Source organism: Henckelia pumila, chromosome 4 (genome assembly GCF_033568475.1).
Source record: "Henckelia pumila isolate YLH828 chromosome 4, ASM3356847v2, whole genome shotgun sequence".
Taxonomy (NCBI): Eukaryota; Viridiplantae; Streptophyta; class Magnoliopsida; order Lamiales; family Gesneriaceae; genus Henckelia; species Henckelia pumila.
This window is the reverse complement of record NC_133123.1, coordinates 10,000,107-10,143,539: the sequence shown is the minus strand read 5'-3', so window position 1 is coordinate 10,143,539 and position 143,433 is coordinate 10,000,107. Positions and strand designations below refer to the sequence as shown.

At 35.5% G+C, this 143,433-nt stretch overlaps 12 protein-coding genes, 2 long non-coding RNA genes and 1 other non-coding gene across 24 annotated transcripts; 9 read left to right on the top strand and 6 right to left on the bottom strand.

Annotated features, from left to right (window-relative positions):
- Positions 1-1,672: 1,672 nt before the first annotated feature.
- On the top strand, positions 1,673-6,897 carry LOC140863614 (protein IQ-DOMAIN 13-like). Its single transcript, XM_073267152.1, has 6 exons — positions 1,673-2,289; positions 3,379-3,476; positions 4,364-4,864; positions 5,180-5,419; positions 5,554-5,685; positions 5,936-6,897. Exons 2-6 carry the CDS (start codon positions 3,402-3,404, stop codon positions 6,629-6,631), a joined length of 1,644 nt encoding a protein of 547 aa, XP_073123253.1. The 5' UTR covers positions 1,673-2,289; positions 3,379-3,401; the 3' UTR covers positions 6,632-6,897.
- A 29,237-nt stretch (positions 6,898-36,134) lies between these two features.
- Positions 36,135-39,331, top strand: LOC140859930 (stearoyl-[acyl-carrier-protein] 9-desaturase, chloroplastic). The gene is made up of 3 exons (XM_073262556.1): positions 36,135-36,358; positions 37,842-38,343; positions 38,498-39,331. The coding sequence occupies exons 1-3, from the start codon at positions 36,234-36,236 to the stop codon at positions 39,056-39,058; spliced, it is 1,188 nt and encodes a 395-aa protein (XP_073118657.1). The 5' UTR covers positions 36,135-36,233; the 3' UTR covers positions 39,059-39,331.
- Positions 39,332-40,380: 1,049 nt separating this feature from the next.
- Positions 40,381-42,924, top strand: LOC140867401 (uncharacterized). The gene is made up of 3 exons (XR_012145137.1): positions 40,381-41,052; positions 41,249-41,398; positions 42,556-42,924. It is a non-coding gene; the product is annotated as an uncharacterized lncRNA (long non-coding RNA).
- Positions 40,555-40,678, bottom strand: LOC140870232 (small nucleolar RNA snoR86). The gene has a single exon (XR_012147203.1). It is a non-coding gene; the product is annotated as a small nucleolar RNA snoR86 (small nucleolar RNA).
- A 1,843-nt stretch (positions 42,925-44,767) lies between the features above and the next one.
- LOC140860469 (uncharacterized) lies at positions 44,768-45,772 on the top strand. The gene has a single exon (XM_073263478.1). The coding sequence runs from the start codon at positions 44,768-44,770 to the stop codon at positions 45,770-45,772; it is 1,005 nt and encodes a 334-aa protein (XP_073119579.1).
- A 111-nt stretch (positions 45,773-45,883) lies between these two features.
- Positions 45,884-46,564, top strand: LOC140860468 (uncharacterized). The gene has a single exon (XM_073263477.1). The coding sequence runs from the start codon at positions 45,884-45,886 to the stop codon at positions 46,562-46,564; it is 681 nt and encodes a 226-aa protein (XP_073119578.1).
- Positions 46,565-62,099: 15,535 nt separating this feature from the next.
- LOC140867067 (uncharacterized) lies at positions 62,100-64,496 on the top strand. Of its 4 annotated transcripts, none has more exons than XR_012145035.1 (6): positions 62,100-62,227; positions 62,368-62,507; positions 63,389-63,445; positions 63,527-63,597; positions 63,842-63,936; positions 64,431-64,490. It is a non-coding gene; the product is annotated as an uncharacterized lncRNA (long non-coding RNA). The 4 variants fall into 4 exon arrangements; XR_012145036.1 differs by having other exon boundaries at positions 63,837-63,936; XR_012145033.1 differs by having other exon boundaries at positions 63,842-64,496.
- A 7,113-nt stretch (positions 64,497-71,609) lies between these two features.
- LOC140865943 (uncharacterized) lies at positions 71,610-73,967 on the top strand. Its single transcript, XM_073270784.1, has 3 exons — positions 71,610-71,857; positions 72,094-72,231; positions 73,483-73,967. Exons 1-3 carry the CDS (start codon positions 71,729-71,731, stop codon positions 73,663-73,665), a joined length of 450 nt encoding a protein of 149 aa, XP_073126885.1. The 5' UTR covers positions 71,610-71,728; the 3' UTR covers positions 73,666-73,967.
- A 729-nt stretch (positions 73,968-74,696) lies between these two features.
- Positions 74,697-76,293, bottom strand: LOC140866520 (uncharacterized). Of its 2 annotated transcripts, none has more exons than XM_073271519.1 (2): positions 76,168-76,293; positions 74,697-75,061 (listed from the first exon to the last, which is right to left on the bottom strand). In XM_073271519.1, the coding sequence occupies exon 2, from the start codon at positions 75,014-75,016 to the stop codon at positions 74,810-74,812; it is 207 nt and encodes a 68-aa protein (XP_073127620.1). In that variant the 5' UTR covers positions 75,017-75,061; positions 76,168-76,293; the 3' UTR covers positions 74,697-74,809. The 2 variants fall into 2 exon arrangements, with proteins under 2 accessions (XP_073127620.1, XP_073127621.1); XM_073271520.1 differs by having other exon boundaries at positions 74,697-75,039; positions 76,168-76,238.
- Positions 76,294-78,455: 2,162 nt separating this feature from the next.
- On the bottom strand, positions 78,456-80,682 carry LOC140866703 (tubulin-folding cofactor A). The gene is made up of 3 exons (XM_073271735.1): positions 80,477-80,682; positions 79,186-79,272; positions 78,456-78,754 (listed from the first exon to the last, which is right to left on the bottom strand). Exons 1-3 carry the CDS (start codon positions 80,627-80,629, stop codon positions 78,653-78,655), a joined length of 342 nt encoding a protein of 113 aa, XP_073127836.1. The 5' UTR covers positions 80,630-80,682; the 3' UTR covers positions 78,456-78,652.
- A 1,173-nt stretch (positions 80,683-81,855) lies between these two features.
- Positions 81,856-86,016, bottom strand: LOC140867055 (cysteine synthase, chloroplastic/chromoplastic). 3 transcript variants are annotated; one of them, XM_073272123.1, is made up of 10 exons: positions 85,670-86,016; positions 85,305-85,414; positions 85,102-85,159; positions 84,639-84,902; positions 84,349-84,486; positions 84,208-84,259; positions 84,043-84,122; positions 83,632-83,691; positions 82,786-82,870; positions 81,856-82,255 (listed from the first exon to the last, which is right to left on the bottom strand). In XM_073272123.1, the coding sequence occupies exons 1-10, from the start codon at positions 85,913-85,915 to the stop codon at positions 82,149-82,151; spliced, it is 1,200 nt and encodes a 399-aa protein (XP_073128224.1). In that variant the 5' UTR covers positions 85,916-86,016; the 3' UTR covers positions 81,856-82,148. The 3 variants fall into 3 exon arrangements, with proteins under 3 accessions (XP_073128224.1, XP_073128223.1, XP_073128222.1); XM_073272122.1 differs by having other exon boundaries at positions 81,856-82,269; positions 82,790-82,870; positions 84,043-84,092; positions 85,670-86,014; XM_073272121.1 differs by having other exon boundaries at positions 81,856-82,269; positions 82,790-82,870; positions 85,670-86,013.
- Positions 86,017-87,987: 1,971 nt separating this feature from the next.
- On the bottom strand, positions 87,988-90,762 carry LOC140863975 (uncharacterized). The gene is made up of 2 exons (XM_073267798.1): positions 90,665-90,762; positions 87,988-89,253 (listed from the first exon to the last, which is right to left on the bottom strand). The coding sequence occupies exon 2, from the start codon at positions 89,234-89,236 to the stop codon at positions 88,211-88,213; it is 1,026 nt and encodes a 341-aa protein (XP_073123899.1). The 5' UTR covers positions 89,237-89,253; positions 90,665-90,762; the 3' UTR covers positions 87,988-88,210.
- A 1,755-nt stretch (positions 90,763-92,517) lies between these two features.
- LOC140859829 (BAG-associated GRAM protein 1) lies at positions 92,518-108,002 on the bottom strand. Of its 3 annotated transcripts, none has more exons than XM_073262399.1 (18): positions 107,579-108,002; positions 105,666-105,716; positions 105,459-105,556; positions 103,981-104,056; positions 102,603-102,731; positions 102,466-102,512; positions 101,654-101,771; positions 101,386-101,502; positions 100,253-100,282; positions 100,048-100,147; positions 98,013-98,119; positions 97,222-97,365; positions 97,030-97,134; positions 95,556-95,702; positions 95,183-95,236; positions 93,843-93,906; positions 93,199-93,260; positions 92,518-93,060 (listed from the first exon to the last, which is right to left on the bottom strand). In XM_073262399.1, the coding sequence occupies exons 1-18, from the start codon at positions 107,780-107,782 to the stop codon at positions 92,941-92,943; spliced, it is 1,773 nt and encodes a 590-aa protein (XP_073118500.1). In that variant the 5' UTR covers positions 107,783-108,002; the 3' UTR covers positions 92,518-92,940. The 3 variants fall into 3 exon arrangements, with proteins under 3 accessions (XP_073118500.1, XP_073118501.1, XP_073118502.1); XM_073262400.1 differs by having other exon boundaries at positions 92,519-93,060; positions 105,666-105,735; positions 107,579-107,646; XM_073262401.1 differs by lacking the exon at positions 107,579-108,002 and adding an exon at positions 107,341-107,404 and having other exon boundaries at positions 92,519-93,060.
- A 13,012-nt stretch (positions 108,003-121,014) lies between these two features.
- Positions 121,015-125,724, top strand: LOC140865799 (integrin-linked protein kinase 1). 2 transcript variants are annotated; one of them, XM_073270572.1, is made up of 12 exons: positions 121,015-121,703; positions 121,827-121,901; positions 121,985-122,089; positions 122,273-122,358; positions 122,816-122,936; positions 123,073-123,152; positions 123,470-123,532; positions 123,634-123,752; positions 123,965-124,050; positions 124,490-124,611; positions 125,097-125,228; positions 125,454-125,724. In XM_073270572.1, the coding sequence occupies exons 1-12, from the start codon at positions 121,269-121,271 to the stop codon at positions 125,458-125,460; spliced, it is 1,431 nt and encodes a 476-aa protein (XP_073126673.1). In that variant the 5' UTR covers positions 121,015-121,268; the 3' UTR covers positions 125,461-125,724. The 2 variants fall into 2 exon arrangements, with proteins under 2 accessions (XP_073126673.1, XP_073126674.1); XM_073270573.1 differs by lacking the exon at positions 125,454-125,724 and having other exon boundaries at positions 125,093-125,217.
- A 1,747-nt stretch (positions 125,725-127,471) lies between these two features.
- On the top strand, positions 127,472-132,891 carry LOC140865046 (uncharacterized). Its single transcript, XM_073269544.1, has 6 exons — positions 127,472-127,737; positions 129,943-130,044; positions 131,150-131,291; positions 131,376-131,419; positions 132,008-132,269; positions 132,632-132,891. The coding sequence occupies exons 1-5, from the start codon at positions 127,651-127,653 to the stop codon at positions 132,221-132,223; spliced, it is 591 nt and encodes a 196-aa protein (XP_073125645.1). The 5' UTR covers positions 127,472-127,650; the 3' UTR covers positions 132,224-132,269; positions 132,632-132,891.
- Positions 132,892-143,433: the final 10,542 nt, after the last annotated feature.

Sequence of the window (143,433 nt, the reverse complement as noted above, 5' to 3'; positions counted from 1 at the left end):
ATGATATAACACAGATACGTACAAAAGATTTATGTCACCAGAAAATGTTTGGTTGATAAAATACATGCTTTTTTTTATTTGACGGTGTGAAGTGGGTTGGGAATGGGGATGCAGACACAAGAAAACAACCTCTGAAAGAGGCAAGTCGTGTATGAATCTGGCCAGCACAGTGCCAATAATTAAGACACCATCATTTACAAGGCAAACTCTTTACCCATACAGAACCCCACCGTTACATTTATTATTAAACCCTATTCAATATACTTCCATTTTTTTTAAAAAAAAAATTATATATATTTGCTCATTTTCTCTAAACTTTTTTTCCCTTTTTGAATATTTTCTTATATAATCTAACAACTATCCTCGTCATTTTCTCTTGATCTTGATGTTAAGTGGTCGATGAAGCACAAATTATGGTGAAGTTTTTTTTTTTCGAAATATACTGTGAGCACGATTGACTTTAGTATAAATTATAACAAAAATTATTATTCTCACGTGAATATGTAATTTGATGATAAATGCAAATTTTGAAACCCACAAATTTCATTTAAGTGTGTAATTGTTTGAAATCAATCAATGCATCTGACAGAATTATATTTCCTCACCGTACTCCATTCCACTGCCTTGGATTTAAATTCACCTAGTAAAATTATTTATGAAGGCTTAAATGACAGCCAAAACAAGCCACAGGATGCGTTAATATACTTATTACTAAATTAATTAATTTAATTTATGATAAATTAGGAAACATAAATCTGCCGAGAAAAAAGAATAATATTAAAAGAATTTAGTATCCAAACGGCTATTCATCAATCATCACCAACAATGGCGTTTTGCCCACCTCACCTGTATTTACACTCGTTTTAAATGTCAAGTATTGCCCCGGACAATCAATAACTGAGAACAAAGGCAACCTATGCATGCCAACACTTTAGGGAATTAGTTAGCTTTTAACGAAGAATCGATGTTTCAAGTTTGAAACGAGATCTAAAGTTTGAAGTCTAATCTTTTGCACATCTTCAATATATGTTGCACTAGTCGTGATAATTATCGTTGGATCTCATGTTCATTTATTTTGGGATCCAGCACTCTATGTTACATCTCGATATTGATCATTTTAGCTTGTAGTCAAATCCCGATTGGATCATTGCTTCATCAAATATTTGAACATGGTGTCATTTTCGTCGGGCAGATTCTATACCTTCATCGTCGAAACTGTCCCACGGTTGTTACCCGCAGGCAGCCGGTGGGGAACGCCTTTGCCGTTGGGTTGGATGCATCGCTTGTCTTGCATTAATGTTAGATATTGACATGGATAGCTATGGACCTTACTTGATACAGTTTCTTGAAATACAGATCATAATTCTTCAAAGTACAAACATTATTTGTCACACCAAACGGTCATAATGATGCTCAAGATAATAATAATAATAATAATAGAGAAATATGAACCAAACATTTGTTTAATTATAATAATAAGTGGGTGGGGATAGGGGGGAGGGGTGTTGAATGTTGTTGATGTTTTAATAGTCTTCCCATTCAAGCAAAGTTGGTTGAATTAAAAGGCCAAAAAAGCCATTGAGTACAAGACTGGCCAACTTTCCTGCCTACTGCCTTCCATCAGCATGATATTAATATTTTAACTCTCAAATCATCATTAGTCATCATGATTGAGTAGAATTATTCAAAATCCAATCAATAAATCAAAATTAATTAATCTTTTAAAAACTGGATGATATCTGAGCAAATACAGTCTTTTAGCAGGCATTGTAATATGTAGGCGCACCTAACTCTCTGCTGTTGTGTGAATGATCAAGAATCATCTTTATCATTATTATTATTATTTTTCGATTTTTCTTTTTCTTTTTCTTTTTGGTAATCTGATTTCCATTATTTACATTTAATATTGATGAAGAAAGAAAATGAGATTATAAAAACACAAAAGATTAAAGGTGGGCAGGGAGAAAAGTAAATAAAGTTGCAATCTTTTGCAAGCAAGAATCTGATTCAAAGTTGAACAATAAAAACACGCACTGGGGCACACAGAGAGATTGTTGAGGGTTGGCCAAGCTCCCAACCAAACAGAGTCTTAGAAAAAGCTAATATGACGGGAAGATTTGTGAAATTGTACACTTTGAAAGAGTCTGGCTAGTGGGCTAGAGAGATAAAGTCTTGTTTGTGTATGTGAGTATAGTCGGAGAGAGAAAGGGAGAGGGAGAGTGTCTGCATAGTTTTTCTTGCTGCAGCTTTCTTGAAGACTCTCTCCTGAAAGTTGCAGAGATAGTTAAGGTGATTAATCATTTTTTAGGGAATTTTAGGCACATGATTTCTTGGGATTAGCATGTTTTTTTAAGCTTTTTTTTTTTTTTTTCTTTTCTCTGAGCAAAAATTTGTGTTTTTCCTACTTATTATGGGATTTTAAATTCTGGGTTAAATTTTTTTCCCTTTCTTTTACTGAGTTTGTGCGAGTTTCAAAGTTTTTACTTGCAGATCAGTGTAAATTTTTGTGAATTTCGTCTTTAAGGTTGGTGTCGGCTGTGGGGTTGAAATTTTTGTACATATCTGATAGTTATTTTGTTTCATTTCTAGTTTGATAATCTAGCTTTAAGTAACATGGAGATTATTCCTTGATCTTTAACGGTTCAGTTTTTTTAGTTTTGTTTTCTTCATGCTTGTGTCCTAAGCTCAATCCAGAAGATTAACTGTTCTTTGTAATTTATAATCAATTTTTCAATTGAATTTGTCGGCACAGTTCTGTCGATTTTATTTGTTTCTCTCTGTGGGATCCTAAAATTTCATGTTATTTGGCTTGAATTTGGCAAGAAACATGATTCCCCAGCATTACTATTTAGAATTGTTGAAGATGTCGTCCTTCCAAGTATACCTGTCATCTGTTGCATATGAAAATTTGTTATGTAATTTTTCAGTTTTTGCAGCAATTTCTTTTTTCTTTTATTTTATTTGGAGATCACGAATTGGGACACTTGGCATGGATTTAGCAAGAAATATAATCCCCTTTACTACCCTTTGCCTTTTGAGATCTTGAAAATTTTCATTTCAAATCTAATGAAATTTTGGTTCCAAGTTACCCAACATAATAGAAGAAGAAGTTGGTAAGTTTTGAAAATCAGGTATTTAAAATATACATCGTTGGTGGAGGATGTTCTTGTTGACTTGCAACTAATTCATCTTATGTCTGATATGGTGATTAGTGCCAAATATTATGTTTTCAAGAATATTAATAGTGATGCATAGCTTTACTACAAAGTAGACTTCCTTGAATACCAACACCACAAAGATGGCGTATGCATAAAATATTTGTATTTGAATACATGGAATTTGGCTAAACATTTTGGCTGGCCGTTCGATTTTCTTCAGGAGGAGAGAGTAATGCTGAGAGCATGGGAAAGAAGGGAAGCTGGTTTTCAGCCATCAAAAGGGTTTTCTCACATAATTCTAAGGAGAAGTTAACTGATGTAAGATATTCTTGCAACTTCAGTGATTGTTAAGGTTGTATCCTATCAGGGGTGTGGAGTGTGTCGATCTATGTCCCCCCAAAACAAGCAAGTCGCTCACATGAGTCCATGTGATTCTCGCCGTCAAGCGTGTGAATTTTTAGTTGTAAATGCGAAAGGCAGAATATAATTTTACTCTAAACTCCATTGTACCCTTCTATTTATGTCGAGGTTGCTGCTCAAGTGCTCATAGTCGTAGATTTATGGGTTGAGAAGCAAAATCTTCCAATTTTGACTTGACATTGTATTTTTGCACCCCCTCCAATTATGGCAAGATCCATTTGAAACACTATCCTTAGGGTCCTGCCTCCGGCCTGCTGTTAGTAATTCTTTACTGAGATTCAGAAGAATGAAGTGTTTATGTTTAGCTTTCATATTATTAGGTTTAATTAGGACCTCCTTTGATAATATTGTATTTATGGGCACAGCTTCTGTTAATTTCCTTCATCCCTACTCAATGGATAGCAGCACCGGTACTCTGCCTTCTGGATATGTTTAGCCCTCGACTATTATTTTTTCCCCTCAGAAGCCTAATAGTTGTTTCTTTCTTTCTCATAATCAAATTTATGCCTATCTCCACATCCCAATAGAAATTTCGTGTAATTTATATATCATTCAATCTCATGCAAGAATTTATTTTTTTAATGGGAGTCAAGTTTCAATCTCTCATCACACTCCACCTTCAGTATTAGTCTAGTTGCACTATACTCCATAGGGGCTTTTTGTATGGGATTTCAGCGGCATTTGGCCTACGATTTCCTGCCTTTGTGTTTGGTTCACGAATATCATAATAGATCTAATTAGCTACTTGTACCACCCTCAATTATGGAGCTTGTACATTTGTCCAGGGATCAGATAAGAAAAGCACCAAGGAAAAGAAGAAAGGTAAAGGCATTCTAAGGCATGGTGAGACAAAATCATTCATTCCTTTGTTCAGGGAACCGAGTAGTATTGAGAAAATATTAGGGGAAGCAGATCAGTTGTTTATCAGGCATCCTACATCTTCTGAACTGCCAAAGCCTCCTCCACCCGTTGCACTTGGAAGGCCGAAGTCCCCTAGGATCCTTTCACCTCGAACTACTTCTCATCAAGCATTGTCCCCTAAGACTAGTCCCCCACGAGTTTTTTCTCCAAAGGTCTCATCTCCAAAGGTTCAATCTCCAAGGGCTGTCTCTTCCAAGGTCGCACCAGCAAGAGCTGTTACTTCAAGGGCTACTTCTTCAAAGGTTCCTCCTCCTAAGGTAAATCAAATCCGGAAAGATACTAGCCATGCGCGGAGGCCGGAACCAACCGAAAGAGACAAGCATCTTTCAGCCGCTAAGATCCAGGCAGCATATAGAGGATACCTGGTAATCTTATTACTCAATACCAGTGTATAGTGTTTTATAAAAACATTTGCATAATCCATGATTCATCCGTGTGCATGGATTTCCATACCTTGTCGTATGAGCATTATATTTAAAGTACCGTGACTTTGATAAAACCTGTGTTTGTTTTGGACGTTGATCCAGGCATAGATAATCTGATCCTGTTCTCACGATTGACTGTTTCTAGAATTGAGGCTGCATAATTGTTTTGCTGTTCTCACAATACTCACACCTTTCATATCTTGATTCTTAAGCATACTTTGTGGCTAATGTATTGTGATATTTTAAAATTCAAAGGCAAGGAGGAGTTTTAGAGCTTTGAGAGGTTTAGTGAGGCTTCAGGGGGTGGTGAGAGGCCAGAATGTGAAGAGACAGACAATGAATGCGATGAAACAAATGCAACTTTTGGTTAGGGTTCAAACACAAATTCATTCACGAAGGATCCAGATGTTGGAAAACCAGGCACTCCAACACCAAGCTTACAAGGACGATAAGGAAGCGGCAAGTACCCTAAGCAAATGGACCTTGAAACAACAAGTAAGTTAATGTTGTCTAATGTATTTGTGAAATCAGTATCTTCTCAAATGCTTAAACACTTGCCATCATCTGCTTTAATTGACAGTGGGATCAATGTTTCTCTGATCTGAAAGATGATATTTGTGTTGTTTTAGTTTGAGGGCGGCCGTAATGAAGATTGGGATGATAGTGTGCTAACTAAAGAGGAAGTCGAAGTGAGGTCGCAGAGAAAGGTGGAGGCAGTCATGAAAAGAGAGAGGGCCATGGCCTATGCATATTCTAACCAGGTATCGCCAAACTTCCCTATTTACGGTTATGTGTGTCCTGATTATACTTGGACCTTGGTGTCTTTCATGAGGATGAGCGTGCATGTTGACGAGTAACATTTCAACTTTCCTTCCCCTCTAGATCACATTTCAGCAAGACCACGTTTTATCGATGGGAATTCCATGTTTTATGAATATATTGAAATCAAGTCGGAACTATTATTTTACTCATTTTTACCATCTCTCATTAAATCTCCTTGTATATTTACAGTTGTGGAAAGCTAATCCGAAATCGACTCAAAGTCCTCTGAACATCCGATCAAACGGATATCCCTGGTGGTGGAACTGGTTAGAACGGCAGCTCCCTGCGTCGGGCAATTCTCAGAACCAAGCAACTCCGAAAACCCTTTCTTTTACCCCGCCAAGGCCTATTTCTGATTACAGAGCGAGCCCTCAACTTCTTGGTAGAAACTATCAAGAAACTCTCACGCCAAGATCATCAAGATCGGCAATCCCTGTTAGAGCGAAACAGTTTCAGACACCAGGTCGAACACCTCCACAGGCAACGGGTATCAAGTACTCTAAACCGCGATCAAGCGCAGCTAATTCTGCTTATGACATCCCGTTAAAAGATGACGATAGCTTGATCAGTTGCCCTCCGTTTTCTGTTCCGAATTACATGACACCCACAGTATCAGCAAAGGCAAAAGTGAGAGCAAATAGCAATCCCAAGGATAGATCGGTTCCCGTGACTCCTGGTAACGACTCCAAGAGACGGTTTTCTTTTCCTTTGACACCGAACATCGGCTCTTTCAAGTGGAATAAAGGGTTTAACGACGATGCTGCTTCTCAAAGGGTGGCGGAAAAACACCAGCCTTCGCATTTGTTAGGAGACGCCATTAGCGTGGATTCGACTGTCTCTATGCCAGCTACAGTTGGGCGAAAGCCCTTTAACAGATTTGTGTGATCTTGATTTCTTCTGCATGCTGATTGTTTTTTAACCTTTGTATTGAGCTTTCTGAGAATGTTTTTGATTTCTACACTTTGTTGGATGTAAGAATGAATTATATGTCGGTTGCAGCGTACTGATGTAATAATGGGGAAAAAAAAAGGAAAAAAAAAAACTGGAGGAGTTGGGTTGGTTTGATTAATGTTAGATGATTCATATGATTGGAATTCTTACCAGATTTTCAAGCTTGTTCTGCATTTTGAGTAAGTTAAGGCTTTAAGCAAGTCCATCTTACATGTATGCTTTGCATGTCTCTGAAAATATCATATTCTAAGAATTATTTTAATATTTCCTAATTCAAGTATTTTCAAAAGTATAAATAATAATCTTTTCAAAAAATAAATAAATAATACGTTTAAATTTAACATTTTATAGTTATTGTGTCTGAAAATATCATATTTTAAGAATTATTTCAATATTCCCAAATTTAAATATTTTCAAAATAAATAATCTTTTCAAAATAAATAAATAAATAAAACGTTTACATTTATCATTATATAGTTATGTAATTGTGATTTAGTGTGCGTACTAATAATAAATTAAACATAAAAATTTTTGTAAGATAGTCTTATGGATTATGTCATGTTATAAGATATGTATTCTGAATTCTGAACCAAACAACAACAATAGCGCAACAATAATGAACTAGTTGAGGCGAGAAAATCTCTCTATCCGCAAGACAAAAATTGTCTGTTATCAGTGTTCAACGTTGGCGGCAATCATCTTTAAGATACAACGACTCACGATCGTGATAGCAGCACTACAAATACCACGAACTTCATCGAACGAAAATAAGCGAAACTTTATTTGAGAGAGGGGAGAATTAGCAGAAAACAAAAATCTGATGTATATACGTTATCAGATGTTCCAGATCCGTTTTTCTGCGTTATATCAATCATATATAGCATAAGACTCCAACTAACACGTCTTATGACCTAAGGATGCAACCCATGACAGAAAAAGCCCAAAAAGAGTCGTGATTTTTCGGAATACAGGCGGCGCGCTCGAGCGGTAAAATTTTACCGCTCTGGCGGCCAACTTTAGCCAACCTTTCTGTCTCGCAGATGGAGTGCTGCACTTGAACGGTAATATTTGTCAGCTCAGGCGCAAACAATAAAATAATAATAAATATTATTTTAACTAAATTTTATCCAAAAAGAATAATTGGATCATAAAACCCCACATCACCGCGCTAGCCGTGCGCGTGTTTGTTGCATCGATTAGCATCTTGCCCCTTTATAAAACATCCGGTGTCCTAAGGGCCCAATCTCATAATCCAAAGTTGGATTATATAAGGTGAAAAATACATTGGAGTTGTTTCAATGTGGGACAAGTCTTTTTCTCTTTCCCTCCAATTCATTCACCAAAATTCAAATAAGTCTTTCAAACACATTTCAACTACAATTCATTCAATATTTTTTCAACATCTCATTCGATTCTACTCATGAAAAATATTTTTTATATATTAATTGTGTTATTTTTCACTCCCTATGTGAACCGAATCGATCCTTCTCACAAAGACATACCATTGATTAAATTTGCAACTTTAGATTTATTTTGTTGTATAATATGTCAGATTTTTAGGAAATGATAAATATAATTTATTGAGCTACCATTTTTTTTATTTTTTATTTGTCTCGGAGATGTCGGGGGTGATTCTTTAATATTTGTCGATTCGTGATACATGATATGTGGTATAGTATTAAACTTAAATATAAATATAATATTATGTATGGTAATTTTCAAATAAAATATAATTAGATTCGAATAATTTATTCCCGGTTACCTGTATTTGAATTTTTTTATTCGTTATTTTCAAAGATATATGCAGTAAATAAACAATAAAAAACAAATGGTGTTATAAATTTAATAATGATGAAAGAGAGATGAGAAGAGAATAGAGAGAAACGTGAATTTCGAAAATGACTAGGAACTGTTTTTCATAACTGAGAACTCCTATTTATAGGGTACAATTACGAGATACAAATATGTAGATAGATAAGATTGAGATATCTATCTTAACCAAAAATCTATCTTGATAATCATCTATATTCAAAATCATATAATAACACTCCCTTAGATGATTATTTCCGTTTGTCAACATGGTTGTTTGGGAACTTTATGCAAACTCAAGTGTTGCTTCGTTAAAACCTTGTCAGTAAAACCCAGTGGGATAAAAACCTGAGCGAAGGAAAAAAAGTACAACAATTGATATTTCTTTTTGGATGTTTTTTGAAGACGGATGTGCCTCGTTAAAACCTTACTAGAAAAATCCAATGAGATAAAAATCCAATGAAGAAAAAATAGTACGGCATCTTTTTGCTTCTTGTTGACTGCCTCATCAAAAACTTGATTATGAAATACCACTTGGGAAAAATCATAAAAAAGTTATAAGAATTACTCCCCCTGTTGCAAGCATCAGTTGAAATCTTTAAGTCGTTGCCCGATATTGAATCATTTTTTCTCAAAGTTTGATATCGGCAATGCCCATATGAAAAGATTCGCCACATTATTTTCGATTGATGCTTATATAAAGTACTTCAGGACTAAAGATCTTTTGATCATTTAAATGACCAAACATTCATTAATGGATATAATATATCCATATAAATATATTTTAGTACTTTGTTGTGTATTATGACTAATTAACATATATTCCTTTTGGAAAATGTCGGATCTATGACTCAAAAGAAAACTTCATATATTGCAAGTTTTCATCTCATGTTTATATTTCAAATACATGACAGCTTTAGTAAACTCTTCTGAAGTACGAAGCCGATTGTATAACATGTGTTTGGATTATTATTATTTTTATTCAATTTATTGACTTATGTAGCTTTATCGAAAATATAGTCATTGAGGTTGAATCTAATTTGATTTGACACTTAAAATCTTTCAGAGATTTTTCGAATCATATAAATACGTGGTCAACACAACCATGACAATATAACATTGGCTTCTCATAGTAAACTTCAAGTCTTTATAAAAAACTTCATGCTACAAGAGGTATTTACAGTTTATGATATTCACATCCCTTTGTCGTACGAAAATGAAAACTCATTGATATCATACTGAGATTTCATAAGTATTCTTAGAGAATAATGTTATCTTTATTTTATTTGATCGATCCTTTTTCAAATCACTTCTTCTGGAGTTTTTGATCCTTTTGTTTCTTATATATTTTTCTCTCAAGATACATTATATTTGAACTAATTGGTCGACCAAGCTTCTGGCGTATTTTAGAGTTACTTGCAAGTGAGATGGCCCTACAGGGACATCGATATCATAATTTTCATATACATGAACCTCTTCTGGGGTTTTACTATTATTTATGTCATGATCTCTTCAAGACGACCAACCTCCTTAATTTGACATTTTAGTTATTTTTCCATTCTTTTGAGTAGGAGTTATTGATTTAGATTTAAAACCAATTAGAAAGCGAGAAAACAAAAATTTTTCAACTGAAACAATTACAATAGCTAATATATCGCATTACATCAGACAAATGTATTTTAAAACTAAACTCTGAACATCAGGTTCAATATTATAGTTTAAAGACAATACATTCTCATTGATATACATTTAGCTTCTATGTTCCTCCCCCTCAATGTTGGAAAACATTGTTTAATTTAAGCAGCAATTGAGAAATCGCGTCATAAAAATCTCATTGTTATTGATTCGAAATAATGAATCATAAGAATCAAAGTATTTCCAACATGTCTTCAGTCTCTTCGGGAGATTTCTTGTACTGCATTTAACGCACAATCAATAACTTTTAACCCATAAAACTTGGCTCAAAGTCAAAAATTAATAATATTGAGTTGGCAAAATATTTACAATATTTGCTGCAGGCAACATATCACACCCCAAAATATGACGCATTATTTTCAAAATCTATGGTCTATTAGTTGATTGAATGCATTTGATAATTAATCAACTAAACCATTTTTACTGATTGTATATTCTGGAAATTATTCTCAGTAAATATCTTCGCAAACATCAGGTTGCGAGTCGTGAACACACGTTTATAATTACTTTTCATTCCAGAAAATATAGGGATTCGGTCCCAATTGAACTATTAATAGTTATACTATTAACACATAAGAATTCTTGAATTAATAGTTTTGCTAGCTCAATGGTACCAGGAATCATAAAACTTTGTATTTAAGTCTGTGGTACAAAGTTCGATTCTTGGGGAGGGCAAAAACTCCCCACCAGGGAGAGAAGACCATGAATGCAAGAATGGCTGGGCCAGCCCAATCCATTACAAAAAAGGGCACCCTTTTTTTTAATGGACTGGGCTGGCCCAAACATTCTTGCACTCAAGGTCTTCTTCCCCCTGGTGGAGCTAGCTCAATGGTATCAGGAATCATAAAACTTTGTATTTAAGCCTGGGGTACAAGGTTCGATTTCTGGAGAGGGCAAAAACTCCCCACCAGGGGGAGAAGACCATGTGTGCAAGAATGGCTGGACCAGCCCAGTCCATTACAAAAATGATTCCTGGTACCATTGAGCTAGCTTTATGTAATGGACCGGGCCTCTCTGCTGCCTAGCCATTTTGCTACACATGGCCTTCTTCCCCCTGATGGGAAGTTTCATGCCCTCCCCAGGACTCGAACCTTGTACCTTCAGGATAAGTACAAAGTTCTCTCAATCCTGGTATCATTGAGCTAGTCTAGCTCAATGGTACCAGGATTGAGAGAACTTTGTACTTATCCTGAAGGTATAAGGTTCGAGTCCTGGGGAGGGCATGAAACTTTTCACTAGGGGGAAGAAGGCCATGAGTAGCAAAATGGCTGGGCAGCAGAGAGGCCCAGTCCATTACAAACTAAGACACCAACACTCGGTTGGCTAAATAACGTGAGAGCCCTTTATATAGATAAGGTCAAACCTCTCCTCTAGTATTAGATTTTTAGGTGAGTTAGGTCTAAGTCAATTTCTTAACATGTTATTAGAGCCCAAGTTCTTCCGTTATATATTGGAAGACCCATAGTTGGCCTCACCAGTTCCATAATTGGGTCACTCATTAATTTCTTCATGTTCCAGTCATTTCATTTTTGGACGTGCGAGGGGTGTGTTGATATGTTTAATTTGTCTCACATCGGTTGACTAAATAACCTGGAAACCTTTTATATAGACAAGAGCAAACCTCTCCTCTAGAGCTAGCTTTTGAGGTGAGTTAGGTTCAAGTCAATTTCTAACCAAAATGTAATTTCATGATGCGTGAAATAATTGTATATGAGTTTTATTAGACATAATTTCTAACACATTGACGGCATGATGACTTGATAAGTTGATATGATTGGAATTCTTATGAGTATAGCTATTTTTCCCACAACTGTTTGTAGTCACAGAGTGATATCCTGGTAAGATGATCCGGGTGATAAGATAGCCCGAGGGGTTCCAAGGACCCAAGCGGTCTTGAAGACCCGAGCGGTCTTGAGGACCCGGGAGGTTTGGAGATGCTCGGGTGATCTGGGGAGCCCGGGTAAATTGCGGGAGCCCGGCATTCAGAAATAGGTTCCCGGGAGACGGGAGAAGAAGAAAGCTGGTGGAGCCTGGACTTTCTATTTTAAGGGACAGGAAGCGGCCACGCCTACCTTGAGTGTTTCAGGCTCTTATCACGGACCAAATCATTACTAATCACGTTTCAACGATATGAGTTTCTCCTGAGATTACATGGTGTCTAATCACATGTGGTAGCTATCCCATCACGTTAAATGTTATCAGTTAGCCCATACCGTGTAATCATTAATAGTCCAGGTCGACGGGTATAAATACCAGGCTCTCGGGCCTGGCCAAGTTATCATCAATTATCACTTATCACTATTATTTCGCACACACTCACTCTCTCAAATTTCTAAGCCCACTTCATACATCTTAACTTGATTTAAGCATCATAGTGACGACGCCGAAAATCCTTCCGGCTCCCCACTTACGAGTTTTCTTGTTTTCTGATGCGTATATATTATTCCCAAAAAGACGAGGGAGCTTGTGAGTTATTGGCCCGAGCTCTTATCCACTACCCAGAGATCCATTTTATGATAATCGCATCACAAAGATAAAAACATATATTATCAAAATAGAAAATTCAAACCACAACCAAAACCGATAGTATCGCTTTGATTCTGGTTTTTATAACAAAGCAAACCAATCCATTTTTGCTCACCCTATATAATATATTGATATTACAATATTTACAGTCACGGGGCTAAAAAAATATATTATCAGAAGGAAATCAGAAAATTTCGGAATAAAGTTGAACACCAATAAGGGTATTGAATTCACATAAATACCCAAGGGCAATTCATGCAAGTGCCAAGTAGAAAATTAAATGACTTTGCAAGTGCCAAGCATTGATTATTCAAAACTTTGGTGTGATTTCATTTATTATATCATACGTACCAAACAATTTTCTCTAAATTAGTACCATACAATGCCTAAATTTAGGGGGATAGATCCTCTATTGTAGCACTTGACACAGTAGGGGATACTGTTTGGTTTTACGCCATAGCCCAATTTTTTTTTAAATTTTTTTAATTTTTTTGGTTTTTAATATTTTAAATTATTTTCCTTTAATTTTTTTTTTTACCTTTTTTTAAAGCACTCTAATTTTTTTTATATTGTCAATTTTCTTGTTATAATTTATCCTTTTATAATAAAAAATAATGCACCAACTGATTGAACATGTCAATATAAAAATAAAAATAAATAATTATATGTTTACTCCAAAAATAAATAAATTTGACAGTCAAACAATTAGAAAAAAATTATATGTAAATGATCAATAAAATTGAAATTTTTATATTCAAATCTTGTCATCTCCTGTTGTAATTTTTTTTAAAAATGAATTAAAGAATTTTTTAAAAAAACTAATAATCAAACATGTGAAAAATGAGTAAAAATGAAACACAAAATATGTTTTACTCCCAAAATGAAAAGGGAAACAAAATTCCAAAAAAAGGGAAAAGAGTCCAAAAAATGGAAGAATAAAAAAGTAAAAAACATAAAAATAGGATAAAATATTTTAAAAAACGAAAATTTTGTGAGGGAATAAAAGAAAGATTGAAATTAAAAACCAAAAAAACTGAAAAAAATAATAAAAATTAATATATATATATATATAATACCAAAAAAATTTAAAGAAGAAAATTGTGCAGTGGTGCTAAAAATTTTTAGTATAAAAGTATAAATTATAATAAGAAAATTTAACAAGATAAAAACGAACTAATATATATTTTTAAAAATTTAAAAAATTATAATGTATTTAAAAAAGTAAAAACAAAAAGTCATATAATGTAAAAAAGAAGAGTTAAAATATATAAAAAACCAAAAAATATTATTATTTTTTTAAAAAAATAAAATTGTGTTGTGACGGTTTTACACTACAACATCCCCTACTGTGACAAGGACCACAGTAGATAATCTATTCCCAAAATTTAGATGTTGTATGTCATTAATCTTTCTTGCAGACTATCTTGTGTAAGCATATAACCTATACATTCAATCTACGCGTAAACTACGTTAAAAATATAAAAAAAACTCTCGCAATACGGTTTTACTGATCAATTTTATTATATGCATATCCGATCAGACACCAAACTAGGGTATCCTAATGTTTTCACGATCAAACATATACCAGGAGAATAGAAACCAGACCAAGCTAGAAAACATAATAAAGCCGTTGGGTTGGATTAACTTTAATTGATCACGATTTGGATTGATTTAAAATTAATTAAACCGAAAAAATGGTTTGGTTCAAAGTTTGAATAAAAAAAATTATGAACCAAATCGATTTTAGAAATATATATATATATATATATATATATATATATATATTATTTCATTTTTAGTTTATATGATATTATCAATTAATGAAAATTTGTTAATATATGTTATACTTTTGCAAATTACTTTTAGATTTATAATTATTTAAACGGAAGTTCATGAACACAGAAATATCAAATATTTATCTTTTTTTTTTAGAGCTTATGTATTTCATACAAAATTTGTAATGTCATTATTGGACATTATTATGTTAAATCATTTAATATTTATACGTATAAGATATTTATCTATTTATAATTATAAAAAGAGTGAATTGTCCTAAAATCCCTAATACCTTTCCTAACTTTATTATAACTCCCTAGGCAAAAGATTCTTTACTATAACTCCCTAGGACCACCAAACTTGAATATTTTAATATTTAATTCTTGTGTTGGATTTATGCTAATCTATGCTTGAAATCTATAGGTTCTATGCTTAACTTGTAAAGGTTTTATGCTTGAATCTGGAGATTTTGTGCTCATTTGCAGTATAAAGAATTATGCGGAAAAATGGTATCAAAGCTTTAGGTTAATTATTCAGACATAATATTATTCGTTAATTCATACTTTTCTTTGTTGAGGACTTCAAACGAAGGTTTGAATCAAGAGGATTTTATTCATACAAAATCCTACAAACAAGTTAATCTATTCACAATAGATTACTTACAACAGGTTGCGACTAATGCTTTCAAATTTGAAAAGATAAAGAAAAATGATTTCTAACTCTAAATTTTTAGAGATTACCCCAGATTCCTCTAAACTCTCCGGAGATCTTAGAGAAATTCAAAAGACGATACAATATTACAGCAATCAGTTGTATGAAATACCTCGGCAAATTGAAGAAATCCTTAAGAAACAAGAAGAAATTCTTGGAACTCTAAAGGATCTTCAAAATAAAATCCTAAACCTAGAACATACTTCTGGTTTTAGAAAAGGAAATACAGGAGGAAGGTTACCACTCTCGTTTGGTACCGAACCTTTGTTACATCAGAAAGGTAAAACCAAAATGGTTCAAAAACCTTTAACTAATGATGAAATGATGATTAATCTTATAAAAGCAGTATCAGAAAAAAACACTATCTGATGACTACTTTAGAAAGATTAAATCTCGAGGATCTACAAGATCTTGCGGATTCTTTTGCGAATCTCAAAGTTGTAGATCTAAAAATGAATTCCCCTGAGGGTGAACAACCCATGAAAAATCCCCCAAGATATGTGGTAAAAACAGAAGAACCACATAGTGTGTAACACCCGGTATTTTTTTTAATTACATAAATCCGCCTGCATAATTAGGATATTTTAATTATTTAAATTTATGATTTATGGGTTAAATAATTTTGTGAATTTATTTATGCATGATTTAATTTATTTTTAAGCATTTAACCCATAATTAGTTTTTTAGGATTTTTTTTAGTATTTTTATTATTTAATCGCGTAGACGGGACCGTGGACGGACGAGATGACAACTTTCTAGCCAAATTATTTTATGAGCCTTTTTGGAGCCTTAAAATATTATTTTTGAGTTTTATTATCCCAAAATTTTAGGTATTTAATTTTATTTAATTTTAGGGGTCATTTTTATCCAAAATTAGTCAAAATATTGACTTTTTAGTATTTTTAAAATTCCCCTAAATTATTATTTCGAGATTTTATTTAGGTGATCAGATTTTTTTAAATGTTTATTTAAGAATTTAAGTTGTATATTAGTTATTTAAAACCTTTTTATTTAATTATTTAACCTATATTCTAAATTAACCTAAAATTTAAACCTATTCAACCTAAAACAACTAGCCGATCTTTTTCTTCCTCCCCTATCAGCCGTCACCTTCATTCCATCTCCTTCTTCACCGAACCAACCTCCAAGAACACCATAGCCAATATTTCGAAGGTTCCAAGCAAGCCAAGGTCGCCCCGTCGTCCCGAAGTCCTTCCTACGCGTGTTAAATCCATATCTACGGTGAAAGGCATGATTTTCTTCTCATTTTAACATTATATCAGTGTATAATATGTAGGATAAGTGGGCATCGAATTTCTTTAACTATTTTTCAGAAAATTTTTGTTGAAGGATGTTGTTTGCGTGCATGATTCATGATTCACGAAATTTTGTTGGCATGGCTTGGTTCGGGGCTGAGGGTTCGGTCAGGTGAGGTCCTAGGGTGCCTAAGGATCGAGCCATGGCAGGGCTTGGGGCTGAGAAGGGCTCGGCCGATCAGGTTTTGGCTAGAAGGCTGCAGCTGCGCACGGTTAGGGTTTGGGAGAAAGGGCTGCGGCTTGGGGGTTTGGGCGTGCATGGGGGCAGGGGCCTGGTGTGGCTCGAACCGGCAGGACCCTGGGAAGGTCCTGCCGGCGGCGCTCCGGCCGGTCGTGGCCGGAGCAGGGCGGCAGCAGGCGTTGAAGGCCTGCTGCCCAAGCCCTCGGCGGCCGAGAGGCTAGGTTAGGAAAAAGGGGTTCGGGTTTAGGGTTTCAGAGTACCGGGTCGGGTCGTGGGGGCTCGGGTCGGGTCAGTAGGTTAATGGGTCGGGTTAAGTGGGTCCGGGTCCGGGTTTGGTGGGCCGGGCTCGAGTCTTTTTATTTTTAAAACATTTTATGAATTAATGGGTTATTTAGTCAGTTAAATTAAAATAAAATCATTTGGACTCCCAAATAATTTTATTTGGTCTTTTAAAATTTTAATTAAGTTATTCCATAATTTTTATGGACTTTTGGGCCCATAAAGGTTATTGGGCCAGTCTTTGGGTTTTTGGGCCCAATGGGCCAGATTTAAGTTAATGGGTTTGAGTGTAGGGCCAGCAGTCCAGAACCATCCATGAGAAAATTGCATGTGTCCCGATTATATATTTAATTATTTTTTTATGCATTTAAGTTATTTTAATATTTATATGTTAGTAAGAAAATTAAATTAAATATATATGAAGGACACACAATTTATTTAAGTACATGCATTCATGAAATCAATTTTTATGATATGATTTAATTTCTATGGTTGAGCAAATAAAATATTTTAGGTGGAAATTGAAGTAGTGTGGCCATTTATGTATGGGCAGTTTCTGCCATTTATGTATGGGCAGTTTTCTGCCATTTATGTATGGGTGGTTCGCCACCAGCCTCGTACGATGGTTTCTTAGACTGATCAGTCGCACTATGGGTCACACTTACGGATAGGACCATTCGATGTTAAGAAAATAAACGCTCAACAACTTATGTATGTATGATATTATGTATGTTTATTTATGTAATTTATTTTATGTAATTTTTAAGCATGCTCATTCATGTATATGTATGTATTAGTATTAAATTGATTTAAATTATTTTAAACCCTTGTTAGTATGCATGTTGGGCCTCTAGGCTCACTACACTGATATGGTGCAGGTGAGTACGTAGAGGAGCAGGTTACTCCTACCGGTGGTGAGGATGTATGAGCAGTGCGGCAGTAGCCCCGTGACCGTGACAGCTTCTGAGTCACCATGTTTGGGTGTCATGATACATTTTATTATTTTTAAGGGTTGAGGTGTTTGAAATAATTTATTAAATATTTTAGTGCATGCACATTTTTATTTATTTTATTTATGTAGTATATTTTTAATTCTAGGGTTGACTCAGTTGTTTAATTATTTTTAAGAATGCATTTTATTTAAGTATTCAAATTGTTTATTTATTTAGTCCTGAATTTATTTTTAGTATTTTTATTTGGTGCATATATGTATGGGCATATATGTACTTACGTATATTTATTTAAGTAGAAAAAAAAAAAAAAAAAATTTCCGCATATTTATTTATTATAGAGTTAGGGTCGTTTCAGTTGGTATCAGAGCACGGTCCTTGGAGGGGTCACTACTGCTATAATAGCTCAGAAATCCACGCTACCGGTCTGTAAGTTTTAAATGTTTATAGTATGATTTAAATTTCTAGATTTAAGTTAGCCTTAATTTTTAAACACTTAGTTATGCAAGGCGATTTACGTAAATAAATATGTGGTGGTGCAGAATGCCTCCCAGACAGGTGAATCGACGTGGGAGACCTCCACATCCGCCTCCACCTCCACCGCCACCTCAGCAGCACCCCATGACAGCACTGGAGCAGGCCAGTGCCACGATTATGGCGGGTATCACCGCCTTGCTGGAGCAGCAGGCTGCCCGTCCCAGACTGTCCCACGAGGAGGACGTCGCAGAAAGGTTCCAGAAGAAGGGGCCTAAGGAGTTTGTGGGGACCACCGATCCGTTGGTGGCTGAGGGATGGATTCGCTCTCTTGAGTCCATCTTCGATTATATGGGGATCACAGACACCGACAGGGTGAGCTGTGCGACGTACATGATGCGAGGCGATGCAGCCCTTTGGTGGGAGGGTGCAGTTAGAGGGGTCCATCTACCTACACTGACGTGGGCCGAGTTCAGGCGTATCTTCTACGCCAAGTACTTCACTGAGGATGTGCGCAGTCGCATGATCCGTGAGTTCATGAGTCTCCGTCAGGGGGACAGGTCGGTTGTGGAGTATGTGAGCCAGTTTGAGAGGGGCTGTCACTTTGTGCCCATGATTGCTGATAGTCCGCAGGAGAAGCTGCGGCAGTTTGTGGAGGGCCTGAAGGCTGAGATCAGGCATGACGTACGTATGGCAGACGTCTTTACATATGAGTCTGCAGTCAGCAGGGCCTTGCGTTCCGAGGAGGGACGGAGGGAGATACAGAGAGAGCAGCAGGGTAAGAGGCAGTTTGTGCAGACAGGGTATCAGCGACCATCTTCGCAGCCACCTGCGAAGAAACAGTCTACAGGGCCATCTAAGGGCCCGAATCAGCAGAGGCCTCAGGGGAAGCCACAGCAGCAGACTAGGGGCGGGGCCCCTACTCCAGGGAGATATCCAGTGTGTCCGAAGTGCCAGAAGATGCATTCCGGGCAGTGTCTATTGGGAGCAGGAGTCTGCTATCGTTGCAAGGAGCCAGGGCATCAGATTGCCAACTGCCCGCAGAGGCAGAATGTCAGTGGGAGAGTTTATGTGATGCAGGCTGAGGAGGCAGACCCAGATACCTCCTTGATCACCGGTATACCTAACCCCTAGAACTTTTTCAATACTTTGCTTTTGTTTATTGTGATTATATCTGAATGCCTGTTGCATGAGTTTAATTATCAGCATGCTAGAATAAGAATTTTGTTTCTTTGTGATTAGAATTGAGGATTTTAGTGTTTTAACCTTGGGAGCATAGTGGTATGAATTGTTGGGAATCTTCTGCGTGCAGGGAGAATTCTAGTTGGAGGAAACTCCACGTTTGCGTTGCTAGATTCAGGAGCCACGCATTCGTTTATCTCCCGGGATTTTATCAGACGGATAGGCATTACACCAGAGGTTGTAGACAGTGGTTACGATGTTACCATGCCATCCGGATAGATTATCACTACCACTAGTGTCATCAGGGATCTGGCATTGGAGCTGCAGGGACACTCCATTCGAGCAGATCTAGTGGTTCTTCCATTGACCGGGTTTGACATGATTTTGGGTATGGACTGGCTATCAGTTAATGGAGCTTCGATTGATTTCCGACGTAGGACAGTATCAGTGAAGCCAGCAGGAGGTGAGATGTTTACTTTCTTTGCATCTCAGTCTAGCAGTATTCCTCAGATGATATCACTTGTTCGTGCGAGGAAACTGTTACGCAATGGATGTCAGGGATTTCTTGCTAGTGTGGTCACTACCTCCGATGTTTCTAGCAGGTCTTTATCAGATATAGAGGTGGTACGTGACTATCCAGATGTTTTTCCTAACGATGTTGCAGGAGTTCCACCAGTGAGGGAGGTGGAGTTCAGTATTGAGTTGTTGCCGGATACTGTGCCTATCTCTAAGGCACCGTATCGACTTGCTCCTACAGAGATGAGAGAGTTGAAGGAGCAGATTCAGGAGTTGTTGGAGAAGGGCTTTGTTCGTCCTAGCTTTTCTCCATGGGGAGCTCCAGTGTTGTTTGTGAAGAAGAAGGACGGCAGCATGAGATTGTGCATTGACTACCGAGAACTCAACAGAGTCACAGTGAAGAATAAGTATCCGCTACCGAGGATAGAGGATTTATTCGATCAGTTGCAGGGAGCTTCGGTATTCTCCAAGATCGATCTGCGATCTGGTTACCATCAGCTGAGAGTCAGAGATTCAGACGTGTCTAAGACTGCCTTTAGGACACGGTATGGACACTATGAGTTTTTGGTGATGCCCTTTGGGTTAACCAATGCTCCAGCAGTGTTTATGGATCTTATGCATCGTGTTTTCCAGCCATATCTAGATCAGTTTGTCATTGTATTCATTGATGACATATTGATCTACTCGAGGAGCATTGAGGAGCACACACAGCATTTGCATACAGCCTTGCGGACTTTGAGGGAGCATCGACTGTTTGCAAAGTTCAGTAAGTGTGAGTTTTGGTTGGAGCAGGTGGCGTTTCTAGGCCACATTATTTCTAGAGATGGGATTGCAGTGGATCAGTCCAAGGTGCAGGCAGTGAGGGATTGGGGGATTCCAAAGAATGCTTCGGAGATTCGTAGCTTCTTGGGTTTAGCAGGATACTATAGGAAGTTCATCAAGGGTTTTTCCTCTATTGCAGTACCCTTGACTTCCTTGACCAAGAAGAACGCGAAGTATAGTTGGAGTCCAGATTGTCAGAGGAGTTTTGATCAGCTGAAGGATGCACTTACTTCAGCACCTGTGTTAGCTATGACAGTGCCACATGAGGAGTTAGTGGTGTACACCGACGCGTCCAAGCTTGGTTTGGGCGCAGTACTTATGCAGAGTGGCAGAGTTATCGCATATGCGTCGCGACAGTTGAAGATTCATGAGCAGAACTATCCGACGCATGATTTGGAGCTTGCAGCAGTGGTATTTGCGTTGAAAATCTGGAGGCACTATCTTTACGGCGAGAAGTGCAAGATTTTCACCGATCACAAGAGCCTCAAGTACTTCTTCACCCAGAAGGAGTTGAACATGAGGCAGCGCAGATGGCTTGAGCTTGTGAAGGACTATGATTGTGACATTAGCTACCATCCGGGTAAGGCTAATGTAGTAGCAGATGCTTTGAGTCGAAAGTCGTCAGTGATATCATGTTTGACTGTGCAGCTACCACTACAGACCGAGATTCAGAGATTTGGTTTGGAGTGCTATCCGAGGGGCCATGCACCGAGTTTGTCAGTGTTGACGGTGCAGCCAGTGTTGAGAGATCGGATTAGAGAGGGACAGTCCACTGATGAGGAGCTACAGCGATGGAGACAGAGAGATGAGGCCAGAGGTAATCTCTTGTATACAGTGGAGGACGGCATCGTTCAGTACCGTGGGAGGATGTGGGTACCGAACGTTGATCAGTTGAGAGCCGAGATTCTAGCAGAGGCTCATGCATCTCCGTACTCCATTCACCCCGGAAGTACGAAGATGTACCGGGATTTGCAGTTATTGTATTGGTGGCCTGGGATGAAGAGTGACATCGGGAGAGTGGTGTCAGAGTGCTTGACTTGTCAGCAAGTCAAAGCAGAGCATCAGCGTCCAGCAGGACTTCTTAGACCTCTCCCTATTCCGGAATGGAAGTGGGAGAATATTACGATGGACTTTGTGGTTGGCTTGCCGAGGAGTGCCAGAGGTTGCACAGCGATTTGGGTGATTGTGGATAGACTCACCAAGTCAGCTCATTTCTTGCCGGTGAGGACTAACTATACTTTGACACAGTATGCAGAGCTTTACATTAGAGAGATTGTTAGACTGCATGGCATACCAGTGTCTATTGTGTCAGACAGAGATCCGAGATTCACATCTGCGTTTTGGAAGAGTCTGCACACGGCTATGGGGACTAGGCTTCTGTTCAGTACAGCATTTCATCCCCAGACAGATGGTCAGTCTGAGAGAGTGATCCAGGTTCTCGAGGATCTTCTGAGAGCTTGTGTCATTGATTTTCGGGGCTCTTGGGAGACTAGACTGCCATTGGTGGAGTTTACCTATAACAATAGCTTTCAGTCGTCTATAGGTATGGCTCCATATGCAGCACTTTATGGGAGGAGATGCAGATCTCCGGTGCATTGGGATGAGGTTGGTGAGCGGATTTTGTTGGGTCCAGAGATTGTGCAGCAGACAGCTGACATTGTGACGCAGATTCGAGACAGGATGAGGACAGCGCAGAGTCGGCAGAAGAGTTATGCAGATGCCAGACGACGCGATTTGGAGTTCGCGGTAGGTGATCACGTATTCTTGAAGGTGTCACCTATGAAGGGAGTAGCGCGTTTCGGGCGGAGAGGCAAGCTTAGTCCGAGATACATAGGGCCATTCGAGATCTTGGAGCGAGTTGGCACGTTGGCCTATCGTTTAGCTCTACCTCCAGGGCTAGCGGCGGTGCACAACGTTTTCCATGTATCCATGCTTCGGAGATATGTCTCCAATCCGTCGCATGTGTTGGATTTCGAGCCCTTACAGTTGCCACCAGATCTTGTTTACGAGGAGAGACCAGTGCGGATTTTGGCTAGAGAGGAGCGGAGGCTTAGGACGCGGGTCATACCGATGGTCAGAGTCCAGTGGCTGAATCACTCGGAGGAGGAAGCTACTTGGGAGACCGAGGAGGATATGAGGACACGCTACCCAGAGATGTTCGGGTAAGGACTTTAATTTCGAGGACGAAATTCAATTTAAGGGGGGGAGAATTGTAACACCCGGTATTTTTTTTAATTACATAAATCCGCCTGCATAATTAGGATATTTTAATTATTTAAATTTATGATTTATGGGTTAAATAATTTTGTGAATTTATTTATGCATGATTTAATTTATTTTTAAGCATTTAACCCATAATTAGTTTTTTAGGATTTTTTTTAGTATTTTTATTATTTAATCGCGTAGACGGGACCGTGGACGGACGAGATGACAACTTTCTAGCCAAATTATTTTATGAGCCTTTTTGGAGCCTTAAAATATTATTTTTGAGTTTTATTATCCCAAAATTTTAGGTATTTAATTTTATTTAATTTTAGGGGTCATTTTTATCCAAAATTAGTCAAAATATTGACTTTTTAGTATTTTTAAAATTCCCCTAAATTATTATTTCGAGATTTTATTTAGGTGATCAGATTTTTTTAAATGTTTATTTAAGAATTTAAGTTGTATATTAGTTATTTAAAACCTTTTTATTTAATTATTTAACCTATATTCTAAATTAACCTAAAATTTAAACCTATTCAACCTAAAACAACTAGCCGATCTTTTTCTTCCTCCCCTATCAGCCGTCACCTTCATTCCATCTCCTTCTTCACCGAACCAACCTCCAAGAACACCATAGCCAATATTTCGAAGGTTCCAAGCAAGCCAAGGTCGCCCCGTCGTCCCGAAGTCCTTCCTACGCGTGTTAAATCCATATCTACGGTGAAAGGCATGATTTTCTTCTCATTTTAACATTATATCAGTGTATAATATGTAGGATAAGTGGGCATCGAATTTCTTTAACTATTTTTCAGAAAATTTTTGTTGAAGGATGTTGTTTGCGTGCATGATTCATGATTCACGAAATTTTGTTGGCATGGCTTGGTTCGGGGCTGAGGGTTCGGTCAGGTGAGGTCCTAGGGTGCCTAAGGATCGAGCCATGGCAGGGCTTGGGGCTGAGAAGGGCTCGGCCGATCAGGTTTTGGCTAGAAGGCTGCAGCTGCGCACGGTTAGGGTTTGGGAGAAAGGGCTGCGGCTTGGGGGTTTGGGCGTGCATGGGGGCAGGGGCCTGGTGTGGCTCGAACCGGCAGGACCCTGGGAAGGTCCTGCCGGCGGCGCTCCGGCCGGTCGTGGCCGGAGCAGGGCGGCAGCAGGCGTTGAAGGCCTGCTGCCCAAGCCCTCGGCGGCCGAGAGGCTAGGTTAGGAAAAAGGGGTTCGGGTTTAGGGTTTCAGAGTACCGGTCGGGTCGTGGGGGCTCGGGTCGGGTCAGTAGGTTAATGGGTCGGGTTAAGTGGGTCCGGGTCCGGGTTTGGTGGGCCGGGCTCGAGTCTTTTTATTTTTAAAACATTTTATGAATTAATGGGTTATTTAGTCAGTTAAATTAAAATAAAATCATTTGGACTCCCAAATAATTTTATTTGGTCTTTTAAAATTTTAATTAAGTTATTCCATAATTTTTATGGACTTTTGGGCCCATAAAGGTTATTGGGCCAGTCTTTGGGTTTTTGGGCCCAATGGGCCAGATTTAAGTTAATGGGTTTGAGTGTAGGGCCAGCAGTCCAGAACCATCCATGAGAAAATTGCATGTGTCCCGATTATATATTTAATTATTTTTTTATGCATTTAAGTTATTTTAATATTTATATGTTAGTAAGAAAATTAAATTAAATATATATGAAGGACACACAATTTATTTAAGTACATGCATTCATGAAATCAATTTTTATGATATGATTTAATTTCTATGGTTGAGCAAATAAAATATTTTAGGTGGAAATTGAAGTAGTGTGGCCATTTATGTATGGGCAGTTTCTGCCATTTATGTATGGGCAGTTTTCTGCCATTTATGTATGGGTGGTTCGCCACCAGCCTCGTACGATGGTTTCTTAGACTGATCAGTCGCACTATGGGTCACACTTACGGATAGGACCATTCGATGTTAAGAAAATAAACGCTCAACAACTTATGTATGTATGATATTATGTATGTTTATTTATGTAATTTATTTTATGTAATTTTTAAGCATGCTCATTCATGTATATGTATGTATTAGTATTAAATTGATTTAAATTATTTTAAACCCTTGTTAGTATGCATGTTGGGCCTCTAGGCTCACTACACTGATATGGTGCAGGTGAGTACGTAGAGGAGCAGGTTACTCCTACCGGTGGTGAGGATGTATGAGCAGTGCGGCAGTAGCCCCGTGACCGTGACAGCTTCTGAGTCACCATGTTTGGGTGTCATGATACATTTTATTATTTTTAAGGGTTGAGGTGTTTGAAATAATTTATTAAATATTTTAGTGCATGCACATTTTTATTTATTTTATTTATGTAGTATATTTTTAATTCTAGGGTTGACTCAGTTGTTTAATTATTTTTAAGAATGCATTTTATTTAAGTATTCAAATTGTTTATTTATTTAGTCCTGAATTTATTTTTAGTATTTTTATTTGGTGCATATATGTATGGGCATATATGTACTTACGTATATTTATTTAAGTAGAAAAAAAAAAAAAAAAATTTCCGCATATTTATTTATTATAGAGTTAGGGTCGTTTCATAGTGAGTTTCATGTGGGAGAAAATTCACATCCAGCAGGAACCAGATCAAGAAGGAGTAAAATACCACTACATCAAACTCCTTATGGAAAAACTGTTTTAGACCCGATACATCCTTATGGGGTTATGTTAAACCTTGATGTTTTGGACTTCAAAAACAGAGAAGATCTTATAGATGATTGGACGTCAGCTATGAGAATTGCAGTAGGGACATTAGATATCAATAAAGAAGGATTCATTAAACTTCTAGAAATGAGTCTAATGGGATCTGTCAAGATCGCATGGGAGATGACTATGCCAGATACGAAAGAATCAATCTTAGCAGGAGAATCCCTCAGCGAGATTGGAGAAAGAATGACCACCCTATTTAAAGCACAATTCATAGGGGTAGACTATTTCAATAATCAAGATACAGAGAAAAAGAGAAGATATACTCAAGCTCTGTATAGCCTCGAGTTACATGATATCTGTTTAGTTGATGAATACATTATGTTATTCACTAAATACAGATGGAATTCGGGAGTCGAGAAAAATGTAACTACTCAGCTATTTTTCGCAAAAATGCCAAGTCCTTGGAGAGAAATGCTGATTAAAGAATATGTTCCAGGTAATCTTGATACATTGGCAAGACGCGCGTCCTTTTTGAAAGGAAAATTGGCAGAATGGTGCCATATGACAGCATTACAAAAAAACTATAAGAAAATAAGGGGTATAGATAAGCATACACCTTTGTGTTGTAGAGAAAATGATCTTCCAACGATCATTGGAAACAGAACACAGAGATTTAAAAGGAAGAAATTCAGAAATAATCCCTATAATAAAAGAATGAAGAGTTCTTGGAAACCAAGAACATTTTGGTCCAAACAAAAAGCCAGATCCTATAGATCAGGTAGAAGAAGTGGACCTACAAGAACGTCCCCAGCAACAGGCTCATCACAAAGCAGGGGAAGAACACCATCAAGAAGAACTTTCAGAAGAACTCATACAAGAGCAAGTGAAAATTTCAAGGATTGCAACTGCTGGACATATGGAGAAAAAGGACATATATCTACAAATTGTCCAGAAAATGAGAAAAAAGGAGTCAAACTCTTTGAAGCAACACCAGATATGGATGATGCGGTTTTCTTTCAAGATCTAGTCCAAGTATATCAATTTAAGGATATCCCCTCAGATGAAAGCATATACGAAGAAGAGATATTATTTAGTCAAAAAGTTTCTGAGGATGAATCAGAATCAGAATCAGAGTAAAGAGGAGGTGTTTCGACATGAAACACATGAAAGTTTGGCTGGGTTCTTTAGTCAAACCACGATATCTCATAATATGGTTCAAAGGATTATGAGAGAAAATCCAACACTACAGAAGTACCAAGGATTTTCGGCAGGACAAGTTGAAAGAGTTTTAGGAAACCTAGGGCTAAGACAAAGAAGACATAATTTGATTTATAAGGTATCCAGAAGGGAAATGACGATTCCTATGGAATTAACCAGTAATCAAATTGAGATGCAGTTGATTCCCTTTGAAGAAATTCGAGAGGAATTACAGAAATTAAAAGCAGAAGTAGCAAAGACAATGTCTTGGATTCATATTGGAGCAATCCAGATTATGATCAAAGCCACTTTTAAAGAAGGAATATATTCACCCATAGATATCGTAGTATGCGATAAAAGAATGAGGAATATACAAGATGCGGTTCTAGGAACTATCTCAGGAAATTTGTGCGCAGGAAAAATTGTGGAAGTTATTTATCCAAGAATAGCCTACAATTTAGCTGATAGAGATTTTAGTCGAGCCTTGACGTTGCATCAAAACTTCAAGGAAAAAATACTAATGAAAGAAGGTAATAGGTCATATTCTATTACATATCAAATTTCATATGCTCTTTCTAATACTCACCATTCCGAATTATTTATTAGAAATGAGTTCATTGAAATTTCAGAGATATTCGGGAAAGTTGCTCATGCAATATACCCGAAAAGAATCGAGTTTCCTTTAATTCAGGAAACAGACATTCAAATTCAAGACAGATCTGTTCTATACAGATACCTTAAAATAGAACCCCAAAGGTTATCTTTCCAAGGAGACCGAATGACAAGTAGGAGATGGGACAAATCTCCTATTCAAGAAATTCCACCAGAAAAAAGGAGTTTTCTATAATAGGAAAACTTAGATCTCTAGAAAGATGGAAAGAAGTGAAAATAGTATTCGAAATTACAAGTCATCGGAATCAGTTTCCTTGTAACTCGATTTACTATTTGGAACAACAAGAAAAAAAACTTACCAAGGAGTGATAAATATTGGAGAATTGGAAGTTCAAATCTGTGGAATTCCAGGAAAAGAAATGGATCAGCTCATTCTTGGCCTAGAATTTTTGGAGGACCATAAACCATGAAAACGCCTTGAAAAAGGAATAGAGTTTATGGCAAAAGAGAAGACTTGGAGGATTCAATAAAAATTCTACGAGATGGAAAACCAAGAGAATTGGATAAGGGACAATCCCTTAAACAGATTCGAAAACTCTGTTTACAAACAGAGGAAGAAGCAACTATTGAAATTAGTAAGTCATGAACATGATTTACTAGGACGCATTGAAGAAGTAGAAAGAAGTAACCATACTTTACCTTCTGAAGCCTTAGGAAAACTAAAGGTGAAAAGTCTTAATCGGATTACTGAGTTGCAACACAGTCTGTTAAAAATGGCAGGGCCATTTAGTAATCCCTTTAAAAAATGACAACAAGTCCTTTCTCCATATACATTCCAATAGGAATGTTGTATGAACAATATAAGGTTGAATACTTTGCAGCTTATATTGACTCGGGAGCAGGAATTTGTACAGCAAAAAGAGGAGTCTTCCCTGAAGAATGTGAAGAAGAATTGCCAAAAATTGCTGGACGAGATTTCTCTAGAAGAATTTTAATTCTTTGCAAAGGAATAAAACAAGTAGAAATCCTCATGGGAGGAGCAGGTCAAACACCTTGGTACAAGGTAAAGACACCACCAATCTATTTCCATGATACAGGAGCTGATATCCTGTTAGGAAATAACTTCTTACAAATGTTTAAGAAGTACACACAAGACAATGAGTCAAGAAGACTTATGTTCACTACAATTTGTGATCATAAAATTATCGTTCAAAGACTCAAAGTTGCTTTTTATCGACAATTGCCGATAATATTTCGCAGCCAGCATGGTAATAAAGGACAACTTTTTCACCCAAAGATGAAAGATCCAAGAAGTTTTGGAGAAACCATGTTGAAAATAACAACAGAACAAGAACTCCAAACAGAGGATATTGAGCTTCTCAAGGTGACTCCAAATCACAGATATATAGAGTTAGAAAATAAGGTATCCCTTGAAGATGTCAAAAAGAGGCTCAAAGAAAGTTACAACGAGCATCCTTTGGCATGGTGGGATAGAAATCAACTCAAAACCAGTCTTACTCTAAAGGAAGGCAAAGAGTATGAATTCGTCAGATATAAGCCTATTCCGATGAACATAACAGATCAAAGGGATATGAGAATAATTATCAAGGAACATTTGGACCTTGTTCTAATCAAAGAAGGAGTTTCACCATATAGCAGCCCAGGATTTCTGGTCAGAAATCATGGTGAAATAAAAAGAGGGAAACCCAGGTTAGTTATTAACTACCAAGGTATTAATAAAATCCTGGAGTTTGATGGGTACTTCATACCGAGTAGAGAACACCTAATTAGCTGTGTACGAAATGCTAGAGTGTTCTCAAAATTTGATTGTAAGTCTGGATTTTACCAGATTTGAATGGAAGAAGGCAGTAAGAAATTCACAGCCTTCTCTACTCCATAAGGACACTATATTTGGGAAGTTATGCCTATGAGATTGACTAATGCACCCCCGATATTTTAAAGAAAGATGGATAACCTTTTTAAAGATTATTTCAACTTTATGTTTGTTTATATTGATGATATTCTTATAGCATCAAAAAATATAGACGAACATGTTAAACACTTAGAGATTTTCTCTAAAATTTGTAAACAAGAAGGACTGGTCTTATCTGAAAAGAAAGCAGTCATAGTAATAAGGAAAATTGAATTCCTTGGTATTGAGATTGATGAAACTGGAATAATTCTACAACCCCATATTGTGGAAAAGGTAAAGAATTTTCCAGATAAACTCAAATATATAAAACAACTCCAGAGTTTTCTTGGAGTAGTTATTTTCGCAGGGATGTTCATTAACAACCTAGCAATGTACAGAAAGATGTTCAGTCCTTTGTTAAAAAAGGATGCTAGGTTTATATGGACCGAAGACCATACTCAAGGGGTAAACCAATTAAAGGAGATATGTAAGAATCTCCCAAAAATGGCTATACCCGAAGATGAAGATGATCCGGATTTATTTACGGATGCTAGTGACGATTGGTGGGCAGCAGTCCTTACCAAGATCACTACGGATGGAGAAATACCATGCAGATACTGTAGCGGTCTTTTTTTCAGAATCAGAGGTCATCAGATGGCATATCAACGAAAAGGAATTTTATGCAGTTAAAAGGGCTTTCAAAAAATGGCCATTGTTTTTACTTGCCAAAAAATTCACGCTAAAGGTTGATAATACCCAGGTAAAAGCTTTCTTAAAAAATAAGATTGAATCTAAACCTGAGAAAGTTAGGTTATTAAGATGGCAATCATTATGTCAAAATTATATTTTTGATATTGTTATTATTAAATCTCATAAAAATATTCTTGCAGATTTCTTAACAAATGATGAAAGACAGTGACGTGGATTCCATCATGAAAATGCAGAGGCATCTCAGGGAACACCTTGGGTTGCTTCAAACCGAGTTCAACCAGTTAGCCGTTAATGCTGAAATGGCCGGCAGGTTACAAGAAGCTAATCGGATCAAAGTATCTAATCGAATTACAGGATGTATGCAAGCTCAAACACAACTATGGGCTGCTATTCAAAGGCCAATTGTGAAGGCCATAGAGAAACCATTGGTTTCTCATAAACAAGATATGCTAAAACCATTGGTTTTACAAAAACAAGAAATAAAACCACCGGTTGGAAAAAAAGATGTTGAGGAAGCTAAAACTCAAGAAACAAGTGCTAATCTATCATCAGCTTTTGATGATCTAGATGAAGCAACAATTGATGAGGATTCCTCATCAAGTCAACCCTCCGCCTCTGGGGTAAAAGAGAAAGAGATCAATCTTAGGCCCAACACTGACAAGGAAAAATCTAAGATCGATACTAATCCAGCTATTATTTCTCCATTTCAGGTTTATCAACAGAGGTGGGAGAAATCAAGTACAAGAAGTGAAATTAACCCTAACACTTGCAGGGTTGATGTTGCAGGATATATCCCAGGGTATGGCTAAAAAACAATGTCAATCCTAAGGATGTAAAACTTTGGTATGAATTTGGAGCCTTGGCCTCAGTTTATATAACGTCACCAAGCTTCCCGAAGATATCACAGTTATCCAAATGGATTCAGGAAGCAGTCCAAGAAACATGGGCAAATAACGACCATTTGTCCAGAGGAGATGTGATTGAATTATATTTCTTTAGTACAGCTCCAGAACCAACAGGAAAATGATCACACGAACCCTTTCATTTCATCAAGCTAAGGAGACCTGACATGAATAATCAAAGATTCATTAAGGACCCTATTCCTGAGGAAATACCATTAGTGTCCACTTTTGGAGAAAATGAAATCTCAACTAGAAGGGCATAGGGTATTTGGGTTTGTCTCACCGAGATGGACAAGGTCAAGTTTTCGTTCAAATTTTATCAGAATTCTGTGAACGAATCATTCCTGTTAAACATAATGACAGGAAAAACTACGGCTTTTGCGGAAGAACTCTTCGAAAAGAAGAGAAACTTTTTATGGAACAACAAGCTGCCGGGGAGTAAAGAGACTTGCCGAAAATTTTGTAACATGGCTCATATCGGAAGATGGTCAGAGAACATCTGCTCAGAGTGTCCCAACCAGAAGGAGCCAGAATTCGGAAAAAACTTCAGACCCCGAACGGATCGAAAATTTTTTTCCGAGACAAGCAAAGGTGGACAAGGACCACCAAAGATGCGTTTTCACAGGGGCCTACTTCAAAAGCAAAAGATGCACCGACAACAATAAATCAGGCATGTTAGGAGAATAAAGCCAAAAGAAAGTGGCAGACATGTGATTCCTCCACTAGTAAAAGATGTCATCAATAATGGCATAAAAAATACAAGACAGCTGCCTCCTCTACTAGTAAAAGATGCCATCAATAATGACATAAAGAAATAGAAGATAGCTGTAAGATTCCCTGAAGTTTCTCGGTGAAACGAGTGGAACCTCAGCTATAAATACAAGCGTTCAAGGCAGCTGAAGATATCGATCATTCCCTTCAGTTTTCTTACAAATAAATTGTTGTAATATTTCTCTCTCTATTGTATTAAGTTTTCTTTATGTATTACAAGAACAAGGCTACTATGAGTAGCTAAACAAGTTGTCTTCTCCTCTTCAAAGGAGTTGATTTATGTAATAATATCATGTCTGAATAATTTTTTAAAGCCTCTTGTTCTTTCATGCTCGTATTTTATAATTAAATTTATATATCATACGTCTTAAGGTAGAAAACGAATTAAGACTGTGCTAGGTGTCATTGAAAGAGCTTGTGCAGAAACCATCTGTTGCGACTGCGTGGTTGGAGTGTGAGGAGCACTTCGTAAAACTCGACAGGTATGACCCGACGACATTTTGGTCAAAGAGGTATTTAAATTTATTTTATCTCACGGAAGCATGTTGGACCCTAATTCGGAGTATATCGGCTGGAAACCTTGCGTAACTGATAGTTTTGCATGGCCGGGACTAGTTCGATAGGTTAACAATGCCACATACAAAGGATTAGTTGCTAAATAATATTTAATTCAAAAACGGGGACCACTAGGGAGTTGAAATAAAAAAAATTGTGGTTAGGGAGTTAAGATAAAGTTTGAAGGGTTGGTAGGGATTTTTAAATCATTTACCTTTATAATAACTAGTTTAAAAATTTAAATTACATTTAAAAATAGTAAAAAAATTACTTGAACAGAAGTCAAAATAAAAAATTCAAACCACAAACAAAACCGATAATATCGCTTTGATTCTAGTTTTTATAACAAATCAAACAATCCATTTTTGCTTACTCTTATATAATATATTGATACTATAATATTTACAAGGGGCTAAAAACATATATTATCAGGAGTAAAACATTTGAATTTACGTAAATACCTGTGGAGAATTCATGCAAATGCCAAGTGGATTTAATTTATTATATCATGTGTACCAAAAAAATACCTAAATTAGCATTAAATATAATGCCTAAATTTAGGGGAATGGATCCCCTATGGTAGCACTTGCCACAAAAGGGGGAATGTCTATGCTATCCTCCGGGGTAGTGCCCGAAGGACAATTCAATGGCCCCGGGCCTTGACACATCACTATGATGTGATGTGCAAAATGGCCCGGGGTCATTGGATCCGGCACTGCCCGATCTGCCGGCTAAGAATTTCCCCCACAGGGGATGCTGTTTCGTTTTACACTAAAGTTCAATTCTTTTTTAATTTTTTTTTTGGTTTTTATTATATTTAAATTCTTTCTTTTTACCTTTTGGACTTTTGCGTTTCTTTTTTACCTTTTTTTTTTTATAGTATACTATTTTTTTATTTTGTCATTTTTCTTTTTATAATTTATCTTTCTATAATATAAAATAATGCGACAACAAATTAAATATGTCAATATGGAAACAAAATAAATAATTATAAGTTTTACTCAAAAAATAAATAAGTTTGGTAGCCAAGAAATTAGAAAAAAAATGATATGTAAATGATCAAGAAAACCTAAATTTTATATTCAAATCTTCTCATCCCATGTTGTAAATTTTAAAAAAATGAATAGAAGAAAAAAAAAATGGAATAATTAAACATGTGAAAGATGAAACACAAAATATGTTTTACTCCCAAAACGAACTAGGGAAACAAAATTCCAAATAAAGGGAAAAAATTCCAAAAAATGGAAGAATAAAAAAATAAAATATATAAAAATAGGCTAAAAAATATTGAAAAACGAAAATTTTGAGAGGGAATAAAAGAAAGATGGAAACTATAAACCAAAGAATCGAAAAAAATTAAAAATATATAAAAACAATACCAAAAAAAAATTAAAAGAAGAAAATTGTGCACTGGTGCTAAAAATTGTTAGCATAAAAGTATAAATTTTAACAAGAAAATTACACAAGAAAAGTGACAAGATAAAAAAGAACTAATAATAATTTAAAAACATAAAAAAATTATAATGTATTAAAAAAGTAAAAAAAATAAAACAAAAAGTCATATAATGTAAAAAAGAAGAATTAAAATATATAAAAAAACCAAAACATAACTTTTTTTTAAAAAAAAAAATTGTGTTGTGACCGTTTTACACCACAACATCGAGGATCCATTCCCTAAATTTAGATATTGTGTCACTCATTCCTCTTCTTTTGAAGACTCACTTGTGTTAGCTTGTAACTTTTATATTCAATTAGAGTTGTTTAAATGGGCTAGGTTTGTTGGGTTGACCTGCCCCGCCATACAAAATAGGTGGGTTGGGTTGACGATTTTTCAACCTGCCTAAAATTGGGCCGGCCCGCCTAATGGTGTGTTGTGGTGGGTTGTGCGTTGGCCCGTCAAAACCCGCCAAATTACACGTATGCTCGCTAGGTTTGTCCGTTCCGACACCTAAAATACGTGGGTTGGGTTGGTGTTTTCCCAACCCGCTTAAAAGATGGGCTGGCCCGCCCCGGCCCGTTTCGCTAGCCAATTTTGATACCTCAATATTCAATCTACGCATAAACTACGTTAAACAATACAAAAAACTCTCGCAGCACGAATTTATTGGTCAATTTTATGAGTTTCATCTCTAATCAGATTAGAATCGTGAAAAAATATTATTTTTATGTCAAAACTCAAAATTATTTACGTTTCACGATAAATATAGATCGAGTCGTACGTCACACTAAAATTTATTAACAAATAAATAAAAATACATTTGCAAATTCACAATATTGCCCATCCCCCACGTGGATTCCCCATTAAATTTAAAATGATTTTTTAAAAAGAATATATCGGCATGCAAAATACTTGTACTAAAGAAAAACCCAAAGGAACTCCTTGGAAGAGTGAAATTTATGATATAAAATATGAGATTCGTTTGTTATCGATGATGATTAATTAAAGAAAGTCTAGAACAGTGGTGTGCTAGACGATTTTATTATTTGTTTGAGGGGTGACATTTTTTCTCAAACTATTTATTTATTAAAATAGTAAAAACACAAGTGTAGTTGTAATATTTAGTAATAAAATGATATTAATAACAATAATGACATGTTGTTCCAATAGATAGAATCTAAATAAATGTAATTAATCTATAAATAAAATCACTGAGATCATAAATTCCACACAAAATTCCAAAAAAAACAAAAATAAAAATCAATTAAAATATTATAAATCTAGCTTTAAAGTTCTTGAAGTAAAGTAAAGAATGAAAAAAATATATAACTTGAAAATTTTCGAAATCAAAAGGCTTCAATCCACGAAAGTGCAAGATCTAAGAAAAGAAAGTGTAATTTCGCTATCATATCACAGAATTTTACATTGAATAATGTGGATGTCAATTCGGGTGGGTTTGGGTCGGGTTTACAAAAATAGTTTTTTAAAAATTTCGCAACCCGAACCCGAAAATGGTCAACTCAAATCCGAACCCGGCTAACTTGACTAACCCGACCAACCCGAACCAACACAATTTTTTTATTTATTTTTATTTTTTAACAAAATAATTAAATAAAAATTCAAAACACACAATAATAATAGTAATATTTAATTTAATCACATAATAACAAAATCTAAGCTTATATATAATATAAATTTGAAATTTTAGTTATAGAAAATTTAAAGTATACTTATTAAAAAAAAAAAAAATTATTTTAAAAAATAAAAATTATACAAAATAAACATTAAATGACGAAAGTCTATTATATCAATATACAATATTTTTTTTCAAAATTACAACGTAAAAAATGTAACAAATTTTATTAATTTTATATAAAAATAATAATAATTAAAAGTTTTGCATCATCTCGGGTCAACTCTCAACCCGATTAATTTTTTCGGGTTAGTTTTCGGGTCAATTCGATTCGACCCGAACCCAAAAACATCCAACCCTAACTTGGTATTTTTTTGGTTGATTCGTGTCGGGTTTATGAGTTAGGTTGTTTTGACATCTCTAAAATGTAGCATGAGATTATGAAAAATAATGTTTTTTTTTTTTTTTTCTCAAAATCAAAGTATGAGAGAAGGCAAAGATTAGGTGAGTTGGATTTTGTCACGTTTCGAAGATCACGTGAGAATTCCGGAATAAATAGGTGAAGGGATCCCCGTCTGTCTCCCTTTCCTAAGCTGAGCTTTCGTGTCCTGTCCCACCTCTTCCTTCTCTCTCTCACATTTTCCGATTCTCACTTTCTGTGGAGGAAAAAGAAAGCTACCCAAAAATCCTCGAAAATGGCTTCCATCCTCAATGCCATCAAGTGCCACCCCCAAAACTACCCTTATTCCGCCCTTCCGCCGATTGCCAGCTTCAGATCTCCCAAGTTTTTCATGGCTTCCACTCTTAGCTCTGGTTCCAAGTATTGAGCTTGTCCCTTTTCTTTCCATGTTTTCTGTGATTTTGTTTCTTGTGTTTTCGTGAATGCGTTTTGGTCGTGACACGTTTTTTTTTTTGGGGTTTCTTTTTGTTGTAAAGATTGGATTTTTAGCTAAAATTTGATGGTTTTCTTGCGTTTTTTGATCTGGGTATTTTTGGGTTTGGGTTTATTGTCTGATTTTACGGGGGCTTTATTTTTTTTGGCTAATGGGTTTTGATGAAATGCATGTGATTGAATCAAATATCGTGTTGCTCAGGTGGGTGGGCCATTCTTGAATTCTCTGAAAAAGCGCTTATGATTCTTGTTTCTGCTGTACAACAAGCATTAATGGCTCATAAATTTGTAATGGTTTGTGCATGGATTGCCGGAACGTGATAAAATTTCTCCTAGCCTTTCGTATTTTTGTTGATTTTGGCTTGCCTTTAGTATTCACAGTTTAGGCAATATTCTCAAGTTTCCTTCCTTTGATTGCATGTGATAAGTAAAAAAATTTCACAAATTTTCTCGTTTGTAAATAGTTTTTAGTATGTGGATTGTATTTGTGCTTATTTTACCTTTAAATTTTACCATCTTGAATTTGTTTTATGCATGCATACATGTCTGGATCACGAAGGAAAATGTTGGTTTAATATTGCCTAATTCGAGAATTTTGCTTGATAATCCACATCACATATCCGATTCTTCAATCTGGTATTCCAACTTCCCTACCAGTTGATTGGATTAAAAAATTGTTTGAATAGCAGGCCAGTGATAACAGGGCTACTTCTCTGGATGTTGTGGAGTCGTATTTATTTCTGATCATTCTATTGGAATTTTAACCTTTCATGTCCATGATTATGAAAGAGATTGAATCCACCAAAATTGGAATAATATGAATTTAAAATTATAAACATGTTTCTCAGCAAAAAGAAATTATAGATATGTTGCTCGAATATGAATTCTTTAATCTAAACACAACCTGGAAGTTCTTTGAATTTATTTGGTGCGTCTGGCCTGCGTGAGAGTTGTACTCCTGTAGGTTATGTTTATTGCTTACATGATCAATGAACATTTCTTTGTGTTTTATTTCTTTCATTTGTGGTTTTAATTCATATACAGTCTGATACTCAAACTTTGATTATATGTTTGATGCGAACCATAGTTATTAAAAACGCACAAGAATTGTGTTAAGACACAAGGCGAAGTGAGGCATAGTCTCTTCCTAGATATAGTTCAATGTTTGCACATTTTGCATAAAATATGCTTTTTGGTGAACTTTAAAGGCTCAAGGTGTATTTTAAATGCTCGTCAAGGGCTGTGTATTTTAAGCGAAATGTAATGTAAGTGTGTACTGGAGCCTCGGTGTCCTTTCTATCTTTAATAACTATGGCTTGGACAGTTTATCAGCAGCTCTATCTGAGCCTCGGTGTCCTCTCTATCTTTAATAACTATAGTGTTCCTTTATGCATGTTTAATTTTTTCGCAGGGAGATTACCGTGAAAAAGCCTTTCAGTCCTCCACGTGAGGTTCATGTTCAAGTTACACACTCGATGCCACCTCAAAAGATTGAGATTTTCAAATCCTTGGAAGGTTGGGCTGAGAATAATATACTGGTTCACCTTAAGCCTGTGGAGAAGTGTTGGCAACCTCAGGATTTCTTGCCTGATCCCGCTTCTGATGGATTCGATGATCAGGTCAAGGAATTAAGGGAAAGAGCAAAGGAACTCCCAGACGATTATTTTGTGGTTCTGATTGGAGATATGATCACAGAAGAAGCGCTTCCTACGTACCAGACAATGCTCAACACCTTAGATGGTGTACGGGATGAAACAGGTGCGAGCCCAACTCCCTGGGCAATTTGGACGAGGGCGTGGACTGCGGAGGAAAATAGGCATGGAGATCTTCTAAATAAATATCTCTATCTGTGTGGACGTGTAGACATGAGACAGATTGAGAAGACCATACAGTATCTGATCGGATCAGGAATGGTGAGTCTTCGCCACTAGTCCCCCAATTATTTGATATTCATACTGGCCATGGATGCGGTAGTTATTTTTCAAACTGCGAATTTTGTTTATCACTGCGGTTTTCTTATAGCTATTAACATAACGCGTGCTTTCATGTGCTTCCCAACTTGCTCAGGACCCAAGGACTGAGAACAATCCATACCTTGGATTTATCTATACATCCTTTCAAGAAAGGGCTACTTTTATCTCCCATGGAAACACTGCCCGGCTTGCGAGGGAGCAGGGGGACTTGAAATTGGCTCAAATATGCGGTACTATTGCTGCAGATGAGAAGCGCCATGAGACTGCATACACCAAGATTACCGAAAAGCTATTTGAGATCGACCCCGATGGAACAGTGCTGGCCTTTGCCGACATGATGAGGAAGAAGATATCTATGCCAGCCCATTTGATGTACGATGGTTGTGATGATAACCTTTTCGAACACTTTTCTGCTGTCGCTCAGAGGCTCGGTGTCTACACGGCTAAAGACTATGCAGACATCCTAGAACACTTGGTCAACAGATGGAAAGTGGCGAATATAACCGGACTTTCTGCTGAAGGGCAGAAAGCACAGGATTACGTCTGTGGGTTGCCTCCAAGAATCCGAAGGCTAGAGGAACGAGCTCAAGGAAAGGCGAAGCAAGCATCGAAAATCCCATTTAGCTGGATATATGATCGAGAGGTACTGCTGTGAGCTCTACTTTCACATATGGATTGTAACTATTATTAGGAAATAATGAATTTTCGTTTCCGTTTCGTTTCGAGTCCGGATGTGGTGTTCCTTTGTTGAAGGGTCATGTTTGGGAGTGATTGTAGATACCAGTTTATTTGATAATTTTTCCTCTATTGAAGCATTTGTGGTGATGTTATGTTTTAGTTCGAATCTTGTTTTCCCATGTAGCTTTTGTGACTGTAAACGACCAAACTAGGAACCTTTTAATTTGTCTTTTGCATCATAAGCAGGATTTGCATGTATTGTTTTCGGACCAGTATCAAATTAGCATAAAATTATTCATAATCGTAGTTCCTAACTTTCATTTTCATTTACAAATATTTTTTTTAGAATATGGTCCTAGTTAGGCGATATTCGATAATCCCTCGAGCGTATATATTTACATGTTTCATTACTTTCCTAAATCGTAGAATGCGGGAAAAAAAAATGGCGACAATTTGTATATACGTCTCATATTCATGAGACAAAGATGTGTGACATGATGCGTGAGATGGTCTTATAAGATATTTATTTATTTATTTAATATTAAAATCATTAATTTAATTTTTTTAATGATAAATATTATTTTAAATTAAATAAATTAAACTATACACAGTATTTCATATAAAATAAATTTAACAAGAATTTAATATATATATATATATAATTATTTAAAAAATTTACCCTTAAATTAACAAAAATTTACCATTAGATTTTCAATCGAACTCCACTTACGTAAATTATTATTATTTTTTTATATTAAAAATATTAATTTTTATCATATTCATGATTCGAGTCGACCTATTTCGCAAAACGCAAACTATCATTCTTATTCTCTAATAAAATTAGTGATTCATTGCTATATATAGGAGAGAGTGCTTATTTTTCTAATAAAATTAGTGATTCCGGATGGTTCGTCATTAAAAAATCACTAAAGATAACTCAAATATAAGCACTGATTCAAAATTTACAACGATATACATTTATCCTCGAAACAAAATTTATATTAATGTTCTTATAAAATAATTAAAGGATTATCATCAGCCGACCTTTTTTTTTTTATTTTTTTTATTTATTTTGGGTTTTTAAAATTATTTTTCTAAAGCGAAACACTTCCAAGTTCGATTCATATTTCACGTTTCATCGAACTTCCATAAATTTCTTTATATTTATTTATTTATGTTTTCATTCAAAAGCGATCTCTTAATTAATTGATGATTTAAAACATATCGAAATTGTTAATTTTTTTTAATTATTATCAACAAATACTCAATACACAAAATTTGAAAACCATTTTGCTCTTGTCAAATCTCAATCCATTTTGCAGCAGCTATTGTGTTCCAAATTACTTTGCTTAAATTCCTAAGTAGCTGAAAATCCAAAGATCCAAAACATAAGATTTGTAAAATTTAGGGAAGTTAAAGAAAAAAAATGAATCCGATTGCGTGAAAGTAGGAAGAAAAAAAAATAATGGAAAAGATGTAGCGATTTGTTCGAGGCCATATTCAAAACCGAAAACAGATTTGAGAGGCACGGAGAATCGCGGAATCTCGCCAACCTTCAATGCAAGTGGATTCATCATTGATTCAGACGCCCTTGCTCTGCAAATTGGCTAAAATCCAAACACTGAAATCTTTCGCAAAAGAAAGGAGAAAATTCAAAGAATTTGGAGAAATGAACAGAGAGAGTAAGGAGGATCGAACATTGTGATGGTATTTATAGCGAAGTGAGGATGGGAGAAGGAAAAAACCCTAGCCCGAATGTGCACAATGGGCCAGGCCCAAGCCCATTTTAAAGGAACCGGGATAAGCAAACCCGGCCCCTCGTAAAAGTTCTGGAATCTACAAAAAGTTCACCTGAGTTGCAGGGAATGGTTTGCAACGCAATGCCGCAGTCAGCTGAAGAGTTAGTAGAAGAAATGTTGAGTCTGAGGCTCGAGGAAGTCCGAATCTACAAAAAGTTCACCTGAGTTGCAGGTCTTTTTTTCTTCTGGGCGTGCTTTGAATTTTTTTTTTTTTTTACTATATATATCATATATGCATGTATTTGTGCTGGTGGGTTTAGTTTCAAGGATTTAGTTTGAAAATAGGGGGTTGAAAATGCTTGAATCTCGATGTAGTGTGTATGTACTGAGGTTCTGAAATGATTGTTTATTTGATTTGGGTTTTAAAGAAAGCGTACATAAAGTGTTCACACGAGTGTCTGAGTCTGAACTTGGGGAAGAAGAAGGAGCCAAAAAAATCAACCAACTGTATCAAGCATTGCGCAGCTCCTGCTCTCAACGCCTCAGAGATTTTCGACAATGAGATGGAAAATTTTCATGTAATTCTTTCTTTCATTCTTTGTGGGTTTGTTCTACTATGGTGTGAATTTGAAATTTGAGACGTTCTTTTCCCCTGATCAGGAGTGGGTTTTGTGCTTTCATATTGAAGTAGGATCTCGATTTTTCGGAGGGAGAAAATTTTCTATCCATTTATCTTTGATCCATGCATATGATACCTTTTGCTAGCTAATATGTTGTATATTTTATTGTTGACTGGCTTTCATGTATATCAGAATTTTAACTACTTGTAAACATGGGCATGGTTGCTGGTAGCTACCATTTACGAATGTATCTGATCTGAATTTTCTTGTCGTAATTACGTGATCCAATTCTGCTGCCTCATTATTGATCATGTGTTTCAAGATGAATGGGATGATCTTGAACACCTAATACTTAATCATGAAGTCCACTGTGGAGTCCTTGACGGACATTGTTTTTAAAAACCATAAGATCCTAGAATCACATATTGTCAACCACGTATCTTCTTTTTGCGAAAGAAATGAGCAGTGAGTAGAACTGGTTGGTTAAAAAGAATTGAGATTTAATGTATCAAATTGCTTGAGTGAATGTGTCTTAGCTGGAAGAATCGACGCGGTTCTGAAATCCAGTGAACGAATGAAGGCCGGAGGAATTTTGTTTTCATATGCTGCTCGCAGATCAGGCATTGGGCTAGCATGTTGTAGATATAATGTAACAACCGTTCTTATTCCTCCATCATTTGTGTGTACATTGGATTTTCAGAAAAGTGGACTCTCATTTAGCTAAAATAACCTGGAATCATTTTTCACTGCTTCATTCTGAGGGTCCAAGGATGATTTCGTTTCATGTTTGATGTGTGGTGACTGTAATATGGTTCACTGATGGAGTCAATGTCTTGTTGATAGATACTGTGAATCATATCACGAACAATGTTTGAGAGGGTGGAAATTGAAATTCGTTAGAGGGTCTGTTATGTGTTTTTTAGAGTATAAATACAATCATGATCTAGATTACAACAATACGAAGTAACTATCAGCACTGCAGACGGGATTTGAGCGTCTGTTATGTTATAACAACAAACTAAGCAAAAATTTCAATGATTATGATGCTGGTCAGAACAATTACACCTTTTTATTTTGAAAAAGTTGATTTGTTGTTTGCTCAACCTTCTTTGCAGGATAAATTAACAGGGTCTCTAAAGGTTTGCAAAGACAGATTTGAGAGAGCTAAGGTTCATGGTAGCAGCAATGATGCGACGAAAGATTTGGAATTATGTGCAGACATGGTGGTTGCAGAGGCCATCAACGCGTTGCCACAAGTTGCTGATAAATTGAAGGCCAACCTCTCACCCGAGGATTAGATAATACTATGTCGCGGTGTGATGCTATAGAGTAGTCATTTCAAAGTTGATGGAGTCAAAAGAAGTTGTTCAATCTGGCTCCTTTCAATCTCCAGACTGGTGTCACCGAAAGGAGACACTTTAAGAAATTTGAGGAATTGAGAGATCTGGAAACAATATTTTTGATTATTTCTTGATTCGAATTCGAAGCGGAGTCGTAGTCTATTTTTGTATTCGACCCCTTGAAATGCGTTTTTCTTTCAGTTTTCTCTTCGATTCCCGTGTGTGAATATCAAAGAATAATTTAGTTTTCGATGAACCAATCGGTCACTTACAAGTAAAAAACAAGTAATGAATAAATGAAAATTAAAGTTTCAAATTTTGAATTTTTTTGTAGGGCTCTAGGGTTATACGGGCTCGAACAATGTAATTAAGCCGTCAGACAAAGAAAGATTGTGATTTTCTGTACCTACTAAAAGTCTAAAACTCGAGTGTTCGAACCATTATTAAAAAAAATGATATAACACAGTGCAAATATTTTAAAATTTTAATTTTACCAACCTCGAGCTCAGCTTGATTATTCTCCCAACTGGTACTCATGTGCACGCCTCGTGTGTTTGTGCAGTTCATTTTTTTTCCGTGAAAACAATAAATAAATCAATTGTAATTTTTTTTAAAAAAAGTAATAAATGTAGCATTTTCGTAAAATAAATAGTTACTAAAACGTAATAAATATATTAATTTTAGAAAGATGAATGACATTTTAATAAACAAGAAAAATATCTGAGACCACAAAATGAGTGTAAATAAAAAAACATCTCATGATTAAAAAAAGGAAGATCGTATAAAATAAATATAATTTACTTAATTATTTTGGTTTGTTACGAATTAAGTTAGGATATAATCATAAATTCATTTAAAATTTCATTAATTAATTAAAAAATAGTTAATTAAAAGGGCCATGCTATACTAACAAAGTAAGCTTTAAAGAAACTAATATCTCAAAAATATTTCCAGATAATATCATTGATACTCGGAAGAGGAAATCACCTCAGCTCATAGATGACCCTAAGGTAAAGATCAATCCTTAGCTAGCCAAAATCGTCTGGGGGGTCAGCTCGGGTCGGGAGTTTGGGAACTCGGGAGCTCAGGAGCTCAGCCAAGCTCCTCCACCATTACCCCATCTCGGCTCGGGAGCTCAGCTCGGGAGATCAGCTCGGGAGCTCGGAAGCTCAGCCAAATTTCTTCACCATCCTCTCCAACTCGGGTTGGGAGCTCTGGATTTCATCTCAGCCCCAATGTCAGTAGGGAGTTAGCTTAGTAGAGGGGTTGAATAACCTTGATGAGCTAGCTAAGATGTTAGGATCAGTGTTCAGGTGGAGTTCAGGGGTTCAGCAATAACTTACTCACCCCCTTTCCATATAACCTCAGGGAGAGCAGCAGTATAGCATCCTCATGATGACTGTTCAGCTCAGATTAAGTGTATTGTTATTTCCTTTGTCAGATAAGATTCAGGCGAGATCTCAGCCTAAATATTCGGGATTGTGATCCCGGGATTCACAGATTCTTGATAAGGAAAGTAGGCGCTAAACTCGGAGCCCTCTCCTATAAATACCAGGTTCACTTTCATTATTTGGACCCTAATCTTTTTCACTCGTGTGCACACACCACTCTCTATATTTTCGCTATCCTAGCATCTGACTTGAGCGTCGGAGGGGATACGCCGGAACACCTTCCGGCCCCCCTTAACACTCTTGTTAGTGGTTTCAGGTCAGCAGCAGTTCATCTTTTATTTGGAGGAACTTCTTCAGCTCATCCAAGGAGATCACTTTATTGAGGTATATCAATTGGCGCCGTCTGTGGAAAATTTTTAAGTTAAGGCGTTGATATGGCAGGAAGAGGAAGAGGAATAGAAAGAGGAAGGGGAGGAGGAAATGTGGCGGATATGACTATGGATCAGCTCAGCCAATTCATCACTCAAACGGTGCAAGCGGCCATGGATTAGAATCCACCACCTCCTCCCCCTCCGCCTGTAGGTCAGCCAAACCCAATGGATGCAATGTGGGACGAGATCAGAAGATTAGGTCGACAGGTTGGAGGTCGGCCAGGGCCTATACAGAGAGAAAGCCCTTTTGCTCGGGCTATTCTGGATGAAGACCTCCCCGCAAATTTTAAGCAGCCTACTTTAGGGGAGTATGATGGGAGCACAGACCCGGAGGAGCATTTGGGAAGGTTTGAGAATGCGGCTCTGTTACATAGGTATTCGGATGCGATTAAATGTCGGGTTTTCCTCACTACTCTAGTGAGGTCAGCTCAACAATGGTTCAACCTCTTACAGCCTGGTAGCATTAGGAGCTTCAATGACTTTAGTTCAGCTTTTCTACACCAATATGCGAGTAGCAAGAGATATTTGAAGACTTCCCTCAATTTGTTCAATATGAAGCAATCTGAGGTAGAACCTCTAAGGGAGTATGTTCAGCGCTTCAATACAGCAGCTCTGGAAGTACCTGCTGCCACTGCTGATACCTTGGTCAACTCTTTCACTCAAGGGTTGAGAGGAGGAGAGTTTTTCAGATCCTTGGTCAAGAAGCCTCCTCTGACTTATGATGAGCTCCTTGGCCGAGCTGAGAAGTATGTGAATTTAGAGGATGCACAGAGGCAAAGAAGGCAGGAGGGAACGTCTGGGAGTAAGCCAAATACTAAGATGGCAGCAAAGGCAGAGGGAAAGACAGAGGGAGGAAGAAAGAGGGTTGCAGAAGAGATGAGCAGGGTTAAAGGACCTTACCCCTACGTTCCGCTCTCAGTAAGCCTAGAGAAGGCCATGCAAATATGTGAGGATAGGCGAGCACTTGTGAGACCCCGTAATGCTGAGAAAGGCCCTCGGTTACCGCCATCTGATAAGTTTTGCGATTTTCATCAGGAGTATGGGCATATCACCAATGATTGTCAGAGGCTGGGTGAAGAGGTTCAAAGGATCATGTATGATGACCCTCGAATCAGAGCCGAACTGACTCGAAGGGCAAATCCTCCTCGCCCGGGCCGAGCTCCTCAATGAAGGAATCAGGGAAATGAAGGAAGAGGAGACCAACCTGATCATCAAAGAAGAGCTCCGTGAAATGGTCAAGAAGATAGGGTTGAGCAAATTGCAAATCATCCTCATAGGGGCATGATCAATATGATTTCAGGAGGCACTATAGATGGAGATTCAGGAAGGGCTCGCAAAGCTCATGGGCGCAGATTAGAGAATTTGGAGGTAAATTCTCAGCTCAGCTGTCCTACTGATCCAAGCATTAGCTTCGAAAGAGAAGATTTAAAGGATGTGGTAATACCTCATAACGATCTCTTATTGGTTACCTTGACTATAGCCAACTATGATGTGGCTCGCATCTTTGTTGATACTGGTAGCTCAGTAAACATTATCTTCAAAGAGACCCTTGATAAAATGAAGTTGGAAGGATTTGAGTTGGATCCAATCACCACGGAGTTGTATGGGTTCACGGGTCATGCTTTGCAACCATTGGGACAGATAATGCTCCCATTATCTCTTGGAAATGGAGAGCAAAGAGTAACCAAGATGGCTTGTTTCACCGTGGTGGATGCACCCTCCTCTTTTAATGGAATATTGGGACGCCCTGCCCTGAGTGATTTCCGAGCCGTGGCATCTACCTATCATCAAAAGTTGAAGTTCCCAAGTGGGAGAAAAGTGGGGGTTGTTCGGGGTGATCAGAATACAGCTAGATTGTGTTATGTGAATGAGGTGAAGATTGATGCGAAGAAGAAGAGAAGAGAGGTAGGGATGGTTTCAGTAGGCCGGGTGCCAAAGGTGTTTGGTCAAAAAGTACTTTGATGTCTGAAGAAGGCCATGAGAAGGTGGAGTTAATCCCAGGAGCTCAAGTTGTCAAATTAGCTGCTGATTTGAGCCCATAAATGAAGCAAAGTTTGGTTGATTACTTAAAGAAAAACAAAGATGTTTTTGCTTGGTCTGTATCGGAGCTCACAGGGGTCAGTGCAGAAATTATAGTTCATAGACTAAATATTCTTGCGGGAGTAAGGCCTATAAAGCAGAAGAAGAGACACTTTGGACCGGAAAAAGATAAAGTCATAAAAAAAGAGGTAGAGGAACTTCTTAAGGCCGGACACATTAGGGAAGTCCAATTCCCTACCTGGTTATCCAATGTGGTCCTTGTCCCTAAGAGTTCAGGCAAGTGGAGAATGTGTGTTGACTTCAGAGACTTAAATAAGGCGTGCCCAAAGGATTGCTATCCACTGCCTCGAATTGATCAATTGGTTGACTCTACGGCAGGTCATCAATACTTATGCTTCATGGATGCATATCAAGGGTATCATCAAATTCCTCTGGTGGAGGAGGATCAGGACAAAGTAAGTTTCACCACCTCTCATGAAACTTTTTGTTACCGAGTGATGCCTTTTGGGTTAAAGAATGCAGGGGCCACTTATCAAAGACTCATGGACAGAGTGTTTGCCTCCCAAATTGGCAGAAATGAAGAAGTTTACGTGGATGATATTCTGGTGAAGTCTCAGGATGATGTGGGGCTGCTGGCCGACCTGGAGGAGACTTTCTCGACTTTGAGGGCTTATCGGGTGAAGCTTAATCCTGAGAAGTGTGTATTCGGAGTCAGGGAAGGTAAGTTTTTGGGGTACATGGTTACTGAGAGGGGAATAGAGGCTAACCCTGAGAAGGTGCAGGCTATCCGATCCATGTCTGCTCCCCGTAATTTGCAAGAAGTTCAGAGGTTGGCAGGGAGGATTGCAGCCTTGTCTCGATTTATATCAAGATCAGCCCATAGGAGTTTACCTTTCTTCAAAGTGCTCCGCAAAGCCAAGAAATTTGAATGGGATGATGAATGTGGAAAGGCATTTGATGACTTAAAAAGCTATTTAGCTGAACTCCCTGTGTTGGCTAAGGCAATTCCAAGTGAACCATTGTACATCTACTTATCAGCTTTGGAAGGGGCTGTTAGCTCAGTACTTATTAGGCAGGAGAGAACAGCTCAACACCCTATCTATTTCTTCTCACATGCCCTTAAGGGTGCAGAACTTCGGTATTCAGAGGTGGAAAAGTTAGCATTGGCCTTGGTTATGACAGCAAGGAAGCTCAGACCTTACTTTCTATCACATCCTATTGTGGTGCTAACCAACAGCCATATTGGGAGGATATTAACTCGAGTTGATATTTCGGGAAGGTTGGTAAAGTGGACTACGGAGCTCAGTGAGTATGATATCCAGTATAAACCAAGGACGGCCATTAAGGCCCAGGCGTTAGCTGATTTCCTTGCCGAAACGAGACATATGGAAGCAGAGGATTTGTGGAAAGTATACATTGACGGCTCTTCTAATAGTGAAGGATGTGGGGTGAGGGTGTTTTTGATCTCCCCTCGTGGAGATGAGATCAGATTGGCAGTTAGGTTGGATTTTCGAGCTTCTAATAACGAAGCAGAGTATGAGGCTGTGTTGATTGACCTCCGAGCAGCTAAGCAAGCTGGGGCAGCTCGGGTGCACCTCTACTCTGATTCACAGTTAGTAGCCCAGCAGGTGAATGGAACGTATGAAGTCAAAAATGAAAAGCTGAAGGAATATATGAGGGTGATAGAAGAAGCTAAGGGTTTCTTTGATGAGATATTGTTTGAACAAATTCCGAGGGAGGGCAATGAAAAAGCAGATTATCTCGCCAAGATGGCTAGCTCACTTCATAACTGTAAGACCAGGGAAGTTTTCGTGCAAGTGGAATTGACACCCTCTACTGAGCTCGCACCATTAGCTCAGGAAGAGAGTGACTGGAGAAAGGAGCTCTTGGATTACATGGAGAAGGGTGAGTTACCAAAGGATCTGAAGAAGGCATATCGGTTAAAACAGAGGAGTCTCCGCTTTGTGATGATGGAGGGAGTTCTTTATAAGAGGTCATTTGTCGGACCTTTTATCAAGTGTTTAGGCCCCAAGGAAGCTCATTATGTCCTAAAGGAGATACACGAGGGGTGTTGTGGTAATCATTTAGGGTCTTATTCTCTAGCCCGTAAAGTTCTCTTGGCGGGATATTTTTGGCCCACTATTCTGAAAGATGCCATAACTTTGGTGACTTTTTGTGATAGTTGTCAAAGACATAGTAGACTTCAGCACCAACCAGCAGCGTTAATGAAAGGGATAGTAGCAGCATGTCCTTTCGATCAATGGGGAATTGATATTGTGGGTCCTTTCCCTCCAGCCCCAGCTCAAAAGAAATTCTTGCTGGTTGCTATTGATTACTTCTCTAAATGGGTTGAGGCAGAGGCTTTAGCTCGAATTACTGAAGGGGAAGTCTTGAAATTTCTGTGGAAGAATATTGTGTGCAGATTTGGAGTACCACATAAGCTCATATCTGACAATGGTGAAAGAGTGGGTGCCCGGTTAGCCAACTTATGGCTAAGGGCTTTTATGACTCTATGTAAAACAATCTTTTGTTTAATATAATTTACACTTTTATAATGGCATTGACTTTATCTTTTTTCATATTGTTATATTATGATATACTATTGTTGTTTTGATAAAGACCTTGAATATACTATAGTGTATGTAAGATGTGGTAGCACATGGGGATGGCTATCATGAAACACATCTTATAGTCACTGTATATTCTAAACAGTTCCTAGTCAATTGAGCCGTCCGCAAATAAGGATAAGGATCGCTCGAGATTGAGACTAGCATTTGCGATGCCGAGTACCACGTTTCATTGGTATGGAACATAGAGATGTTCAAAGCATGCAAATGGATATTCATATGATGAATGATCGAACTACCCTATTTGGACTTTCCAAGTGGTTATCACTTATCGAGTTGATAAAGTCAGCGGTTTTGGTTGTACACCATTAGTCCTTATTACTTGAAACATCATTGAGACTCTATATGCTAGTACTGTACTTTGACTCGTTTATCGACTCTATTGGGGTCATCAGGTGTCGGGATTGGGTACAGTTACGACACATATAGGATTCGATGCTTTGTTGTAAAGGATTCACCACATACTTGCGAGTGTGGATATCCTATGCGATCTGAGGAGATATTAGTGTGACGAATCTCTGGCCAGAGTACATGATGTGTTTTAGGTTACTTGGTGTTCCTAGTAACACATGCGATGTCACTAATAGATCTCCAAGATGTTATGTATAGTTATCGAATCTCGAACGACTCTCGATGCACCAATGGTTGTTGATTCGATCGGGGTATTTGGTTGAAGGGACCGTACTGTACGCTAACCAAAATCTACTGGTTCTTGCAGGCACTATCAGTAATACCTAGGGAATCATGGGGCGATGTTGCTAGGCGCGCTTACCATGATTCGATGCGTAAGTCGGAAATTGTTGTTCTGAGTCACAAGGAGTTGTGAGCCCACGGCTAGCTGTATTCCTGAACCATTGAGGGTTACACAAGTAATGAATTACTAAAACCACGTAGAGATAGTTAACTTTAAAGAGTTAAATTTAATGAAAGAGAAGTTGGACTTCTTAATTAAAAGGGAGTGGGATTTCCTAAAATGACATATGGATGGGCATTTTTGGAAATCACTGAATTCGGATTCAGAAAAATTATCTTGACTCTAAAAGATGCAGAAATGGTTTCTGTGCACATTGGTGAAATCAGTTTATCAATCGGAGTCATGATGAATTTTATATTAATTTCTATAACAACAGGCTTGGCTTGTTGGGCTTAAGTTATGGATTATGGGCTTTAAGGAGTTAGAGTCCTGATACAATTATAACTAGAAATTATCTATAAATATATGTACTGTGTTCAAAAATTACACAAGCTTTCAGTCTAGTAATTTTTGAAAATCAGTCTATATTATTCAAGAGGTTTTTTGAAAATTCCTCTGTCCCTTTTGGAGAAAATTCGACTTGTGATTTTTGTGAAAAATTACAAATCGGATTAACAGATCATATCTGTTTATTCTCTACGTAAAACTTCTGATTGATTTCTAGTGCAGTCAATCAGAGGGTTTCTTTTTTCATTCGTGGACCTAATTCCGGAGTTAGATCGTGACTGTCATCGGTTCCCGGGATTTACAAAAAGAGCAGATTAAATTCTGTTGGAGTCCACGATCAAGCCTTTGCTTGACGAGGTAAAAATTTAATTGTGATTTTATTTTTACTTGAACAAATTTAATCGTAAAAGTTTTGATACCCATATATGGAATCGTTCCATATAATAAAATAAAAATTTTAAACTTCCGCTGCACCGGGTATCAATTCTTAATTGATCTAAACACCGTTTTCCAACAAATGGGAGGCAGTTTCAAGGGGCTCGAGTGCAAGCTTGGTGTAAAGAAATGAAAATTCAGCAACACTTCACATCTGTCCATTATCCTCAGTGTAATGGTCAGGTGGAGGTGACTAATAGATCTTTGGTGCAAAGCTTGAAGATGCGTTTGGGCCAAGCCCAGGGAAATTGGGTGGAAGAGCTCCCTAGTGTGTTATGGTCATATCGTACCACACCAAGAATTGGGACTGGAGAGACTCCATTTAGTATGGTGTACGGAAATGAGGCCGTCTTGCCAGTAGAAATTGGAGAGGAGTCGGCTCGGATCATTTTCTATGATGAAGAAAATGGAAAGAGGAGGAAGGAAGACTTAGACTTTTTGGGTGAAAAGAGAGAAACTGTTGCTATCAGGATGGAGGCATACAAGAACAGGATAGCTCGGTCCTATAATCGTTGGGTGCGCAGGAAGGGTTTCCAGGTAGGAGATTTGGTGCTGAGAAAAGTTCAGGAGGTGGCTGTAGGGAAGCTCGACCCTAAATAGGAAGGACCATACAAGGTGGTGATGAGGCTCAGTTCGGATGCTTACTACTTGGAGGATTCAAAAGGAAAGATGTTGAAGAGACCTTGGAGCGCTTACAATTTACGCAAATATTATTCTTAAATGTTGCAAGTTCAATTTTCCTTTAAGTTGTAATTCATGCAAGCTACCTTCTACGTTTATCTATAAGCAGTTATTTTTTCAGAAATATTGATGTATATGTGCCTCAGCTCATCACCTTAGTCACGTTTCTTAAGCCCCTGACTTTGGTTCAGCTCATCACCTTAGTCACGTTTCTTAAGCCCCTGACTTTGGTTCAGCTCATCACCTTAGTCACGCTTCTTAAGCCCCTGACTTTGGTTCAGCTCATCACCTTAGTCACGCTTCTTAAGCCCCTGACTTTGGTTCAGCTCATCACCTTAGTCACGCTTCTTAAGCCCCTGACTTTGGTTCAGCTCATCACCTTAGTCATGCTTTTTAAGCCCCTGACTTTGGTTCAGCTCATCACCTTAGTCACGCTTCTTAAGCCCCTGACTTTGGTTCAGCTCATCACCTTAGTCACGCATCTTAAGCCCCTGACTTTGGTTCAGCTCATCACCTTAGTCACGCTTCTTAAGCCCCTGACTTTGGTTCAACTCATCACCTTAGTCACGCTTCTTAAGCCCCTGACTTTGGTTCAGCTCATCACCTTAGTCACGCTTCTTAAGCCCCTGACTTTGGTTCAGCTCATCACCTTAGTCACGCTTCTTAAGCCCCTGACTTTGTCTCAGCTCTCTACCTTAGTCTAGTCACCTCGACCCTGATTTTTGGGCTCAGTTCAGTTGCGGCACTTTGATTTCAGCCCTTAGCTCATTTTAGATACTTAAGTACAAATGGTGTTAGCAAGTTAATTAAACACGCGCTCGGTAATTATGAGGGGTCACTTCACAGTGCTCTCATATAGATGAGCTGGTGGTCAAGGAAATTTGGCTGGGAAGCTCGGGAGCTCGGGAGCCCATTTAGGCGATCTGAGAACATAGTTCATGAAACGACCCTAACTCTATAATTATTAAATAAATAAATATGCGGAATTTTTTTTTTTTTATTACTTACTAAATAAAATATGTACATATATGCCCATACATATATGCACAGAATAAAAAGATTTAAAATAAATAAATAAATAAATAACTTAAATAAAAATTGCATTCTTTAAATAAAATAAATATCTGAGTCAAACATTTAATTAAAAATACTGCATAAGAAAAATGATTAAAGTTTGCATGCACTGACAATATTCAATAAAATATTCAAAACACACAACCACTGAAAAATAATATAAAAAGTGTAACGTGCTGACATAACTAAACATGCAATGTGACTCAGACATCTATCACGGTCACGGGGTCACTGCATGCCTGCTCATACATCCTCGCCTCCGGTGGGTACAACCTCATCCTCAACGTACTCACCTGCACCATACCAGTGTAGTGAGCCTAGAGGCCCAACATGCTAACATAACAAGGGTTTAAAATAATTTAAATCAATTTAATACTAATACATACATATACATGAATGAACATGCTTAAAAATATCATGACATAAACATAACTTAAATTAACTCAAATATCCTATAAATACATAATACATAAACATTGTTGAGCAATTAATTTTCTAACATCGCATGGTTGTATCCGTAGTGTAACCTTAAATCATACATTAAATACTAATCAGCGTGGAAACCAACGTACGTGGCGGTGACGAATCACCTCTTAAATTGACAGTAAACTGCCCTTCAATAGTTCACATATGGGGACGAATCCCCCTTAAATTGTCACACTACTTCAACTTCCATCATAAAATATTTTATTATTGCTCAACCTTAAACATTTAATTATGCATAAAATTATTTCATGAATGCATGTACTTAATTAAAATGTGTGTCCTTCATATATATTTAATTTAAATTTCTTACTAACATATAAATATTAAAATAACTTCAATGCATAAAAATAATTAAATATATAATCAGGACACATGAAATTTTCTCATGGATGGTCCTGGACTGCTGGCCCTAACACTCAAGCCCATTTACTTAAATCTGGCCCATTAACACTGAAACTGGCCCAATAACATACTTAAGCCCAATAAAAATTATTCTAAGCCCAATTAAATAATTTAAAGCCCATAAAAACATTCTAGACCCAAAAACAACTTAAACTGGCCCAATGGGCCCAAAAGCCCAAAGACTGGCCCAATAACTTTTATGGGCTCAAAAGCCCATAAAATTAATGGACTAACTTAATTAAAATTTTAAAAACCCAAATAAAATTATTTGGGAGCCCAAATAATTTTATTTCAAATTAATTGGCCCAAAAACCAATTAATTCATAAAATACTTTAAAATTAAAAAGACTCGAGCCCGGCCCACCAAACCCGGACCCGGACCAACTTAACTCGACCCACTAACCTACTGACCCGACCCAAGCCCCACAACCCGACCCGGACCCTGCTGAACCCTAAAACCCGACAACCCGAAGCTTCCTCCCCCCTGCTGCCCTCGGCTGCGTGCAGCAGCCCTTCCAGGGCTGCTGCCGCTCCAGCCCGGCCCCCACTGGCCGGTCGCCGCCGGCAGGACCTTCACAGGGTCCTGCCGGTCCTAACCTATGCACCCACCAGACCCCTACCTGCCCTGCATGACCGCACACTCACCCCTTCCGCTAAACCCTAATCTGTCAACTAAGGGGCCGATCTGCACATGGTGGTTTCCTGGGCTCGTTTGGCTCGAACCACTCGAGCCACTCGAGTCCAGGCCACGCACCACGCCTTCTGAACCCCTACCAGCAGTCGTACCATGCATGGAGGAATAAAAAAAACGTGAGCATGTCCATCAAAACAATCAAAGCCGTGCGCCTACAACAAACATCGATTTGTTTTCTGAAAAATTTTAAATAAAAATCTGATGTTCACCCACACACACGCATAAAACAGATATGGCATGAAAAAGAAGGGAAAGAATCATGCCTTTCACCGATGAATTCAAAGAACGAATTGCGTAGAACGTTTCCCGGGACGATGAACGATGAACACCCCTTCAAAACCGAGCTATGGAGTTCTCGAGGATTTCTAGATGAAGAAGATGAAGATGGAGGAGATGGAGTGACGGCTGAATAAGGTGAGTGATCGGGTAGTTTGGGTAGATTAGGTTTTGGGGTTTTAAATTTTTAATTAAAATAGGTTTTAGGATAATTAAATATTAATAATGGTTTTAATACTAAAATATATAACTTAAAAGCTCCAACTAATACTTAAAAAAAAATCTGATACTAAAATAAAAATCCCGAAATATTAAATTAAGTAAATTTTAAAAATACTAAAAAGTCAATATTTTGGCTAATTTTGAATAAAATGGACTCCTAAAATTATATAAAATTAAATACTTAAAATTTTGAGATAATAAAACTCAAAATAATATTTTAGGGCTCTAAAAAGGCTCATAAAATAATTTGGGTGGAAAGTTGTCATCTCGTCCGTCCACGGTCCCGTCAACGCGATAAAATAATTAAAATACTAAAAATCATAAAAATCACTAATTATGGGTTAAATGCTTAAAAATAAATTAAATCATGCACAAATAATTCACATAATTATTTAACCCATAAATCTAAAATTTAAATAATTAAATATCCTAATTATGCATGCGGATTTACGTATTTAAAAATACCGGGTGTTACAGTTCAGATCAGGTCGGAAGTTTGGCTTCGGAAGCTCAGCTCGGCTCTGGCAGCTCAGTTTGGCTCTGGCAGCTCAGCTCGGCTCTGGCAGCTCAGCTCTGCACAATGCCTTCGGGTGTTAGTTTATTTTTAAACGAGTACTTTGCTCCCCTTAGGAAGCACAGCTCTGTTCAACGCCTCAGGGTGTTAGTTTATTTTTAAACAAGTACTTTGCTCCCCTTAGGGAGCTCAGCTATGTTCAACTCCTCCGGGTGTTAGTTTATTTTAAAACAAGTACTTTGCTCCCCTTAGGGAGCTCAGCTATGTTCAACGCCTCCAGGTGTTAGTTTATTTTAAAACAAGTACTTTGCTCCCCTTAGGGAGCACAACTATGTTCAACGCCTCCGGGTGTTAATTTATTTTTAAATAAGTACTTTGCTCCCCTTAAGAAGCTCAGCTCAGTTCGATGCCTCCGGGTGTTAGTTCATTTTTAGGTGATAATCTCACCTCCCTTTAAGGAGCTCAGCTCAGCTCACCTTCGGGTGAGCCTATTTTGAAGAGTTAGTCTTACCTCCTCTTAGGGAGTTCAGCTCAGTTCACCGTCGATTGTTGGTTTTATTTTTAATGATTATTACGCTTTCCTTAGGGAGCATAGCTCAGCTCATCGGGGAAGGTTAAGGAGGTCAGTTTGAATTATGAAGACTAAGGAAAATGTAAAGCAAATAAACTGGCGTGAAAAGGCAAAAATTTAAATGTTTACATCCACAAAAACCCTAAACTAACTTTCATTCTCTCCCTCGCCCTCATCCTTACCATGTTCATCTACGCCCCCATCCTCTTTTGCTGCCTCTGCTGAGGTAAGGGAGAGGGCAAACCCGTCTAGGTCCAGGAAGTCCACAGGGGTCCCTTCAGGAGGATAGCCTGCTGCCCTGAACTGCTGAGTGCAGCCGTCGAACCCTTTGGCCAGGTAACCATAGGCTTGGGCAGCCACCTCATCCATATATTCATCAGACTTCAAGAATGCCTCCTTGAAGCCCTCAGCTCCCTTGGACAGCTCAGCTCGGGACTCTTCCAGTTCTTGAAGGGCCTGAGCAAGTTGATCATGGGACCCCTTGAGTTCGCTCCAAAGATTCTCCTTCTGCACCTCAGAGACCCGAAAGTCACTTTGATGCTTCAACCGTTCAGCTTGGAAGCCCATCCTCATTTCCTTTATCTGGGCTCGAAGATTGGCCACCTCCTTCTCATAACCAAGCTTCGCGTCCTCCGCTAACTGGTTAAGCTCATCAAAATGAGCTTCATAACCTCGGGCATCCTTAGAAAGTTGCTTTCGAGTCATGGAAGCTCGGAGGGACATCTCGGCGTTCAGGACAGCAGCCTAGGAAAGGAAAAGAACAATTAAAAGAGAATATAAAGGAGGAACATAAAGTAACGGATAAGGGAAGGTTACCTCAGCTGAGGCAGTGTTAGAACGTTGCATCAGCTCAGCCCATCCAAGGCTTTTCACATAATCGGCGTCAGCCTGGGAGATCATATCCCGAAGGACTGACCCAGCCGTTGGAGTAGGCCCGACCCCCACAATACGCAGGGCATCGTGATACATTTCGAAGAAATTGGTCCTGCACCGGACCACGGGAGTCTGAGGCTTCTCCGCCCTGAACTGACGAAGGGGTGCCACCTCCGGAATAGAAGATTTCCCGGAGTCCAGCTCCACCACCTCAGGGTGAGGGCTTGACGGTGCCCGCCTTTTTGAACCTTTGGACTGGGTGGCAAAAGGCTCAGGCTTGCTAGTGGCCCGTGGTGAAGAGGCTTTAGACTTGGCTGAGCTCCCTTCAGCCCAGGCCCCTGATGGGGCAGTTGCTTTCTTCTTCTCCAACATTCTCTTCATGGCTGAATCCATAACCCTTTTTTCTGCACGAGACATAGAGAAGGTCAGGACAGGAAATGAGAGAGCATAACGTTAGTAAAGCGGAGCACGGGCGGGGGAAGGGCCGTACCTAAGTTTCCTCGAACAGAAACATCTACCGAGCTAAGCCCATGGTGGCAGAGCAGGTCCTCTGCCAAAAGGGCAGAGACATCAAAGCACCTTCCCCCTATAGCCCTTTGGGCTCCAGTAAACAATTCCCCTTGACGAAAGCCCGGGGCAGGAATAGGTAGGAGTGGGAGAACATCCCTCCAAGATGAACATATGTCCCAATCGTCGGAGGGACATACGAAAAAGAAAGTATTTTTCCAATTTTTATTGGAGCTGGGAGAACCCTTAAAAAATTTACAGTTGGGGCGGCAGGAAAAATAAAAGGGGCCCTCCTCAGAACGTTTGGGCAGCAAGAAGTTACAAATGGTAAAACAGTTAACTTCGAAGCCCAGAGTCCTAAAAAGAACTACAAAACTACAGAGAGTTCGGAAGGAGTTGGGGGTGAACTGTCCTAGGTGAAGCTCATAGTATCGGCTGAGCTGTTGGAAAAGTAAGGGGAGGGGAAACCTAAGACCTGCCTCCAGCTGATCTAAATAAAAAGTATAATACCCTGGAGGAGGGTGGTTAGCTCGGTCTGTGGGGTTAGGAATGATGAATTCATAAGTCTTTGGGGCGTGGGATAGAGCTCTTATCTTTTCCTCATCCGAGGCATCTAGCTCGGAGGGATACTGCTCAAACCACGGCACCACAGAGGCTTCTGGGTCATTGCCCAGGTCATCATCCCGAGCCGAGGTTGAGGGGTGAGCAGGGTCCTGGCCTGTAGGCTCTCCTGCGGGGGTAAGTGCGAGGGAATCAAATCGATCCACCTCTCGGAATATTTCATCCGAGCTTCCAGAGTTAGCTCGGGAGGAGGAGGCCATTACTTACAAGGATACTTAGGCGGGGAGCTCGGTAACAGAAGAATCAAGAAAACACGGGAGCTCGGAAAAGGGAATCTGAAAGAAAATTAAGAGGAGCAATGTGAGGGGAAAGGTGAAAATGGATTTTCACAGTCAAGACCTATTTATAGAAGGAGCAAATGAATCCAGGCCGTTGATTTTTTGGAAGATGGACGGCTCGGATTTTCTGAAATTTGAAAAGTTACCGTTACATGATGACACGTGTTATTAGAATTACAGGTTTCCTCACTCACGTGCCTCAGCTCAGTACAGTAGAGGATAACCTCTCCCAGGCACCTTAGCTCGGCATCCATTTAGGGTCATCTCAGCATAAAAACGAATTTCGAGTCTTTGACCTCAATTCGACTTTTATCGGAGGGACTTGTGATACCCGGAAGAGAAAATCACCTCAGCTCATAGATGACCCTAAGGTAAAGATCAATCCTTAGCTAGCCAAAATCGTCTGGGGGGTCAGCTCGGGTCGGGAGTTTGGGAACTCGGGAGCTCGGCCAAGCTCTCCCATTGTAATGTCCATCTCAGCTCGGGAGCTCGGGAGCTCAGCCAAGCTCCTCCACCATTACCCCATCTTGGCTCGGGAGCTCAGCTCGGGAGATCAGCTCGGGAGCTCGGGAGCTCAGCCAAATTTCTTCACCATCCTCTCCAACTCGGGTTGGGAGCTCTGGATTTCATCTCAGCCCCGATGTCAATAGGGAGTTAGCTTAGTAGAGGGGTTGAATAACCTTGATGAGCTAGCTAAGATGTTAGGATCAGTGTTCAGGTGGAGTTCAGGGGTTCAGCAATAACTTACTCACCCCCTTTCCATATAACCTCAGGGAGAGCAGCGGTATAGCATCCTCATGATGACTGTTCAGCTCAGATTAAGTGTATTGTTATTTTCTTTGTCAGATAAGATTCGGGCGAGATCTCAGCCTAAATATTTGGGATTATGATCCCGGGATTCACGGATTCTTGATAAGGAAAGTATGCGCTAAACTCGGAGCCCTCTCCTATAAATACCAGGTTCACTTTCATTATTTGGACCCTAATCTTTTTCACTCGTGTGCACACACCACTCTCTATATTTTCGCTATCCTAGCATCTGACTTGAGCGTCGGAGGGGATACGCCGGAACACCTTTCGGCCCCCCTTAACACTCTTGTTAGTAGTTTCAGGTCAGTAGCAGTTCATCTTTTATTTGGAGGAGCTTCTTCAGCTCATCCAAGGAGATCACTTTATTGAGGTATATCAATCATCAAAGTGTTTTCCCCCATTTTTGTGTGTTTAGTTTTGTTATCAGTGTGACCGAATATATCATTCAAAAATTACTACTTCTTCCATCCCAATTATATTGTTCACGTTTCTTTTTTTGTTTGTTCCAAATATATAGTCATATATCATATTTAGTAATATTTTTACACTTCTTTTTACTAATATACCATATTAACTACACTTTGCAAATTGTGCAATCATATTTTAATACATTAAATAGGAATAAAATAGGAAGTTTATATAAAATTTACTTTTCAATAACTTTTTCTTAATCTGTTTGAAAAAGAAAAGAGGATAATATATATGGAACAAATACAAAACTATGGGTAGAAGTGGAATATCCAAATTCAAGCCATTTTCGATTTTAGGCTTTCAACATTTTGTTCATGTTTTGCTCATGAAATTCAAATTTCAGCATTTGTTTCAAGTTCCTAGTACGTAAAGTGACGGTATCAAAATTAAATAATAAATATAACAATAAAAAAATGTCCAATTACAGAAATACAAATGGGCCAGACCCAAGCCCATATTTAAAAAATCCGGCCCCTTATAATTATTCGTTATTATTTATTTAAAATAAATGCTCTGGATTAAGCCCCAAGAAAGGAATTCCATAAAAATCTGAAATTCACCTGGCCCTGTTCCCGTATATACAAACACCGGATTTACATACATATTCATATATACCAGACATGGATTACAATCCCGCAGCTGAAAAGTTGATGGTACAAGAAATGTTGAAACTGAAGGTCGAAGAAATCAACATCGCTGAGGTGCAACATTTCTGAGGGATATCGATCCACCTGCTCTAGGTTTTTGTAGAAACTGATGGAATAATATTTCTCTGATATATTTCCAAGAATGAATACAAAAATATTTATATACAACTAGAAGACCTAAGAGATAAAAGGAAAAATATAATTACAAAATATACAAAAGATAATATAGAATATATTCCAAGATATAGAATATATTCCAATAGGCCCCTCAAGATGGTGAGCTGAGTCACCAATCTTGAAACAAAGTAGACGCAGTCGTGTACTGGAAAGCGGCTTTGTTAGAGCATCAGCTAGCTGATCAGAAGAAGAGATATGAGAACATCGAATTTGATTACTCTGAACAAGCCACTACACCAAATAATGGTATCAACAACACCTGAAAGACAACGGTTTTTTTGAAAAACCATTGTCTTTTGATATTTAACAACGGTTTTTAATAAAACCGTTGTTGTTGGCCCTTTTTTAATGAACAAAAACAACGGTTTTTTAAAAACCGTTGTCTTATATGTGTCAATGACAACAGTTTTTAAAACTGTTGTCTATGAGCGTGCTTTTTATGGTCTACGACAACGGTTTTAATTAACCGTTGTCTATGAGTAGGTTTTTGAAGTTCTACGACAATGGTTTTTAAAACCGTTGTGTATGCGTGTATTTTTTAAGCTCTACGACAACGGTTATTTTTAACCGTTGTCTTTTTCTATTGTTTTATGTAGTTTAAGACAACACATCTCTTGATCCGTTGTCTTTGGTTTTATTTTTTTTATTTTTTTAAAACAAACATATTTACATATACACATATAATACAAAAGCCCTAGCCCAACCAATAATCCAGCTTCTTCTTTCTATTCTCCTTCGCCTCCTTTCTTTCCTCTTTGCTCCTCATCCTCACCAACCGGCCACTCCTCCAAGCAAATCGCACAATCTTCACCTTCTTTTTCTTGGCTTCAATGGATTCCTTCGAGGCAGGGGCTGCCTGTACGTGACGCCGCCTCTTTTTTTTTTTTTTTTTTTATCAAAGTTGGTTGTTATTATTGTTCCGTTTCCTGTTATTTTCGCGGTAGTAGCTGAATACTTTTTCAGTTTTTGTGATTTTATGACTCGAATTTGGCTTTTTGTGAAACATTACTGTGAGATCTGGAAATTGATTTGTGAGCAGATCTACTTTAACCTTATTTGTTCGAGATTCTTTATTTGAAAAGATATATATATATCTTTTGGTTGCTTGAACTGTGTTGCCTGTTTTGTGCTGCCTGATGGCCCGGGATCTTTGCTCATGGATTGTTGCAAAATCTTTTGAGATTTCTTCAAACATTTTGGAATTGTTTATGTTTTGGTTAACTGGACTACACTAGGATTTAGGGGACTCCGGTAGAAGATTCCATTTTGTTGTGGATTTCAGTACTTATGTTGAGTTTATATGTTCTCAAGGCGAAGAAATTTGAGAAAACGTGGGAAGGCTTTACCCGCGAGTTTTTTAGTCATGTCTTTACGAGCTTTAAGATTGCTCTGCCTTCAGGCATGGTTTGGTTAGTAATTCTTATAAGTTCATGTTTTTATATGATATATATGTGATCGACCGATTGAAATTTGAATGGAACTTGTAGTGATCTTGTTTAAATTTTCTGTGATTAAATTTCTTATGGTTCAAGTTCTTGGATTCTTCGGTAAAAAGCATTCTTCGAACTCGAGCTCGAGCTCGAGCTCGAGCTTGCGCATTGGCTAATCTATATATGATAGTGTTATCTCTGATCTCAAATTAATCTATAATGCTCTTTGTATTTATTTATTTATTTATTTATTAAGCATATATAGTGTGTCAGCAAACTTCAGATTGTGTGTAAATTAAATCTTTAGGAATGACATTAAGTTGTGTAAAAAAAAAAAAGAAATGATATCTGGAAACATGACTGGAGGTGAAATAAATTAAACTGATTTAATTTATTGGAAACACATTTAGGTGGTTAGCATTTTTGTTAGAACTCCTTTAGGATGTTTTATTTTTGGTTTCTTGAACTTGAAAATAAAGGGGAAAGTTAGTTTTACCTCGGAGACATTCTAAGTTTCTTCCAGAGCGAGAATTCTCGGCTATGGATAAAGACTCTGCTGCCTGTAAACAAGAAGATATCCTTTTCCAGGTTGGACCTTCACTTTTTTAAATAATACTCATAAATTATACTTCATAGCAATGATTGACTCATATTTTAGGTTGTTTATTCAATTCATTCTTTTACTCGCATTTTTTATTCAATTCATTTAATTGTTCATGATGTTCCAGGAACCTCACAAGGTACCATCCGATCAGATTCGTCTACCTTGGAGTGCCAGAGAAATGAGGTGGCCTCTTCAAAAATCTCACAGGAGGCTGGTCATTTCAGTCCTTGAAGTCCCTTGAGAGAGTTGGCGCTAAATGTCGTGGTATGAAATTAGTTGTACTATACTCTGTGAAGTAAATGGAATCCAGTGGATTTGCAAGTTATCCGAGATAACCCATTTTGTAAAACTGATTATGCTCCTTTCGTATATTTTTTAAATTTGAGTGCCCAAACTCTGTTTTCTAAATTTAATGTTTATATGCTTTTCCAATTTTTAGAGAATCCAGCACTATACTAACAATAGTTCTTAGAAGGACCATTCTTTTCTAAATCCATTGCAAGAATCCGACTTCACGTCTACTTCAATATCATATTGAAACCTCTTATTCTGTTGTTTTTGCTCAATCTTTTCACCAGTGTTTAGTAAACACAGTAACCCATCGGGGTTTAGCAATCTAAAATTGACTACCATCATAGAGGAAGCCTCTTGTATTAGTGTATACCTTTCTAATGTTTAATCTATGCTAAATTTTTAGATTGATTCTATTTTCAAATTGTGATGTTTTTTTATTTCTGACTTTTTCTTGTGATGTATATTAAAACTTCTTCCTTTTTTGAGGTTATTAAACTTCCAAAAGTATTTTGTGGTCACATTAAATTGTTTCTTAACAAAATTGGGACTGAGATACTTGCTTGTTATGCCATTCAGAATGTGGATGTTGAAGTCCATGATAATGTTTTGCATATTGTTGCTCCAGCCAAACATACTCAATGACATGTTAAACTCTTGTGCATTTGAAATCTGAATATGATTAAATCCAATTTTGCTTTGTTACACGTTCGAGAGATAATGAGAATTTAAGTGGCTTCCAAATTTGGATCATTTGGCTTTTTGAACCTAGCGATTGACTATCAAGTCTTCGGTTTCGTTGTGTTTTGTTCTTCCATGTATATAAGTTGTAATATATATATTTTGTTTTATAGGCCCAAATAGCATATAGGTTGTGGAGGTATCTCCGAGAGGAAAAATCTAGATACGGGGTAAATTTCCATTTTGTAATTGAAAGATGGAGTTATTAGTCCTCTGTTCTGAAGGTTTCTTAACACTCCCTTTGCTTGCAGCTAGTATTTATTGATCCTTTCGCTAAGCGCCAAACAACATCTTTACACGGGGTTCCTGTAGGTGGTATCGGGTATGACTTTCAACACTCCCTTCTTTATATTAACTAGAAAAGTGTAACAATACAAAAGTGAATGATATTTGAAAACTATAAAATTAGTTTTGTTATACACCAACAAAAATATGGGATGAAAGTGCATTAATTTGATATATTCAGGAGGATAATGGTATTCATCAATTAAGATTGAAATGAAAATCGAATTTAATTTTTACCCAAATCCGTCTCTGTCCATGAGCAAACACAACTTTCAGTGCAGGTAGCGTTGGGAGAAGTTACAAAGGTGCATTCATGCGGTGGAAAATGTTTCCTAGAATCTGTGAGGATAAACCAGTTTTTGCAAACCAATTTTCCGTAAGTTTTGTCCAGTATGTTGTATGGTTAGAAAATTTAAGTTGGAACAATTTCCTTATGATCTTATGTAACTTTATACAGTATCTATCATATTTATTCCTTGCTTGACTTATTTTTCCTGCAATTCCAGATGCTGGTAGGAGATTACATGATTGTATTCTTAAGATGTTATAATAGTTATGAAATACAGCTCCTTCTCTCAAGGCACTTACCATTAATGCAAAAGTTGATGTTATTCAAATACTGATGCGGGCGTAAATTAGGGAAACAAGCCGACCCTTTTTGTTTCAGTTTGATGCTCTAAATTGTTTGGAATACATTTATCTGTATGTCAAGGTTTATGTATTGTGAAACTCGTTGATACAATTTATAGTGTAGTTTGATTTTCATTTACAGTGTAGCAAGTGAAAACTAAAATTCACATTTATTTTATGTTTTTGCCATTTCTCGATAATTTACATTTGTTGTTGTAATCTTGTTTTGAATTGTTGCAGGGGATAATGGTGGATAACTCGATCTATCGAAGGAGTGTTTCAAGTTAATTTATATAAATTAGTTCATAAGTCTATCTATATATTTTTATTTAGAATTAGAATATTGATTTGTAATATTGAATTAGAATTAGAGTTTTGATTGATTTGTAATATTGAAAAATGTATATTAAATTTTAATTTGGAAATTTTAAATATTGATTTATTTATAATATTGAAATTTGTATATTAAATTTATTTTTTTTTGTTTTTTATTTGAGAAACGACAACGGATTTTATCCATTGTCTTTGTCATTTTAAAACTGTTGTATTTTTCGGTGTTGTTAAAAGTTCGCTAAAAGACAACGAATTAAATCCGTTGTCGTAGGGAGAAAAGACAACGGACTTTAGCAAAGACAACGGATAAAATCCGTTGTCGTTGAGAGAAAAGACAACGGATAAAATCCGTTGTCGTTTGGTGAAAAGACAACGGATTGTTTGGTGAAAAGATAACGGATTTTATCCGTTGTCGTAGGGAGAAAAGACAACGGATAAAATCCGTTGTCGTTGGCAGCGCTTTCAACAACACCTAAAAGTACAACAGTTTTCTGCAGCCTACGACAACGGATAAAATCCGTTGTCTTTAGCCGTTTTTCTTGTAGCTCTCGAACCAAGTGGTAATCCAAGGCAATATGTTTCATGCGGGAGTGAAAAACAGGATTAGCACAGAGATACGTAGCCCCAATGTTGTCAAAGTATATAGAAACTGGGGAGGACCCAACATCAACCCCAAGTTCTTGAAGAAGCGATCGAACCCATTGGATTTCGGCAGCTGTAGAGGCAATGACACGATATTCAGTCTCAGTAGAAGAGCGAGCAACAGTTCCTTGCTTTTTGGAGCTCCAGGAGATAGAAGTAGAGCCCAAGAACACAATATATGCACCAGTGGAAGTGCGATCATCAAGATCACCAGCCCAATCCGCATCACAATAGGCATGCAAAACCAGAGAGGAACTTTTCCGAAGAAGTAGACTATAGGAACGTGTATCATTTAAGTAGCGTACGAGACGTTTAACTGCACCCCAGTGAATGGAAGAAGACGAGTGCATGAACTGTGATAACTTGTTGACAGCAAAGGCAATGTCGGAACGAGTAAAAGATTGATATTGCAGATTGCCCACTGTTTGACGATACAATGTAGCATCAGCAGGGGGAGAACCGTCCAGCAGGTGCAGAGACGTCAACGTGGCAAGCGGAGTAGAAACTGGTTTGGAGTCAACCATGTTCGTGCGAGTGAGAACATCAAGTAGATATTTTTTCTGCGATATACAAAGACCCCCTTCATGGGGAGCAACCTCCACACCTAAAAAATAAGATAAGGAACCCAGATCCTTGACAGAGAAACGACTGCTGAGGCGATCAATGAAGGTCTGGAGAGCACCAGAATTATTTTCTGTGAGAATGAGATCATCAACATAGACAAGAAGATACATAGTAATGCTGCCAGAGCGAAAAACAAATAGAGAGGTGTCAGCAAGAGAGCAAGTGAAGCCAACACTGAGTACAAACTGACGAAGCGTAGTGTACCAAGCGCGCGGTGCCTGTTTGAGACCATAGATTGCCTTGTTCAATTTACAAACATAGGTGGGGAGCGAAGTATCAACAAAACCAGGCGGTTGCGCCATATAAACACAATCGGCAAGATCACCCTGCAGGAATGCATTGTTAACATCCATTTGACGAATAGACCACCCATTGGAGATAGCCAGAGATAAGAGAATGCAAACAGTAGTGGGTTTCGCCACAGGACTAAAAGTGTCCGAGTAATCAAGACCATGACGCTGATGAAAATCCTTCGCAACAAGGCGAGCCTTGTAGCGATCAACAGAGCCATCCGATTTTCGTTTAATCCGAAACACCCATTTGCAACCGACCACATTTTGAGAGACGTCAGAGGGAACAAGATCTCATGTGTGATTGCGAATAAGAGCATCAAACTCGTCAGACATGGCGGCACGCCAGTGCGGGTCCTTGAGCGCAGAAGTATAAGTGGTGGGTTCAGATGCAGTGGAGTCAGGAATAACCGCGAGGGCAAAACGTGGGTTTGGTTTGAAGATGTTGTTTCTGGACCGGGTGACCATAGGATGAGTGGGGGATGTATGGGTAGGTGGCTCGGCCGTGGGGTTTGGCAAGGGTGGTGGTTCGGACGGGATAGGAGGGGGGGTCGGGATTGGGTTAGCAGGGGTGCAGACGGGGGGCACAGGGCATGGTTAAGAGGGATAAGGTATTGAAGGATCAGCAACCAGGGAGTCCTCCATCGGCACATCAGACGGCACACTCAGAGATGAGCCAACACCAGAACCACCACTGGCAAAGGGAAATTCAGACTCGACAAAGACAACATGACGCGAGACGTATATTTTGCCAGAAGAGAGCTCGTAAGACAGATAAGCACTCTGAGTGAGAGAGTAACCAAGGAAGACACAAGTGGATGAGTGCGAGGTAAGTTTGTGGGGAGAATATGGACGAAGCCAGGGGTAGCAAAGACAACCAAAGATACGAAATTTAGAGAGATTGGGAGGGGAATCAAGCAAGCGCTCGAAAGAGGACTTGTAAGACAGGTTGCGTTTGGGCATTCGATTTATGAGGTAAACCGCGGTGGCCAAGGCAAAGGGCCAAAACTTAGTGGGGACAGACGCATGATGGAGAAGTGCTAGACCAGTCTCAACAACATGACGATGACGGCGTTCAGAGAAGCCATTGTGTTCGGGAGTATGGGTAGGAGTAGTGAGATGAGAAATTCCATGCTGACTAAGGAAGTCTTTGAGAGCGAGGAATTCACCACCATTATCAGTGTAAAGAGTGAGGATGGGACGACCAAAACGTTTTTCAACTAGGAACTTGAAACACCGAAACACAGAGAGAACATCCGACTTACGTTTTAAAGGGTAAAGCCAGATATATTTGCTGTAGTGATCAACAAAAATAACATAATATTTATAGCCATCACATGAGGTAATAGGAGATGTCCAGAAATCAGAAAATAAAAGTTCAAGAGGAAATTGGGATGATAAAGAAGAATCATGAAAAGGTAATTTATGACTTTTATTACACTTGCAAGAGTTACAATTAAACTGACGCAACGAAGAATTAAAGGATGACAACGATTTTGACACCACTAAGTGGCGCAGGACTCGATCAGATGGATGACCTAAACGATGATGCCAGACAGACAGAGACACGACAGAGGAAGTAAAAGCCAGTGGTGATGACGATGGACGCTCAGACCAGGAGTAGACACCGTCCTTAAGTGGAACTTGATGGAGAATTGCCCCGGTGCGATGGTCCTTCACCTAAAAAGCAGAGAAAGAGAAAACAACCAAGACGTCATTAGATTTACAAAGTTGTGAAACGGATAAAAGATTCTTCGTAATGGACGGCACACACAAGGCATGAGTAAAGTTAAGAGAAGCAGGGTTAAAGGGCGGTGAGAGACAACCTGTGTGGGTGATGGGAAGACCAATGCCATCACCAACAATGACACCATCAGAACCTACGTAAGGGTCATGAAGGGAAAAGTTTGCAAGATCAGAGGCCACATGATGAGTTGCGCCGGAGTCAAGGATCCAGTCAGACGGAGAAGGTGAGGCAAGTGAGTAAGCAGCTGGTGGAGGAGATGGACCAGATGCAGAATACGACTGCCCAGAGGATGCTGCAGGTGCTGGCAGATAAGTAAAATCCGGGCAACGTTTAGGGGAATGCCCCTGACGACCGCAAAGCTGACAGCGCCCAAGATAGGGGCGGGGAACACGCTGGCCGTTCGCCGATTGGTAGGATGGCGGCGACGGCCGTGAAGCCCAGCCTCCCGGTTGGCGGACTTGGTGGGGAGACGAGACGAAAGGTGGAGGCGGGACGGGCGACGAACGACGGTAGCTGCCACCCGATCGGGCAGACGTGTTGGCGGTGGCTGGAAGGGTGAGATGAGTGTCCCGACAAGCAGTAAGATGCGCTTCCTGATTGAGGAGTTTATCATGCAGTTCCTCAAACGAGATTACAGAATCACGAGCCTGAATAGCATGAGCAAGTTCTTTATAATAATCATCCAGACCATGAAGAACTTTGATCGTAAGATCCTCGATGTCAACTGGTGAGTTCATGAGAGTCAGTTCATCAGCTTTGGATTTTATGAACTGCATGAATTCGGTTATGGACTGAGAACCCTTCACAGGATTGCGAAGTTGCGTCTTTAACTGAGTTATGCGGCCACAGGAGGGCTTGCCATAAGTGAGTGTGATGGTGTTCCAAGCGGCTGCAGAGGTGGTGGCAGTTGCAATAAACGGAATCAATGAGGGAGTCATTGATCCAATGATAATATTCAAAATTAGTTGATCCTGGCGGATCCAGGCAGTGTACTCAGGATTCAATGTAGTAGAGGTGGCAATGGTGACGCTTTTGGGTGGACAGAGATGAGAACCATCAACAAATCCAAGCAGATCATGACCAATAAGAAGGTCATGAACTGTAGTCGCCATGAGAGAAAGTTGGAAGAGGTGAGCTTCAAGGGCGCATGAGCAGCAGCATTGAAGAAGACCGGAGTAACAGGAGCAGCAGCGGAATTGGTGGTGGTTGCTATGGAAAACGGCGGCGGTCGGCGCGGCGGAGAAAGAGGGCGACGGCGGCTGCGTGTAGTAGGGTTAGGAAAATTTTATTGGCGTATGAGAGAGAGCTTTGATACCATGAAGAAACTGATGGAATAATATTTCTCTAATATATTCCAAAAATGAATACAAAAATATTTATATACAACTAGAAGACCTAAGAGATAAAAAGGAAAAATATAATTACAAAATATACAAAAAATAATATATAATATATTCCAATAGTTTTTCCAGTGGGCGTGCTTTGATTTTGGCAATGGATGCATGTGTTTGTGTCAAGATATCGTTTAATTTCGAGGATTTGGTTTGAAAATCGGGTAGAAAAGGCATGAATTCTGAAGTGTAGTAGGGAGGTTTTGAAATGCGTTGATGTGATTGGAAAAAAATTGCTCAAATCGGATTCGATTTGAATGTGTTCCAATACTTTTACCTCCAAACGCACCATAATGCGGTTGATTGTTACTGGTTTGGGTTTACAGAAAACGTACGTGAGCTGTGCATTGGGGTGTCAAGGCAGGGGGAAGACGAAAAAAGAGGCAGCCAACTGTCTCATTCATTGCGGAGCTCCTCTTAGACTCGTGCCTTCAAATCTGGCCAAGAATGATTTGGACGACTTTGATGTAATTCTTTCGTTCTGATTTATGGGTTTGTTCTATGCTAAATGAAAATTTGAAGGGTTTTTTATTTATTTATTTTATTTTTGGTGGTTGGTTTTATGCTTTAGTATTAAAAAACAGGGTCTTATTCAATTTTTAGAGATATTTTTCTTCTCGTTCATCTTGATGCGTCTCGTTTGTTTTACTCTTCTGCTGATATATGCACAGGTTTTGCTAAGCTATTGTGCATTTAATTGTTGACTGTGGTTTTGTTGACTGGCTTTCATGAATATCAGAATCTCTACTATTTATAGACACGGGCGTGGTTGCTTCTTGCATTTACGAATATACCTGAACAAGTTAGCGGAATTTTCCTGTTGTAGTGATTCAATGCAGTTGCTTCATTATTCATCATGTGCCTCAAGATGAATGGGATATTGATGTCTCTTTGTGAACACCTAATACTTAATTAATCATGAAGTCCACTGTGGCATTGTTTTCAAAAATCATAGGATCTTTTAACCATATCTTTTGATACTAGATCGGGAGAGGAATGAACAGCGTGTAGAACTGGTTGTTCGAGCTGAATTGGATCTAATGTATCAAGTTGCACGGGTGATTGTGTTTTTTTTTATCAAACTAAATATAGTCGTGAAAGCAATGGGGTTTTGAAATCCAGTCATGAATGAAAAAATGCGGGAGCCATTTCGTTTTCCTATATCATTTTTTTTAAGTTGAAGATAGCTGGGATTTCTGGTTTTGTGAAATTGGATAACTGTCTATTTTTTTGGATCAAGAGATTGTTCCTTTTCATATGCTGCTCTCAGATCAGATATTGGGCTAACATGAATGCCATGGATATAATACTATAAACAGTCACTCTTGTAATTTCATTATTTGTATAATCAGCACAGAATTTTTAGAAAACTGGAACTTCATTATTTTTCAGTGGTGCCTTCTTTTAGTGATTGTAGTACTTCTTATTCATTTTCTAGTTTTTGAAAATGAAAATACCGCATGCTGCAGGAAAAACTTTTGCGGTCTCTCAAGGCTTGCAATCATGCGATGAAAGATTTGGAATCATGTGCTGACACTGTTGTTGAAGATACCATCAAGATGATGCCACACCTTGCTGATAAATTGAAGGCTCATCTCTCAATGGAAGATTAGATCTTATTATATATGTCGTAGTATATATACAAGCTAGTCATTTCCCATCATTTCGTTTAGTTGATGTACGAATTACATAATTTGTACATGATTTTTTTTTATTTAAAAAAGTTAATGAATATTTCAATATAATTTTTACCCCAAGTATACGCATATATATATATTAAGATAAGAAGATTCCATTAATTTTAAATCATATTCATATTTATGAGATTAGACAAAAACCAAAAAATGATATATTTAAGATTAATAATATTATGCACACGATTACATACTATTTTTTAATAAGTTACAAAAGTACATAAATGTCATAAGAAATTAAATAATTTAAAAAGGAAAAATTATATTTGTGGTCTTATATATTTACCTATTTGCTATTTTGGTATGTTATGTTGTCAAATTTTAGTTTAGTCTCCAATCGTTGTTTTTTCGGAATAACATGTCGTTGATGAGGCAACACGTAGCGCAGACGTGACACAAACATGATGTTTTTTTTAAGGTAAAACTTGTAATATTATTCAAATCTCATCGTTAACAAGAGACACAAACATAATGTTGATGTGTGCAGTGTTATATCAATTATTCTGAAAAAAAATGACCGAAATTATCAAATATTGAAACATTTAAAACTACAACTAAAATTTGACAACACAGAAGCTCTAAATAACACAGAGATAAATATAAAAAACCAAAGTCTGGTTTCCCAATTTAAAAATACTTTGTATCTAAAAAAAAAAAAGATCGAATAAAATTAAAGGTTTCCAATGTATTAATTATGTTCCAGCTTAAACCCCAAGAAAAGCAGCATAATCCCTAAAACCCTCCTTAAAAAAAAAAATTCTCTAAAACCCCAATCCTGAATTTGAATCTGATCCACCTCTCGCAATACATATTGGATATGGATTACATAGCCGCAGCTGAAGAGAGATTGGTCAACGAAAGATTGAGGCAGAAGCTCAATGAAGTCAACACCGCTGCGCAATCCCATCTCTCCGGCGTACAGGACCACATCGAATTCACGCTCCAGGTTTTTCGTCTCTGGTTTTCTTGATGCGTTTATTTTCAATGGTTTCACTAGAAATTACTTAAAAAAAGGAATGAATTTCCATGTAGAATTGACGGTTTTGAATTGCGTTCACGTGATTGGAATTATAGCTAAAATTGGATGCAAAGTTTATAGTATGAATTTGAGTATGTTCGAAAATTTAAAATTTCAAACACACCATGTGGGTTGATTGTTATTTGTTTGGTCTGGGTTTGCAGCAAGCGTACTTCAAGTGTGCACACGAGTGTTTCGACAGGAGGAAGAAGAAAGAAGAAATCGCTAACTGTGTAGAGCATTGCAGTGCTCCTGTTATTAACGCACAGAATCTTGTTGAAAATGAGATGGCCAACTTTCAAGTAATTCTTTCATTCTCTTTTGATTTGTTCCATGGTATATGAATTAGAATTACGAAGGTTTGTTTCTAATCTTGGGTTTTATACTTTGATATTGAAATAGGGTCTCAATTTTCTTAAGTGAGAGATTTTTCTATTTGTTCATATAGGCATTATTGTTGCTTATATGTTATGAATGCACCGGAACAGGTTTGCTAAAATTTTCTTTTTGTTTGACATGGGTTAAAATTATGTGATGTGATGCAATGCCACCTCGTTGTTGATCATGTGTATTAAAATGAAAGGTTTGATGTCACTTAGTGAACATATGAAACTTAAAACACGAATTCCATTTCAGACTCCTTGAAGGAAATTGTTTTAAATATCATATGATCTAGAATGAGTTTATTGTCGTCTGTCGAACTTCTGTGAACCATATCTTCTGTTACTAGATTGTCAAGGGATGAACAGTGAGTAGAACTGGTATTCTAAGAAGAACTGGATTTAGTGTGTCAAGTTGTATGGGTGTTATGTTTCAGTATTAAGCTGAATATGGTCGTGGAAGCATGTAACAAGAGGAATCAACGCAGTTTTGAAATCCAGTGAATGATGAATGCTGGACGGACTCATTTTTGCTTTATCATTTTTTTTCAGTCGCAAATAGTTGGGATTTGTAGTTTGTGACATTGGATAACTGTCTATGTTTCTAAGGCTGTTACTTTATGCTGCTTGCAAGTTAGATATTTGGCTAACATGGTGAACTTTTTTTAGAATAATCTAATAGTCATTCTTATTTCATTATCTTTGTTTGAACCATATTTTTGCAAAAGTGGAACTCGATTTAGGTGACCTGGAATAATTTTCATGGCTTATGTGGTTCCAAGAATGATTTCATGTTATGAGTTCTGATTGTATTAAGGTTCAATGGAGACAAGATGATGTTTGATAGGGAAGAAAATTGAATTTTTTAAAGAATATATTTTTCGGCATATTCTGGATAAGTCTTGGGTCGAATACTTTTCTGAATCAAGGAATAGTAAACATGCCATGAGCTTATGAATGGTAATAGACATTAACTTGTTTAACTTGTATTGAAGTGTTTTCGCTATCTTTATTTTTCGGTAGTATATAGTGATATGCAATAATTTATGTTTTTGTATCACACTCTGACAAAAATTTTATGATCATACTGAGAATAATAGCTCTTCTATTTTTCTAACAGTTGCAAGGTTGATTTCTCATCTGCTCAATCTTCTTTTTCGATTGTCTGCGCAGGAACGATTAAACAGGTCTCTTAAGGTTTGTCAAGACAAATTTGAGACAGCTAAGGTTCAGGGTGGGGGCAATAATGCAATGAAAGCTTTGGAGTCATGTGTTGACATGTCGGTTGAAGACGGCATCAACATGATGCCACACCTTGCTGGTAAATTGAAGGCCTATCTCTCAATCAACGATTAGATATATGTTGCGTTGATGCTATAGAGTGGTCATTTTGCATCATATCATTTTTCGAATTTTTAGTTGATGGAGAAAATCTTTAAATCTCAAGTTGGTGGAGGCAAAAATTATTCAGCGATTACTACAACTCTACGATGAGATGACATTTCTTTCTATTTATAATATATATCATGGCTGAGTTCGACAAGTTTTTTTATCCATTTTTTTGTACTAATTCATCTTATGCTTGCTTACCGATGCATTTTACATCGATGCTTTTGAGACATAGAATACTGTAATGGGCGTATTTTATTCAAAATCTTTCCTATGTGAATAGTAAGGTTGGTGATATTAATGAGTGTTTTGAGACGATTTATCTCACGTGCTTTTGTTTAACGTACGTCTGATTTGGGAATCTTTCACTTGGGAAAAAAAAACACAGCTCGAATATTTACATTAAAAAAATATTACTTTATGTAATTTATTATGAAATTAAGGTTAAATAATACAGAATAAAAGAAAATTAATTTTTCTAGTCTTCTAACTCAGCTCGAGCCTTCCTTGGACGGTCCCCGCTCACAATGCTCGGTTCGATCGAATCCTTGACTCGAGTCAAAACCCTAGTTATTGCTCAAAGATAGTGATCTTATTAAATTTATTTGAGTAACAGGAAGCACCTGGTTCATACACACTTTTAATCAAAATCAAAACATATGAAACGACCACTGAATTTGGAAAGTTTACCAATTAAAAGGTGGGTTTTGGGTGCTTAGCAACATTTTACACCATTAACTTAACGTGGATGCTCTGTTTGAGGATTAACACCACGAGAAACATAAAACTTAGGAAGAAGATATTATCACGATCCACATTTATATAGCAGACCATCTAAAGGCTAAACACAAATTTTATAAAATAAAAAATTTCTTCCCAAAATATTCTATTCATTTAAAAAAAACTAGCCGACTCCAAAATTGTTCCGGCTTCGTAGGTTTTTTTACATGCTCCAAAGTTACATCTGTGTTACTAAAACGACTGTTCTAAAATTGAAGTGTCACAAAACACGCATCATACAGTACTTTTATTTAAACATGAAGACACTCAATCAGGACAAAATGTGCCGCAGCAATTCACAGACACATTCCATTTACAAAAAATAAAACAGTTAGGCTTTAGGTATTAAGGTTGCTTCCGTCTCATTTTTATGTTTCTGCTCTTCAAACTTGTCGATCGCTATCTGAAGTTCATCAGTACCACCAACAGCCCGCATGGTATAGAAGTACACCCCAAAGACAAAAGCCGATAGGCCTCCAGCCACAAGCAGATTCTTTGTCTTCGGTGCAAGGGCACGGTATCCAGAAAGTCCCGTCATCGTTTTATTGAACAGCTAGAATCCTATAAACGTACACCTCTGAGCCTGCAAGTTTAAGAACGAGCCTATTAGTAAACTACAACAGTAAAAACACGGAAACATTAGCATGAATTCAAAAACAAAATTTAAAATCACTAATACAGTAAAACTTGTTAAAAAAATTTAATTCTCTGTTCTTGAGATGGAGCTACCTCTGAGTCTGCTTTGACTCACATCACTTGCCTCCATTAAGCAAGGAAAATACACTATGCATTCCCCTTGTGCCTTTCAACTGCCACAAGTTTTGTGGCCTATCTATGACATAGTCTTGCCCTAATCACTCTGCTTGCCTATTTAGCAAGCATATCTCCCTCTTTCAATACTCGATCAAATCTAGGATCAAATCAAAGCAAGTTCGACCAATTGTGCAGAGATGCGAGCTAGAGCAAAGCAGAGTTATGAAGTGACTGTAACCATGAAGCATTCATTAGCCATGGTATGTTTTAAGGCAGGCTCAACAATCCCCGTACAGTAAACACGTCTATAAGGGCAGTGTATCCAAGATGACGGGCAAGGCAATAGTCATTATTTGCTTACTAATAAATATTTGTTTCACCCTCTTTCAATACTCGATCAATTACATACAGGATGATATACTGTGAAATTTTCTTTTATAACTTAGATTTTACTGCATTAACTCACTATGTGTCCCTTCGATAAAATTCTCTAAACATTTAGATATTACAGTAGACTCTACAACCATGGGGCAAGTAAGCTCTGTGTGATTTGGGCTCATCTCAAGAATATGCACCACTTGGTTATGTTGTCATAGACTCATAAGGATATCCTTTTCCCCTCTTTGCTTCTTCAACCTTACATGCTTCCATTAAAAACGAAAAAGAGAAAACCCAGTATCATGTTTAATAATTTAAGACACGCCAATTTTACACATAAATCTTACTGCTAGCTCAGTCTGCCCGATCAAAACTATTGAAACAAGACAACCCCCATCGACTCTCTTCATTCCAGATACAAGCAAATAGAAATCAAAATTCTCTCGAATTCATTTCGTAACAACAAAGCTGATTCCAGCAATTAACCAAACAAACAACCATGTAAAATAATTCCTTTATAATCCTTCGACTAGAGACAAGGGAGATTGGGGGACGAACCTGAGGTGAAACCCTAGCTCCTATGATTCGTAGGTCGCTAAATCCTCCGAGAGACAAACCCTAGCGCTCGAAGATGGAGAAATCACTGTATCGGCCTAATGACTGTTTTATGCTCGTAGTTTACACGTATACTTGTTTTTTTTATTAAAAAAAAATACTTCCTGATTTTGAAATTTTATATTTTATTTTATAAATTACAAATTAGATAAATAAAATAAAATGGGATGATTTTTTTTTAAACCTTTGTCAACTTTTGAAAATAACTTCACACTTGAGAAGGACATACTATCGAATATTTACATTTTTAAAAAAATAACGAGACAAACGCAAATTTTCTTCCAAAAATTTATGTCGGGGGTGTCATTGGTCTCTTCGGTTCGATTTTTAAATATATATATATATATATTATGGTTTTACATAATTTTTTAGTAAAATTTTTAAAGTCTAAATGAATTAAATAAACAACAATCAACTAAAAATTATTCAAAATATTCTTAATTCACTAAACATCATCTTATAATTAAAATACATAATCTGACTAAAATATAAAAAAAAAATTATTAATCTAATGTAAATTTTTTTTTTTGTCGGTTTATTTGGCATATATAATTTGAACTCGAACCATATAAGTTTCGATTCTAAAATTTATATATGAACTAAAAAAATCGATTTGAGACTAAAATGTAAGTTATAGGACTTCTGACTACAAATATTAGGCATTGTTTGGTTTGATATATTATTAATCTATGTATAACTTATTTCAATCAATTTCGCCTTATTTTCGTCATATTATTTATCTATTTATTAATTAATAATTTTACATCAATTAAATCAAATAAATTATAATATATCCATCAAATCAAATAATGTAATTTTATTTATCTATGGATTAGTTATCCTATCACTCAAACCAAACGATGCCTTAATGATTTTTTTTGTCAGTTTGTTTTGGCATATATAATCTGAAATCTAACCATATAAGTTTCGATTCTAAAATTTATATATGAACTAAAAAAATTGATTTGGTACTAAAATGCAAGTTATACAACTAAAATGAAAATTCAGTGTTAACATGATTTTTTTAAAAAAAAAAAGTTACAGCACTAAATATGCAAGTAAGTTTTAACAAGACTAAAAATAAAAATATGATGCAAGTTACTGGACTAAAAATGTAAATTTATTGTTGACAGGACAAAAATAGAAAATGTGTAAATTACAGGACCAAAAATGTAATTTTGCCCATGAAAAATATAAGGTCTATTGGATAAATATTTAAAAAGTTTTTTTTTTCTCGTTTTATAAGTGGAAAAAAAATTGAGGTATAATAGAAATCAAAACATATTTTTTAACTCTAAAACGTTTATTTTATAAAATAGTTGTCCACACGTATTTTTATTTTTAAAATATTTTATAATTTTTTTAAAAAAAGAAGAACATATTTATAAAAAAAAATTATAATTAATCATCGAAACAGAGCCATAATGATTTAATTATTCTACGAACAGCATGGTTCATGGTGGGTAGAGCCGTCAATTTGGGTTAGGCCCGCCGGGTAGGTCCGGCCCGCCACACAATTTAAGTGGGTTGGGTTGAAATTTTTTCAACCCAATAAAAGGTGGGCCTAAATGGGCCAACCCGCCTAGGCCCGTGACCCGCACGATGGCCCGCCACGGGCCTGGGTTGGCCCGCGGGCCTGGAAAATTAATATTTTATTTTTATTTATATTGTGATATATGTATTTTATAATAAAAGTTGTGAATTTTTTTTGTATTAATTACTTTATATAAAATTTACACATATGAAATCAATATTTAAAATTTTTATTAATATGTTTATATTAATATTTATTTATGAAATTATATTTATAATTAATTATAATAATTTTTATTTATTTTTATTTGTAATGATCAAATCCGTGGGCCGGCCCGCCTAACCCGCAACCCACCTTGGGTTGGGTTGGGCTGAGGATTTTCAGCCCGCTGGGATGGTGGGTCGGCCTGCCCTCAACCCGCCAAAAGGTGGGTTTTTGGTGGGCCGGCCCGCCCCGCCATGGGTTGGTCCGTTTGACAGCTCTAATTGTGGGCAAAAGCAGTGTTGTCTAAATACATAAACTTCCAAATATATATTTTTGAAGATTATATTGAAATTTATAACATATGTTCGATCATAATATTTAAGGAGGTATTGCACCAGACATGAAAATGATTCCAAGAAAAGAAAGCCCTACAGACCAACAGATCCAAAGTCTTTCTGAAAATTCGCCTCCATCCAAGAAATTAGAAAGCAGATCCCAAAAACACTCACTTGGATTAATGTATTTAAAGAGATATAATTATACTGCAGATAGAGTTGAATGCAGCACTAGTTTAAAAAAAGAAAAATAAACAAACAAACGAAGCACCAAGCATTGAGCTCATCCAAATGTAAGCTATTGCAATACCAATGCAAATCCATCTATAACACAGAGGCAACCCGAACTTTCCATCTAAGCCTCTGAAGTTTGGAATATGTGTTCAATCTCAGTAATGACAGTTTGAGCATCTTGGAGCTCTGGGGTTTCCTTTAGATCCGACTCCTCGAGCTCAACCTGCAAATAGGTTTCGTGTTAAGATTTGGAACCAAGTTCAAGCAATGGAAATTAATATTACCAATTTCAACAAAATGAAGGTTTCAAGATTACAGAAGAAATATATGCAATCTTGAAACTAGTTCATAGTTCGAGTCATAGGGAGGGGTCAGGGGAGTCTATAAGGGAGAGAGAAAAAGAGTTGACACTGGAAATTTGGTATGCTACAGGTTGAAAGCTTGGGGTGGCATTGCACCAAGCATAAATCAGGAATCAAACCACGGTTACATCCTAGTAGCACTAGACCCAAAAGTTAAATTCAGTCACTTGAACACGTAGACCTACATTTGTAAGCATAGATCAGCTAACAAATATCAAACACAAAATCATGCATAAGGTGGAGGAGGAACATAATTAATAGCATCAAGAAAAGAACAAACATCACAACTCACCAAAAATCCTTTAAGGTCAGTTACAGCAGCTTCTAGGCGCTTGTGGCAATCTGGTATCATCATCCTGGACTCAGCCAGCACGTTTTCCTGAATGAAATACATCAAGAAAAAGAAGTATTCATTCAGTATTTTTTTTTTCAAAAAAAATGAAAAATAAAGAGCAAACAAGAAAAGGCATGACCAATTCAAAGCTAGCCAGTAAAACCACAACTTTAGTCAAGGAACACCTCCACAATTCATAATTCACACTGACTAACCCGAATGAGTCCCACACACCCTGCATAATGCATGGATTTGTATGAAGATCTTTCTGTTTATTTTAATCATCACCACTTATTGTTACAACTAGCTAGTCAGAAGGGTCAAATACCCTTCACCCAAGATTCAGCACATACGATTACATATTATACGCTCATAAATTCGTTCTCTTCCCCACAACCACTTTCCCAGCCTCTTTTCTCAAAAACTGTACAAAACTAAAAACTGAACAAACGTCAAAGTAAGATTTTGTCATTTTCAATGAACAGCCATATCCACCTGCAGAACATGGGTGTTGAGCACAAACTTCTATGAAATCTGTTACATTGTACTCCTATCCATTAATTATCTCCACACAGTAAACATACACTGTCCTTTAAACTATATCGAATGATCCTGAAAAAGCAAAGAACTCGGCTCTCCTTTGTTGATACTAACAATCAAAGAGGCCACAAAAAACACTCAATAATCGTGATCTTCGAAGGATCTCTTCGTTGATGACAAACCCCTACGAGCATGTATATCTTCAAATTGTATGTATGGTTTATGAAGACACGCCATATTAGTTCCAATCCTCAAAAAATGACTATTATCAAGCATAAATTATGATCATTTACATGAACAAAGAAAATCGTGGAGAAATCCAGCGTGATATTCCATGCTGGACTAAGTAATAAATTTTCCTACACTAAACTCTGTGCAGATTGCATTTCTGGTCCCTTGGCTAGTGGTCTAACTAGTAACTCCAATTACATTCTTATTTTTTAGTCTCCACATTACAAGGCACCAATGGACCTTCAAATTTCTTGTATACATAAAAAAAAAAAAATTAACGGAAATAGCTATTTTTAAATCTGAAAACGAGAACCCAACCTCGAAACAAGTCCTTAGACTGATACAACAACCAACCAACCAAAAGAAAACAGAACACCCCTTTCCTAACATCCAACAAGAGAAACATAATGCCTTGTGCATCGAAAAGTTACCGATCAACAAAAATAGAGAGCAATTGGGTGAGTGTGGTTGAAGTGACCTGTTGCTTGATGTCGTAAGGATCGGCGGCGTTGGCCTTCATATGAGCAGTTTTGGCGGCCTCTCTTTCGACCTCTTTCTCGTAAGAGTGAAGTTCCTTGCCAATTCTCTTGCACGTTGAAGTCTTGATCTTCAGATTCCTTAGAGTTGCCATTCAATTCAATCTTCTTCAGTCACTGCCACAAAATTGAAACTTTTGAGTTCAAGGGGAAGTAAATTAAAAATAAGTAAAGCAAAATTATACATTCTCATGCCACCAATGATATGTAATTATTCTATTGGACCACATTTTATCACATTCAATAAAATAGTGTCATATCATTGATGGACATGGTAGTGGGTAAAATAGATGGGTACTTGAAAGAAACTATATATATATATATATATATATATATATATATATATATAGTTCTTTTATGGTGCCCAACACTATATGCCCACTTTATGTCCATCATGTACAATAGATGAGTTGACAACTCGTCATCCTGTGTTTTAGCAACAACTAAAACACAAAATCGGTTTTTAGTGGTCGGGATGAGGTGGTCAGGAATTGTAGGGCAGCTTAAAACTTCTCATATATATAGAAATTTTCAGCTGCCCAACCAATGATGTCCAACTCGTCCCCGACCACTAAAACCCGATATGCGAAAAATAAAAAAAAAAACAACTAAAATTCAGTATCGGGTTTTATTGGTCGAGGACGAGGTAGAAAAATATTGTTGGACAGCCGAAAATTCCTCATATATATGTGTGAGAAAATTATAATTTTGATCTCGTCACTTTGTAATTTTGATTATCTACGTACAGTTTTATTTCATTCACCCTTTTTCTCAATTTTCCAACGTTTAATATTTTAAATTTATGAAATAAATCTTCAACGTACTTATGAAAAAATATTATTTTATTTACATTCTACAAATCTAGATCGAGTTAGTTCATTCGTTTCATAATATATCTACTAATTTATTTATACATTTTCTTCATTTCATTTTAAAAATCTTTTAATTTAATAATAATTTTTTATCATTTACTTTTTATGAATATTGTTTACAACAATAATACAACAATATTCATACAAATTTAATGATAATATTTATTTGTTTCAAACGTGTCTGAAGTGATAGTAGTTTTGTAACAAAACAAATTATTTTTATGGGATTTTTTTTTTAATTTTTGAAAATATTTTTGAATTGTAAATGTGTGGAAACTATTTTAAACATAGCATGAAATAGAGACGTGTATTGTATACATGCTTTGAAAAAAATATAATATATATTATTTATAGAAGCTAAGAACCTTGTAAAAGCAATATTGCCGATATTTTTATCGAAAGGCAAGATTAAATTTTAATTATAATTTTTGGAAAGTAAATAAATTGCATTTCTCCTTGTGAACTCATCAGTGCTCAGATAAATACAACTGCGTAAAATGATGTATAATCCAACATACATGTAATTTTCACAACCCAACGAACTAAAACACCTCCCATTAATAAAACTCACCCCATTTCATAATAAAACGTCCCCATGGCAAACCATACATCAGAAAAAGAAACATACGGGGGAAAACTCGGAGATTGTGGTCACAAAAGCTGTGGTCACAAAAGCTGAGACCACAAAAGCTGGCCCTTCTCATACATGGTGTCGAATCCCAAACAATGTGAAGCCGATGTTTTATTTGTGATCTGCGGAAAGATTATGTTCAAGCTTCAGGCTGCATCTTCTCACACTCTTCCCGTATGGACTGGAATAGAACCGTCGATAAATATCTTTCCCCAAAGCTAGGAAACACAACCTGCGAAAACACAAGAGTTCTTACTTTTAGTTGAATAGGTACTATATTGACCTTGATGTGCATGGAAAAGATTTGGTGTATATAACAAAATGAATTGTGTGTCATCAGAATTTCTTTTAGATATGAAAAGAAAAGTGCTGAAATAAGCTTCCCTCGAAAATTAAATTTAGTTTAAAAAGCAGGTATCATGCAATCCAAATGCTGTTTTTTTCTCATTTGACACATATGTTACAGTGCAAGGAAAACAAGTAAATCATAAACAAATAGAACTCAAAGATAAAAAATAGAATCGACTCCCGATACATGCAACTTCAAAAATTGAAAACCATTACAGGTACTTATTGTCATTAAAACAAAAAACAACTGCACGTGCATATAAATTGAATACCACAAGTAACTTTAGGTATCAAACGTATTCTTGCAGGCCAAATTACCAAAGTGAAATTTTTATTCACCAATTTCAAACAAATAGATAGCAACAGTAACAGCAGAAGAGCAGACTTGCCAAAAAACAACATACCGCTATAAGCTTGCCAGCATTCTCAGGCCTCTTTCCAACCTTAATAGCAGCAGCAGCTGCCGCTCCAGAAGATATTCCCACCTGGTAAAAAATCAAAAATTAACTGAGATCATAATCCGTAGCATTCCAGCTGTCTTGATAAACAAACGTAAAAAATAATGCCCTTCAGCAAATTCAACATGCATTTGTTTAGTATCGTGTCTTCCACTCTGAATGATTTGATTGATAAACTTCGCAGATGTATTTACAACAACCCAAGCACATATTCACATGATCTAATCGGTACAGTAACTCCAAGTTTTGTCAACATAAACCAACTAAATCATTCAAAAGACTATGTAAGCACTTGGGTGGTTCTTTTAAAGCATAAACAAATACATATATGTATCACAATGTCGTGGATAACACATTACTCCTGCCTTGAATTTCATTAATCAATATTTTCCGATCTCATATTTATGTCAGAACATCTTTGGAGCAACCAAACAAGCTTATACAGATACGAATGACGTGCCATCTCATCATAACTGTCACAAGTTGAAATAACTATTTACATACTCTGTCCTACTTTGACAGTAAGCATGCCAGAACAAAGAAACAAGTTATTTTATTTCCACACACAACCCCAAACCCCCCCCCCCCCACCCCCCCTCTCTCCTACGCAAATGGTGCAGCAGGCCCTCATTCCTCAGCACCTATATCTTACATCTATCAATGTTAGAAAAGGACCACGCCTGACACGTGAAAATACAAAGTAATGTTTGAAAACTTATCTCTACTCCTGTTACATTTATTGTCTACAAATAACAATACTAACTTGTCAGATAACATGAAGCACTCACCAGTAACCCCTCTTGAAGAGCTAATTGCTTCGCAGTTTCAACTGCTTCATCGCTTGATATCTGGCAATGAAACAACAAAAAGCCAGTCAGAACAAAATGCTTTAGTCAAAGTCAAATTGTTCATGAAAAAAGAGACGCATAAACACATGTTGGACAACCAAATAATGCAGGTGTAACACCGCACAAAATTGATGTCCTTGTAAAGAGCTAAATTAAACTGGTTCCTTTCAATTGATGTGTTAGGATTGTGAAGTTTAAATAAGGAGTTCTAAATTACAAGTGTCAGCTTAAGTTTAATCAAGGGTTGATATTCCAATGCATATCATCTTGGTATTCAAATCAGTAACAATTTCACAAAGGGAAAATTTTTATAAAGAGCATTAAAGAATGTCAAGGTGGTAAGAAACAGGCCTCAATAACTTCATCCATCACATCTTGATCTAAATTCTTCGGAATAAAACCTGCTCCAATTCCTTGAATTTTGTGAGGGCCTGCAGTTGCAAATTGCAGCAACTAGAAATATACAAAATTTTACACTTAGCTATCAACATTGAAAAACGCTGACGGCCCACTTACCAGGTTTACCACCGGATAATATGTTGCTTTCTGTGGGCTCCACGCCAATAATCTAATGGAACAGGAGCGATTATTGCTATAATAAACAAGAGAAACAAAAGAAATGCTTTATTTACAATTCATCTAAAAACCCATAAATACCTTGATATTAGTATTCTGTTTTTTAAGATAACGACCAACCCCTGAAATTGTCCCACCAGTGCCAATCCCCGCAACAAGTATGTCCACCTTGCCTTTTGTATCTTCCCAGATCTCTGGGCCAGTTGTTTCATAGTGTATCTAATTCAAGTGAAGGAAAGAGAGACATGATTTCAACAAGGACTTCAATTTCACCTTAACCTAAAAACACACGTGATTGTGGAGCGGACAAAAAACTGTTTCTAAACTCAGATTTAAAATAATAGTGCATCAACATACACAAGGAGAAAAACCTTAGGATTGGCAGGGTTGTCAAATTGTTGAAGCATATAGGAATTTGGTGTACTTTTCAATATTTCTTCAGCTTTCTGAACAGAACCCTTCATGCCTTTGGCTGCATCGGTTAGAACAAGTTCAGCTCCGAATGCTTTCAAAAGAACTCTTCTCTCAAGACTCATGGAAGCAGGCATCGTCAATATGAGCTTGTATCCTCTTGAGGCAGCTATAAATGCAAGACCAATTCCGGTGTTTCCACTAGTAGGTTCGACCAAAATACTCTAGCATAAATCCAAATTTCACAATGTATCTATCAGTATCATAAATGTTTATGCAAAGACAACAAAAAAACCCAGTCTTAGAAACATCAGGATGAACTTAATACCACTACCGAGTACATAGGCTCAAATCTCATAAAGCAAAGCAAAGTTGAAGACTAGTCACAATTCTTTGAAACTATTTACCAGAATAAAATCTCACCTTCCCTGGGGTTATAAGCCCCTTTTCCTCGGCATCAGTTATCATACTATATCCTATCCTGAAAGCAATATTCAAATATAAATAAACTGAAGATAACAAACACATAAAACAGTAAAACTCAAAAGGATTCTTAATCTAATAAACGTACAAAAATTCAGACAAAATGCAAACAATTTGGCAAACGAAAACCAGAGTACACCAACCTATCCTTGACGCTGCAACATGGTTCCATTATCTCAAGCTTCGCAGCTATATTCGCAACACAACCTTTTACCACGTTATTCAAGTACACCATCGGTGTCTTCCCAATAAGCTGTTATGAAGCATCAATTGCAAGAAAGTGAAGTAAAGTAAAACTAATAAAACTAAAGTTAAACCATCTTCATTTTTGCTAGTAAACAACACCATTTAGAAACAGAAGGAGACAAATTTGACTACAACTAACACAATGTCAGATCCAAAGCAAGAATGCTCCACTATAAACTCTCACCCATCACTAAAATAACCCCAAAACACCAAATTATGATAATGACAATAAATTAATAACAATAACAACAATAAAGCTCACCTGGGTTACATCTTCGGCGATATTGAGGCCTTCAATTTCGGTCTGAGGCTCCACGGACACCGCTTTACACACAATTTTACCTTTACTGCGTTTACTTGTATTGCTTACACTAATACTGTTGCAACCAGATATTCCTGCGGCAGCCAAACGGCTCTGTTCGGAGACGGCGAATTTCGGATAGCAGCGCCGCCCAGACTTCTTGACCGCGGAGAGAGAAGTGAACGGCTGGTTCAACAGCGACGCCATGGATTTGCCTTCTCCGAAGATGGAACAGTATGTGTACTGAGAGTGCGTCTCGATTCAGAAATGGAGGATTGGATATTATATATCAATCCAGATTTGTCCTTTGACAAAACGAAAAGATATTTTTACAAGTATATAATAATAATAACCCATGAAATGGGCCGACCAAGTCTTGCGTTTACTCCATAATAATTTTTTTTTTTTGGAAAAAAAATAAAATAAAATTAAGTGCTATTGTGCTTGCCATTATTGTAATCCATTTTTTAAAAACAAAACAAAAGTATTTTTCGATTAAAATGGAAAAATATGATAAAATAATTGGGATAATACAGTAAAACACGAATCTGACTGATACAACGAAAAAACTAAGTTATGCTATCCGGTCCATCCTACCAATTTTGTATGTGCATAATATTATATAATATAATATAATATAATACATAAATATAGTGACAAAACCTAACAAAAAAAAAATTTCATGCCCACAAATTAAGATATAATTTCACGTTTTATTTTACATGGAATTTTAAAAATTAAAAAAATTAAAAAAACATGGAGAACTACATAGACGATACGAGGAGGTTAGTTTATGTTATAACGTGAGTGTTTCTCTCCCTATTTCGATATTAACTATCACGTGGGTTCCTAATGGTTTTATGAAATTTGACATATGTGTTGATAATTCAAATGATAACGTTTGACCACATCATAGAGAATAAATACTCCAAATGTAACTCAGAATAATCCGATAGGTGAATAATGGGAAAGAGAGTGGGTATCATTTTGAGACTTGGGAGTAAGTTGAGCTATAGTAGTAAGAGCTTTCAAAGTGGTTTGGACTCGTCGGGTAGACCCGCCCTAACCTGCTAAATAGACGGGTTTGATTGACAATTTTCCAACCGGCTTAAATGACGGGCCGACCCGTCTCAAATTCGTCAAATATAACTAAAAATTGACTGGTTGGTCCACCTCGTACCGCTAAATAAACGTGTTGGATTGTTAATTTCCCAACCCACCTAAATAACGGGCCGACCAACCCTGCCCTGGCCCATCCGCGAACCGACAGATTTTGGTAAATTGTGAGTTGTCACACCTCACTGTTCGTTTTGACAGATCTAACTACAGAGTCATTTTCTAGGTTTTATCTGGAAATAAAATGTGTAGCGTTGGGCCAGTTTTGATCAAGCAATTAGCCAAATGTTGTGTGAGCCCAAACTATCGACCAGGTCACCAGTTATGGCCGGTATTACGGGCTTCCCTTGGACTTGGCTCTAATTGGGCCGATTATGGTGGGAATGAGTTAGCCCCAGTTAACATTAAAAACATATAAGTTTTAAATAAATCAACTATACAATTACGTATATATAACTATTTATATTATCTTTATATTATTACACTTTTTTTTTTTTTGATAACTTTAACAATAAAAAGATCTTATACTATTAAACACACAACATATTTGAGTTGTTTAAAATAAATTCTTATATATGTTTCGAACATCATCCACTCTCGCATCGACATCAATTCTTAAATTATTAATCATTGATGGCCTCCAAAGTACAAACCAATGTATTTGAAATATCTAAGATTGTGTTTCGATAAAATGATTCCGAATCCATAGATTTAAAATATATTCAAATATATTTTCGTTGTTTATATAATATTTTTTATTAATTATGATAGAATTGAAGTTCACGTGTCATTTAAAATGCACTCTTCTTCAGACAACTAATGTATATATATATATATACGTATATATAAAATGTATATATATAGATTTAAGAGTTGATTATTGTTTCACCATCCGCAATGTCACTTCAGATTCATTCATCCAAATACAATCTATTCGAAATATATCTCTTGATCTATTATCAAATGCTACAGTAAAGCTAAGTGCAGAATAGAAAGCACGTGAACCACCGCAGGCCGCAGCGCTACAAGGCTACATCGTGTAAGAAGATATGATAGGGTGTAATAAACTAAAGCACATTAATTTCAATAAGTCAACCATCAAAAATAAAACTTCAAAAGCTTAAAGCTTTTATAGCCGTCAGCCAATTCAAGATGAGAAAAACTACAATCAATTTGAATTCTGCTGATAATACTCGACATTACAACAAATTCTGGCAAAGCCGTCGAATGTAGATGTGCAAACACAAAAGATCCGGTAAATCACAGCGATCCCCCGAAATCTCTTTACTATGTCAACACGAGTCCTCAGGTTCATACTGAAAGTTGCATATCATCACTACTTCACAACCAAAATGGACGATTCTGCGACAGAAACAACCAACCTATTTAAATTTCACCAAGATATATCTGCTTATCACTGCTGCAAGAGCCAATAATAGGCTCACGGGGGTGGAAAACACACTCGTTAACTGATCCTGTATGACCTGGAAGTTTATATAAGATGCGTCGTGAAGTAGTATCCCAAATGTGCACCATGCAGTCACTACTACCAGCGGTGACTTTACTACCATCTGGTGACCAACTACATCGCAACAAATTCTTTTCGAAATTGTGTTGATGCCCTTCTAAAATTTTCACACAGCGATTTTGTGGGGCATAAGGACGCATATCCCATATTCGAAGACTGCAATCCATGCTATTAGTCAGAAGGTAGGATCCATCCGGACTCAACTGCATACCAGTAATCATATCCTGATGGCCTTGAAGCTTCAGAACGGGATCAGTCCTCCGCAAATCCCATACCTTCACATCATTGTCGATGCCACCAGTATAAATCTTATCTGAGGCATCAGAGAAACTGACTGCTGTAATCTGGTATTTATCCGGAAAACTCTGTATAGAACCCCTCTGTCGCATATCCCAAAGTTTTGCAGTCCCGTCATCCGATCCGCTGATAATTAGAGGTGGGCCTCTTCGAGCAGGACAGCAAGAATTAACAACAGACAAGTGCCCAATCATTTTCTTGATCTGTTTTCCTGTCTCAACATCCCATGCTCTTAAACTTTTATCTGGACTAGCAGATATTATCTGCGAACCATCAGTGGTCCATTGAACATCCAACACGGCATTTTTGTGACCTCTCAAGACCATGAAATTCTTGCAATCACCATGCACATTCCACAGAAAAATATCCCTGTCATGTGAACCAGATGCAATGATAGTCCCCACAGGGTTAAATTTCATTGTGTAAATTGCACTTTGATGGCCTGACAGTAACATGATAGGTGCCTCCAAGCTTGATGTGCGTTGTTTGCCATTTGATCCAGGCACTGATGGGCCGAAGTTCTGAGTCACAGTCGATAATTCTGTTGGCTTTGGACCAATCACAGAGAGTGCAGTTTCCACTTGCATTTTGCTTCTGCTTTATTCTTAATACAATAAATGGATTACAATTTTGTTAGCAGCTTCAAATCCTCGTGAAAATGCATAATGATTGATAACTTTCAAGAAATAAAACAAAATCGAACCATTTTAACCCTCAAAATACAAACCGATTCAAGTACAGTCAAAATCAAAAGACCTGACCAGTAAGTATGCAAGGCAATGCAAGTCACATCTCAAGAAATAAAAATATTTTCTGGAAATGATACAAAGAACTTTCATTATTTTCAACATCTTTCTTTAGAAGACAGTTTCACCCCATTTTCAAACTGTCCTATACATATGATTGAATATTACTTTAAATTGACTTTCATCACTACTAGAATATAATTATAATTATTATATTACTATCCTAATACAATCAGTAGATGCAAAATATTTTTATATCACATGACATCTACAACAGAAAATGTTCTTTTCATAAATAAAACCAAATGTAAATAATATTTTCAATTCACTTCCTAAAATTACGTTATCAGAAACAAAGCCGAATCTCTTCCTATTGATTATTCACCAAAAATAATAATAATAATAACAAATTAATAATACACTAGAGAGTGCTTCCTCCCGCCACTGAACACTCTGAGATGAACTCTCTTCCCTTGTCTCCGCCCAATCTGACACTTACATGGATTTACACACTCAAATACAATAAAAACCTTAAGATTCCCTTGGGCAAAGAGTTATTTTTTTCTCATTACCTAATGTCAAATTGATGGATGAGGAATTGGGTGCTGCATTTCTGTGATGAAACACTTGGAAGCAGAAAAACTGAAAGGTACTACAACGATTTTCTTAAGGGGTTGGCCTAGCAAGTAACCCAAAATGCTAGAGACGAGTTATTAACCTATCCGTAGGAGAGGGAAAAGTAGAGTATAAGCCCCACCACTCTTGGTCTGCAATACACTACTACTGAAATGGTAGGAGAGTCAGTCGTGAAGATTCGGTGTCAATAATCTACTATCTTCCATTTTTTTATAGGCTTTGCACTCAAAAATATTGATGATTTCATTTGTTTCTCCTAGACAAATTTATTTACCAGAAAAGCACCTAGGAACGTCACAAAATTGGACCACTTTTTTGTTAATATCAAATTTCACGGCATTTCAACGAACAGAACTCCAGGAAAATGATTTCATCCTCCATGACCCACACAAACAACTTAAAAATCAGCCGAAAAACAAAAGCACCAACATTTTCTCGGCTAAACTCCCAAACCACGGAAATGAACTAATATGTAAAACCTAATAAATGTAGCAAATCAAACTGAAACAATCTTCAAACACAAACATGAAGACATCGTGCTGACGAAAGAAATCAGATAGAATTCGGCCACAATTAAGCTCCGCAATCATGGAAATCGTATATAACATGAAGAGCGCGAAGAAAAACCCTTACCTGGGTTATTCGAAGAACTTCCAAGAATTAGCTGGATTTGTGTCGGAACAAAAAAACCAAGCCATGGATCAAAGGCTTTGTTGGGCTTTCAAATTTACAATGGGCTCTAATTGGGCTCCGCTTGTTCTTATTATAGACCATATTTGAAAGTTTGAAACGAAGATCGAGTCATACAAAATTGATGGTATTGTCGGGTTAATTGCATCCACATCTTCTGTGAAAAGTTTAAAAGACATAAAATATCATGTGTAAAATTAATAGTAGGTTAAACCTTATGTTTTTAAAAAAATTAGCATAAAAACCCCTATAGAAAATTAATAGCATGTTAGACCTTATGTTTTAAAAAAAATAGCATAAAAACCTCTATGAGAGGGGTGAAATGTGTTACATTTTAGAAAACTGAGAGATGCATTAGTCTATTAATATTTCTTAGGAGATTTTATGACTTTTAGATTTTTCACATGAGAGATTAATACAATTAGTCCGAAGTATACTCCCTTTGTATTTCCTTGGCCAATTTTCATGTGGGACCCACATGAAAATTGGATGTGACCCAATCATGGTCAAGGAAAATGCATAGGGGTAAATACCCCCTTGCATGGTCGAATTTCTCGGTATCATCATCGTCATCATATAAACATGTTAAAACATTGATTTCAATTTTATTTCGCTATCTTTTTATTTAGTTTTTTTTCCACGTGACGATAATCTAACATCAATATAACATTGATATTGATATGGAATTTATGTATTTAACGTCACATCAGTTTCCTGATAAAAAAAATGATTAAAATTGCTTAAATCAAAAGACATAAGACTAAAATTGAAATTTGAAAATATAAGAATAAGACACACGTAGCGACAAAATTGTAGATAGTTTTCCCCATTAAATGTAATATAATGTTCATAAACTAATTAATTCGAACAATGTAATTTTAGTTGTTAAAAAGTACTAGCTTATTATTGTTTTTTTATATTTAATTTGAATTCAAAACTCGATGAGTGTGTGAAAATTTTAAATTTATTTAATCAATCAAATATGGATAAAATTTTGAAAAAATTGCAATTTTGATCTTGTAAATTTGTCACTTTGTAATTTCGATCATCAATATTTTCATATTTTAGTTTTAGTCATGCATGTTCCGATTTTTGGCAATTTCAGTCTTTTTTTCTTCGAAAATACTTACATGACACTATACACGTCAGCTCCACATCAACACTAATTGGTGTCACATCAGCGCCACGTCGAAAAAAAAGCTAAAATTGCCAAAAAAATAAAGATAACGAACTAAAATTGAAAACTGAAAATATAAAGGATCGAAATCGCAAAATGACAAACATACATGACAAAAAAAAAAAACAATTTTTCCTAAAATTTTAAAAATGTATTATAATTACTAAAACTTAAAAAATATAACAAAAATAATATTTTGAACAATAAATATTGCAAAGGGGAACTTGGATTTGAAAATTTTACTTTCAAAAGTAGGACCACATTCTTTTTCTTTTTTTTTTTTTTGAAACTGTATGACCACCCACATTCTTATACAAGTTCATCTCATGAATTAGGTTTATACAAAATATTTTCCATATAACTTGTTACTGTATAAGTTTGGGCGCAATTATATTTCTCCAGATAATAATATTTTGTCATAAATTTATTCAACTATCCATTATAAAATCAATCTAAACACTGTCAGAAAAAAAATTAATTTAATAACAATGATATATATATATATTGTTATTTATGACGCAGAATATATAATACATATGATTAAGTAGAAAATGTACAAAAACGCAAATTTTGTGTATCAGAAATTGTTAATCAAATCATTAATATAACAAGAGTATCTTGGGATAAATCTATATACATAATAATCACATGTAAATATATCAAAATAAAAAGTATTTAAGATTTGACTTTCTTCCCATATTTTCAATATGTTCTTTTGCCAAAAGGGTGTAAAAATTATACAACAGTTACATACAACACATAACTTAACCGAAGTTCAACTGGTAAACAACGGACTCAAATTACGGCAACAAGACAAGCATGTGTGTGATTACTAGAACTAAAATATCTACTACAAGGCTCAGAGGTGCGCACCGCTTGTTCTCGGCCAAAGAGATAGGGTGTAAGCACATGCCATAGTTGTGTAAATTACGCTCAGTTCCTGTTGATTGATGAACTCCCAACACGATGAACGCCAGGAGGAAATGTACAGGCGACGTGCATCCCATGTGTATGAAGGACGTGTATGTGATTTTGTAAACATTCAAATGGTTTCTTGGCTAACAGCGGAAGACGAGGCCGTATGTTCTATCTCAGGGACAGAGGTCTTCAATTTTATGTATGAACGAGCTACTTCTAGCATCACATCCACCTCTTTCTTATACTGCAATGCAATTGATTATGTTTAGACTATGTCATCCAGTCATTCTGAATTTTGTTCATCAAAACTGAAATTTCCGAAAGAAAAAAGGAGGAGAACAGAAGAAGATGAGTATGGATGAATTACGAGTCAAACACGTACCTCATTGATAGCACCTGCTTTTATCTTGGATTGCATTATACACCATTTTTTGAAATGTGCACCTGTGAAGATGGTAAAACAGTGAATGCAACACACTCATTTACTTTAAAAATATTGGTTTAAAATTAAAATGTTTTAACTGCTCATCATTGGCAACCAAGCACTATACAATATTTCAAGATTCACATTCACAAATTCCGGTGAAATGACATAAGATCCTCTCGATAGTATTAAGTTTGACAATAGCTCAAAAGAAACGAAAAATGAAATGACAAAAAAATAAACAAAAATAACATTTTGAAAAATAAAGAACAAAGAGAAAGAGAGAGATATTGAATCAAAAGGTGGCCATAAAAAGGATTGCTACTCGAGAATGCTAGCTAACTTGGTTTAAAAGATGTGTTCATTTCAAATTAAACTCTAAATTGCTGTGTCCCGAGGACTTTCAGATAACAAATATGCTCCACAAATTTCAGCCAATGAATAATAAAATGGAGTGCCCAGATGCATTTCATTTTGAACGAGATGAGGGAAGAAAAGAGAAAGAGACTACATAAGAAACAGTCAAAGAGCATGATGTGAAACATACACTAACAAGCTCCAACAAACCACCAAGCAGAGGACTAAGAAACTGCGAAACTCACCAACTTTAATATCCAAGGTGCATGAAGACTCCGAGTTTGTCTCTAAAGACCATCTGCAGTGGACCTGGCTCACACAAGACATCTCGGTAATAAAGAAGAGAACTAAGAATAGACAAGGAAGATGGACTCCAGACAATTAACAGTGGATTGCATCAGCCAAACCTTATCCCATTAACCATCCAATGCATAAATTATTATGTATACTCTAAATCAATGCTTTTAAAACCGGATTGGCAATCGAAACGATAAACCCTTGAAAAAAGATTCGACCGGTCCCACCAGAAGGTCGGACCGGAATACTATTATATTATATGAAGAGTAATATAATATAGTAATTGATATATTTTAAATTTTCAAGACTTTAAATATATATAAACATTTAACAAAGTCTAAAATCTAAACAACATATATATAATCAAAACATCAAATATATATATAGTTTAAACAAAAAATAATCAAAATAAGCTCCAATACTACTAAATTAATATTTTAACAAAATTCAAAAACCAAACAATCATATATATATAACCAAAAATAAAAGATTTAAATTTTAAATAGAGGAAGTAATTTTTTTTTAAAAGAAATTAATGAAAAAAATAAATTATAGGAAAAAATTAAAAGTTTTTTTTAAAAATAAAAAATAAAAAATAGGCGAACAAGTCGGACCGGTTCTTGACCGGTTCAAAGCCGGTCCGACCGTTTCTTGACCGAGTTTGACCGGTTCCAAATGGTTTGACTGGTCAAACCGTTTTTATGCATCGTCCTAGGGGTGCAAACGAACCGAACCTGTTCGTGAGCTTTACGAGCCCGCTCGATAAATATTTGATTCGTATTCGAGCTTATCGAACTCGAGCCGAATTCGAACATGTTCGAACTTTTTTTCGAGCCGAGCTCGAGCCGAAATTACTCTGTTCGATAGTTCGCGAATAGTTCGCGAGCCTTAATATTTAATTAATATAATATAATTATATAATAATATATATACATTTCGAGCTTTCGAACCATAATATCCGAATAGTTCACGAATACGTTCGAATATTTCGAACCGAACTCGAACTCGAACTTCATTTCGAGCCGAACTCGAGCCAAAATATTTGAAATTATCGAACTTCGAATCGAGCTCGAACTCGAATATACTCTTATCGAGCCGAATTCGAACCTTAAAATTTTACCATTATTCGACTCGATTCGGTTCGTTTGCACCCCTAGTCCAGACCGAACCTGTGACCAGTTCGACGAACCGGCCGGTCCAGTCCGGTTTTTAAAACATTACTCTAAATAAAAGTCTTGATGTCAGAAGAATGAGAATAGGAAACTGGTGCTTAATAGTATTAGCATACCTCAAAATATGACCCAAATGGAACATCATGGGCCTGTTGTACAGTCTCAAACACCTATGTAATAAACAAATTCACGCATAAATATTAACATATCTGCTGAAGCTCAAATATCCAGATAGATAGGACATATTGATATTCTTAATTGATTAGGCCTCTAGTGGGATAGAGTTCTTGTAAAAGTAAACTAGGAGTCCTTGTTCTATTGAACTAGGGTTATAGAATTTTATAAATAAGTGTCCTGTACTCTTTGTCTTCAACCCTAATAAATCAGTTCTTCTCGGCCTATATTTTCTTGTCTTTAACTACAAAATCAATTCCACAAGACCGGTTAAAACTCATAAGATAGTTGCATGGTTGAAAAGATAAGTTCTACCAGAGTTTTCTTATCTGCTGACAAGACGGTATGCTGCCACTCAGTCATTGCGGTATCTGGAGGGCACATGGGGCTATTACACAAGGTTCTGAATGTAATTTCTCTGACTTGACCATCATATTCATCAGCGGCATGCCATTGACCCATCTGAAGTCAGCATAACAAGAAACTCAAGATGATTAACACCGATAACATCCATAAATCATATTGTGGAACATATTTTCTAAGAACACAGTTTATATCATCACCCAAAGTATGTCACCGCAGATCATTTTACATTTCGAGATAGATTTCATAGGATGTCTAGCATTACTGTCTTTTAAGGAAACATAATTACTCAAACCTAATTCAACATGTCTTGGTTATAAGAACCTGTGTAGCATATCATGTATTTTAAATATACGCAGTGGAAGACTTACAGATATTTTTCAATATATATATTTTTTATTAGACACAATAATATATTATATATGTGAAAGATATGATTACAAAAGGCGGACAAGAAATTAGCGAACGGCAAAAGAAAAGACTGACTCCCTATTTATATCAACAGTAAACAAAGGCCCAATCTCTTAATAAATCTGAAATCGAAACATTCTTAAACTCTTTACGTGATCCACTCGAAGTAGTGGTTCTAACTTTGATCTTTTCCCAACACTCTTCTACCGACTCTTCAATATTTTCACGAGGATATGGTCCGCGACTGAGTGAAAATAATGTACAAAAATATTTTATGTGCAAGTGAATCATGACCCTAATTGGGATATCACCGCTTGCAGTCTCGTGCCTCGTCGCAAGAAGAGCACACAAGGCTCTTTTAAGTGCAACCATGTTCATAAAACATTTGTCCTTATCTACTATATACACCAAAATGTTGTTATTATAATATTTATTAGTCAGCATTCTAACCATCACTAAGTCCTTAAAATATTTAATCAGATGTTTTTTTATTTATTGCAATTTCCAAACACAAGAATAGGGGGACATGGAGGGAATAAGCACATAGGCTGCAAGATGATAAAATTATATTTTCCTATATAGTTATATTTCAGACTAGACGCTGTTTCGCATAAGTAACATTTATTTTGCTTACGCTGTACTTTTAATGAGTCTATTTTTTAAACATTATTATCTAAGTAATAAATTACTTATTTTGTCATAGTGAATCTGTGTGCGGCTTGCAGTACTTCAGAGAAAGACCAAAATCCTTGTACAAAGTGGTTGTAGAAAAATGTGACACCAAACTAGGGATAAGTCAGTAATCTCTGATTTGGGCGCCACAAAAATCCTTGCGCACTTGATTATAGGTATTAAAAATTGAAGGTAGAACAAATGAATTAGCATTGAAACATTCGTAGGTATGAGTTTAAATTTTCGTAAGTATTGAGTTTAAATCTAAACTCATTTTTACCGGAATAATCAACGATCTGATATGAAGCAGATGCATAACATCCAATGAATACTTATTACTTACAACGAGATTAGAATCCTTTCGGACAGATCGGTACTCATGTGTGAAATTCGAGCCATCATCTAACAGAAACTTGAAAAATTGCTCGGCTGTGCAGGGAAAAACTTCCTGGAAAACAATACACTTATCAAAGCAATATATTTATAGATGTTGCTTGAACTTAATATCAAAATATACATGGATAAGTATACAAACATTGAATATTCCAGAAAGGCATTCCTCTTTGATGAATGGCTGAAACTTTTCAGTCTTGGCAATGCTTTCCTCAGAAACTTTAGAATGTCTTCTGCTGCCTCTTATAGAACTACTATGAGCACGCAATGCTGATTGTTCCTTTTCCTGCATACATACACAAATATGTAAGGGAGCTACTATGCAATTCAAGCACGTGAAATAGAGATCAGTAATACAAGTACACAAAAAGAATTCCAATTTTAATAGCAATTTGACAGATGCTATTATTCTTCAAATATGGCTAAGTAGCAACCACCCCATGATCACAGTAATTTCATTATTTTTCAAATTTCTTTCAGTGTCACTACTCACCAAAGGAGCATAACAATGAAAGAATCTATGCTTCCAATTCTCATCCATGATGTGTGCCAACTTTTATCAAAGTACCAGTTCAAAATCACAGTTCACAAGAAAAATGCGTGTAGAGTTCATTATGGATTCATACCCAGGTAACATAAATATGTTATTCAATCAAAACAATAAAAAACCCTGATCTAGTCCTACTGCTTTTTAAGAGTATTGGAGCTTAAAGTGGAGAAAAGTATGTGTAGCAAGTAGCAACCCTGTCCCACATGGGTAAGAAGACAAAAAAAGTTCAAAATGGATTACAATGAGATACAATGCACTCTTGTAGCAACTTTGGTCAACAATTTCCATAAAGCGAGAACGAATACGAAATAGTTGAGCGGGTCTGGGCTCGGGGCATTGACAGAATAGTATCGGAATGAAGATAGAAAAGCCAAGACTCAAACCTTTTTCTCAGCTTCTAACATTTCATGATAGTTCTTCACTGCACGTTGTATAGCTCTCAACGCGTGATTTCTATTCCAGAAAGAGGCAAACATATATCTTACCCTACCTGAAAGAGACACAATTAGCATCTTATGCGCAGACACGGGTTCATGCTTTTGCATAATAATAATAATACACATTCATCAAGACCAAATTTAGAGGGTGTTTGAGTTTGGCAAATTTTTTTTAAAATAGCTTATAAGCTGTCGAAATAAATTGCTTAAAAATTTATAAGTTGTTTTAAAAAAATTTGGATACCCCAACTTATTTTTAAAAATCTTATTTGAATATCTTTTAAAACCCAAATTATCCTCATATATTTTATAATACCTCAAACATACACTCATATAACATAATATATAAATTGATTGATATCCAATAATAATTATAATTAAAATAATATATTTTTATTTCTATAATATTTTAATATAAATTCTATTATAATTATATAATTATGATTACTACTAATAATATTTCTATTTTAACAACAATGATGTTAATTATCATAAGTATATGATAATTAGCATTATTATTATATTATAAATATTTTAATTACAATAACAGATTAATATTACTTACAATACTAATTTTAATTATATAAATAATAATTATTATTATTATATTAATATTATCATTATTACTATTACAATTGTTATTATAATTAAATAATTATCATCATCATTATACTATTATTAATAGGTACCGTTTGATTCGAGGATAGGATAAATAGTACTTGGATAAGTAATATAATGTAATATAAAATAAATAAAAAATGATAGTTAATATAGTATTTGATTTGATTGATAGATTATTGTTTATGTGATTTGATTGATTGAATTTTATATAAAAATGATAAATGACCATTTTGCCCTTTTTAAAAATAAGTAAAATATGAATAATATTATTTATAAGGGTAATATAATAATTTAAATTCAATGATTTGATTGATATAAAATAAATGAATAATAATTTGATTGATGTAAAATAAATAATTAATAGATGGATAAATAGTATGACGAGAAGAACGAAAGATTAGATAGGACAAGTTATACAATTATTATTTGTACTTGTACCAAACAAGCGTATTTTAATATTATCAATGAGAAAATTAATAATAGCAAATAATATTTTTATTAATTATAATTATATGAATACAAAATTTATTTTATTATTGTTATTATTATTACATGAATAATAATTAGTATATTATGATTTCTACTCTTAATAAGACAATTATACTAATAACAATAACTATTATTATTCTAATTATAATTACTAATTATAACTATTAATATTATTATTGTACAACTAACTATTATCCTTACTATTATCATACTACTATTTTTATTATTATTATAATATCTAATATTATTAATTATAATCCTAATTATTATTATAATTATATTTATAGCAATTTTAATTATATTAATCAAAATATAAAACCATATATTATATTGACATGTTAAAAATAGCCAATAGTTATGCCATTTGGGTAATTATCACAAGTTCATAACAAAAAAATCTTATAATATGAAACACATCAAGAGTTTTAAGCTTCGTTCTCTTGTTTTATTCAAACACTCCATGGCTTATGTTTAAAATAAGATCATACAACTTATAAACTCATTGAACAACATATAATAGTCTGTATCAAGTACAAATAAGATTCGACATGAGTTTGCGCTTTTATATAAGAATATATACTTTTTAATGAGACCAAATCAAACAATTTTGTGCTTATAGTAGCATTAATATGATGAAATGATAAACAACATCTAGTTTACCAATCAAAAAGAGAATAAAAAAAGAACAAGTTTCCTCCGTGACACAGTGGAAAATGTAAATGCATTTTAAAAGTTCAATTAAGCAGCAGCAAGAAGATATATCCATCTTAGACTTGTGTACCTAATGATTATTTTACAGGATTGAAGCACCAAATTCTTCAAGATATTAACTCAAGAAGACAAGCAGAAGCCAAAAAGAAGAGTTACCAACCATCCGGACTTCCTAGAGGAGGCACACCATGTCCCCCAGCACCAGTTTGAAGAATTATTGTAACAGCAGGATTGATTAATGCATGCTGGCTCCGCTTTATCTGAGACAGAAAACCAACAAACAATTTCATCATTTCACACTTCCAGTCAAAGCTCATGAGCATGCAGAAAATGATAGTGTAGCAAGGAAATAGGAAGTTTTGTACCTCGTCTATGTCTCCAAAAGGTATAATTACCTGCAAACATGGAAATGGACTCGTACTTTAGTTAGAAACCAAAAATGCACTGATAGTCGAGGCTGAAAATTATTTGAATAACAGTTTTCGATCATATAATTCAATAATTTGTATATAGTATTATGAGGAAAATAATGAAGAACTAACAGTTTCATTCATATAATCCAATAGTTTGTATATAGTATTATGAAGAAAATAATGAAGAATTGAACTGGCTCAAAAATGTGAAAAGGTGATTATGCATTCCATATGGAACAGTTAAGTGAAGATGATATTTGCAGAACACAGATGATGAAAACGACTATATTCCTTGCATGGATCGCTTGAGAAGTAACCGATGTAATCCGCTATTGAATAGAGGGAATATAAAGCAGTTTCCACGTGCATCAAACAGAAAATAACTAGAGTGAGCATGCAGAATAGACCATGCTACTAAGTCTTATGTAGTATATTTCTAGTTTTTTCACTGGCATGTTTTTTCTTCGATATTGACATGACTGTATGAAATTTAAGATTCATTTAAAATATTACATGCTGGATGCACACTAATATGCCTCTCTCATAGGCTCCCTTGTGTGTTTAACTTCACACACTTGTTTTCTTTATCCACCACGCAGAGTGCTATCACAGCCAAAAATGTACTTGAATCTCGTCTGATGAAAGAGTGAAAAGAATACCATGCCCGAAAAATGTAAATACAAACGGAAAATATTTTTCTTTCTGAGTGTAAACTTCATGAATAACTACGTTATATTTGTAACAGAAAAGAACTTGGGGCTCATAAAAGACTCTCAATGGAAGATGAAACACTTGGTTTTTACTTCAAGACTATTACTAATATCTCTTGGCTAGTTGGCTCGGTCACATGTTATTGGCTTGGTCACATGCTAGACTCAAAAATCATAAATTGTAATATAACGCTCTAGAGGGTTGTTACCTAATAGATATAAACCGAGTTATTTGTGCATCAAGTAAATGTATGTCATATATAAAAGGTAGAGCATCAAATTTTGAACCAACGAGAACTAATTAAGTTTTTTAATTGGAAGTTTCGGGGAGGTGGCTCACAAAGAAAACTGAGTGATAGATTCCAAAGAACTGACCTTCATTTGCTTTGAGAAAACATTAGAATGGAAGCAGATGTGCCATGTTGATACATACATTCTACCATGGTACAAAAATGATCTTTCAAGTGCACATGAATAGCTATGTTCAACGACCTGAGAAACAAAATGATTAATATCAGCAACTGAATTTACCGACAGTCAGCAAAAATAATAGATATGGTTTGAAAAGACAAACACAAGACCAAACTCATTCTAAAGAGAGTTTGGAACTAAGAATGTCCCAGATGCAAGTAGAGAACTATGCCTCATCTGGAAGAAGATTAAATATTGTTTGCAGTGGCCCCGGTTTCTGATGAACAACAGTAGGTCTTTCTTTATCTAAAGTTCTTCTTCGAGTAATAGCACCAGCATAGCCGTTTAACCTGAAAGAACATTAAAATTTTGAGATAAGTTACTGGAAAGGCATAACACCATAAAGATGTGAATTCCAAACGGGCGTATTATCCTTTATATCTGAATTCTGAACAATTTAAAAATTGATCCTGCTCGTGCCAAGTCAAAACATAATAATCAGCAAAGAAATGTAGATTAAATGGAATATATTGTAATGTGTGTGCGTAACTGTTTGAGAACATACAATTGTTCTTCAACTGTTCGAGTCTATATGAGCTTAGCAAGAAATTTTTAAAGAACGTTACTAAAATGTCAAACTAAATGAGCAAGATAGATGAACTCCCAGATCCCAGTAAAATTATGTCTTCTATGTTTAAGTAAAATAAGTAGCTTTAATGCCATAAAAGAATTCGCGAAGGTCTCACGACAAGAAAGAAAAATTGCTCACACTACGTTATTGAGCATTTCTAGACAAAAAAAATAGCAGGTCTAATTCAATATTAAGCGCAAAAATTAATAAATGAGTTTACCAGAAACAACTTCATCAGAAAAGCAGCCCAAGCAACTATTTAATCTCATATATTTTACCCAAAGCGTCACTACCCAAGAATGTTAGACATTTTACGTTCTTACAACGTAATGGACACATATTTTACTAACAAAAGAGACAGTCACTTTTAATGACAAACCCCAAAGGGGGAGTACAAGTTATACAAAAGCAACCTGGAAGAGTTCATTCGGAGTTTGAGTGTTTTAATATGAAGACAGACCTGACAAGCCAAAAACAAAATGAGTTTTAAGCCAATGCCAGAAAAAGGACAAAATCTATTAGCTGGCATACTTTGAAAAGGACAAATTACCTGCCCTGACGGGCTATCCAGTGTATACCAAACGGCCCCAGTTTGACCTTCGTGTTCAATAGGAATATTCACCGCACCAAGAACTGCACTTTTCCAAATTATATCCCAATCATAAATTGTCACATTAATCTGCCCATAAAATCAGGTAAAAAAAAGGGGGAAAAAAAAGATGAAGAAGAATTAGTCCAAGGAAAAAAGTCATGAAAAAAAGTAACAGTTCGAATGTTAAAACACGTTCATATTCTAAAAAAAAGGAGATGATCATCGGAGCAAATTCAATCACAGGCAAAACTGCTTAAAAAGATGTCTTCAGTCATTTGCCTAGGGCTAATCATGTTCCACTACTTTCAGGAGCATCTTGGTCAACAAGCTAGGGAATGAAATTTAGAAATCTACAAATTTATTCTCTAGGTCATATGTTGATTTTCAATTGATGATAAAATCAGGCTCTTATAATTTGTCACAAGTTCGTGTAGGGTTGCACAGCCACATTCAACAGTAACTTGGAATTCATTACACTTCGGCATCAACATAAACCGAATGATTATTATCTTGCTGTAGCACCAAAAATGGACAAATACGTAGGAGACTTCAAGCAAGCAGTTCAATGACATTGAAAGTATGATTTAAAATAATTAAACCGTGACTTGAGAAACTCCATCAATGAGAACAATTTGCAAGTTCATGATTCAAAAAGGTAACAACATTTCGTAATATAGCAACTAGCAAGAGACACGTTGTTGATGAAAAAACAAAATGGTGTAATGGAAAGACATTGCACAAACATGGCACGCACATACAGATGGGATTTATTTGCTGAACATGAGATTCGGATCTTGAGTTCCTCTAAGCCGACGCCGCAAAAAGGTTTTAAGTATTTGGAAAAAAAGTCATGCGCAAAGTTGTTGGAAGTACAATCATGTTTTTTGAGTGCATTGGAATTCTCGAGTTATATATGCAAATATGCAATTAAAAGCCATGTAATCGGAGTGCTTTTCGTGGAGTTCAGAATAGATTTGTATTAACACTGAATGTTTGATTAATTGACTTTACCATAAACCAATGAATAACAGAAATATGAAATACACTGAACTATAGTTTAGTATCATTCGTTAATAAAACGTTCAAATATTTTGACAATGAGAGGAAAAAGTTGGTTATAAATAAAACCTTAACTATTTATTTATAAAAGGACAAATCAATCGGATACAATAAAATTTTAGTTAATTAAATCATAAAACAAAAAAATCATTAATGCATCTTAGCGAGTAAAAATCCACGATAAATGAATTAAAGCCCAATAACAGATGGATCCAAATAATGAAATGTTTCATTTTTTCCCTGTTTGACCCACAAGTTTCCATGTTAAGTTAACTACCTCCACAGGAAGCTCATCGATGGAGAAATTGAACTCCTCTCCCCACATGGGATTTCGAGATCCAGGTACCATTGAACTACAAGAACAAATAAAATCATGAACTATATTAAAATTCCTGCACAAGATGCCATAAAGGTATGCGCAGAAACCATGTGAGGATAGTACAAATTATTAAAACCAATAATATCAACTGCCTATACCACTCTCTGACCTCTACTTCTGGTTACACTCAGAGAAAACAAAGCAAAGCCTGAAATGAAGTTGGAAACACCATCTCACCATTATCAAAATGAAAAAGAAAATGAATAACGCCGATGCACAGAATATCTTTAGCAGGGGTATCTACACCCAAAGAACTGGAATGCATGGATATTTAGCAACTAAATATTAGATTAACTATATCGTATTAGAGTCTCTTGCGCCCTTGGCACAAATGGAAAAGATATCCATATGTTGAATCTGTCCTTATAACATATGTCATTCAGTGAGTACTCAGGTTTTAGACGAGGATGAGAATTGAGATGTAGGATGCTTTACCCAAAAGTGTGATGCTTGTATTGGTTTCCCGCACCCCATTTTCACGGCCTCAATGGCCATATAACAGCTTATCCATATTGGCTCTCAGGTACAATCCATACTCAAACATGTCCAAAATTCATCAGTTTTTTTAGGAAGGACCTAAAAATATCCGTGCCAAATCTTATAGATGGCAATTCCCTCTTCCATTACTATGTTCAAAACTGAGTTAAATTCCATTTCACACAATATGATGCAAGTATATCTTTCTTCTCACAAAGGTGCAATCAATTTGTCAACAAGGTCAAGGACAGGTCATGAAAATTTAGTCCGTCGAGACAACCTTTAAACAGGCAGCGTGGTTTTGGAGTGGTGATTCAGTGCTACAAAGCGAGCTGAAAAGCATGGGAAGAAACTAAATTTATATTTGTGTACTTTGAGCAAGAAACAATAAATCTAATGACACTTTATGAAGTTCTAATGAGCTTAAAATAATTATGAGCTTACTCATTGAACATGTAAAGCGACTTCTAAGAGACGTGGCATATACAATCACATAAACACAGTTAATTAGTTGGCAAATAGATGAAATGATAACACAAATAGTTTCAAAAGATTAAGGATTCTGAATACGATTAAAAGCTTAATTGGAGCGTGCCTTACAACATCCTAGATCCCATCCTTGGTAACAATATATATGATGGAAAGAAACTAAACATTTTTGGTTGCTGAAGACAGAAAAATGCTTTTGTATGTTGTCTCATCATATTCTTTCACCAAGGATAAGTAAAGATAAATAAAAATAGTCACCTTCCATTTAATAAAATGAATATAGCAGCAATATAATCAGAAACGTAAGCAAACATCAGAAAAATGGTATCACACAATGAATGGAGCAGGACAATTTCTTAAAAAAAATTATTACTTTAAAATATAGATAAATCAAATGAAAATGCAATCACCTAAACCGCTTTTCAGCACCGCAAGTTACAATTGCATAAGGATCTGAAGTGCCATTCAAGTTAGCCCCCATAAGATTCTTCGCAGCTAAAAGTTCCACCTGAAATAGAACTTGCTATCGTAACAAAAGAAAGGTCGTAGACAGGTTGTTGAAACTTTCTGTTTAGAATCAGTTCAAGATATTTGCTGCTGAAATTATTTAAAAGTACCTTAATTAGGTAAGCAGAATTAGTTTGAGGGTCTCCTTTAAACTGGCCTGTCTACAAAAGAAGCGTAGGACTGCATGTCATGCGAGGAAAATTACTCCAGAGAAAAGATAACAAAAACGATATCCAAGGTTGCACAAAGAATAAAAAACTTCATATAACTTCATGCAATAATCATGACATGAAATATTAACTCCCGAGCATCAAAACTTGATGGAGAAGGCCACTAGGCCAGTATTAGTACAAGCAACTCTCATGGGGAAAAGTTTTAAGACCGTCCGTGAATAACAGTCAGAACTACAATTCCAACCAGCCAACATTTATTTTCTAATACATAATAATTTTAAACATTTTTGAACTTATACAAGTCAAGTAAATTTAGCTGTCAACTCCATCATATCTTTCGACTTATCAAATTAACATCTTTCAAGACTGTGATCTTATTAAATTGTTGGTTATGATAACCTACAAGAAGAAAAACCTTATTTGACCGTATCCTCGAGTTGGTGTGTGCCATGCAAAGCAGAAATGATTCCAGAGATCACGTCTTTCTCTGTAGCAAGTTCACAACATATTTACAGTGTAAAATCTTAAGGGAATTTAATTTTCAGTGGATGTTGCCAGAAAATCAAATTCATGGGAAACTGATTATATGCTGAGAGAGAGAGATAATCCAAAAAATTATAGAGAACAGCGACACTGGCAATTACTTAGGAGGTGTGGAAAGAATAAAACCATTATGAAGCCAGTAATATTTGCAACTGCTTTTGTATCTCAACTTTTTTTTATAAGAGCTTTTGTATCTCAACTGAGTGATAATAACATAAAATAGTTGGTTACACTTTGAGCATGTCTGAACAAAAAACGTGGAGTTTGTTAGGAACCTCAATTTATATATATATATATAATAGAAGAGAATTACAGTAAAGAAACCCAGAGATGATCTCTGTTCCCTAGCAAAAGCTAGTCCCTAGCATAAGCTAGTAATATTCAAGCAAAAGCCAAATAACTGAATGACCTCTATTTCCTTCTATCTTGCCTACTTTATATTCTCGCATTCTAACCCCTTTCCTCTTCTCCAAGCTATCGGTTCTAGAAGTCTCTTGACAAGTGGATAGCCCAATTTAGCAAGGCCCATGATGGTAACCCAACTTTACTTATCCAGCCCATTATTCTAAAGTACCTAACAGAGTTCCCTAACAAATCCCAAGAAGAATCAGAAAACAGAAAGGGATTAGAGGTTTGTACAAGAAAAAATTGAGGTTCAAAACGCAAAACTGGGCACTCTGATATTCTCATCACAGTTTGCAAGCTCCCTCTCGTGCAAATCCATCAATGCAAACACGGAAAATTCTTTTAAGAGTCCAGAAGATAACTGATGATGAATATGAAACAGCCACAAGCCAACATTTGAATTCTCAGAAAAAGTGAAGCAGTCCAGTAGTTAAGATAACGCTGATGTAAAATCAAAGCAATTAACAAAACAGAAAGAAACCAAGAAAAACCACAGCCAGATAACTCAGTATTAAATGACCTTTGCCGAATTTAGTAATTCATTATCTTTATACATCATCGTCAAGAAAATGTGACAGACGCTCCATTATCTCTAAATGTTAACGGATTCAAAATTAGAAGGATTCTCAGATGAATACGGTTAAAACACCCATAATTCACCAACACTTCAGATGGTGGAGATCTCTTGCATGATCCAATAATCAATCGATAGCAAAATCATGAACTAACACAAAAGTGCCAAGAAAAAAACATCCTAATAATCAGTAATTCAAATACTATATTGACATACACATACTAGAAACATTATAAAGTGTCATACAAAAAAGTAGCGACAAATTGCTGATACGTGAATGAGAGACACCGAAATAATTAAAACTAGCCAGTGATTGCGGAAAAAAAACCTTTTCTTTATCAAGAATCACATCAGCACCGGCGGCACCCATGAACGTCCTATCATCTCCTCCGCCGCCGTCGCCGCCCAGAGTGAAGTACCAGTAAGCCGCCACCACGAATGCTGCGGAAACCAGCGTGACTTGCACCTCCCACCACGAGGGCCATAAAACCTCCATCGACGGCCATAAAAACTCCATAGCCGCCACCATCATTTTCTGAAACGCACCCACGTCAAAGAAATTATCTGAAACAGGAATCGCAGGACGGCTCAGAAAGTCAGCGCGATGAAAGGGTGGCGAGAAAAACAAGGAATCCTGCAGTCTGAAAAGGCAAACACACAGTTCCACGCTAAGCGTGTGCGATCTGCGGGGACAGGTAGCGGGTTGTGTGTATGTGTGTGTGTAATATGTGAGAGCCAGAGAGAAAGTGTCAAAAGGGAAGGAGAAATTAAGGTAGAAATTTACAATTACATATATACATGTCTTTGTCTACCGGTCAAAGGGCGGACTATTCGAGATTCTTATACAAAATTTTTTACAAATTTCCATTTTATTTTACTTTATTTCAAATTATAATCTTACATATTTATTATGGAGTAAAGATTATTTTGATCACGTATGAATTAATTGTTGAATTTGTATATGAATTCGATTCGTGCATAATAGTGAAAGTTGTTCGATAGAGGAAGCGGGATTATGGACAATTCCGAAATGGTTAGAATTAGCGTGGAATATACGAGTAAAGAAGGTTTGGGTGAAAGTAGACTTCGGTATGTAATTAAATGGCTTAACTCAAAAGATTTGTCAATTTCTCCTCTAATTAACTCGATATCCAACCGCAAAACTCATCTTGCAAGATATCGACAATTCAAAATTAAGAAGATATCCCGATGACAAATAGAACTGTTGATTTCTTTGCCACAAGCCCTGGAGTATAATGGAGGAACAAATATTATTTCGGCTCCCCCCCATTATGTTACGAGAAATCCTAGAGGAAGACATGATAACCATTGAAAGAATTAGAAGAGCTCCATAAGTTATGAAGTCTATTTGGGTGTCGCCCTCGGATATGTCGATGTCACCCTGAGGGTAGTATCCTCAGGGTGGCGTGTCAGTTTATTATTGGCCACTCATATGGGACCCACACATGGGTTCCACAAAAGTGGCCAATAAAAAACTGACACGATCGAATTATCCGTCACCCTCCCTCCTATCCAAAAACAATTAAAAGAAAAAAATATATATATAATGCATCCGAAAAAAATATTCAACGTGATATTTATATGTCATGAATGAACAGATTGTGTATTTTTTTTAAAAAATCGATAGAGCATAGAAGTCGGAACACCGACACCACAACACGTGAGTTTCGCTCTTTGTCTCAATTTGACTAATTCCGAATGCTGAAAGTATTGCATTGTTTAGACATTTCTGTTGGTTCCGGAGTACTGTGCAAATCTGAAATGATCTTTCGGTTGTTGTCTTGACTGATGTCGGGACAGGAATTGAGACAAAGGACAAATTTTCGATTTGAGATTTTTAGTCGAGACTAGAGTTAAACTCTATGTCCTTAAGACGAATTTGCCCCACACACGGTGCTTATGGAATACGGCAATCGTCTCCGAAGATACAACGACTTCGTTTTGTAATAGGAGCACTCCAAATTACAAAATCCGACGAACTTTGAAAATGCTTTTTGGACTTTTTGAAAAATGATTAACAAATATTGAATGCAACAATATGAACAGTACAAAATTACTGTATATTCGAATTTTTAGAATATCTAACTATTTTCATTAAACATATGAGTTTTATTTATAAAGATTGAAAGCCTTGAATGAAAAAGTGCAACATTTCAATTAAAACTCTTCATCAAAAGATGTCAAGCAAACATAACTACCCCTCACATGCAACCATTCGGCTGAATGGATATTTTCAATTTGAATTTGCTGAATTCAAATCTGAATATTGAATTCAAATTCAATTTCAATTTCAATTTAACAAATCCAATTTGATTTGTTCCAAGAGGTTTCGATGGCATTTGCCACTTGTTGCATTCTTCATTTTATTTTTCTTTTAATAATATATATTATATAATATATAATATATTTTTATTCAATATTTTAACTCGATAAAATTCAAACAATTATTTGTGAACATTTTATTAATTTCTCATTCACCCTAATTGGTAATCAAGAGATAATTTATCACAAATATTTTATCGATTCTAAATAGGTACACAACCCAAATTTCCAACAATCCCCCACATGAATGAAAATTAATGCATGTATGTAATGCAGACTCTTAGAAAGTTCAATCGAAAGACTATTGCATCGGGAGAGGTGGCTTTTGGCTTTGAACCTTTCATAGTAGAATACCATCGGATTTACTAGCTAGTTAGTGAACGCGATGTCTTTAACTACCCAGCCATTTGTGTGAACCAAGACAATGGTATCAACACAATAACCTTTCTCACATCTTACTAATTCTCATGGTTGTGTCTGTTTTAGCCATGAACACGCTCTTGGATTGATAAGTGTTTCATTGAAGCGGCTCATCTTCACACTTACATAGGTGATCTCCTATAACGAGTATCCTATCAAACTCGACTTTTTCAAGTATAGGAATCATTAAAAGCATAGGCTTAACCTCACTACATGTGGTAGGCAGCACGTTTTCACCCTAGGAATGAGAAGACAACTTTTTATAAAGCTTGTCTCAAGTGCTGTTGCAACAACTCTCAAAACTTCGTTTTTTCATTGAACCAAGATCTTGGGATCTCCAGTCAGCAAGGTTGGGTTTTCGCTAAGATCGTTTTGATTGTAGATTTTTAGTCTCATTCCCCTTGATGAGCAGTATTTTGATCTCTACTCAAAACTTTGTGTACACATCTATCAAGTTATCTTTACATTCCACAATGTCGACTAAGATAACTTCATTAGAGATCAACTGCGTAATGGTATTATGTCTACGATAAACATGTCGTGACATACCACTGTACCCATAGCTCCGTGTCTTCCAATAATCATTTGGCCATTACAATGTATTATCATGAAAAACACTGGCTTTAATCAATATGAGATATCCTCCAACATATTTATCAATCATGCAGCCTCTTTGATGACTTTATTCAAGGCTATAAACTCGAATATCATAACACATCGAGTTATACACAATGGTTCCTCAGCCAAGTCTTTTGTGTGCAATATGTATTTTGCATCACAATAGTCTTCTAATGATATTGCATATATCTCATATACATGTTCTAAGTTTGTTGACCTTTAACCAATATCCAAACGTGTACAGTTTGTGATATACATCAAACTTTTAATTACACTTGAATATTGCAATCATAATATGAGTTCTCCATTTTTCTTCAATTGTAGATTTGCATCTACTTGATTTTCGATATGAATAAGATCAGAAGCATCGAATCTTATTAGCACCACCTCAATGTAATGAGAATGTGTGAGGACAATACTTTCACATGTCTTAATGATCTTAGTTTCACATATCACATTCTTTGTATCCATATATCTATTGTCAAAGTCATTTGTCAACAAATTTCATGTTCATAATCACTGTAAACAGTGAACATTTCATTCAATCATCTATTCTATGATTGTTTGTACTTTTGTTCCTTCTCATGTTGCGACAAATTTTGCAACAACTTTGATTATGTCAAGAATTCGTTGCATATTTTCTGTTGTAACGAACTTCAAATTCGTCTATATTTCACTTAGGACGAGTTCCAATTACAACTTCATCATTATTTATTACAACGAACATTTTGCCTTAGTCATGTCTTGACAGTTGTCGCGACATGCTTCACAACATTAACATTCTTTGCAATGTTTCAATGGTTCACCAATTTCGATTGTCACTGCAGTTATTGACATATTCAATATAATACAATCCACCAATTTGGTGTATACACCCATTTGTTCTTACCTTTCATTTGTCAAACATCACTTTTGATCATAATCACATTATGATCACTTCTCATAATAAGCACATCGTCTATGTATAAATATATTATGACGAACGATTCAGGTGTGTTTTTGAACTAACTCCATTTTCATACTCGTTTATCTTGAAACTATTTGACAACATAGTTTTTTCAAATTTTTTGTGTCACTGTTTTGACGCTTGTTTCAATTCGTACAATGACTTAACGAGTTTACACATCTTATGCTCCTGTCCGAGAGCCACAAACCCTTTAGGTTGTGCTATGTATATTTCTTCATTCAATTCACCATTTAGGAACGTATTTTTCACATCAATTAGATGCATCTCAAGGTCATGCAACGCGGCAATGGCAATGAGAACTCGAATGAAAGTAATCATAGTCACTGATGAATAAGTATCAAAGAATTTCAGGCCTTATTTTTAATTGAAGTCTTTAGCCATCAACCGGGCCTTATACTTATGTATAGATCCATCAGCCTTGTATTTCCATTTTAGGATTCACTTGCATCTTAAAGGCTTTGTTCCTGATGGAATATCCGTCAATTTCCATGTATGGATTTACATGATGGCCGAGTCTATTTCGCTATTAATAGATTTTTACAATAGAGCCTCGAGACTCGATAATGCTTCCGTTATTGTTCGAGGTTAATTTTCCAATACATAAGTCAGAAAATCAGGATCAAAAGTCTTTCTATTTTTATACCTTTTACTGCGTCTCAATTCGTTATTATTTTTATGATTTTTCGCAGTTTCATTTCCTCTTTTGTTGCTACGATTCTCTTCAGTATTAATATATTTGTCATTTTCAACAAGAGGTAGTCCAGTATCATCCCTATTTCCAATAGGATGAGTTTCACTGGTATTTTCGTCCACAGATTTGTCGCGACGACACTCTGTATCATTCTTGTCTTAATACATGTCCCGACATGCGTGTTCCCGCGTCGGGACAAGATGCAATTTTTCCTTCTTTGTAAGGAACATTTTCTCAAAAAACACAGCATTCTGTGATTCAATAGTAGTCCCTTTGTGGATATCAGGAATTATTGATTTTTACACCAAAAATCAATATACGGTACTATTATTGGCATAACCAATAAAATGCAATCGATTGTCTTTGGTCCAATTTTAATTGTTGCGGCTTAGGATTTCCACCTTAGCCAAACACCCCCACAATTTTAGATATTTTTAGGCAGGCTTGTGACCTTTTCACAATTCATAAGGGGTCTTATCCATTTTTTTGTGTAGTTTAAATTGTGAATACAATTTGTAAATTCAATCGCTTCTCCCACATTTTTGGGTAATCATAGCTTTTCGAATTATAAGCATTAAAACTTAAAAATCCAAACTTAAGATTTTATATCTTGTTAAATTTGGATTTAAGCATGATTGCGTAAAGAATTCAAATATCATACATTGTCACCAAATTTGACAATATTGTATTCTCCAATTTATCACTTCACTTGCTATAGGATTGGTGTTCAAACTTTCAGTTTTTCAAATTTAAGTGTTATAGCTTAGAACTCTAAATTCAAGATTTTATGTTTTGTAAATTTAGATTAAGCGTTATGGCTTATCAAATTTGAACTTGAACTCTCGAATTTCAATCACAACATGAATTTTAAGCCCAAAAGGCTTATAAAACTTGATTCAATATTTTATTTCTTGTAAATACAAGGTTTAAGCGTACAAAGCTTACAAAATTCATTTCGAATGAAACGACAAGTATCACAACAACTTGTCAAAACAATACAACATTATGTATATAGTTGACACACCATTCCACTTGGTTATTCAACCAGATTTAATCAAAAATCATCAATAATGAAGCCTATATCACAGTCTGTCTCACGACCTGTTGTGACAAGATCTGCAACAGTCATGTTAACTTGACTTCGTTTGCCTTTCTTTGGACATATACAGTCCTTGGCCATGTGATTTGGATCATCACAGTTATATTAGTTCCCTTAGAACCTTTTGACTTTGCACTTGTTAGGATATTAAATCTTTTTTGCTAGAATTTGGTTCAACCAAATTAGCCCTTCCATATATATAGATAATTTCTCTTTTGGTTCAGATTGCTTGTGTTGTCATATTTAATACGCTGTCAAAAAATTTGACCCTTGAGATCCATTTCCTTTCGTTTATGATTTGAATAATTTTTGAAATCCATCCACGAAGATGCAATTTCTCAATTATTGAAGCAATTTGAAATGGTTCACTTATTTGCATACTCTCGACATGCAAATTATTCCATAACACTTGAAATTCCTGCACTTAGATCATAAAAGATTTGAAATCAACCAATTTGAAATTCAAAACTTACCAATTTCAGTTTAATACTTCATAAGACATTATTTTTCCACTGTCAATTTCCTTCTTGGATATTGTTGGAGCCCTCTCATGCACAAACTTCATCAGAAGCAATGTAGTATGATACAACATCATCTTTTCGAAGTTATGGCCTCCAAACTTCTCCGATTTCTCAACATGTGTCGCTGGAACGGGGCAGGAACAAGGGCAGTGGATGAGGATGACATTTCATAATGCACAGTAAAAAAAATTCGTCTTAAAAATGTTGGTTCCGGAGTACTGTGCAAATCTGAGATGATCTTTCGGTTGTTGTCTTGACTGATGTCTGGACAGGAATTGAGACAAGGACAAAATTTTGATCTGAGATTTTTAGTCGAGACTATAGTTAAACTCTATGTCCTTAAGACAAATTTGCCCCACACACGGTGCTTATGGAATACGACAATCGTCTCCCAAGATACAACGATTTCATTTTGTAATAGGAGCACTCCAAATTACAAAATCCGGCGAACTTTGAAAATGCTTTTTGGACTTTCTGAAAAAATGATTAACAAATATTGAATGCAACAATATGAACAGTACAAAATTACTGTATATTCGAATTTTTAGAATATCTAACTATTTCCATTAAACATATGAGTTCTATTTATAAAGATTGAAAGCCTTGAATGAAAAAGTGCAACATTTCAATTAAAACTCTTCATCAAAAGATGTCAAGCAAGCATAACTACCCCTCACATGCAACCATTCGGCTGAATGAATATTTTCAATTTGAATTGCCGAATTCAAATCTGAATATTGAATTCAAATCTGAATATTGAATTCAAATTCAATTTAACAAATCCAATTTGATTTGTTCCAAGAGGTTTCGGTGGCCTTTGCCACTTGTTGCATTCTTCATTTTATTTTTCTTTTAATAATATATATTATATAATATATAATATGTTTTTATTCAATCTTTTAACTCGATAAAATTCGAACAATTATTTGTGAACATTTTATTAATTTCCCATTCACCCTAATTGATAATCGAGAGATAATTTATCACAAATATTTTATCGATTCTAAATGGATACACAACCCAAATTTCCAACAATTTCTAATCAATTGCATGATTTTTTGTATTTTTATTATAAATTAAATATAAAAATTATTTAGAATATTTTTATCAATAAATTAAATTATATTTTAACTGCATATATGTTGATTTATTTATGAGTTGACATTTTATTAACATATCATCACAATATTATAAATTATAATATAGATAAATTAGAGTTATGAATATTTGCCATATGTATTATTTTTTGATATATAATTTATCAGTATATTAATTAATATTTATAATATTTTTTATAAAACCAGTACGACATATTTAATCTATATAAATTTTAAATAAATGAAAATTCATTTATAATTGGAGTCAATAAAATAATACGAAAATTAAAATATGTATCTATTTTTATAATATTATCGGACTTAAAAATAAGTTAATTACAATCCATGATTTAGTTTTTACTTTGTTTATGTAATAATTAAATTATTTTTAATAATTATGTTCTTGATAAATTATCAGTAGTTGTATATCCAAATAAATTTTACTCAATGATATTAATTAAAAATTTACTCACATGCTATGATACTAACCAAATTTCGTACGTATGCACATGCATCGTGTGCATACGAGAATTATTTAGAAAGAATTTTCAAAATAGTTATGTTCTTGATAATTTATCAATGGTTGTATATTAAAATAAATTTTACTCTATAATATTAATTAGAAATTAACTCACATGCTATGATGCGCGTGTGCATATGAGAATTATTTAGAAAGAATTTTCAAAATAGTTATATTCTTCATAATTTATCAATGATTGTATATCAAAATAAATTTTACTCTATAATATTAATTAGAAATTAACTCACATGCTATGATACTAACCAAATTTCGTACGTATGCACATGCATAGTGTGCATATGAGAATTCTTTAGAAAGAATTTTCAATTCTACATTGGGACCTGCATTAGAGATGTCGACTACTGATTAGTTAAACACTAGCAATATGAATTTGTCCTAACTTTCATATCAATATATCATGTTTGGCCAAATTTTTATTTTATTTGAAATCTAAAATAGACCCCACATGCTTCCCCAACTAATGATGAGTCATTGGATCATAAGTATAATTCTCTTGTGCTAAAATCGACTTTTCCTAAAGATATCATAGAGAATGGATCATATAATCTCATTTGGATCAAAGCGTGTCTTGCAAATCCAGTGGCGGAGCCAGGATTTCTGGTCTGCTCGAGCTAAAATTTTGAGCTCCCGAATCCTTTAATATTTTCAATTGAGCTACCCGACTAATACCAAATTAATTCAAAAATCTTCAAAATTTATATATACAAAAATTTGAAAAAATATCGGGCCACCCGAAATTGTGGCTCCGCCATTGTGCAAATCATAAGCATATACAAGAAATTAAATTTGAAATAAGATTGTGTGTTGGATATAAGGATTTTAATGTATTTTTGTTGTTAAGAGAAGTATCATATTTTGTGTTAATTATAATGAATTTCAAATTTCAAGTCCACCTAATAACGGTGTCATTTGAAATCAATTATACTCTATATAACTAATTAATGTGTAAATAAGTAGTGTGTTAATTTAAGATTTGATATATTGTTTCATTGTTAACCACAAAATACAATCGAAATTCATGGATTTGAAATCCTTATATTCAAGCGCAACAAAATGTATTTATAATTGTTTAGAGGAGTTACTATTATTGAAATATCTAGTACAAGATAAGTATGGCCGAATATTTTGTATTAGAAAGCGTAAATATATCTAGATAACATGTATGTGCGACACAAATCTTTGATCAAGATCCCATGTGATCTAAGGATTGTCACCTCCACCAAGTGTATTAAACCCGGTGGAACATAAAATCTACCATAAATCTAAATGTTTATATTAAATCTCATACAGAGGACTCCATCTATGTGAAACTATTGCAGTATCTATATTGACCGAGAACTTTAGCATTCAAGAGTTCAATAATTTATATCATAACCTCTTTATTTGTAAGATAGTAAATATTTAAAAAGGAAAAATATATTTTAGAATATCAATCCATCGTACTAATTTCAATAAAAATAAAAAAATTTATCAACATCCAACTCTAGATGGTAAGAAAACTCAAGATGGCAAGAAATCGGTAGTTTTCTTGTAACCATAGCTGTTTTCGGAGAATTTGTCTATGCTATATTGAGAGTAGTTCGAAGTAGTTTTCAATAAATGTCACATGAACATCTCATTCGAAAAAAGAAAAAAAAACTATAGACCTACATGTTATGTTTTTATGCAAAATGTTCATATGAATGTCGTATATGAAACTACACTGAATGTGTTAATTTCGATGTAGCATAGATAAAAACATTTTGTAATAACAAAAAGTGTCAAATTATATTAGCTCGTACAGGTGGAAATGTGGAATATTTACTAGTTGGAGGAGTGATAGAAGAAAAATTATAATTTTTTTGTTCCCTTACTTGTATAGTTTATTACATATATTATATATATATATATATATATATGATATATATATGATGTAGTGACCCTTACCCGTATCACATACTAAACAGAACTTAGGCATGCAATTAACATAATTAAACAGATATCAGAATAGTACTGCGGAAACCATAAACATTATACAATCCCAAGTAAAGGAATCTGTAATTTATCCAAATAATATACAACCAAATCGAATAGCTGTATCAACCCAAACAACAGAAATAAAACCTAAGCGAAGCTCCAGCTGGCCCACCACGGACTAGCCTATCCTGGATCCACCCACCTCGTCCAATCGCAAACCTGCCCCATGGAATAGTGTGTCCAGAAACACAGAGTACGAGACGTGAGCATAAAACGCTCAGTACGAGAGTATGAGTATACATGCATGCAAAGTGAACTCCCTATAAACTCGAGGTCAAGGATCAGATAACAGAGACAGACCGGGCCCTGGTATGTAGCACGCTGTGCCGTCGCTTCAGGAGGTGGCTCCCATACCGAGATAACCGTGGATACACCGGACCCAAATCGATGGAAGTCCATCCACTAACAGGATAGGGTACAACCCTACTAACAGACATCTCGAAAGAGATACAGCAAGATGCAAATGAATGCAGCATAAATCAATGACATATAAACCATGCGGTCACATAATACATGCATACTCAGTCAGGATATCTCGAACAGTACTTCCGTACCTCAAAACAGTGCAAGCTCTACCAACTCTAGGTCCACGCCTATAGTCTGCTCTACACTGCCAAATGATACTACTATCATTAAAGCGCTCTAAAAGCCTTAACTAAACTATTGCATACTCTTAAATATTTATAGGAAGCAAAAGCTATACCTTCGTCCGTCGTTAGCCCTTTGATGTCGATGCCTCCAGAACTTGGGCACAACTCCGCTACGACTCCCGAATGTCTTGCCGACCTCCGGGCCAAGCCTAAGAAGACTAGAACAGCTCCAAAAGGACTAAAATGGAAAACTCGGAATTGGCAAATGAAAGTGAAGCCTCGGCCTTCTATTTATAGACAACGATCGGAACGTCCAAACCTCGATCGGAACGTCCGATCCTGCCATCGGAGCTTCCGAAGATCCTGATCTGCCACGTGTCAAAATATCACTTGTTGACTCCGGATAGGGGTGATCGGAGCTTCCGGTCCTGATCGGAGCTTCCGATCTTGCCACACGTCATGCCTGACGTAATATCGATCGGAGCTTCCGAACTCACCTTCGGAGCTTCCGAACTCTACCCAAGTAATTATGATTAATTCCTTAATTACTGATTTTTTGGTTACGGGCTACTACATATGAAATTGTTATTTACACTTCAAAGAGTACTGTTAAACACAATTTATGTAATATTTTTATTCCATTTATTTGACAAATATACCCATATATATCTTTATTTATATACAAAACATTGGAATCAAAACTTATATTTTTCTATGCTATATTGGGAGTAGTTCAAAGTAGTTTTCAATAAATATCACATGAACATCTCATTCAAAAACAAAAAAATAACTATAGACCTACATGTTATGTTTTTATGCAAAATGTTCATATGAATGTCTTGTATAAAACTACACTGAATGTGTTAATTTTGGTGTAGCATAGATTAAACCATTTTGTATTAACAAAAAGTGTCAAATTATCTTAGCTCGCACAAGTGGAAATTAAATGTGGAATATTTACTAGTTGGACGAGTGATAGAAGGAAAATTATAATTGTTGTAATGTTGTTCTCTTGTATAGTTTTTTTTATATATATATATATATATAATTGTTATTTACACTTCAAAAAGTGTTAAACACAATTTATGTAATATTTTTATTCTATTTCTTTGAAAAATATACCCATATATATCTTTATTTATATACAAAACATTGGAATCTAAACTTATATTTTTTCATATTAACTATTAGTCTTCTTCTTATGCAAAAAACTTTTAATATTTTTATTTTAATAGTGCACGTAATCAAATATTATACAGTTTAACTTTTAGAGCAAATTTTTAGTATGTTTATATTTTCTCATGCCTTATTGACAGTGCATTAAATCAAATTAATCACTCATTAAAAAAATTACATGTATAAATAATTGGATTTAATTATCTCATGCTTGATTTTTAATTTGAAAATTATTATTATTTATTTATTTCATTAAAAAATTTCAAACTCTAACAAGACATTTGATACAGTTCTAGATGAAACTATATTTTTTTATTCACGTATTGATTAAATCTTTTTTAAAATAAAAATATTTATCGAGGATAATGTTCAAAAAGGAGTGTTTCTTGAGGAATAATAATGTTTCATCATCTCCTCTAGTGACGTAATATATATAATTAATGTCTCTTGAGAAATAATAATATGATATAAAACATCATTAAAATTTTTATTATACATAAAAGTTTTATTTTATATTAAATATAATATTTTGTCATTAAATGAAATAAAACAGGAAAGTGTTTAAAAATTAAAAGGTTAGATTGTCATCACAAAATATTAAGGAAAGAATATGTATGTGAGGATGATAATATCAATCTATAAAATAAATAAATAAAAGTAGAGTGTGATTAATATTTTTTGGGTGTAAAATAACACTCTCAATATATATTATAATATTAATTAAGTAATGGTCTCAGTCCATTAACTTAGATATACAAAAAATATCGTGTACAACGATATTTACAACAATAATATCGTGAAATTTTGCTATTATCGCGAGATTTTGATAAATTAAATTCTTGTGTTGATTTTTGTGTATTGTAAGATTTGATATACAAATTTCATTGTACTTATATAATCACTCATTTTTTTTAATCATCGAAGTGCCGTAGCATCCAAAACTACTTAGATGACATTGAACATTGTTGAATTAGTGCACGTTGTGAATTCTTAACCTTAATATTGCCAGAGTAATGAGATACTGTCTTCAGTGTAATATTTTAGCCGTTTAGCGGTTCATCAATAGATATTTATTAATATATGTGATATTCATTAAATTTTCTTTACACCTAATTATTTTTTTTTTGATAATATTACACCTCGTTATTATTATTATAGTAGCTTGAATTTTTTTTTTAAAGATAATAGGTTTGAATTTTTTTTTGGGCAAAATAATAGGCTTGAAATTTCGGTGTTAAATTTTTTAAATTTAAGATATTTTATCAATGTCTAAAAAGCTCGCTTAAGCTTTAATACGCTTAAGCTCGATTAACCGACCGTTTTTTAGAACAAAAGATTTCATTTTTTAAAATGAAAACATTTTTATAAATATATATATATTTATAGTTTAGAACTTGAATTATCTATTAAATCATATATTTATGGTTAATCTAACATTTTATTTAATGTTTGTCTTAAAATAATTAAAATTATAGTAAAAATTGAAAACGCTTTTTCACAATTACTCTCGGTTTAAGCTCGCTTAAGCTTGAAAAGCCTCAATCTTAACCTTCATCCTTCGACGCGCTTTCACGATTTTTAAAACCTTGGATTTTATTACACGGAGGAGGATGGGAGGTGGGACCTATAAAATCACACATTTTGGCAATATATACATGTATATGGCTAATTAATGTAACGCCTTTTCCGCTACATCCAATGGAGGAGTATCAATACTTTGCATGTCCTTTGCTCTCCTCCATTATCGTAACATAAACAGGGCTCTTTCCTCTTGTCATCGGAAATCAATCAAACCCATTTCTGCTTTTGTTTGATCTCCACAAAGTCATAGCTTTTTAGCCACCGCAGCAATCTAGATATCTGCTTCGTTGGAATTTTGGTGCTGTTTGTGCATTTCCATGGGGGAAGATCGTAATAGTTATTACGTATGATTGATTAAATGGAAAAGGCTACGCAGTTGAAAAGCGGGATCTCCCGCCAGTTCTCCACGGGTTCCTTGAGGAAGAGCGGGAAATTCACTTTCCAGCGCCAGAATTCTCTCGACCCGAATCGCAAGAATTTCCGGTTCAGCTTCGGCCGGCAATCTTCGTTGGACCCAATTCGGAGAAGTGCGTTGGAGGATGACTGCAGCGCCGGAGAAGGGTTCGCTGTGCCGGAGAATCTTGATTCGACGATGCAGCTGCTTTTCCTTGCCAGCAGAGGGGATGTGAAAGGGGTCCGGGAATTGCTTGATGAAGGGGTCGACGTAAATAACATTGATTTGGATGGAAGGACTGCTCTGCATATTGCTGCATGTGAAGGCCATGTCGAGGTTGTGAAGATTCTGTTGAGCAGAAGAGCCAATATCGACGCTCATGATCGGTGGGGCAGCACGGTACATTTCTTTTCATCTATGCAGATTTTGAAAAGAGGGAAAATTTTGTGACCTTTCTAGAAATGAATATGATTGATTGTTGTCGGAATAGTAGCCAAAGTTGAGATTTTTTCGTTAATGTAGGCTGCTGCTGATGCCAAATATTATGGGAACATTGAAGTTTATAACATATTGAAGGCCCGTGGGGCTAAAGTTCCTGTAAGTAAAAAATTGTCTTGCTGTGTGTTTTAAAGGTTTTCGGTCGGTGGTGGCACTCATTATAAGCGTATGCCATTTCCTAGAAAACCAGGAAAACGCCGATGACTGTGGCAAATCCTCGCGAGGTTCCAGAGTACGAGCTCAATCCACTGGACATTCAAATACGAAAAAGTGATGGCATCTCCAAGGTTGTTTTGATTTTTTGGGAGCTAGAGATATTTTCCCAATTGATCATCCAATGTACTGCTTCTTGATGCATATATACCATGTCGTTAAGACAATATTTTTCTCTGTCTCCATGGGTGCGTGAGGTCTGAATTTGTGAAATATTTAGTTAACTGTCTAACTTTTGATTTTCCATCCGTCGACAGGGATCATATCAAGTTGCTAAATGGAATGGCACAAAAGTTTCAGTAAAGATACTCGACAAGGATAGCTATATAGCCCCTGAATGCATGTATACACCACCGCCTCTTCAGTTTTTATGCATGTGTTCATTTTGGTTGAATGCTCATTTTTTGGCGTAATCTATCTATGCTTTCAACTAGTGACATTCCTTCCAAATTAAGTTCAATTTTTAAATGAGTATGATGCTGGTTTGGCACATGTTGAAAATAATAAAATGAATATTTCTCCAGATGCCACACAATCTTGTTTTAACTTTCACAGCTTTGTCATCCATAGTTTGCTTGCTCAGGGTGATATAGATATGTTTGTCTAACCTTTCGGGCGTAGAACTAAAATTATTTTGAAGGGTGGGGATGGAACCTTTTGTTTATTTAAGAAGACATACATACATAATAAAATTGTATAGTTGGAGCCAAGTTATTTGTTTATGTTCTTTCTTTTTGAAATTAGTTGTTGTTTTGTTCTTACTTCAGTGGCACATAATAGTTTTAATGCGTCAACTGTAGAAATGTTTTCAAGCATGAGTTAACACTCCTGGAGAAGGTCAGACATCCTAATGTGGTTCAATTTGTTGGCGCTGTCACCCAAAATCTACCAATGATGATTGTTTTGGAGCATCACTCAAGAGTAATCATCCCTCTTTCTATGCATTCCCACACATGCCACACTCCCCTCCCCCCCCCCATACACACACTTGTGTTTTCATACATGAATAACTTGTCAGAGTTGATGCTCATTACTTGCTTATAATCGGAATTCTCAGGGAGACCTTGGTAGCTACCTTCAGAAGAAAGGACGTTTGTCTCCATCTAAAGCACTGGGATTTGCCCTTGAAATTGCAAGGTGGCAGCAATTTTCCAAAATATAAGCAAATTGTAATGTGAACTTTGTTGTCCCAATCATTGTTGTGTCTTTGGCTATATTCTGCTTTAGTCGAGTGGGTACCACATTTGTTATTATTTCAGATTGGTGTTTTGTATAATGTTTTTGTGCTATCTTCATTCTGTTGTCCTTGATTCCTAATTATTTTTATTTGGTTAATTGTTTTTCCCCTGATGGTGCTTTTCTTCATTCATCCTTGCCCCCTTTTCTCTTTAAATGAGATTGTTGAAATCACTCTATGCTGGACACTGACATTTTGGATCTTGGTTCCTCGACAGGGGAATGAATTACCTTCATGAAAGCAAGCCTGAGCCAATCATCCATTGTGATCTAACACCAAAGTAAGGCAACTAAATTCTTAAGTTGACATCTTGACATGTACATATATTTACTGTTCGCATCAAATAGCGTTTTTAATGTTTGATTATTGGTAAGGTGCCAGAAATATATTGCTGGATTGTGGAGGGCAGCTGAAGGTTGGAGGGTTTGGTGTCATTAGGTTATCAATAATGTCACCAGACAAAGCAAAATTAGTGCAACCTGAGGCCATAGATCGTTCAAGTGAGGTTCCTTGCATAAAATAGTTGTACTGCTTCTCCCTTTTGAGTTATTGACAAAGCAAATTGGAGTCGTTTTCCTAGTATAATTCCTTGAAAGACATTTAACAAAGTTTGAAAAGGTGTAAAAAGAATTTGATTGAGAAAAGTGTAAGTGTTTGTTTTGGTACCAAGCGACACAATTATTTTAACATGTTTATGCTGATCTGGATGCAGACTTGTACGTTGCACCTGAAATTTTTAACGATGAAATATTTGACAGAAGCGTTGATGTACACTCATTCGGTGTTATGATGTATGAGGTATATTTTGTTTTCATGCATTTGATATTCCCAATTTACAGAATCTAAATACCCATACATCTTTTTCGACCCAGTTTTTCAGTTACCAAAAACAATTACCCACTTTAAGCCCAAGAATTCGTGTTGTCTATAGTATCCTGTTGAAATTTGGCTGCATGTATACTCGAATGGCATACCGTATCAATTAGATATTGCTCTATCATTCAAGGAAGTTCTTTTCTAAGTTCTTTTTTTTTCTACGCTACTGAAGTCAAAATATTGCTCTACAAAATCTAGTTTCAGTTATCTTTAAATGAGAATTTGTTGGTGATTTTGAAGAATGTTCACCATTTGCTATGCTATTATGCCACTGCAGCCTCTATTTGAGAGGTTGTTTGGACTTTTGCATGAGCCTTTTTTATTATTTTTTTGTACACTTATGCATGGTTTTCGTGTTTAGATGATGGAAGGAGTTCGACCATTCTCTTCCAAGTCCCCTGAGGAGGCTGCTAAGTTAATCTGCTTGGAACATAAGAGACCAGCATTCAAGTCAAAATCTAAATATCCTCCAGATTTAAGAGAGTGAGTCCTTTCTCTCTCTTTTTTGTTTCATCCTTGTTTTTTTGTTTGTTTTCATCTGTAGCTTAATCTCCCTCTATGAAATTCTCCGGAAGAGACGAGACTGTTTATCTCAAACTTTCATTAAGATACCAATGTTAAAAGCATTGGAGGCTCAGTATATATTTTGGTACTTGTTAGTTTCCTCTCTTTAAACATCACTGTTATTTTCGTAAATCTGTTCCACAAACTTTTCAAGCACACAACGAGGACGAGTTCTTTTTCTTGGATGTTATGCATATTAAGTTTAACTAAACTTTATATGGGATTCTTTTTTTTTCCTGAGAAGATAGTGAGATTTTAATCCACATGAAAAATTGTCGATGTAATCTTTTACACTTTCCTAGCTGAGCACTGCTCACTTCTATGTCCATACTATATATACATTAATGTGATTTGAAAAGCTAAAGTGTTGTCTTGTTCGTTCACTATGCTACGTTTCAAGATAGGTTGATCGAAGACTGCTGGCATCCAGATTGTGCTGCGCGGCCAAGTTTTTCCAATATCATTGCACGGATGAATACGATTATTGCAAACTGTTCTAAGCATGGATGGTGGAAAGACACTTTCAAACTCCCTTGGTATGCTGCTTATGCTTTCCTTGTTGTCTACTTCCTTTCATGTACTTTTTCATTGTTTGATGTTTGCTAACAAGGACTCTCTACTGCTGGAGGCATTGAATCATAAGCTTCTTTCGTCATTCGTTGTTTCGTGCAATCCTAATGTTGTTCCCAAAAAAATGATCTTTCAACTCTTTGCAATATCAATTGTTTAGCCGCCGATGGCTAACATGACTTCTTCGATAGGATATGAGATACGTGCGGGATTACAGAAGGCGGAGCACGAATGGTTATAGATGTCTGTTGGCCAGCGGAGCAGAGCGATGAAGATTCATCATGGGAGGACAGAAACTATACTCTTTTTTTTTTTTTTGAAACAGAAACATAGTTTGTGACAGGAGGAATATAGAAATGAAAGATGAAGTGAATTTTCTTCATCTTTTCTATGTTTGTAATGTTGCATTAAAAGTTCAAGATGATTAAAATATTTCAATAAACACCCACAATTAGGGACACAAAAGCCAATGGGCTTCCAAGAAAATATGTGATTCTGACATCATTATCAATTCATAAATTCCCTTCCCCACTTTTCCTTTTTTTTAATAATACAATATATATATATATATACATATATATATATATATATAAAGCCTTACCTTGCCATTTTTTTTACTTATATAGAAATATAAATATCATAAAATTTGTGAAAAATTAGGAAAAATGTCATAACAATCACCTACAATGTGACTCAGGGACGGAGCCAGAATCTTGGTTCAGTGTAGACGATAATATAATATAATCACTAAAGTAAAAAAAAAATTTACTAATTTAATTGACAATCAAAATAATGTGTCATGAGTTTTGAACATAAGATACACGCGATCAAAAACACCTGTAAGTTTTTGTGATAACACTGAAAATGAAGAAGAACAAGACATACAAAACCCATAATACAAATAAACTTTGAAAAAAAAATTATATACTCTACATTCCAAAAAAAAAAAAAAACATGAATTGATTTTCGATCACCAAAAAGGCACACAATTTAAAAAATAATTGAATGGTCGATGAACATTGAAAAAAAATGAATATAAAATTTGGTGAAATTATGGATTTTGTAGAGAACATGGATGGTCAAAAAATATGTAATGTGAATTGAAATGTGTTAATCTAAGCATATGTCATTTGTGACTCGTGAAAAGAGAACTATACAAACATTATAGACCTTATATTTTTGAAATAATAACATATAAATCATATGTTAGCTATATTTTTTTTGTTGACATAGCTATATTTTTCTTATCTACAAATTTTTTTATTTCGTAATAAAATAATAAAATATTCTTTAATATTACGGACCTAAATTTAAAATTCTGACTATGTTACTGACTTCATCAATTTTCCTAAACTCATTAGGAGGAAAAGAAGTAAAAAGAGTTTTATATAGTCTCATGTAAATTTTCTAACGAGGCTGGAAAATTAGATCTTATATATACAGTAATTGTTTTAAGAATATCTAAAGTTTAGATTTATTAATATATGTGAGGTTCATTATATTAACATTGAACTCATCTATATTGATAAATTTCTATCTTTAGATGCAATATTAAGACAATGTATGTATAATTAGAACTTAGAGTGAATTTAATCTATCGTTAGTATATAATAACAATACTTTTAATTATAATTTTAATTAAATAACATTAAAGCAAATTCGGTTTTATTTGTATAAATTCAATATGTTATCAGTCCAACAACTTCAAACACGCAGCGTCAATAAGCACAACTTGACTCCAAATCGCAGAATAAAAAGATTTCTGACTTCTGAGTGTAAATATTATGAAAAATTTTCGACGAATTACTTTTAAATCTTAGTTTAAGTCATTTATAATTTATTTAACTTGCATTTAAATTTCTCTAGCAGAAAAAATATAATTTTCACTCAAAATATAAATGTTGTGAATCCATATGAATATAAATAATCATAAATTTTTATGAGATGGATCGAGTTGGGGAGAAAAATGCTTCTATTCTTTCTCAACCTTTCATACAATTCAACAAATTTGATTTATAAAACGATCTGATAACAATTTTTACTAGTTATTTAATCACATTTATGACTTTTGAAATGATCTTGAAGTCTAATTTAGAGTAATAAATTTAAAATGCATTACACATTCAATTTTATAATTTTATGAATTTATATATATTTGCAGCAAATAGAGTGATTAATTAATTAATTTATCCAGTTTAATCCAATAAGCGCTTACTATAAAGTAATCTCGTCCCCAGAGTCCAATCTTCCGTGCATCGCATATACTCCAGCTTCAAATATCAAATCCTCACCCCCCGACATTAATCGGCGCTATCAATTCGATTTCCCTTCAATTCTCCCTCAAATTGATTCCTCTCCTCTTCGCAATTCGAAAATTACGAAGAATAAATGGGGAAAAATCAAGCATACAAGGCGATGCAGAGATCTCGGCTCGGCTCGAGCTCAGCCGCCCCGGATGAGGTTGAAGATGGCATGGTTTGTACCGTTTCATACCATTTATTTGTTTATTTAGGTGTGTGTTTTTGTTTATTTACTGGAGAAAGTTTGGATGTTTAAGTTTATGAGTGTTTTTAGTTGAAATTTCATGTTTGGTGGATTTCATAAGAAGAGTTTAGGTGAAATTGAGTTAGTTTTCTATCAAGATGTTGAAATACCATTGCGTATTGATGCGTAGATATTTTCTTGACGATTTTTTTTATTGGCTGTTATGGAACATGAGTTTATTAGGGCTTTTTTTTTTTACTTATAAGTTTTCGTTTGTTTGTTTGTTTTTTTTAAAATGTCATGTTCTGGTTTATTTAAAGTTTCTTATTTCTAAAGATAATTTGAGCTACGGAGATTTCTTAAAAAAATTTAATGTTCTGCTTTATTTAAACTATCTTATTTGGTTTCTGCTAAAATGTTCTGAAATCTTCACGTGCACTTAAAACTATTGTGATTTAATTTTTTTGTTTTACCATGATTATGGAAATATTAATTTTTTTATTTTTTAAAAAATTAATGTTAAGATTAGTTATTTTACCGCTAAAAAATCTGAAAACTTCATGCGCATTAACAAAGTATAGTGATTTTTTTTTAGAATTGTGTTACCATGAAGATGAAAGAGTAATATCATTTAGCTTGGTTACAGCGGTGATGAATTCATCAACAGCAATAAGGGAAAGTTCCCGTAATTTCAAAAAGGAAATGTTGGAAAACGACAACCATGATTACTGATATAAGAGGAAAGGAGCTGATTTGTAGTTTTGAACTTACTGAGCTCATGGATTGTAATTTTAGGTAGTGTTTGAGTGTTTGTGAGGTCACATGGTTGTTATTTGTTGGTGAAGCTGAAAACTTGAGGCTGGCTTCCTTTATTTACGGAGATATGCAATTTGTTTCTGGAAATCATAGTGAGAAGCATGATGTGTGTTCGATATGTTTCTGAATTATGACATTTTTATGGTAATCATCATGTCATGTAAGAATTGTTGTATTAAAAATATCACATAATATATATTTGGTTATTGGTGTGTGGAGCATTCTAAAATTTAATAGTGTATTGTATTATAATACTATATGTTAAGAGAGTTTTGTATGGTTGAATTCGAACAATGAATATGAAAATGAAGTGGAAATAAGCTTTTACAAAATAGAATGCAAATTAGATGTTAATATTTGATTTCACTTTCGGAGGTGGAAAATATTACCAGAAAAGTGAAACCAACATAGCCCAGTGTGTATTTATCACGTGGGAATAACGTTCCACGAAACTGATATTGCCATCAGTAAGATATCAACCTTGTGTACCTTGGAAGACTTGTGCCTTGAGTTTCAGCTATTTGTGGGGTTTTCCTAGTCTTCCATGATAACTGATAAGCGAAATGATTTCTTTAAGCTACATTCGGTTTTGTACGAGTAAAATTTTCTCTCTACTTCTCTTGTTTTAGTATCAATTGTCTAGTCAATTTGCGTGTCTGATAAGATAAATCTCAGACTTCTTATAAATTATATTAGAATGACTCACATGTCTCCATTCTGTATCTTTAATTCTCTTTGATTCTTGTTGTTGGAACGTGGAGAAATCTGTCAGTGCTTCAAGGTTCAAAGGCTGTTATTGATATTTGTAAATCTATTCGTGTCTTGTTTCGTCACACAATGTCGTGGACCGTGGTTGCTCTTGGTTATGCCCGACACTCCAAACGAATAAATATGGAGAGAAGAACACTTGGCCGCCACTATTACTATGCTTATTAGTCCTCTAGGACTGCAAATAAATATTTTTATTTTACACAAATAACATATAAAGTATGCTGAGAATGGTACATGTGAAAATTGTTCTTGCGAAACAAGACATCTTATAATACTTTTAGAAGGAATCAATGCTTCGTAATGGCTGATCTGAACATAGCTTATTTTGCATATCCTAGGAACCAAGAACCACTTTGTACTTTTATTAACAATAAATCTGTATTGGCAACTCTTTTGATCAATGATAATGTTACTTTTGGTAATGCACAGGTTATATGAGCAGGCTAGTTTTTCATCATCCTGAGGTTTATTTCACATTCATGGAGACTGGAGATGTGTTTATTTTTGTACAATTGTTTGTTGAATGAATTTTCCTGTTAGAAAAGTTTAAAATAGTGTTTTCCCCTATTTGTTTCGGATCTGTGCATCTTCTGATGAGGACAATCTCAGGTGGATGGTTCATTTCATTCACCAGAATGGCATGCTGCTCGTTTAGCAAGTTTAAAGACTTCTCATACAATTACGTGGGAGGAGTACAAGAAGAAGCAAAAGGTGATTTATGTGGCTACATATTTGTAACTTGAGTTATGTGCTACCTTTGTAATTGTCATCTTTCCATATAAGCCTTCTCAAACTAGTTCCAGGAACATTTTTTTTGTATTCATATCTTCTTTCTTTTTAGAAGTTTGACCACAACACAGCTATAATTTGTATTTTGAGAAAATTTATCCTTGAATATTTTATAACATCTTTAACATATCAAATCGGTATTTGATAAAATCTGAGCCTTTGACCGAGTACAGTCTTATTGATGTCAGTGGAAATTAGGACTGAAGGGTAATGTGGCTGTGCCATTTGATGATGATGAGTTGTTGTCAAATTGCAACTTTCATGAAGGGCGCCATTGACCTTTCTCAAAAATTTAACTAGCATGTTGAGGAGGGAAGAGTGAATTGGAACGAACCAACCTCCATGTTTCCTGAATCTGCCACTTATGTTGATGGATTGTACAACGCATGACACGTGATACTTAGAAATTAGAATTGACTCCCATGTTTAAGTGTTTGATGAGAGACAGACAGCTTATGTTTCATGAATAAGTACATGTTTTGCCTTCTGAGTGTCATACATTTATTATTTTGCCGATTCCCTAGATATGTAGAGCTAGATACTGATCTCAACAGCTCAGCAGAACCTAAAATTTCAACGAAAAACTGGTCACTTTATATTCTCTAGGTCAACGTGTATCCTCTTCAATAATGCTAGTGGAGTTCAGCTAGCATTTTCTCTTTCCACGTTTCCTCTAGTCTCACTTTTTTTTCCTTTTACATCTGTAGGCCTTCAACTTCATTTCGTTAGCCTATCCCATGACTCTAAATTACTCTGTCCAATTTTGTGAGGCTTATTTTTGGCACTCCAGGTTTTCATGGAAATGGCTTAATCTACACTATGTCCAAACAAGATTAGATGGCCACTAGACCTCTTCATATGTGTTACTCAACCTTCTGATTCATCTCTTCCATTAGCTTCAATTCAAGATTAGTGATGCCCTTTGTTCTTTTTGTTTGGCTACTGTTATTGTTGTCTTTATCTTGTGATGTGTTTTTTATGTGGTAATATTTTTGTCTTTCTGCGGCTCTAATGGCTTCAATGTTAGGAAGAAGAAGTGAGAAAGGGAGAGTTGGAAGCTGATAAAGATCGGATGATGAGGGAGTATAGGGCTCAGCTAGATGCTGAAAGGGCTCGCAAACTTTCTCATGGGAAAAACCACTCTAGCAGCAAATCCAGTCGCAAAAAAGGTAATGCATAGTGTAATTGGGGATATTGTATTCCAGCAATATTTAGCTTTTTAAAACATTGTTAAATCATAAATTTGGCTGCAGATAAGGACAGAGATGTAAAGAAATGCAGCAGCAAGAAGCGAAAGGTGCATCATACCACTTCTCCATTTATTTATGTCTTCCACTGATTTTTAAATGGACATTTACAGTGGGAAAAAATTGTAGTGAAGCTGGTAATGGAGAATTTCATGGCCCAAACAGGATCGCAAAAATGTAATACCTGACGTAGTCACAAAACTATGATTATGGGGATTATATGAATTCCGCTCGTAATACATGGCTTATTCTCTAACACCGGTTTATATTTTAAGGAAACAAAAGGTTTGCCTGTCAACAATTTGATAGAGCAGATTTCGATGTTGTATCACAGTTTCTCAGGAGCTTTGGTGAAGTGAATTGGGGAGGAAAACCATGTTAATATTACGCAAAGTATTCCTTTGCAATGAAATAAAATTGCCAATTTATGTGCTTATTATAATAAATAAGAAACTAAATAAAAAATCTTCCTGAAATTGTATCAAAATCTATTCTGTAATTTTCTTCTGCTAAATTTCTTCTGCTAAAGTTACTCCTATATTTGCTCCTAAAATATGTTTGAAATTCCGCGATTAATGTTTCACCTCGAAATTTGTCTGCCTCATGTTAACTGTGTAACATTTTTGTGATCAACATAGCATTCAAGGCGATCGGACATCAGCTCTGGCTCGGAATCAGAAACTTCAAGCAGTGATGATGATGAGAAGGAGTCGAAAAGGTCAAAATCAAGGTTGAGGAGAAGGAAGAAAGAAAAAAGGCATGGCTCGTCGAGATCCAAGCACTCAAGCAACGAGAATGAAGACGCTGGTGGCCCTTTACCACTTTCTAGATTTTTTGGGAACAACAAAAGCTGATGTTTTGTTCAAAATGTGCATTATCTCCGGTTGTTGAGTGTACCAGGTAGATCTTCTCTTTATGATTCCCGACTTGAGGTTTTGTTATCTTGTTCGCTTCATGTATACTGTTGCCAAACTTTTATGGATCCTCTGTTTCTTTAATATATGTAATTCTTCTGCTGTATTGACTTGCTACATGCAATTTGTTGCATTTTTGAACGAGTTTTGTATGATATCCATGGGTTTTTTTTCTCTTTCATTTGTTTCATTGAACCTTAAATTAAAATTGAGTGTTTTGGCAATTTAATCGGAAGTAATATTTGCAAGCAGCTGTGTAAATGTGTTGAATTTGTTAATTAAAAATGTATTAAATTTTCTTATTAAAAAAAAAGTGTGTTAAATTTGAGTATCGTCATTTCCCTTCAGTTTGGACAGAGATGAAGGTTGTAGCTGCTAACAAGAATCTGCGGATCTGTTTAGTTATTGCATTTGATGTGAGAAGGTAAGCATCCAATGTTAGTACCTTAAAGGATTGCTTAAAATTGATGCTCTTGTTCAAAATTGTGTAGGCTACTATCAACAGCATTTTCTATCAAGTTTTTCGTTTTTGTTGTTGAAAAGAATGTTGCAATAATTCAAATAGAAATTATTCAAGCTTCAAAGGTTAATTGTTTATTTTTTGCTTTTACCGGTATCACTGATGTTTGAAATAGTTATTTACACCACCCAAATGCATTTTTGGTAAGTTACCGTAATAGTACTTTTTAATTGTTGATTGGGATTCACATTGATATAATTTTTCAAGCTTATTGGTGTTGTAGTTGAGAATAATACTTCATTCAAGGTTCCTCTACGTGCCCAAAAATTCCTACCTATGTAACCTCTAACCCAGAGGCGGCGTAAAAAATTGAAGTGAGTTTGGGGTCCAAGTTTCTCAGGTGGGCAGAACCAAGTATCTAGAAAAATTTCACATAAATTTTTCCAAGAAAAGAAGCAGGTAGTAATATAAGAAGATGCTGACAACTCTTGGGGGATGAATGCCCAATAAGAAACAATGTTGTTTATGGTTTATACTGTCACATTGCCCTCTAAATTCACAAGTTAAAAATGCCACAAAAGGCTCAGTTTGCAGACGAATCAGGCTGTTGAGATTGTTCTTGAATGGCCTTTCCCTTCTCTCTTAGCTTGGCCGTCGACTCTTTCATGGCCTCCTTCCTCTTCTTACTTGCCAGAACTTTTGCCGTCAAACCGCTAATGCTTGGGTCGTTTTTCTCTTGCACTGGAGGCGGTGGCGGCCTCCTTGCTGCCTTTGCATTCTCCCCACCAATGCTCAGCCCCACCAATACACCACCCAATCCCAGTGCAATGCTCCTACATTTACTTCCTCAGTTTATAATAGATAAACAATAAAATGCAACATTTGTCAGTCCTATATATGTTTGCTAAAAACCTGGCTCGAACCTTCGTTGGAGATGGCTTCCTTGAGCTGCCTGATCAGAGCCTTGACTGGAAGCCCGAACCTTATAGAACCTTTGAAAGGGCAAATGGGTTGTCTCCTTAGTTATTCTTTTCATTGGTTTTGTTGTGGCTGGAGTCAGAGGGACTGATAAATTTGACATTATTTTGCCAACTCTTGTTGTTCTGTTTACGAGTGGAATGACATTATCGAGTGTATATGTGATGCTGGAAAAGAACACTTGTGGATAGTGTTTGCATCTTTGGATGTAAATGGTTGTGAAATTCCATTGGATGTTTATTGATAAGGTCTTTACTTTTGTGGGTCCCCCGAATTTTTTGTGATCAAATCTTTTGTTTGCATTAATTTATGCATCGTGATTTACACACCAAATTGATACTGATTTTCCACTCATAGCAGATTCACCTTAAAATAATTAAATTATGGTAATTTTATAGTAACACTCTCGTTACATTTAATTATTTTTGGAAATTTTTTCTCCTAGACATTCACTTGATAACAAGTTATTTGTTGGATAACTCATTTCGGCAAATTTCTTATACAAAAATGGGTGGGGTGCAATGTGCCACATTGATAAGCATATGATGATTTTTAATGCCAATACGTTATATTATGAGGTGCATTGTGCTACACAAGCATATTTTAATCATGCAATATACTAATAACCCTGTTCAGAAGACTTGAATATATTAATTTCATCTTTTTATATAATTTTAATTTGACACGAGTTTTTTTAATCAAAATATCCGTGTTTCACTACCAATTTAATTTAGTTATAAATTGTAAATAAGCCCAATGGACGCTTTATTTATTTATTTATTTATTATGTATTATTTTTCCGAGACCTAAAATCGAAGTAAATCACAAATTGCAATATGGACTGAAGCGAGATGGATCGTGCAAAAACATACTGATAAACCAAATTCGTTTTATAACACCTGGCCCAATTATATGAGCTCCATTTGAATTGTATAATCTCATTCCATGCTCAAAATATCATGAATAGCCCATCATAACATTTTTTTTTCTTTGAAAATGCCCATCATAACATTGAGAGGTCACGAACATAACATAAATATTGATATGGGGAAATACTACATGTACACAATGAGTTATGCATTGAGTTACACACTATACATAAAATTACAAAATTATCCATCCACTTGATTTGAAAAAAAACTTTTCAAAATACATTAAGGATATTTATGTAATTTCAAGTGAAACGTGTAACCCAACGTGTACATGTAGCATCACCCATATCGGATCCATCTTAAAATAATTAAATTATGGTAAATTTATAGGAACACTCTCATTACATGCAGGGACAGATCTACTGTAGGGCGAACGAGAGCCACGGCCCCCCGAAAATTTTTGAAAAATTTAGTAGTATATATATAGTATAATTTTTTGTTTTAGATATATATATATATTTAGCCCTAACAAATAAACAATTATGTGCACGGCCTACTGGTTAGACATGCTTAAAGGTTTCACCGGACCGGTTTCGGTCGGTTCCGGATCAAATATGGTCGGAACCGGTTTCGACCGGTTCCCGTTCCAAGGTAAGTAACCTTGGAACCGATTCGAACCCATGTCCGGTTCGATATGAACCGGACGGTTCCGGTCCGGTTCTAACCGGTTCCGGAACTGTTTTTTTAATATATATTACTTATTTTAATTTTATAATGAAACACTTTTATTTGCATTTTTTTTAGAATAATTTTTATTTGCATTAATTTTGAACTCAAATAGTACATGATAATATAAAATTTATTTAACATTATGAAGAAAGTAGAGTAGAGAATGAAGATAAATTTTTGTGTGAAATGTTCAAAAATTAACTAGTATTTATAGATATATTAAGAGTTTAAAGAATAATTTTTTTTACAATTTGCAATTAGTATTTAATATTAATATTTAATAAATACATGCATTAGCCGTTTGACAAGTCAAACGGCTAATGCATGTGCAATTGTGCCAAAGGCTACAAAGCCGTTGGCCCAATTGCATTGTTTTTCTTTTTTTTTTTTTTATAATTGTTTTTCCGGTCTGTTTTTCCCTTTTTTTTTGTTTTTTTTTTAATTTTTTAATCGGTTCTGGTCCGGTTCCGGGTCGGATCCGGTCCAGGAACCGGAACCGGATGAACCGGTTCAGAAAATCCTGAACCGGTTCAATCCATTACTTAATGGATTGGACTTGGTTCCGGGTCCGGTTCTTACATACCGGGTCCGGTTCCGGGTTTAATGGGCCGGTTTCGGTTCGGTTCCGGACCGAACCGGTCCATTAAGCATGCCTACTACTGGTTGGGGTCTTGGGATAGATTAGAGTTCGACTCTGCGTGTCTCTGCCTGTAGATTTTTTTTTATTGTTCGTTTTCATCTCTTTTTTATTATTCGTTTTTACTCATTTTATTTAAAATTCTTTTATCGTTTTTTATTCGTAACATTAATAATTTATTTAAAACCCTATTATAATTTTTATTTTTTCATTTTTAATCATTTTATTTAAAATTCTTTTATCGTTTTCTATTTGTAAAATTAATACTTTATTTAAAACTCTATTATAATTTTTATTTTTTCGATTATTTGAAAAATTAAAATATTTTATTTTAAAAAATTCATGAATTTTTTTTAAAAGTTTTTATTTTATTTGTCTTCAATGTATATTTGATTTATTTTTAATATGTTTAAAGTGATTTTAAGATTTGAGATTTTGAAGTTTTTGGTAGCCAATATTTCATTATTTTTAAAAAATAAATAATAATAAATTTTCGGCTTTTCTTAACATCAAAATTGGATCAGTCGTCATTGATAATTTTTCATTTAGTCACGTGACTTCTGTTAATCTTTCGTTCTTTTTGTTTTGTATTATGATTAATTTTATTTTTTTTATTGATGTCTTGATTGATGATCGTGTTTTGTTTGCAAGTTGCAGTGTTTTTTGAATGAAAATTTACTCATCGACTTGCACAAAAAACAAATTCATATCAACTTGTGTCTCTAAAATTATATATATATTACAATATTTATTTTTTTATTTATTGTATTCTTGTTATTGAAAGTTATAATATATAAACATATAATAATTATTTTTTTCATGTATACTGACACGGCCCCTCCTAATATAACATCCTAGATCCGCCCCTGATTACATGCAATTTTTTTAGAATTTTTTTCTCCTGAACAATTTAGAAAACATATACACTTGATAACAAGTTAGTTAATGGATAATTTGCCCCGTAAATCGACATTTAGGAAAATTTCTTATACAAAAATGGGTGGGTGCAATGTGCCACATTAATAAGCATATGATGATGTTTAATGCCCAACGTTTTTCAGAAGCATATTTTAATCATACAATATACTAATAACCCTTTTCAGAAGACTTGAGTTATAGTAATGTCATCTTTCTATATAATTTTAATTCGACGCAAGAGTCTTTTATCAAAATATTCTTGTTTCGCTACCAACTATTTTTTTTTTTCGAGACCTAAAATCCGAAGTAAATCACAAATTGCAACATGGACAGATGCGATATGGACAGTGCATAAACATATTGATCAAAACCGAATTCGTGTTATAACACATGGGCCCAATTATATGAGCTCCATTCGAATTGTATAATCACATTTCAAGCATTTATGCTCAAAAATTAAAATATCATGAATAGCCCAGCCCATCATAACATTGAGAGATCACGAACATAACATAAATTTGGAATATAGATCCAATGGTTGGGATTATATGAAATAATTATTTATTGTAATGTAGATTGTCAAAATTAGGTAAACCTATTAAAAATGATCTAAACAAGGCTTCCGATTATTAATTTGAGCTTTAATTTATCTAGAGTGTTGATATTTAATTAGGGATGACAATAGGTCGGGTTTTAATTTGAACTTTAATTTATCTAGAGTGTTGACTTTTAAATTTTAATGTGTAAAGATTAATGGATTTTTTTTATTTGACAGATATGCTCAAATAGAAACTCTTATAATAAAGGGACATGGTTCTCACACGACGTAATCATTCTATACTATATCCTGTCAATAGTTAGAAAAAGTTAGAGAGAATTTAAAAGGCTATATCTCAAGACAAATCGTTAACTGATCTAAATATCTTGATGATTTAACATGTTATCTTTAGATATGATGGTTTTCATCTACCCGTTAATGTACCATGTCGGCAAACTCTATAACTCGATACGAATGCATATTTATATATATGAGAAAATATTTTTTTTTTGTCCATTAACTTGTCCATATTTTGGTTTTGATCCATTAACTTTTCAAAATTTGGTTTTGATACACTAACTTTTAATTTTCAGTGATTTGGTCTAACTGTATACGTGTTTAGTGTACCAAAACCAAATTTTGAAATATTAATGGACCAAAACCAAAACATAGACAAATTAATGGACCAAAAAAATATTTCGTCTGTCTATATTAAGTACCTTTCTCATGAGCATACATATAATCTCGAGTCCATTAACGAATGTACTAATCAGTTGATATCATCAATTAATAGTCCTCAATGGTCATATTTCGTCGTCCTGATCTTATGACAGGTGAGTCAAAAATCAAAATTAGTCACCCGCAGCCTCACCTTGCATGCAATCATTATCAATATATGGATAATATAGTTGCTTAGATCGAGTTATTTGAATTCGAAAAAACGATGAATATTAAATATAAAAAAAGATCATTTTTTCAGAATTTGAGCGGAAAATATTCATCGTGAGAATTTACAAATATTGGTCTCTTAGATCGAGTTATTAAATTCTAAGAAACAATAAATATATTTACAAAAAAAAAAAGCAGTTTAAGAATTTGAAATCCATTATGTATCGATTGCTAGAGTAAGCTAAAGAGATCCAATTTGACTCATATGCTCAAATAGAAATTCTTATAATAAAGGGACATGATCCTCACACGACGTAATCATTTTATACTATATTTTGTTAATAGTTAGAGATAGGGCCGATCCTAAGAATTTTTGGCCTGAGTCTAACTTTTAAAAGAAGCCCCTAAATCATAATGTGTGTTCATATTTTTTTAGATTAATAACAAAATTTTCGATTTAAGAAATGTGCAATAATCAAAATATTTCTATTTTAATTGAGTAATAAGATCAAACATGTACAAAATGATTACTATAAAACAACTCGTCTAACAGTTTAGAACTAACAATATTGACCAAATTTTTCAGAAATTTTTTTTCTCAATTAATAGCATAACCAATTCATTCAATCTTTTCATATAACATGGTTTATTGAGAAAATGTTTTGAAAAACTTTAAATTTGAGAAATTTTGTTTTGCACTTACAACTGTAAAAATATAGTCAACAAGATTTTATAAGCAATATGAGTATTTGGAAAATATCTATCATTTTTTAAAAGTAATTCACTACATCCATTGTCGATTTTGTTTCTCTTGGTAATGAGAACTTCAAGAATGTCAACTCCAAAAATAAATTGTACTCATTAATATCAAAACAACCCTTATGAGTCAGAAAATATGTTTTTATATTGGTCCAATTACACTAATATATATAAATTTAGGGAATAAAAATATTTTTTGTTTATATTGGGCACGAGAAAAATAATTTATATTTGAAAAAAATTATCAAGAGACATAGGAATAATAAACTTCATAAATAAATTTATCAAAAAACCCAGAAATAATAATAAAAAAAGTTTATATTAGGCAGTAGGCAAAGAAAAAATAATTTTCTGAGATATGAATGAAAAAAGCCCAAGAATAATTAATTTATATTGGATCAATTTACACTTTTATATAATAATTTTCTTTTCAAAATTATGGGCCCCGAAAAAAATGGGCCCGAGTCGGACGACTCTTCGGCCTCCAAATAGGAACGGCCCTGGTTAGAGAGAATTTAAAAGGTTAGATCTCAAGACAAATCGCTAACTGATCTAAATATCTTGATGATTTAACACGTTATCTTTAGATATGATGGTTTTCATCACCCGTTAATGTACCATGTCGGCAAACTCTATAACTCGATACGAATGCACACACATACACACACACACACATACACACACACATATATATATATATATATATAGAGTTTTTTTCAAGTGTCCACCTATCATGCCCATTACCACGTCCACCAATGATGTGACACTATTTTATTGGACCTACAATTTATATATATATATATATATATATATGATTCGTGAGTTTGGGAATTTGATTGTATATATATGGAAAAATATTTTTTTTGGTCCATTAATTTGTCCGTATTTTGGTTTTAGTCCATTAATTTTTCAAAATTTGGTTTTGGTACACTAACTTTTAACTTTCAGTGATTTTGATCCAACTGCACACGTGTCAGCTAGATATAGGCATACGTCAGCATTTCTTGGGTGACGTGTGTCAATGTCTAGCTGACACATATGAAGTTGAACCAAAATCACTGAAAATTAAAAGTTAGTGTATCAAAATTAAATTTTGAAAAATTAATGGACTAAAACAAAAAATGGACAAATTAATGAACCAAAAAAAATATTTTCTCTATCTATATTAGGTACCTTTCTCATGAGCATACAGATAACGACCTCGAGTCCATTAACGAATGTACTAATCAGTTGATATCATCAATTAAGAGTCCTCAATTGTCATATTTCCTCGTCGTGATCTTATGACAGGTGAGTCAAAATTAGTCACCCGCAGCCTTTTCCTTGCATGCAATCATTATCAATACATTATGGATAATATCGTTGCTTAGATCGAGTTATTTGAATTCGAAAAAACGATGAATATAAATATACAAAAAATCATGTTTTTTCAAAATTTGAGCGGAAAATATTCATCGTGAGAATTTACAATTGGTCTCTTAGATCGAGTTATTTAAATTCTAAGAAACAATAAATATATTTTAAAAAAAAAATCTAAAAATTTGAAATCCATTATTTATCGATCTCCAGAGTAAAGCTAAAGAGATCCAACTTCATGCATGGACATGTCTATCACCAAAATGTTTGGTCCAATTACTATTAAGCAAGTGGAAACCATGTTGGGCACGTTCACTTTGTTCTGCAATTTGTCGTATTGGTTAACTATGTGGAGCAACTTGAAACAGTATTTTCATAATTGGATCGGTGATCGAACCTGTTTACTTAAAAAAAGGTTCAACTGGTTGGACCGTTTTAATCGGACGGTCGAACCGAAAAACCGTTTATATTATTTAATATAATAAATAATATATTTTGGAACTTTAAAAACTCAAAAATTATATAAATAAACATAAAATATATATTTAACATAGTTTGAAAGCTAAATAAATATGTAAATATATTTAAAATATCAATTATAGTTATAAATTATTTAAATAATAAATTATTTATTTCTTAAAAAACCAATAATTATTAAAATATTTTTTTTAAATGAAGTAAAAATTTCAAATAATAATGTATTTATAAATAAAAATATTAAATCTAAGGTTTAAAAATAAAAAAAAATAAAAATATTCAAAAAACCGGTTCAACCGGTTGAACCGTTTTTTGGTTCTTGGCCGGTCCAACCGTGTAACACCCGGTATTTTAAATACGTAAATCCGCATGCATAATTAGGATATTTAAATAATTTAAATTTGTGATTTATGGGTTAAATAATTATGTGAATTATTTGTGCATGATTTAATTTATTTTCAAGCACTTAACCCATAATTAGTGATTTTTATGATTTATGGCATTTTAATTATTTGATCGCGTAGACGGGACCGTGGACGGACGAGATGACAACTTTCTATCCAAATTATTTTATGAGTCTTATTTGAGCCCAAAAATATTATTTTGAGATTTATTTCCTTAAAATTTTTAGTATTTAATTTTATATAATTTTAGGAGTCCATTTTTATCCAAATTTAGCCATTTTAATGACTTTTAATTATTTTTAAAATTCCCTTAATTTGTAATTTCGAGATTTTTATGTTTTAATTTGAGTTATTAGATTTTTTTTAACTTTATTTAGAGTATTTAAAACTTTTAATTATTCTAAAACCTATTTTAATTAAATTAAAAACCTAGACTAATTTAAAAACCTAATTCTACCCTACCCAACCCCACGCCAATCTCTATCACACCAGCCGACATCTCACCCTCCTCCATCATCTTCTTCATCGATTCAAGACATCTCCAAGACTCCATAGCCATTTTTCTTCGAAGCTTCAAGTTTGCTCGTCGTCCCGTCGTCCCGGAAGTCGTCTCACGCTCGTTTCTCTTCGTTCTTCGGTGAAAGGCATGATTCCTTCTCTATCTTTCGTGACATATCAGTGTATTATGTGTGAGTCGAGTTTGCATCGAATCCTTTTGAGAATTTTTTTCAGAAAATTCAATCGGTGATGGTTGTTTGCGTTTGATTACTTGGTTTCTTGATCATGCTCACGTTTTTCATGCCATGGGTGCGTCCAACTGCTGTCCAAGGGTCCCTAGGTCGTGTGAGGGTTGTCTAGGCTCGAATGGCTCGAGTGGTTCGAGCCAAACGAGCCCAGAAAACCCAGCTGGTGCAGATCGGCTCCTGTAGGCGCGCAGATAGGGTTCGTGGAAGGGAGCTCGGGCTGGGCTCCTGGGGCTGCATGGGTTCGAGGTTTTGGTCTGGTTAGGACCGCCCAGACGTGGGCTACGTCTGGGCGGCGGGGCTCCGGCCAGGGGTGGCCGGAGCAGGGCGGCAGCAGCCCTGGAAGGGCTGCTGCTCGCGGCTGCGGCCGAGAGGAACAAGGGGGAAGACGGGTTAGGTGTTAGGGTTAGTTCCGGGTCGGGTCTTGGGTCCGGGTCGGGTCAGTTAAGTCGTGGGTCAAGTTAGTTGGGTCCGGGTCCGGGTTAAGTTAGTTGGGCTCGGGTATTTTTATTTTAGAGTTTTAAGTTTAATTAAAGGGTTAATGGGCCTAATTAAATCTTAAAATTTGATTAGGCTCAATTTAATTATTTTGGGCTAAGATTAAATTATTTGGGCTTAATTAATTTATTTAAGTGAGTCCAATAATTTTTATGGGCTTTAGGGCCCCTGAAAGTTATTGAGCCAGTCTTTGGGCTTTTGGGCCCATTGGGACAGGAACAGTGTTATTGGGCCTAAGTTAGTCTTAATGGGCTTTGGTTGATTTATTGGGCCTAGAAAAGTTGTTAATGGGCTTAAGTACACTAATGGGCCAAGTCTTAAGTTAATGGGCTTGTATGTCTAGGGCCAGCAGTTGAATCAAACCATGAGAAATTTTATGTGTCCTGAGTTTATATTTAATTATTTTATGCATGAAAAGTTATTTGAATATTTATATGATATTAGAAAATAAATTAAATATAAATGAAGGACACACACAATTTATTTAAAGTACATGCATTCATGAAATCAATTTTTATGCTATGATTGAAGTTCTATGATTGAGCAAATAAAATATTTTAGGTGGAAATTGAAGTAGTGTGGCCATTTATGTATGGGCAGTTTCTGCCATTTATGTATGGGTGGTTCGCCACCAGCCTCGTACGATGGTTTCTTAGACTGATCAGTCGCACTATAAGTATGGGTCACACTTACGGATAGGACCATTCGATGTTAAGAAAATAAGTGCTCAACAATTCAAGTATGTATGATATTATGTATGTTACGTATAATTCAGTGATTTCTTTAAGCAACATTTATGTTATTATTTTTGGAGGCATGCTCATGCATTTATAGGTTAAGTATTATGTATGAAAGTGTATTAAATTATTTTAAACCCTTGTTAGTATGCATGT

Bases quoted from the DNA above. Each gene is read 5' to 3' on its own strand.
- LOC140863614 (XM_073267152.1), top strand. From the start codon at position 3,402: ATGGGAAAGAAGGGAAGCTGGTTTTCAGCCATCAAAAGGGTTTTCTCA. The intron at 3,477-4,363 runs GTAAGATATTCT...ACATTTGTCCAG, and splicing joins CTAAGGAGAAGTTAACTGAT to GGATCAGATAAGAAAAGCAC. The intron at 5,420-5,553 runs GTAAGTTAATGT...GTGTTGTTTTAG, and splicing joins AATGGACCTTGAAACAACAA to TTTGAGGGCGGCCGTAATGA.
- LOC140859930 (XM_073262556.1), top strand. From the start codon at position 36,234: ATGGCTTCCATCCTCAATGCCATCAAGTGCCACCCCCAAAACTACCCT. The intron at 36,359-37,841 runs GTATTGAGCTTG...ATTTTTTCGCAG, and splicing joins ACTCTTAGCTCTGGTTCCAA to GGAGATTACCGTGAAAAAGC. The intron at 38,344-38,497 runs GTGAGTCTTCGC...CAACTTGCTCAG, and splicing joins ATCTGATCGGATCAGGAATG to GACCCAAGGACTGAGAACAA.
- LOC140860469 (XM_073263478.1), top strand. From the start codon at position 44,768: ATGGATGCAATGTGGGACGAGATCAGAAGATTAGGTCGACAGGTTGGA.
- LOC140860468 (XM_073263477.1), top strand. From the start codon at position 45,884: ATGATCAATATGATTTCAGGAGGCACTATAGATGGAGATTCAGGAAGG.
- LOC140865943 (XM_073270784.1), top strand. From the start codon at position 71,729: ATGGATTACATAGCCGCAGCTGAAGAGAGATTGGTCAACGAAAGATTG. The intron at 71,858-72,093 runs GTTTTTCGTCTC...CTGGGTTTGCAG, and splicing joins ACATCGAATTCACGCTCCAG to CAAGCGTACTTCAAGTGTGC. The intron at 72,232-73,482 runs GTAATTCTTTCA...TTGTCTGCGCAG, and splicing joins ATGAGATGGCCAACTTTCAA to GAACGATTAAACAGGTCTCT.
- LOC140866520 (XM_073271519.1), bottom strand. From the start codon at position 75,016: ATGACGGGACTTTCTGGATACCGTGCCCTTGCACCGAAGACAAAGAAT.
- LOC140866703 (XM_073271735.1), bottom strand. From the start codon at position 80,629: ATGGCAACTCTAAGGAATCTGAAGATCAAGACTTCAACGTGCAAGAGA. The intron at 79,273-80,476 runs GTCACTTCAACC...TATTTCATTCAG, and splicing joins CTTACGACATCAAGCAACAG to GAAAACGTGCTGGCTGAGTC. The intron at 78,755-79,185 runs GTGAGTTGTGAT...ACCTATTTGCAG, and splicing joins CTGACCTTAAAGGATTTTTG to GTTGAGCTCGAGGAGTCGGA.
- LOC140867055 (XM_073272123.1), bottom strand. From the start codon at position 85,915: ATGGCGTCGCTGTTGAACCAGCCGTTCACTTCTCTCTCCGCGGTCAAG. The intron at 84,487-84,638 runs GTTTTTCTCCTT...CACTTGAATTAG, and splicing joins ACAACCCTGCCAATCCTAAG to ATACACTATGAAACAACTGG. The intron at 83,692-84,042 runs GCCTGTTTCTTA...TTTCATTGCCAG, and splicing joins TGATGGATGAAGTTATTGAG to ATATCAAGCGATGAAGCAGT.
- LOC140863975 (XM_073267798.1), bottom strand. From the start codon at position 89,236: ATGCAAGTGGAAACTGCACTCTCTGTGATTGGTCCAAAGCCAACAGAA.
- LOC140859829 (XM_073262399.1), bottom strand. From the start codon at position 107,782: ATGATGGTGGCGGCTATGGAGTTTTTATGGCCGTCGATGGAGGTTTTA. The intron at 104,057-105,458 runs GTGATTGCATTT...TTGTTCTTGTAG, and splicing joins GGTGCTGAAAAGCGGTTTAG to TTCAATGGTACCTGGATCTC. The intron at 102,732-103,980 runs GTAGTTAACTTA...TTTTATGGGCAG, and splicing joins TCGATGAGCTTCCTGTGGAG to ATTAATGTGACAATTTATGA.
- LOC140865799 (XM_073270572.1), top strand. From the start codon at position 121,269: ATGGAAAAGGCTACGCAGTTGAAAAGCGGGATCTCCCGCCAGTTCTCC. The intron at 122,090-122,272 runs GTTGTTTTGATT...ATCCGTCGACAG, and splicing joins AAAGTGATGGCATCTCCAAG to GGATCATATCAAGTTGCTAA. The intron at 122,359-122,815 runs GTATACACCACC...CGTCAACTGTAG, and splicing joins TATATAGCCCCTGAATGCAT to AAATGTTTTCAAGCATGAGT.
- LOC140865046 (XM_073269544.1), top strand. From the start codon at position 127,651: ATGGGGAAAAATCAAGCATACAAGGCGATGCAGAGATCTCGGCTCGGC. The intron at 127,738-129,942 runs GTTTGTACCGTT...GGACAATCTCAG, and splicing joins ATGAGGTTGAAGATGGCATG to GTGGATGGTTCATTTCATTC. The intron at 131,420-132,007 runs GTGCATCATACC...TGATCAACATAG, and splicing joins GCAGCAGCAAGAAGCGAAAG to CATTCAAGGCGATCGGACAT.